We start from the raw sequence: 144,179 nt of genomic DNA, 5'->3' as shown, positions 1-144,179 counted from the left end.
CAACTTGAGATTTTGTGTCGATTTCCGGAAATTGAATAAGATATCGGTGGCAGATGCGTACCCCCTGCCGCGTATGGACGACTCCCTTGACGCATTGTCGGGGGCTAAGTTCTTTTCCACACTGGACCTCTTTTCGGGATTTTGGCAGCTTCCCCTTGACGAGTCCTCACGGGAGAAAACCGCATTCCGTACGCCGCAGGGGTTATTTCAATTCAACTGCCTCCCGATGGGATTGAATGCGGCCCCTGCTACGTTTCAAAGATTGATGGAGCTCATTTTGACGGGGTTGCAGTGGGAGACGTGTCTTATATATTTGGACGATATTATTGTGTTCAGCCGCACATTTGAGGAACATTTAACGCGGCTGGAGACAGTGTTCACGAGGATGCGCTCTGCCAATTTGAAATTCAAACCAAAGAAATGCCACCTACTGCAACGGTCCGTCCGTTATTTGGGGCACATTGTGAGTGCCGAGGGGGGTGTCCACGGATCCGGAGAAGACGGCGTGTGTCCGGGATTGGCCGACTCCGGCCTCTGTGGGGGATGTTCGACGGTTTTTGGGATTTGCCTCGTATTACCGAAGATTTGTGCCGGGGTTTGCGACGATTGCGAGGCCCTTGCATCTCCTTACGGGTAAAGGACGGAAATTTGTTTGGGGAGAGCCGGAAGAGGCGGCCTTTCGGAGTCTGCGTGATCTATTGGCTACGGCCCCGACATTGGATTATCCCGATTTTGATCGCCCTTTCATTCTCGATACGGACGCGAGTGACACAGGTATTGGGGCGGTATTATCACAGTCTAAAGGGGGCGTAGAGCGCGTCGTGGCGTATGGTAGCCGAGTCTTGTCGCCTGCGGAAACACGCTACTGTGTCACTCGTAGGGAACTTTTGGCGGTTGTTTTTTTCCTACGGCAATTTCGACCGTACCTTTACGGTCGTTCTTTTATTGTGCGTACGGATCATGCGGCCTTGCAATATGCACTTAAAATGGACCAGCCATCGGGACAGTGGGCACGTTGGTTGGACACGCTGCAGGAGTTTTCCTTCCAAATTCAACATCGGAAGGGAGTGCGCCATGCGAACGCTGACGCACTTTCCAGATTACCAGGGCGCGCCCCTTGTAAATGTGCGTCGGGGACGCATAGGTGTTCGCCGATTCTCAACCCCCCTCAGCCGCTCACGTTGGCCGTCGGGAAGTCGGATACTCCGATGGAACCGGGACCGACTGATGGGGTTTTGAATCTGCCGCGGTCTGTCTGGATTCGGGAACAGATGATGGACGAGTCGTTGTTGTCCATGCGGAAGCGGTCTATGAGGGACAAGGGGAGTCCGAGTTCGGCTGTGGGGCCGCGAACCGCTCTCCGAGATGGTCTGCTTATGTGGCAAGAAAGGTTCCAGGAAAGCTGGCGTGTGGTGGTACCAACGTCCTTGCGATTTGAGTTGATTAGAACTCTCCATTGTGACACACTATTGCATTTAGGGGTGCAGAAGACCTTGTTGACGTTACAACGTCATTATTTTTGGCACGGCATGGCGACAGATGTCGTAGGGCACGTGCGCGCGTGCCCTGAATGCGCCCGGCGTAAGCCGCCTAAACATCCTTACGTGCCGCCTCTCCAGTCGATTCAGGTGTCTCGAGTCAATGAATTGGTGGCACTGGACATATTGGGACCCTTCCCACCATCGGCGAGGGGAAATAAATATTTGCTGGTAGGGGTCGAGTATCTCTCCCGTTGGCCGATGGCCTGGCCGTTGCCCGATCAGTCGGCCGCGGCCATCACCGACGCCTTTTTGTTTGGGTACATTATGGACAAGGGGGCGCCGGAGAGACTCCTCACGGACCAGGGCCGAAATTTCTCTTCTAAATTATTGGCTGAAGTGTGCGCAGGCCTTGGGACCAAGAAGATACGGACATCTCCATACCATCCGCAGACGGATGGTATGGTTGAGCGGCTGAACAGGACATTGTCTGCCATGCTTTGCCATACTGTGAGTGAACAGCAATCGGATTGGGATCTGCACATCCCCGGAGTGCTTTCGGCGTACAGGATGACGCCCCATGCGGCTACAGGGTATTCGCCGTTTTACCTTATGTATGGTCGGGAAAACGTGCCTCCGGTGGATGTGCAATTGGGTACTGGGGTGAAGGGACCTCGTAAACCACTCCCTGAATACATTCAGGACACGGTTCGCCGGGTTACGGAGGCGCGGGAAAACGCCCGCGTGGCTACGGCCAAAGCCCAGGCCCGGAACGAGCGGTATGCTCGGCGGTCTGAGGGGGAGTGCCCCTGGAAGGTGGGAGACCTGGCCTGGCTCCATTGCCCGCAGGTGCGGCCGGGGACCTCTCCTAAATTGCACAAACCTTGGCATGGTCCTGTGCGCCTCATTGAGGTTCCCAATCCACAGTCGGCGCGCGTTCAGTTTGGTTCTCGCCGTTGGTTTGTCCATACGTCGCGGTTGAAACCATATGTTGCTCCCCTACGTGATGCGTCATCTCCCAATGTTGCCTTGCCGGGGTCTGTTGCTGCTGACTCTGACTCTTCCCCGCCTGCGTCCATTGATCTTGCTAGAGCGCCTGTCGTACCTGTTCCAGACAGGCCGACCGTGACACCGCGGGGGAGGAGTGGGCCTGCTCGGAGGGCGCCTGCCAAGGCTGCGGGACCTTCAAGCCCGGCGACCCTTCCGACCCCGCTGCAGGCGCATTCGCCGAATATGACCAAGACTGATTCGTCAGGGACACGAGATGTCGGTGGACTTCCAATCGCAGCAGGGGAATTACCCCCTGTCATTTCTCGTGTTCCATCGCGTCCCCGTTCTACAAGTGGGCCGCCGACCGTCCGGGACGGGCCGGCGACCCGCACTCGTTCCAAATCGCTTACGTTTCGTTGATTGTATGTTGTTATTGTTCTTGTTCTTGCCGTCGTATTTATCGCATGCTTTCGTACGTTCGTCGATGTTACTTGTGTGTTGTTCTTGTTGTTATATTGCATGCTTAGTGTCCTTTAAGGGGGAAGGTCGGTTCACCGCATTACGCTTTGGTGTTGTTCAGCCGAGGTCGGCTGGGTTTTTTCTATGGGGGAGGGTGGTGTAATGCGGGCGAAAGCGACCTTCCGGATGTGACGTCACGAGGAGGCGGAGCCAGGTGACGTGGGTGAAAGGTAGGGGGTCCTTAAGCGGGTAAACCGGAAGGAGAAGGCAGTCGGGGTGTGAATGGAAAGGTGTGGGGCCACGCGGGCGTACGAGCCGAGGGGGCACCGTCAGAAGCGGGAGCCAACCCTGGGAACAGTAGGGAGCTACTGGGAGGTGTAAAGCTGCAGATAGAGATAGGCAGTAAGGCTGTGTGTGAGGAGCAGCGGGGTGGCTGCCAGGAGTCGCGGGAGCGACGAGAAGGCGAGACAGCACGAGGCCGTCAGAGCTGCAGCAGGAACAGCCAAGGGAGCTGTGTGAGAGTACAGCAGCGGAGCTGCTGTGGGGCTGCAAGAGCGACAAGAACAGCAGCGGGGCTGCTGATGTGGACTGGAGTGACATCGGAACCAGCACAGAGAGAATAAGAGAGACAGCCGTGTGGGGACGCAGTACGGACCGAATAAAGGACACTGAGCCAGATATCGTGGTCAAGTCTTTTATTACACATATGTAGCCTTACACGGCTAATTCGGCCAAGTGCTGTTAGCGAGTAGCACATATGAAGGCTGGCACAGCACACGAAGGGGTGGCCTGGCCACCTTTTTCTCCCCAGGTTTACACCTGGTGCTGTACTCATTTGGGGCAGAGTCGACCTTCACCGTTGTTGGCCGTTAGCAGGAATCGAACTCAGGTCGTCTGATTACACACATTTTCAGGAAGAACCTTCACTTACAAGGTATGTCTTAAAAAGGTCAGGACAACTAAAAGTAACAATAGTTGGAACAAACTTAACGACACTATATAGCATTGTAAAATATCATACATTACCTCTAACAATGTACAATGCATCACATAAAAGGAGCACAGTAGTTTTCATCTGCAGATGAGTTTTTTTTTAATAGAATGCATATTTTGGTCTCATCTTGGAAAGCTACAGTTCCATATTTTTATTAGAAAAAGGAAAATTATAATTGACAAATGGGGTTTTAGAATACAGTATACTCGTGTGAATTAAAATGACCAACGACTTTTTTTGTACTACCAGAGAACAAAACGTCTTCTTGTTGAACAGTATATAATGTATGCCCCCTGGAGAGACTCTGGGAGTAAACGAGGAGCAACAGTTACCATGCTGCATTGAACTCGGCATTCACATTCACCCTACATCAGCCGAGCTGCAGAACATGAATTAATAAGTGAAGCAGTTACGTGCAATGCAAGACTGCACTTCACACTTGGCTGCAGTAAAATGCTTTAAAACTGCAATTTTAACGGTGTTTTACGGCTGGTTGAGTGTAAAGTGCAGCCTCGCAAAACGTGTAATCACCGATGAGTTATTCATATTTGGGCTAAATAGGCTGGTTTTGGGTGGAGAGTGGGGCAACGATGTTGCTTCTAAGTTGACGAGGTGGCTGTACAACTCAAAAAAGACATTATTTTACTAGATGTAGCGTTGCTAACTCCCTTAAGTGTCTTTTTATTAACATGCATATTACTGCAATATACCTTCCATGCAAAGAGTGTGTCATGCATTATTGTACAAAATTAATCCATTGTTTCATTAGCAAGAGGTCATTTGTTGACATTTTTAGATACCACATTGAGTCTCCAAACAAAACCCATATCACGTGTATACATTATCAAGTGAATGAGACTGCTTGTACGTTGTGAAAAATGTTCACCACTGGAGAATAACTGAATCATGTAAAGTGAAAGATAGTTCCTCAAACGGTAACCTTTAAACTACCCAATGCAATGCCTTACAATAGGTATGTTCACAAAACATAAAAGGTGCATTAGTGTTGGTGACATGGCCAGTCAAACATCAGCATGAAAATAAACTGCAGCGAGCAGCTTAGCATGTAAATTTAATCATGCCTGGCCAGCGGAATGTGGGCACAGCAGATGTGCAGTTGTGCTTCATTAGTTTTAATTTGCAATGGTTTAACACTCAGTGTACTGGTGACTGGAGCAATGGGCTGTTTAGCTGTGACCTACAAAGCTATTCACTACAGGCTAAGAACACCGTATGTCAACTAGAGGCTGCTACATGTGACGTACGACAGGCTCTTGTTTTATGCCTATGTGCATCATTGCACTCCTTGGTTAACCTTTGCCAATGTTAAAAACAATGGCTTAACGTTTAAATAAACATGTATCAATTCGAGATTTGTAATGTGTTATTAATGTATTCTAAGAATTGTACATTTTATTAAAACAATTGTTACTATATGACCATACGCAAATGATCATTCAGAATATGAGGTATGTTATTTAAATGCTATTCTAAATTTCAAGACATGTCCAGCATCTAGTTAGTGTATTTTTTACATTGTACATTAAAAAAACATACGTGCAAACAATACCAATCTCACAATACAAAATAAGCATCTCGTTCACTGTAATAAAGTAGCAAGAGCAAAGGCACCAGTGGATACACATTTCCTTAACTAGTGAATATAAAGTTATACCCCTGATGAAAACAACAGTGTCTTATATTTTATGATTCTATACATGTACTGGCTTTGCATCACAGCAGGCAATATTAGCAGGACTCCTCCTTGCATTTGCAATTCTACCATGTGCAACAGCACACGTTATGCAATTTGATTGTGCAGTGAAGCAGATAATCCTGCAAAGATCAACTCTCACACCAACATTTTAATTCAATGATCTATATTACATGTTAACTTGAAAATTAAACGTATTTGGTATGCTTTGTATAGTTAGGGATGTAATCACATACATATCAGTAAGCATTATGTTACACCATTTCAAACTTCCAATTTAAGCTGACGAACCTATTGTAGGTGCGAACTCTTAATCTGCATTCTAATTGACACTATCTGCACACTGGCATGACATAAACCAGCGATACTGCACATTCCAAATAAAATAATATTGCCATTATATGCTTTCTCGAAAATGAATATGCCAAATGCAATTATTTCTTACTAATCGGATTACCAAAACACCCTGCAGAAGGCGGTTTAATAGACAAGCTGCTTACAAATCTAACACAATGGATTATACAGAATCCTCCACTGAACTACAGCGCCAACAAAAGCAGCTATACATCCATCACTAAATAGCCGCAGAGAAATTCATACACAGAAAGTGGACACTAAAGTAAATGTGACTTTTCTAATGTTACACTTTTTCTGGTCAAAATATTACGGGGCACTCAAGCCACGACTCAGAGAAAACCAAATGGCATACGGTGGCTGCATCAGATGTATTTCCCTGCGCTTTATGAAACACAACAATGCATAACAATCTTAGTTTTATGGAAAAAAATGGTAGAAACTGGTAACTTATTTCGCGCTTCACTGCTGGCAAAAGGGTCTACCCGCTAGAGAGCCCTTCTAGAGGGTATTTGCCCTCTGCCATGCTGGCCAGATGTCTTGAAAGAGATGGGAGTCCCCCCATACTGTGTTAACCATTACTAAACGTGTGTGGTGAGGTACACTCGACTTGCAATCAAGAGGAAGCCAGGGTTAGGTGTGGATTTTAAATGTTGCATGCGATGTAGAACCTCTAATGTTTCACAGCCATGCGGTCTAACAATTTATCACCACACTACATGCATGTTTTAATATTGCATTAAAAAAATGTAAAAAGCTGTCATATGATATTAACTTTAATTGGGGGCGGAATATTTGATATATTTTTTACCAAATTGCTTAACTCTGTTTCAAACTTTCAACTAATGTGAGATTAAATTAATTCAAACTATTTGAACAGTGCTTTAAAAAGGGAGGAGACAGAAACCTTCACCTGGTACTGTTACATCAGGTTTTACAAATGAAAATCCTGCAAACTAATGCTGTCAAGAAGGTGACTGAGCCCTGGTATTTGGGCTCCCGATCCCAAATAGTAAATACCAACTTGGAAATGGATTAACTCAGGGAGATAAAGCCAAGGAAATAGAATAAGCAACAAAAATACACCAACGCAATGTTGAAGGCATATCCCAGGCAAAGCATGAGCTACTCGCAAACTAACTTTGACAGGAATGTGGACAAAGTCGCCCTACAAGAAATTTGCCTCGTGGACCACTCCAGCCAAGTCCACATCGAAGGGTACCAACTAATTTAAAGAGGGATAAACAAGACATACGGCCTAGCCTCCAACATCAAGAAAAGCCTCAAAAGACACAGAATACCTAAAATAAGATGCCGGCCGAAGGATGAGGTTATGTTAGGCCGTGGCACTCTGATTGATCCGGGAGGACACATGACCAGTTAATTTGACATAGGGGCCCCAAGAGGGGGGCTAGGGGTGGTCACGTGATTGGGACCCAGATCCTTCCCGAGGATTTTGGAAGGTGGACATGGCCAAGGTCAGAGCCGGCCATGCCACAGAGAATATAAGCCGGGTCCCGAGAGGGACCGGGGTTGTTGTTCATCCTGGAAGAAAACCTTCATCTACGTTCTCCGTTTAACGAGTCTCCAACAGGTGGCCCGGGCCGAAGCTGTTGGTCCCAGTCCGTAGTAGCAGTTACGTTGTAACTAGTGTAGTTAGCTTGGTGAGCACCACCATAGGTTGTTATTCTGTTAAGGGGAAAGTTACTCCGTGTGTTGGAACTGAATAAATGCGTTTCCTCAAAGTCCACATCTGCAACTCAGTTGAACCCATTACAACTGGCGTCAAAAGTGGCAAAACGTTATTTTGTCAGTAAGATAGGCCGTGTTAGGTTATGACGCAGACTACATACCAGGACGTCGGACGACGAGGACCCAGAGAAAGGGAGCGAGGCACCGCCAACGGAGCTTCGCGATGACCATCTCAGCGACCACTTACCACCGTCAGGGAAAGAGCGCCACACGTTCCACACTTACCTCGCGGAACTTCAAGGCCGGGTCGCTGAGCTCGACCGCGAAGAGCCAGCGGTGGAGGAGAGAGCACCGGTCGAGCATCCAGTTTCCTGCCAGCGGGAAAGCTCCGTGGCACAGCCCATTCACGTGGCCGCCATTTTGTTTGCGGAACGGGCCGGAGAGCCCACAAAGCTCGAGAGTGTGCCGAGTTTTTCTGTTGAGATTCCATCCCTTTGGTGACGTCTACCTTTTGTTAAATAATTTTCAGCCACGCGAGGCGACTGGGTGGTCTTCAAGTGCCGGTTCTGGACGAACTGCAACGTGGCAGGATGGACGGAGGCGCTGAGAGCGCTGCCCTCCGTGCTTGACGACACCTTGGCGGTGTTTTACACCATCCCGCCGCCGGAGGGGGCCATGCTACAACAAGCCTTTGCTCAAATGGCGGCAATCTACGAACCGCCGTTAAACGTTTGCCATAAGTTCCACTCGATTTTACAGGCCAACACTACAGTACAAGCGCTTGCGAGTAGGACCGGAGTGCAAATGTTGTTTCCTTTACGATTGATCAGGAGGTGACTGCGGGAGGAATCCTCCGAGGACCCTCAAACAAATCAATTCGTGGGTTGACATTGGTGAGTGTCCAATGACCAGGAACCGTTCATTCAGGTCCTTAATGCAGGGTTGGACACATCTGTCATACAGGAGGGCACCGTGCTAGTCCACACATCGCCCGTGCTTCGCAAGGGAAACATCGTTGGTGGAGTGGTGGTTGCATCGAATATGAAGCCGCAATAAGTTTCCGATAAAAAGTAGATGGATACGCTTTGTTTTGAGAATTCTCGGAGGAGGGAGTCGAGGGTGCTTTTGCGTGAATTCTCCGATGTGTTTTGCAAAGGCAAATTTGACATCGGCCACACTACCCTTTTGAGTCACCACATCGACACGGGCGACACCGCTCCAATCCGGCAGAACCCCTACCGGATGAGCCCCACAGAAAAAGAATACGTACAGCTGGTGGTTGATGAAATGTTGGCCGCTGATATTATCTCGCCTTCCACCAGCCCGTGGGGAGCCCCGATTGTTCTGGTTAAAAAAGCAAGATGGTAGTTTGTGCTTCCGTGTTAACTTCCGTAAACTTAAGATCTCTGTGGCCGATGCGTACCCCCTTCCGCGAATGGAAAATTTCCTGGATGCTCTAGTAGGAGCATATTATTTTTCGACTCTCGACCTCCTATCCAGATATTGGCAGTTGCCGCTAGAGGAGTCCTCTAAGCCCAGGACAGCTTTTTTATACACCACAAGGCTTATTTGAATTTAAAATCGGCTCCCGATGGGTCTTCACTTTGCTCCGGCTTTGCTCCAGCGATTGATGTAACTGGTTCTGGTTGGCCTCCAGTGGGACTCGTGCCTGATATATCTGGATGATGTTATCGTTTTTAGTCGTACGTTTAAAGAACATCTGGAATGGTTGCGTGCTGCCTTTCTTAAAGATGCACGTGGTGAACCTCAAATTGAAACCGCAGAAGTGTCACCTGCTCCAAAAATCAGTTTGGTACCTTGGCCACAGTCAGTAAATCTGGTATAGCAATGGACCTGGAAAAAACTGCTTTGTGTGCGTTTATGGCTGACCCCCACGTTGGTGGGGGAGGTGCAGAATTTAATTGGTTTTGCATCCTATTACCGCCGTTTTGTCGCCAGGTTCACCACTATCGTCAAACCTCTCCATGCCCTGACGGCAAAGGGTCAGAAGTTCCATTGGGGGGAGGAGGAGGAGGAGGCCACATTTGTTGCGCTCCGGGATGGCTTGGTGAATGCCCCTCCCCTCCGATACCCCGACTTTTCATTTCCGTTCGTCCTCGATACGGACGGTAGCAACACCGGAATTGGCACTGTTCTGTCTCAAGTCATGGATGGCGTGGAGAGTGTGGTAGCACATGGCAGCAGAGTGCAGTCTCCGGCCGAACAATGGTACTATGTCACATGCCGATAACTTTGGCTATAGTTTCTTTTTGTGCAGCAATATCGCCTCTCTTTATGGCAGACGCTTTGAGGTACACTCTGACCATGCTGCACTACAGTATGCGCTGCGTATTGAACAGCCATCTGGCCAACGTTCACGATGGTTGGAAGTCCTGCAGGACTATTCTTTTGCGGTTTCCTACCGCAAGGGTACCCGACGCACGAAAGCGGATGCCCTGTCGTGATTACCAACTAGCGACGGGTGCGTGTGTTTCTCGGGCTCGGAGAGCTGCAAAATGCCTGCCATGGGCTGGCCCCCTCCCCTTGCGGCGTCGGTCGAAGTTGACACCTCCGAGGAAGCCGACAGTCCCAAGCCAACAGTCCCAAGGCGCGTGACGCCGTTATTGGCTTGGACCATGTGGAGTGAGGATGCCTGCAGGTGGAGGACGCTTCCTTGTTTAAGTTATGACGCCGTGTCAAGGGCGTGGACGGGGGCCAGGATCGACAGGGTGTAGCCTCTGTCATCCTCAGAGGCAGATTGCTCATGCATTGGGATGGAGGGGTGCGCCGTTACAACATCGTCGTGCCCATTGCCCTGCGGGGTAAAATCATCTGGGCGGTGCACGAACGACTGCTGCACCTGGATGTGCATAGGATGCTAGTCACACTTAAGCTTGACTTCTTCTGGCCCGGCATGGCAGAAGATGTTGCTAATGTTTTGAAAGGGTATGTGCAGTGTGCTCGGCGGTAACCCCTGTCTAAACCCTGTTGTCCACCGTTACAATCTATTCGAGTTTCCCGCGTAAATGAGCTAGTCGCTCTTGATGTCCTTGGGTCCATTTCCTACCACTCCTCGCGGGAATAAGTATTTACTGGTGGGTGTTGAATATTTTTCATGGTGGCCGATGGCCTGGCCGCTTGCCAAGCAGTCGGTGGCGGCCATCACCGAGGCATTCCTCGACGGCTATGTGATGGACAAGGGGGCCCCCCCGAGCGCCTTCTGACCAATCAGGGTAAAAAAATTTTTCTAAATTGTTGCAGGAGGTGTGCGATTTGTTGGGAACAAAGAAAGTACGTATGTCGCCCTACCAACACCAGACAAATGGAATGAAGGAGCAGTTGTATAAGACTCTGACCTCCATGTTGAGCCATCAGGTCAGCGAGTCCCAGCTTGACTGGGACTTGCATGTTCTCTGGCTGCCTATAGAATGGCCCCTCACTTGTCCACCAGCAACTCAACATACACGACCCCCCAATTGGATGTCCTATTATGAGCAAAGCCAAACAAGGCTAAATATAACATTTCTGAGTCCATGCGCTTTTCCCTTCAGAGGCTTTCGGAAGCGCGCTAGGCTTCCAGGGAAAATTCCAATTCACGCCAATTGGCAAATGACCGGCTGAGGGGTCTCCATCTTGCCGCAAAAAAGTGGGCCCCAGGTGACAAGGCCTGGCTGCACTGTCCCCAGGTACTGGTGGGAACATAAAATTGTTTAAACCTTGGAGGTGGCCAGTTGATGTGAGTCGAACCATTCGGCCCCAGTGTTCAAATTCACAGGGGTCGACGGAGTTGGTTTGTACATTCCTCTCACCTAATAACTTTCATCGTGCTACGTGAATTCATCCCATCTTCATTACACAAGGGCCAAGTGTCGGGTGTGTCGGGCAAGCTGAGGAGTGTTCATGCCGAGGTTGGTCCTCAGGGGAGTTATGTCAGGTCCTCAGGGGAGTTATGTCATACCGTCCTCAGGTTCCGCACATTTAACTTCCCCCGAGCCACTGCCTGCGTCGTCTCCGGAAGCTTCGGGAGTGGAGGGCCCATCTGCCCGGCTGACTGCTCTTCGTGAAGAGCCGGGCTCGACGGGACATTTGCAAATTCTCCCCGGGACCCCCACGGAGATTACGCCCACTTCGCCTAGGGGCCGGCCACAAGGACTCGATCCAGACTGTTCGGTTTTCGTGACCCCCATACACACACACTCCCACACCGTCAGTTGGTTGTCGCACTCGTCATGTCGTTTTGGTTATTGGCTGAACCTGGCCTTTATTGTGCTTGCGGGTGTTGTTACACGGTGAGGGTGGGAGATGATGGTGCTTGAGGGGGTCCTGAGGTTTTGCTTTACGGTGTGTTGTTTTCTTTCTTTCTTTTTTCCTTATCCTTTCTTCTCTCTCTTCCGTTGTGTTTTGCTTACCGTTGGTTCTGTACCTTTGTCCTCTTCCCCCGTTCGTCACTGTATATATTGTAAACATTGTACATATGGGATTGGGTATTTATTTTGAGGTACACCAAGGGGCTTTTGTTTGTTTTGTTGAGGGGGAGTTGACAGCCCGGATGGCCGAGTTTTACGAAGGGGAGGGTGCGATGTAGTGACATTGCTGGATGTCAACATGCTGGGTGCAGTGCCGGCACTAGAGGGGCATGGCATGCGGTGTAGTGACATCACGGATACCAAAATGGTGTGGGTGTGATACCGGCCCAAGAGGGGCCCGGTGAGCGCTGAAAAATAGCGCTAGATGGCACCACGCTTTACATGCAGTGCCGACCCTACAAGACAGGGTGTGTGGGTGCCGGCCGAAGGATGAGGTTATGTTAGGCCATGGCACTCTGGTTGATCTGGGAGGACGCGTGACCAGTTAATTTGACAAAGGGGCCCCAAGAGGGGGGCTAGGGGTGGTCATGTGATTGGGATCCAGATCCTTTCCGAGAATTCTGGAAGGTGGACATGGCAAAGGGTGGAGCCGGCCACGCCACAGATAATATAAGCCGGGTCCCGAGAGGAACTGGGGTTGTTCATCCTGGAAGAAACCCTTCATCTACGTTCTCCGTTCAACGAGTCTCCAACACGTGGACCCGGACCAAAGCTGTTGGTCCCGGTCCGTAGTAGCAGTTATGTTGTAACTAGTGTAGTTAGCTTGGTGAGCACCACCATAGGTTGTTATTCTGTTAAGGAGAAAGTTACCCCACGTGTTGGAACTGATTAAATGTGTTGCCTCCAAGTCTACGTCTGCAACTCAGTTGAACCTATTACATTAGTAGCGAATCCATGCCTTTTGGCTGTGCTCAAGGGTCTAATGTTTACACCACCATTACCCAATTTTTTTAACGGCCTCGGAACCTTTTGGCCACACACATGCCTGTTAGACGTTTAGCCTGCGTTAGTCTTGGCACCTCGACTGAGAATTGCAACAGTGTTCGAACACTTCTCCAATTGAGGCAATGGAAGACGCATGAACTACCCACATTTGGATCACTGGTTAAATCTCATGCACAAAATATCCACTCTGGAACACTTGGAGGCACTGTCACGGCGATCACCGGTGGTGTTTCGAAAGATCTCGACATTGTTCCCCCTATCTTTCACATACATGTCGGTCGCCCATGGATTGTGCACTCCGGTCCTCTATTCTTTTCGTAAAGCTGAAGTAAATTTTTTTTTAACAGTGGTGAATGATATCTGAACCAGTTCTCCGACCCCAATTCACCAACCTACAGTCACCAGTGTAGCGACGTATGGTCAAGTCAAACAGCTGCCATGGCTGACACGGTGTGGGGAGGAATTTATCTAGAAGTGGATTTTAGAGGGCTGTAAATAATTACTTGTTTGGCGATAGATGACAAATTGCGTGGATTTGTTTTGTAATCATATTTCCACATACTGTGTGAATTAATGTGCGCTGTACCATAACTGTTCTAAAGAAAGTTTATACAATTATTGATTTTACATTTTACTTGAGGTGTAAAGACTGTGCAAATAACTGTAAAATGTTGTTTACAAAGATGTTTCATTCATTAAAAATAGAATTGCACTTAATGACATCTGAATAAGTCGACCCAACAAAGAATATTTTTCAAGAATATCTTGTTTTTTAGTGCAATACATGATGTCCATATACAACTGAGACCAATGGTTATGGAAATATGCGCGTGTTTGCAGTACAATGGTAATTTATCATTTATAGGTAATTGGCTACATTTAAATACAAAAGAAAATAATTACAATGGAATCCCTTTCAATTTTATTTTAATTAGCTTCTTCTCCTTATGTACAATTATAATTTAAATAATTAGGAATGGAGAATTTGATGGCCAAGGCAATTTTATGAGCATGTTGGAAATGATAATTGCAACCTTCAATTGGGTTTCGCAAACTTATGCACAAAAACACAAATAAGGGACAAATGCAGGTCATTAAACTGATTACACGATCACATTATTCTCGCCATACATTAAGCAATCTGCGGGAAAACACAAAAACCAGCGAAAGTATAAAAAGGATAGTCACACTTATTTATTTAATTACCTGCTCATTAAGAAATCTTCCACAAATAGCCAAGCAGACACATACATACACAGTCTCAGTAGAAGCACTTAAAGGACATCCATAGTATACTTACATCTAGGTTTGTAACACACGAGTTGTCCGATTGTGAAGTGCACTGTTAAGATTTAAGTAATTGGGAAATGAACCCTCAGTATCACTTCACAGCTGTGCACGTAATGGCCTTATAATTGAAATATCATTTCTTTCTCGAGGATCTCATTAAATCAAAGTTCTTTCAGCGCAATCTAATATTAATTGTTAAAATTTTATTTGTACTCACAATTAAAGCATACTTTTTCCTGTACGAATTGTTACTATTTGTGGAAATTATATGTAAATGATTTGCTGTTACCTGAACGATAAAGACAAACGAGAAAAAAAGTACTAGCTTCTGGAATGGAATTTGAATTCCGAATTGTGACAATGTATTGATGTCACATGGAAGGTGACATTTTTCATGTTTAAATACATGTAAAAAAATTAAAAATATTCTGCATTAAACAATAACTTCGATTTAAATGGCAATAACTAGTCACAATACATCATAATGTTCTCCGTTTCGTTTGGATAAAAATAATTGTAGTATTGTTTCAATTTAAGAGGGGGGTGTGGGAGGGGGGTGACGTCAGCATCACCCCGATGACGCTAGTTGTAATTACTGGTGAAACGTCGTACTCAGATTGTAAATGTTGTGGCTTGGCTCTCCAACACATCGGTGTGCTGTACTAGTGACGAATTGGAGGTTCTGTTTACGTAACAACCCTTACTAGTTGGCCGTGTCGGTTGGTGGCGGGTTTTAACGACACATTTATATATTTACGTGATCCAACCCAAAAAACTCTTATGGATGACATTGGTTGCAAAAGCATACGTGTTAAACTGAAATTAAATGAGTAATGATAATTAGGACATGATTATATGTTGTTATTGTGGAGCGTGCATTGTATAATAGATTGTAGTATCTCCATGTCATGCCTAGCCTAACTTATAAACGTTAATTTATTCCAAAATACCTGTAACACCAGGTAAAGAGCCCACTTTACCCTACAGTCACATTTTTTCAAGGGAGACAATCACTGCCTACACTTAGAACATTTGTAACATCAATTATAATGCTAAAGTTCGTACTTTCTTGAATAATATGCCCCATTCTACACATTAACCAAATTAAAAACACATGTTCCATAAGGTCATGAGGAATGTTGATAGGAGGCACACATTATAAACATTTGACATTTCTAGTTATCGATCAATATCAGACTATACTAATTTTTTCCATACCCCTACCCATACCAAGATTAGACATTTTTGGCTTTGACATTTAGCACTCAGAACCAAAATGAGTAACGGCCACAGGTTGTGTCCTGTATTAAATGTCAGTTCGTCTGTCTGGTGAATCAAACAAACATTTAAATCTAGGTTTTTATTCACACACCTCAATCGAAAAAAAATGCATGCAGCATAAAATACTACATCGAATTTGGTAAATAGGAGGATTGTGATTGTTTTCCTCTGCATGCAAATGATCCAACTCTCACTGTGGCACATTGGACATGAGAGAACTGTGTGACTCATACTTGCTTTTAATAATTATTAATGGCTTGTGTAATTTGACACCTTTTTTACTCAAAGCTTAAACTTTCAAAGAGCTTACCCCTGATGTTATAGATTTCACAAAATCTCCAATTCCCCCTCTTCACAGCCATTTGTGGCCAACAAAAATCTATACTCAAGTCTACAAGTGCCCTGAAGCTCCAGAATTCAACAATTGGATAAATTGCCTACTTTGACACGAATAATTGGAGGCCCTCAGGAGTGAAATTAATGGCAACCGAATAAACCACAACCTCAAGCATGACCCCTTTTAAAAAGCCCTCCAAGACAAGGGCATTGGGGGTATCTCGACAGGATGGAGTCACCTGTGGCCTGTGCCTTTGAAAACTATGCAGTTTACTGTAAGCCTTACACGAGCTTCACAAACTTGTTTGTATATGTTGTGTCTCTGTGTGTCTGTGTTGTATCTCTCTGCTTGTGTGTCTGTCTGTGTGTCTCGTCTCTCTCTCAAATTTAGTTCTACCTGATGACGACTGCTTGTGTTGCAATCGAAACGTCTCATTCTATTACTTGATTAATTTTCTTTCTACGTGACTTTACCGAAAGAACCAAAGAGAGCTTCACGACTTTTAAAAATTATTGAATAACATGTTTTGTACAAATATTTTACATTTTCTAATAGTGAGAAAGATTGTATGTATTCATATTTTTCTCGGCACGTAATATAGATCTGCACTAAAATAATTTGTAGAAACATTGCTATTATTAAGCTCTAAAATATAATGTTATGATTTGGTAATTCTTTCTTGTAAAAGGGATGTTTAAAAAGTAGACATCCATGCTAATGTTAATTAAATTTGGTCATGACCAGTGTGTATTTACTTTAAAGACAATAATTTACGGGACACTTTAAATTTTGTTATATTTAATATGTATATATATTTTTTCAAACAGATAAAAAAATATCAAATTTTAAATGGCAGACCGTTCAAGCTATTATGTATTGCCCTTTACAGACAGTGAAAATCCCTGAAGAATGCAAAATTCAGACATCTAGCCCACATCAAAATGTATTTCACTGATAATGATCTATTGCTGTCAAGCAAAAAAAGGACAAAAAGATGCCCTTTATCAATTCCCCCATGGTTAAAAATCACTTTGAGAGATTGCCGTAAAAAGCAACAGTGGGAATACGGAGGCTACTTGAATTAATCATGTTTGGTCTTTTATTCCAGCCATAGTGCACTTGAGAATGTGGGTGATAATGGCCCACTGCACCGCAGGCAACTTGCCCGAGGAAATGTAGAGAGATACAAAGTTATCAAACCAATGTTTCGCCACATGGAGTGGTACTTTTGCATTACTTTTCTGTCCATAGGCAGGCAGTTTATTTGCATTGGTGAAGCACTTCCTACGAAACATGGTTAACCACAGAATTGGATAAAGCAAACTTCCTGGGAAGGCAATTTTTTTTTAAATGGCAATGTTAAATGGTTTATTTTAATATTAAAACACATCATTAATCCGTACCTATGCAATGATCTTTGTGACAATTACAACGCCAGAGAAAATCAATCCCAGTGCTACTTTACTGTGCAGTATGGCCGAGTCGAAAGCGGGATATTCTACTCATAACCTATTTGTTAACTAGCCTCGCGTTGGCTAGGCCTCACTAGTTTTCATTTCCCATGGTAATGCACAAACTTACTACCTTCGCGATGGATAGCTTGAAGCTGATGAGGATCCTCCCCCTCTCTTTAAACATTATCCAACATCTTGGCAAATCGATCTATTAGGATCAGAGACTACAGAGTAATGTGGCATACAGGGACTCAAAAATTCACCCAAAGGGTGTTTTAAACCAGGATATTGAATGTTAAATTGACTTAAAACTTTCGTGACTGCAGGAATTCATATTCTTTGGTTCTTTCGGTAAAATCACGTGGACAAAAATAAATAAATGTGACTTAAAAAATATCACGACGTTTCCATTGCAACACAAGCGGTCATCATTAGGAAAAGGGGGGGGGGTTACCCAGTTTGCCTTTAGAGGCTCACCCCTTTTCCTGATGACGACCGCTTTGTTGCGATCGAAACGTCGTGATATTTATTATTCACTTTTTTCTTTTTTATCTACGTGACTTTACCGAAAGAACCAAAGAATATTGAATGTTATTGTTTTCAAAACATAAGAAATAAAAAAAACAATCCCGCCTCACCGCTTTCTAAATATAAAAAACGAGTCTGATATTGTCTTCATTAGTTCTCATTATTAACAATCCAAAAACCTCTGCTCAACTATCCCTCCCTAGACCAACATACAATAATAGGATTTCATGGATATACCCCCTGCTCCTGAATCTGACGGAGGTCCTAACACAGCCACCGTTAGCTATATTAGTAAATGGCGGCCTGCCATCCTTGTCCACCTCCATGTGGCGATGCTCTTGCCGAGCTCTCTCCGAGCTTACATTTACAAGCAAATTTCTTACATTGACATGCTAATCTCTCACAATACAATGGCCACCCCACAGCTTAATTTGTCAAGATTTACCCGATCTTACATTTACATGAACATTTCATCTCTAGCCCCTTCCACTGTCCCTTGGACTACAGCCATTCTAAACCTTTTTAACGCCTTACCTTAGCAGCGCTCCCACCATATATTCTCAGCAGCTCTCCCGTTATATTTCTCACCTCATGACGAATGCTTGTGTTATGATCGAAACATCGTGATATTGTTTTTATTTTTATTATTTGGTATTATTTGATCTATCTACGTGACTTTAACGGAAGACCCAAATAATGTGTAGTCCTTTAGACCTTACCTGATTACAGGTGGAAATGCCATGTTTAAGATGGTTGATGGTAGTGTGGTGACATCGCGGATGTTACTGTAATGCCGGCTCTTGAGAGGCACGGCGTGTGATATATTGACATCACGTGCACCACATATATGTGGGTGCAGTACCGGCCCTAAAAGGGGCTCGTGAGCACTGATTCACAGTGCTGGAAGGCACCACGCTCTGCGTGCAGTGCCGACCCCTACAGGATAGGGTGTGAGAGTGCTAGCCATGGGAATGGGGTTGCGAAGGGCCATGGCACTCTGGTTGACCGAAAGACACGTGACTGGTAACGTCTACACCAGGGCCCCCAGGTTGGGACAAGGGGTGGTCACGTGTCAGGGTCGAGATCCTGCTCGAGGGTTCTCAAAGGTGGTCGTGGCTAAGGGCGGGGCTAGCGGCACACGGAAGATATAAGCCGGGTCCCCAAGAGGGACCGGCTGCTGTTATCCTGAAGATTCACGTTCTACGTTCTACGTCCAAGAAGAGTCACCAACACGTGGACCTGAACCCAGGCTGGGGTCCTGTCCGTTGTAGCTACTCCCAGTGTAATTAATGTAGTTAGCCTGGTGGTCCACCACCATAGGTTGTTATCTGGTGAAGGGGCAGTTACCCCATGTGTTGGTATCAATAAATGTGTTGCCTCCAAAGAGTACATCTGCAACTCAGTTAAATCTCTGCAGTAGCCACAAGGGTATCAAAATTTACTGGGTAATTTGCCTTCCACGTTCCATCCTCAACATGCATCTCATGTAAGGTGATGACGATGTTATTTTCCCATTGGTTTCTGGCCAGGAAGTTATATAGGTCTTGAGAGACCCTTCACTGTTCACCTCGATGGTATAAGTTGTGTTAATGGCGACCTGAAAACCCCTAAAAATGTGGGTCAGAAGAAGACGACAGTCTCCCTCCCTGTACGAAATTACTTGATGGAATTCCCGTACCCACGATAGATTCGAAATGCTCTACAATGGTGAAAGAGAATAGACTCACATCTGATGAGAACAATATAATTAAAAAATTAGGTCACTTTATAATCTATAATTAATCAGTCAATCCAATTGACCGATGATCATTATCTGGCCCGATTAAAAAAATTGGATCAAATTAGATGTTAAGCTAAATATTAAACTTGGTGAAGATGCACGTGTGAATTGCATAATTATGATATGCTGTAAAAATTCTGCATTATTCAATAGATTAAGGACACTTTGTATTAATTACACTACATGCATACCCCGTTAAGTGCTACCCGGTTAAGCGTGGATTCATGAGAGCTGTTTGTTTTCGTGCAAACTTGTATTAAAAAGTATATATATACAATATGAAACATGAATACAGTACATACGTAACGTACAGTAAACAAAAACAATAAGGATGAAAAGCCATACTTGAGTTAGCACGCTGCAAGATCTCATCCAACTGCTGTTAGGTATTCATGCCCTTTTACGCTCTCCGTCCTCAGCCAATGAGCGAGTACTTTCATACTCGAGTTGGCGCAGCGTTCGTTCTCCGCCAATGAGCACTTTCCTCTTCTGTTCCGTAAGAGTGGCGTTCGCAAGGTGTTTTGTTTACCCCTCCCGTAGCCTCTCTTACTGCCACTTTCCTGTTTTGGTGAACAATTTTCACCCATAATTTAACCAGCGCTCTCGTTCCCAAGCACGCATCACCTGCGCTAAAATGGGGTATGTGTGTAGTTTCTAAGGTTAACGTATCCTGGCCAGGTAACTCGGCAGTAGAGCGAGCGGGTTGCAGTTGGTAGCTTGCGAGTTAAAAGCATGGTTGGGGTTGACTCAGCCCCTCGTCTCTCTGGGCTCGATGAAACGAGTTCAACAATGGTTGTCCCTTCCTATTAGTTGGAATTTCCACGATTGGCTCAGGGCTGTGAACAAGGAGAGGAGCACCTCCACATATGCTAATTCGGGTAGGAAATACACTTGATTTCGTTGCATACAACCCCTCAAAACACAACAACTTCACTCTTTCTCTTTTTTCTGCTCCCATCACTGGTAACAGGAATAGCAGTATAAATGTGTGTATGTGTATATATAACAAATATCTCTTGCATGAAAGAGACGTGCTTGCTAATGTGACCTCTCGCACAATCAGCTCTAAGACACGTGTAATAAAACTGCTTTTGACGAAATCTAATGACTTCTCAATGCCTCAGGATTAATCTTTTGAACTGTGGATCACGCGTCAGCTGACATCATTCCCACCCCAGCGTGTTAGCACTAGGTGTGCTGGGGTGGAAAATGAAATCATTACATTGAGGCAACAGAGCAGACGTTAGGTTTGCATCATCGGACAGTTGGATCAGAAGATCCAATTTTCCAGGTTGTGGGGGGAGGGGGAAACTCATAAATGCTGCGAGATTTCTTATGTGATTACAAAAATATAAAATATGCAATCTTCCAAATCTCATTAAATGAAAATAATACGTGAACTTGTTTACATATAATACTCGCATGCAATCAGGATTCAATAAGTAGAGCCCATTTGAAAAAAAAATACAATTGTAGATATGAGCTGCAGATTGTGTATGAATTTTATCATTGCTCCTGGAGACGAAGGTACACGTTCACCAAATAAAATAGAGCAATTATGTTCAGGGATACATAATTCACAACTGTCAGTCTATTCTGTATTCAATACACAATGTATACACAGCATGTTTTAATACATTGAAAATGAAAGTCAGTCTGACGCTGGAAACACAAATTTGCCGTTCTAGGGATTGTATAAATGTATTATGCTTAAAGCCTGACCGAGTCTCAGGACTCGTTTTCAGGAAACACCCGTCACGTTTTCACAGTGGAGGTTGATAATTTGTAATATATAGCCCAATTGAGTAATTGGAGGGTCATTTTTCAAATTTGAAAAATGTGGTCCATGACACCAGCACACAATGGCCTACTCTTGCAAATGATATAATCAGATCTTTAACATTACACTGTGAAGCAGAGCACATGTATTTTTACGACAAACACCAGCAGTAATAACCAGGGCAAGCCGCTGGATTTCGAACCGTTAACTTCTACAACAAGTGATGAACGTGCCACATCACCATCCCAAAGTGAGAAGATTTTTTATTTTATTTTACAGCCTGATGCAAGGCAAAACTAGTAAATCAATTAGTAAATTAGTAAATCAACATTTCAAGTATGCATTGCAGTGAAATCTGAACCATGCACCTTTCAGTTTGTGATTAAAAGTCCATAACATTTCCAAATCAAAAAAAGCAAACGTAATGATTGACATATATATATAAAGTTTAACTATGAGTGTATGATTTATTAGCCTGCCCTGGTATAATGGTTTGCACACAAGGCTTGCAATTCTTTGGTTTGGATCTCCCAGCGCGGTTTTTTAAACAACGGGACAAGTTTATTCAATGTCCCCCCCCCCCCCAATCGGCCCAACTCAGTTGATCAGCAGACTGCATGTGGTAGGGTGAAGTGTGGGTTCTCCAACCTTTTCCAAGACGTCTGGCCATCGTGGAAGAGTAGGCCAAATAATTTCTATGGGGGGGGGCTCTGTAAGTATCCGTCTAGAACAGACCTTCCACCAGCAGTATACCGGATGGCATCGCTATCTTTACTTTCAGTGTTAAGAATTAATAAACCCATTTAAAATGGCTCTTTTCTGATAAGATGAGCAATTACACACAATGTATAAAATGCTCTAAAGTGTCCCTTGAATATATATTCGCCACCCCTTTCAATTATACATTTTATTTTTTTATTTTAATCCTATTCCCTTTGACCGAGAGTGTGGCCTTAATATCTGTACACTTAGTCATGCAGTGTCAGGGGATATGGATACGCTGGTTGGTCGGCTGCATTTCTGCATTTTATTTCAGCCTCGGAGTCCGGATTTTTTTTATTAGGTCAGCTCAGCCTGAAATGAATATCCGGCACTTACAATTCCATGAAAGAATCAAACAAAGGTAGCCAGGTGTGGTGTTGCTTACCACTGGGCAATCTCGTATGCCAGGGCCTAGAAGTACACAAACAAACAGGTCCATTCCTTGCAAAACACAATTGCATCAGCAGTTCTTCAGGATTAACAAACGCAAGGCTCCTTTTGCCCCCTTTTGTTGCAGTCACTGTTGCTGGGTTAAGCCCCATTGCACTCGCATCCATACCAGGCGTACAAATCAGATTATGGTACTTTGCTCACAATGCACGCGGAGGAACAGGCGCGAACAAACTGCTGGCTGCTGCTGCAAGCGCAGCAGCGACTTGCTGCCACATTTGTCAGAGCTTTGACGCAGTGCTGACGGGACCTCTCAAGGCTGGGCTCGCAGCACGCGGCCGATCAATAATAGAACGTGCTAGACGCCGGCCCCCCCTCTGCGAGAGACACCGGGCGAGGTGCTGGGGATGTGGCGAGCGCCCTGTGCAGCTGCTGATCAGGTTGCAGATTAACCCGGTTGCCATGGAACTATTTTGTCACAGCTCTGAATCGGTATGAACATCACAGCCGACTTCCACGGCGTACTGGTGTCTGCGAGAATGCTAAAAGGTGACATGCCGATGTTCGTGCACGGTAGGGTCAAATGGACTTCTGAAACATATGCCGGCAACGGACGCCGTTCGAGTCCATTTGGGGGTTATTTGGCCATACTTCACCAGGTTGGTCAACACGGGTTGCTGAAGTTGGGGAGCAGACGTGGGAGCGTAAAATTGCATTGCAAGTATGGATGTTTACTGCACTGCTGGCATCCGCTGCCCATAACGCCTGATTGTATATGGAAGTCACTCACCCAAGCTCGATACAGATTCTGGACTGCTTAGCTTCAGATGAAGTCACGAAATACCAAGTAAAGCATAACATTACATCAGGCTAACACGACTGATCTAACAAAGGCTCCGTTTTAATAGCTAATCCCAATTATTAGTAAGAGCTATAAAACGAGACGGGCATGTTTTTTAAAGATCCCGTTAACCAACTAAACAAATGACCCTGCAATCCTCTGATCATTTAAATTGTGTTACAATCACCTTCGGTGAATACATGCTCGTTAAACTATGAACTATTTAAAATAAAATTGTATTTTACCAGGTAAAGCCCACCAAGCTAGAAAGCTTTTTAAGAAGAGACCTGGCCATACATGAAAGCTAAACTTAGTGGCTTGTTTCGTGGGAATTTCTAGCAGCCAAATACTCTAAACGCATGTTTACAAGTGTAGAGGGAAAAACCGGAGGATCCTGAGAAAAATCCACGCGACCACGGGGAGAGACATGCAAACTCCAAATCTTCAGAGGTCGGGGTCAGGATTGAACCCACGACCTCCTGCATACCTGGCAAGGGATGTAACATCTCACAACCGCTCACAAAGCATGAAATGCTTGTATAGGTATATCCCCAAAAGTGCACTCGGTTCTGAAAGATGATTGTGGCAGAGACTGCCTAAAAATTACATATTTTAATGAAAACTCTGCGTCTGCCTTCGTCATCTATTGCTGCATAAAATATGCAACCGTTAATATGCACCAAGACAGCATCAATATTACAGTCACACCATATGTCAAATTAAGCAAATTATTCACTTTATAATCTTACTGCTCTGGACATGAATCTACTGCATTATGTACATTGCAGGGGGGAAATACGGAAATGTTAAGCATTCACATTTCCTGCAGCTCTAAAATGTAGGTCTTAATACGAAGTAAAACAGATGGTGTTGTGGAGGGCATCAAGGCCTTGCGTCTCAGGAACGGGTATACGTAAGAATATCCTGTTGCGAGAGCATTTGAACAAAAGCCTTCGCATAGGCTGCTGCATACCGTCCCCAGGCAAATCTGCACCATCCTGTAAAAGTTCATACAACCTGTACAGGGCATATGCTGCATATGCATAGTTCGCGTTCAATCTAAAATCTGCAAATAATTTATGTTGTCGTACAACAACAAAAATGATTAAACGCAGGTTAAGAAACTGAAATAACTTGACAAACAAAATGAGCAGAAATGATAATTGCTGGTTCTGGTTTATATTCCTGAGCTAAATGGTAAAAATGCATAAAATTGCAAGCATAGACGAATGGACAAATAAGCACTTATTGCTTGCCGTTCAGACTAGAATTAAAAGCCATGATGTTGAACCGATGAAAAACAAAACGTCTCACCGCTTTGCAGCAATCCCTTGTGTCCATAACGCTTGAGCTCTGCATTGCCCTCCACATTGCTCTAACTTCAAATGTCTTCTCACACTCGATGCTGCCGGCCAATCATAGGCCATCACTTACCAAGTCACGTTGCATTAATAGCGAAAGGTGCTCTGCCTGTGGCACACCCACAATCCAATTGGTGATGATTGTTTGCGACTCCTCACTCAACCTTGATTAAACAATCAGGTCAATTTCATTGTTCCCAGCAGACGAGCATTTAACCTTTACTTCCCCCAATTCAACAGACGCATGCAACCCTAACATATTAATTCACACAAATATTTATCTTCACAGCACAATACCGTAAAGCCACTATTTCGGCGTCTTCAAACTACAATGAATTAACCATAATAATTTACAGCCGATGTTAATCCACTCCTTCCTCATGCCAGGTCGGTCATGAGGGTGGTTGAACCGCACTTGATCACAATGATCTGTGCATGTCTGTGAAGGGGTTCACAGGACAAGTTCAGATATCACTTCACAACTGATATTAGCCGTGTCCAGACAATGAACGTGGGTCACAGGATTCATAACAGAGTGCAATAACCAATGCGTCATCACTCTTCGCTGGATTATAACACAATACTTGATTAAAATGCACCAATACTGAAACTAGTCTATATAAACATATACATGATTACATTGTTTCATATAAATACATCATATGAATGTTAACAAATATAAAAAGTTAGCTTTATTTAACACAGCAGCAGCAACAACAGCAATAACAACGTCAACGTAAATGCCTCCATCTTTTAATACATCGAAAACATTTACAAATATAATTTATTCTTTAGAAAATAACTATACATTGCAGATTAGTTCAAGAAAACAATGTGAATTCAATTGTCTTGAAGATCATTTTAAACTGCCAAAAAGTAGGACTATTTTGTACTACAGTATTTACAAAAGATCAATTTATTTAGAAAAATATCAAACCAAAACATCTAAACTTTAGGACATTGGTCCAAAAATGAATAAACAAGATCTACATCTTATTTTAAATATATATCATAACCTGCAATCTTTTTTTATGTAAAGGAATGCAATTGTCATCATTAGTTCATAATATATCGGTACTGAACAAGGGCAAGGCTGGACATAGACATAAAAAAAGAATTATCGCTCCCAGGTATTCAGTGTCAATATTGAACTCAATTTCACATGTAATTACGGAGTTAATTTATACATCTTCCCTGGAATGTGTGGCCTTCATTGTGTATATGCGTGTATGCTTTTCGATGAGCGCTTTTTGCACGCAGTATATTTTGTGTTCGAGTGAAATATATGCAAGGCATAAATTAGTTGCTTGTGCAAAGTGCATGTACGTTTAAAAGCTCTCTTCTGCCACAAATTAAATCCACTTCAGGTAAATGCATATTTTAGCAATATTGATCTTTGCACGGCCTTTAGTCAATATACAGTACATGAACAATATTAAATCCCCAGTATATGATGCAATGCCCTTTCTAACTTGGTGGCAATAAAATGTACATAGCGCTTTGTACCATTAAATAACTAACACCAATGTATGAGCACCAGTGTAAGTAATGATTACAGGCAAGAACCATCAGTCTAATGCCAAAAACAACATATGCAACTGCAGGACAAATCACAATCAAATACATACCTGTTAATAATGCTGCACAAATGACCCAATACACTGTTCTGCGCGTGGATTTTATCGTTGCACAGCACCAAATCGTACAAGCCAAAAATCGACTTGTTTCTGCAACATTGTTATCTTCAATTTAATTTTGATGTGATAATACAAATTACGTGCTGTACTTATTTGTCAAGGTGGGACGGAGGGCTTTTAGATTAGCAAAGCTTTCCATTGCTCTTTTGTTGTAGTCATGTAAACGTAATGTGACTCATGATACATTTCAAATACAATAATGTACGTCAAAAGTATTTGTAAAAATCCGTGGTAAAAAATTAAGAGATCAAACTGGTGAAAATTAATACGTTAAATGAAAACTCTATATTTTCTTACAATAAACACAAAACACGTTTTTTCATGCTCTACACCAAGGTGTCCCAAACTCCAGTCGGCGTGGCCCGCCACACTCTATCTTTCCGCGTTGATCAATTTTACTCCCCATTCAAATACCGTGCCGATTACGCCCATCCACGCTGCACGCGCCTGATAACTGTCAAACACGTGTCACGCGGCGCGCTAACCAATTAACGCTGCCTGAATCACGTGTGCACACACAATCACGAGATCTCAAGCGTCGCTTGAATCAGCTCTCGATTAACGCAGACGATGTTAATTGCTTAGTGTGACACATGGGACGCGTTTAACAATCATGGGGCGGCGATGCAGCTTTGAAGGACTTAATTAGTGCTGTGTATGAATGGGAGTAAATTGGTAAACACGGAGAGACGGAAAGTGGCGGTTTGCGTCGACTGGAGTTTTGAAAAGCCGCCTCAACACAATATTACTGTCATGTATGTGGAAGATAAGTTTATGCTGGCAGCATAATGCTTATTTTTTTACAGGGTTAAAGTGTACACAATACAGGTTTACGAATTACAACGCAGTACAGCTGTACAGGGTTTTTTCCCCCCTTAAGAATACACTGCATATGAAGAAAAAAAATACACTGAAGTAATTGACTGATATTGTTCCTTTAGTAATGGGTAGTGGTTCATATTTATTACAGACTATGTTTACATGTTTCATGCAGATGTGACAAATCATGATTACGTGGCTGAAGCAGCATTTGTTTGTTAAATGTTCTGACAATTCCATGATAAATCATATGAATCTACAAATGTACAACTTTGAAATCAAACCATTACCATAATACGTCAATATCTTAAATATAACTCAATTCAGTAACGTGGCATTATTACAATAAAACAATGAGACAATACTATGACAACTAATTTTAGAAAATATCCACCACATGACTGAATCATTCATGATACCACTTACATTCATCACATGTTCAGATGTTTGAATACATGCTGCATTACAGTTTGTAAAATGTTGACTCTGGAACAACAAACAATTCACTAAGTATCAATATAGAAAAATAGCAGTGTTGATAAGCAGTGCTTGACACAAAGTTCTCCGATAGACACGAATGTCTAGCAAGGTTTTATGGCGATAAATGGCAAAATTACATGTTTGAATGTGAATGATGCAAAAAGTAACAATGTGGAAAATTGGCTTTGTTATCACCATACAATAGGGTTGCTGTATATGAATATTATATTTGCTATGGAGTATGGACTGCTTGCTTGAATGTTTATCAAGTATCCACATTGCATTTAACAATATCTTGATTTTAGAAAGTCAACTCCTGTACTTATTCCATGAAACACACTCCACCTACTTTGTCGAGCCAACGTTTCTCTTGAAAGCAGTGGTGGTGATTCGCAACAATGTATCCAAATAATTGCTGGGAGAAGATTAATAGTGATTCATGTGCTCATGATAATTATTTGGACATGATGAGATGCAGAAAAAATATAACATTAGGGATAAAGCAGTGACAATTCTGGTGCACATGTTGATCTGTTTGAACAATATAATACAATAGAAAAAAACACTTTCAAAAGAAGTGTAATTTGTGGTTTTGGAAGCTTGATGGCAAGCTTTTATTAGGCAAAAGTGTGAAGCTGTTCGCAGGAAAAGTTGTTTTTTAATTATTATTTTGAATGTTTTTTGTTAATGCTTTGTCATTGGTCTGAGTGATTTTGTTCTTTTCAGTTACACACTAAAATGTGTTTATCCCCAATTATCATTACAGTATATACTTAATAAAACACACTGACTTATCCGTTTCCTCACAAATCAGCCAGGTTAAATTAAATGCACAACTGTATAAGCAGCATTTAATGGTTCATAAATGTATGCAGGTGTCACAACTTCAATACAATTAGATCTTCCTTTTGAAATGCACAATTTGAATAAGAGTCATACTTTACTCGACACACATCGTTGTCTTTCGGGTCAGTTTAAAGAAAGCATTCTCCACGAATAACCATCAAATTCCCATGAAGCAATGCGAGTAGCTGAGACAAGGGGCTTTGCAATCAGAGCAAACACTTCATTGTTTTAACATTGATTGTGATTTATACTGTCCGTGTATGATGACTTTTTGAAAACATCAAAATTTATGTCAAATTGTTAAACTCGCCTGAAGAATATGTCACACTGATAGTTGTTGAGAGTGGCAGCAGAGTGTAATTCAAGACTGGTTATCATTGCGATCTTCAACAGTGAATGCTGATGGGACTCAAACTGAGCCCCTAAACCATCCCTGCCAGCAAACAAGGCACTGGCCTTTGGAACATTCACTCTCTCAAATCAGTCTCGCGTTTCATTATCCATTGATACTCTGCTCTCTCAATCGAAGGATAAAAGCCCCTTCAATCCAGCAACGTTTTTGCACATGCCACACATATACAGCTCCAGACACTGCTGTTTTTATTTTATTATGGAATATACCATTTGCATAGTTTATAATTGAAAAGAATGTGTCTTCTACGTAAAGCTACTCTTAAGTTTAATCAAAACATGTTTTCTTGATCATGTATTTTTTTTATTTAAAATGTTTAAATTAATTAAGTTTAACAAAACCACATATGCCTGACAAGTTTAATGTCGCCATTATTTATGCTGTCTAATCAATAACATTGTAAAACCTTTCATCAATTTAAGATGAATATTAAAAAATGCATCAAATGCATTAAAACTGTATTCAACAACAAACATTTACATTTTAACACGTAGGCTTTTGCGACCAGTATTATTAATAATCAAGATTTTTGGGTTAGATCGTGATCTAACCCAAAAACCTTTATTATGAATATTTACATTACAAGTCTGGCTTAAAAGGATTTGAGTATCATACGGAGTGGTTGATATTCATGTATCTGATAATATCAGCACAGATGGTAGGGACCTATTCCTTTATGTACACAGGGTAGAACAGCATTTTAAAAGCGCATCGTGTTTTACATATATATAAATGTACAGTATATACATAATTATAGTTTATATATATCACATAATGAAAGCCACTTTTAAATATTTTCCCAGTACAGCATTGCAGAGTGGTTGCACTGCACCACATGAAGGGGCGTAAAAAAGAATGTAGGATGGATGCCAATTCACTAAACTTTGCTCTCAAATGCCAGCAGATGTACAGAGCAGTCATGTGGATGAAGTTGCATGTCATGCTGAGCTAAGAGGCTAGAGGGCCTCCACTACATGGTACAATGGCCAGAGGATATAACTCTGCGCAATGTTTTGAAGTTACATGGCGCACACGTTGAACGCTATAAAATATCAGTGGTGAGAATGGCTAAAATAACCGTACCATTATGTGCTATGATTAATTCTTGATGAATTAGACAAGCCTTAGCTGTGCATCAAATAGTGTGTGGCACAAAGTGCAGCTGAATACTGCATTAACAAGCAATTCCACTGCACTTGTCACAACAGCAAGAAAGTGCTCTTATCTCTGAAATAGTTTAGCTTGGAACGGAATATACTGTCATCCTGTCCACTAACAAGTATACATTTAATGCTACCTCTGCTTTATTTTTGTTCTATAGTACTGACAACTGGTGTGTCACAAAGAAGAGTTTATAAAACGCTAATGTATGTTGCACATTATAAATGAAGACTTGTACAAAATTGTGGTACATTTGTATCGGTCTGAAAAATTCTGCTTGGGTTTTCATATATATAGAAATACTGCAGTGTATGCATACACAGAAATGGACTGGCTGGCCCACTGAGCAAGCAGACATTGGCTTGGTAAACTGGTCCTGGAGTGAAGCGCTTACATACTCGGCTAAACTAAAAATTCAGCTTCAATCAGCACAAAAAATGGGATGAGTGTATGGAGGCCTAACTTACAACCTTGCTCTAACAGGCAAGTTCCCAAGTTGTCTTGTGACCCTGTATATGCAAACAATATATAATACATGCTAAAAAGCCATTTTGATATTCTGTAATTTCCACACTGCTCAAGACACATAGCAGTATTTAAAAAAAATGTCATCATGACATAGAGTTGGTGGGGAAAGTAATAGTTTTTATCTTATGAGTGCAAACTTGTATAATTTTCATTTGGTAGATTTTATTACTGACACACTATTTTAAAGAAAACAAACAAACTGATGTTTGGTGCTCTTATTTATATATATACACAAACACCATATAGAGGCATATCATAATGCTACCTGTTAAAATTGTGTACGTGCATGTTAAAATTCGCAATGACAATAGGCATATAGGCATGTTCACCTACACCTGTGATTGAAAATTATATGGCTCTCAAAAGTTGTGAAATCAAGCACATGGTTTTCCACATGTTTCTCAAGGTGTACACCAATGTCACAGCAAGTCTCAGTGCCCATCGCATTTTTGCACAGAACTATTAAAAGGTGCAGGTCACAGTTTCAGGTTGGAGTTTCACTATGGGTAGATTGAATACAAATTAACGGATCGGTTCCTTTGATTACTCTTCTGCAATTGTAAAGAGAAGCTACGTAAAATGTATGTACATAGTGAGACTTGATATTACAAATATATTGGATGTTCATTGAGTATCGATGCATTAAAATGCTAGCTATATTTACGCAGAATGTTCACCTGGATGCAAAACATGGAAAACTGAATTAAATTACACTGAAAAATAAAAATAGTTCATGGCATACACATACAATAATAAACAACATCGAAACATACAGAAATAAATCACAATGCCATTTTGTGTAAGAACACAACTCATGTAGTATAGTCACACTAAATATTTACATCAACGACTGCTGATCTGAACAAGCTTCAAGAAATATATAATTAATGGGTTCTGGAACCTTCCAGTACCAAGTTGAGCACAAAAAATATTGAGTTTCCCATTTTCAAAAGTTTTGTTATGAAGCAAACAGTAGCACGATATTAAGGAGTGTTTATAACAATGACCAGAGACCACTTTTAACACCTGTGTTATAAAGTAAAGCACACAGGGGAAGAAAACATTGTCACGGTATGAACTTTAATCCATTTTTGAGACTGGTACATCACTGAAACATTTGGGTTATTTTTAAATTCCAAGTCAATATTTTTTTTTTAAATGTATAATACTATTCCTAACAAACAGAAAAGCAGTTCTGAGTGTAGATATATGGATAAATGGTTCCAGGTTTAAGGACATATGTGGCAGTTCTTTGCAGTATGAGATTTAAACTTCACAACCAAAAATATATCAAAACAGATGAGAGAGATTTTAGAGACGTCACTATTTTCAGTTTAGTTTTTTCAAGCTCTTAAGTGCAGAGTAGCCCATAGTGTGACTGCGTGCACCGATCTCAAACCATGGCCCACGTAATAACGCCACTGCCCGCTTAAATTATTTTCTGGCAACATTACAGATATTCACCATGAGGCTACTCCTGAAGCCATCCACTGGCTCACTCAACAACCGCGACATGACCTTATAAAGTTGCTGATCAACTCCCTGCCATATGAATGCAGAATAAAAACTGCATCCTTTCTGGACTTCATAGTTGCTGCTTTTATGCTCACCATCGATAATTTACAGTAGATGTCTAAATCGCTGTCGAGGCCTCTGTTTGAGGTGGTCTGCAGTTCATCTGCTTGACCATCACAGGGTTCAAGCATGGGCCAGGGCAGGGTGTGGGGCCTCCCGGCGGCCCATCTCCTCCAGTACGCTGGCCAGTGAGTCCAGATCCCCATCTTCCTCGTGCTGGGCCTCCCACAGGTCCAGCACCACCCCCGTGGGGCTCCCTCTCATCTCGAAATACTCCAGGCAGCTGCACCGCACACACAAACACACATGGGCAACAAACACACGTTCAGAACTGAATCTCTGTATTTATGTGCTAACTATATAGTGGAATAGAGGCACGGAAGTGCTGTCCTTAACCCTGACCCCATCGGCAGTGGGAAGCCCAGCGGTCAGTCACGCATTCCCTTTAAGCCACACGACTGGCCATGACTACTGCTCCCAGTAACCTCATGGGAGGGGTCCTCAGTTCTCGGTTGGTAGTCCAGAGTCAGCAGTGGGAATTACAATTCCACATGGCAGGTGACACTCTGATTGGGCCATCGGTGGCATTCATTCTAACGATCCTGGGAGGATGGTTATGGGGCCAAAGCCACCACCTACAAGCCGATCAGCCATAAAAAGTTCAGCATACGCCAGTTATCTTGGGTAATTAAACATTTTGTTAAGTATATCTATCGTGTTTAAAGTTAATAAATAAGTAATTATTCGTTTACAAGTTTGCCGTGGTGTCATCGCTTCGATCTCCTGGCACTGCGGTTGCCACAATGAGCAAGTTTAATACATCTCATCCACCTCTACACCCAGGAGTATAAATGGGTACAACCACAGCCGTTCGGCATGTCACGTGCGGTGGGGTAACGTGTGGGTCCTTCCATCTCTTGTAAAACGTCTAGTGGGATGTGTACAGTTGGCTAGGTATGGTGCAAAAGAGGGCCCACATACATACAAAGAGTAGGCAAAATACCCTCTAAAGGAGCTCTCAAAAACTTCCTCTATTGAAGGTCCTTCTGTCAGCACTGGCATGAGCAAGAATTTCAGTGCTGCACCTTTACCTTTTGTTTTCGTTAATTTTTATAGCTCTTTACTATTGTTGCTTCCCCTCGAGTAGAATGATGCAATCGGATGTTTCTCTTATAAAGGTACACCTTATACTGCATATGTGAATTAATTTTAGTTTCATAGTTCTCCACATTTCATTTCTCAGACTCCTCTGCCTCAGGAATGTAAGGCAGTTAAATGCATTTTATTCAAATTACAAATTGGGCCCAGAAATGCACCGCTAAGTAGATTACGCCTTATTCTCACAGGAGCAAACATTCCCACAATCCAGTGTCATTAACATCTTACAATTTGATTTTTAAATATAAACGAGTTTATTTAGTACAACTCTATTTTATTATATATGGACTTGTCTGTTACTCAATAATTATATATATTAAAAAAAAAACTCTTCATCAGAAAAATATTCTTAAAATGTAATTCTCATCAGGCCCCCATTGTGTAAAGTGCAGTCTTCAACCATTATTAACTATCTCTCTGGCCTGTTAATGCAAAGAACGATCTTCACCTGAAATGCTCTATATTGTATGGTATTCCTTCTAAGGCTGTGCTATTGACAAATGTTTATATTTGTTTTTGGAATTGTCAATGGAAGCTCCTAAAAATGAAGCTTGGAATGCCTGATTGAATTGTGGATGTACGAATAGAACGAACTGGTTACATGGCAACACTGCAATGCAGTTACTGGAGTCATTAGCCCAACAGTACCCATTAAATGTAGTACGTAAGAATATCAACATTCCATGGCAAATGTGAGAAAGCCTATTGACATTGATATTCTAATTATGGTTTTTCACATTTGTACAAAATAACTTCACTTTAATATACACAGCATGCTTTTAATTTATAGATATCAGCACACTTCTCATATTCTGATATCTTGTTCTTAGCTGTAACTACAAATGGGATAAGCATGTCTTTGTTCTATGAAATAAAACTTCATGTAATTGCTAAAACCTTGTTTTACACAAAGGTTTGTCTCGTGGCGCTTTATTTAATTATTTCATAAGGGAAACTAGGGCATTGGCTTGGTAATGACTTGCTACAGGATGTGACAATGCCCATAAAGGATGGTGTGCTCAGTCATGCTGTTTACATCATTGGTGATTGACTTAATGCTGCATATTTTACAATATTCTCTATCTTGGCCCATGAGTAATTGTTTATTGTAATAGAAATATTAAAATGTATAAATTAGGCTCGTAAAATGTATAGCATATATACCATATGTTGCACGACCTATGTAGACACATGATTACGAATTGGACGAAAGAAAATAACTAAGGATTTTTTATGCGTGCAGACATAAGCAATATTTAATTAATATGACGCCTCCTCAGAATGTATTGTTTTTATAAGGGACTATGATAATTGTTGTTCTTCATTTAGACAATTTTGTAATTATATGAGATTTTTTTTTACAACTCTCGGTGTATTTTTTCAGCTTACCATCGTATTAAGTATTTTTTCAATTCATTAGTAATTTTTCAAAGGCAATATTTTTGCAATGTATTCATTTTTACTTGATTATGCATTTTTGGTGCTTTGGAAACACATTCAATTAAATTGAGTAAAAAAAAATCCTCAATGTTCCTACAGCCATAAGATTTAATTAGTGAACATCATTGACAATGCTCATGCTAAAGCAATTACAATTACATTACTGTATTTTCCCATGTAAGATTTAAGTTGTATATTATCCAACACATTCAAATGCCTGGTTCACTGAATCTCCAATGCACTCTAAAATGCTATACAAAATACAATCTGTCTCAAATAACCTGGAAAAGAGGCAAGAAAATGTGTGGATAAAGCGAGCTTACTTGTTGACAAAGACAAAGATCCCCTTCATAGCATTAACAGACTGTTGGGGAAAGTGCTGTTAGCGAGCACCTATGAAGGCCGGCCCAGCACACGTGGGGGTGGGTGGCCAGCACCACGCCCGATCGCCTTTGTCTCCCCAGTGGCGATGTTTTACTCACATCACCATTTGAGACTGAGTCGACCTAGGGGAGGCCCAGGACCGTTTCGAATAATCGTCACCGGTTTTTAGCCATGAGCGGTAATTGAACTCGGGTTGCCAGATGAGTAGCACAGTGCCCTAACCACTTCGCCACCGCTCCCCACTGACTTGTTGGCACACACATTTACACATGCTCCTAATTCACAAATATGAACTCATGCACACACGCACGCACACGTGCGCATGGTCACACACCCATGCTTTCGATTTTATATGCGATTAAATATCGCCATCCCTACACAATCATGTGCGACGAAAATTCTATCTTACATTTCAGGCATCCACTTATAATTATATCTGAAAGCACAATCACAAGCGAAATGAAAATTAGGTTTAGAATTCAGAGAAATGTGGGAGAGAGGAAATTACACGTAGCATGACCTCCATCATTATCTTTATCAACCATGATATATCCACTGCTGGAGGAGCAAGTTTCTAAAAACCTCCCCGCCTCTGTCCACCCAGGCAGTAAACATGGGTATGCCACAGCTAATTGATTGACAAGTCGCATGCAGTGGGGTGAAGTTTGGGTACCTCCACTGCTTCCGAGATATCTGGCCACCTTGAAAGAGGACTCGAAAATACCCTTCAGAGGGGCTCTGCAGAGCTCCCTCTAGTGGATGCCCTTCTGCCAGTAGTGGCATGAGCAACCAATTGCAGGGCTGCACCTTTATAAGTAAAATTTAGTACAATGTAATTTTCACGTTATTTTTACCCTCATAACAGTGTGCTTGAGCAAAACACGTACATAAATACTCTAACATTACTCATATAAATCAAATATTGCAAAGCCACTTGTCTGCGCTCGATTGATATTTGACAGATGTGACTGGAATTGTGAATAGAGTTTTGCTTAACACATTGAGATTGCTTTTTCTATACAATTATTGGGCCTTCATAGTGGGACTAGACTGCTGCCAGATATGTGTATTGTATTGCTGATAAAACTAACCTGGCTTACTATATCAGCATCAACCCACATGGTGTTGGGAAGCCTTCGTCCGTTGAGGGATTGAGATTGGCTTGAATGTATTGTGTTTTAAATGTATTTTTCTTTTTAATAAAGAAGAAAATTTTAATTAATAAAAACATGCCATTCATTACAATAAGACATTTATAGAGTTAAAAGAGAAAAGGGTGAATAAAAATATCAAATTCAGAAAATATATGTAAAGATAGCATGGATAAGTATATTAATACACAGATTCAGTATAAACTAGTAAATAGTGGTCTGATTTGCATAGATTATACCATTGACTGCCTTATTCCATCGTGACATAATATTCCTTGATATTTTTTGATGGCTAAATTCACGTGATTCAGCCATGCAGAACAGTATTTTACAAAGTAATTCAGTGGTTTACTCTTAACAAGATGAACAGGAGGTGATGCAGATTGGTACTGACAATGTGTCTAGCCCTTAAAGGCATAGGTTATAAAGGCTGTGATGCAGGGTACAGAATTGCACCAAATTGACTCAGGGAATTAAAAATCAATGCCAGGGTAAAAGACATAACCCATTTAGGACTCTCTGTCTACCCACACCTGTTGATTTCCAGACTATTATATGACTAGTATTAACCCCATATAGGGCGCTGTGTCCATGGATACCTACTGATGTCCAGTCTATAACATTATTATCAATATTATTGCCAAATCGACCTCTCTCACTGTCCACCCATACCTGTTGATGACCAGTCAATTCTAATTAACCTCATACAAGAAACCGTCCACTCTTAGATGTCGATGCCCATTTTATTCATATTATGGGAGTCTATGGTCTATCCATTCGTACCTGCTGTGTTCAGTCTATTCTTAACATCCACATATAGGAGTCTCTGTCCACCCGTACCTGTTGATACCCAGTCTATTCTTAATATCCCCATATAGGATTCTCTGTCCACCCGTACCTGTTGACACCCAGCCTGTGCGCCAGGAGCCTCCAGTCGTTGCCGCGGGGGTTGGGGGAGTCCAGGCTGCTGCACAGCTTCTGGCGGATGGAGTAGGGCAGCTTGAAAGCCTGGGGACCCACGAGGGCCGAGCCAGCAGAGGCAGCCTCCGTGGGGGAATCATCAGTGGCACTTGGAGCCTGCAAGACACAACAGCAACAACATCAGCAACCACTTCTTTTTCACAGGGCTGATGTTGATGTAGAGCAACAACTATGATTTTACATTGCAATGGTTGAGCAAACGTATTACATCACGAGTAGCAGAATGGTGCATCGCTGTGATCCTACCTTCGTATTTGCAAATCTGGCACCGAGTCATTCTATGTCCCATGGTCTATTCTGAGTGACCACAGTCGGGCACCGGATAGTTTTACAATTCCCATTTGTGCATCAAGTATCCAATTTGGCCACTGACTAAATATAAAATTATCACCATAATGTAATTACCCGAGTAGTAGCTGTTTGGAAGCTATATCATTGAGAGTGCTAACGTATTATATGCATCACAATTGGCAGCAGATTTTTCTCTCTAGAAGAAGTCACAATTGCTGGATTCACAATTGGCTCTCTCTTTCATCTTTGGGAGTAGCCAGACTGAAATGTATACATTCAAAATAATGATGTGAATTACTGAAAATTATATAATGTTAAGAAATGTAACTTAGATTATAATATGAATTAAGCATATGATATTTAGAAAGGTGGCATGATGCATAGGTACTGAAATAAATGTACACAGGAAGTGTATTTGTACCATACAAAGGTCTAGAATTTAGAATATTTATATCGGTCATTTATTTAAGGTGAACTTTCCTGAGCGAGATAGTAACTATACACGTTAAATTCCTTCTAACGACCTATTTCCTTTGTTGTTTTAAGAATGTTGCTAAGAAGTATTTTATGAAGCATAGCACTGGGCTACATCACATTTCAATTACCTATATAGCAAAATGTTGAGTAACTCTATTTTTCTACATGAAGCCATCACTCTGTTAGAGTGGTGTATCCTTTCATGTTCGTTTCTCCATCTAAGCTTCGTGTCCTACTCTTGACTCATTAAAACAATTAAATTTAAACTCTGCAAAGTAGAAGAGAGGGAATCTTTTTGGAGGTTGCCAAGGTGAACTTTCCTGAGCAAGATAGTAACTATACACGTTAAATTCCTTTAAACTACCTATTTCCTTTGTTGTTTTAAGAATGTTGCTAAGAAGTATTGTATGAAGCATAGCACTGGGCTACATCACATTTCAATTACCTATATAGCAAAATGTTGAACAACTCAATTTTTCTACATGAAGCCATCACTCTGTTAGAGTGGTGTATCCTTTCATGTTCGTTTCTCCATCTAAGCTTCGTGTCCTATTCTTGACTTGATACAGCTGTCGTGGCTGTGACGGTTCCACCTGAAGACGGAGGCTTGTGTTGCTTCCGAAACGTCGTGATTTTTATTTTTATTTTGTTTTATTTTACTTTTATTAATTTAAATGTTTTACCTACGTGACTTTACCGAAAAAACCTAAGAATACTCATTAAAACAATTAAATTTAAACTCTGCAAAGTAGAAGAGAGGGAATCTTTTTGGAGGTTGCCATGGTGAGCAGTCAGAGATGAAGCGGCAGTTCATTTTGAAACACATTTTGCATTTTTCTCTGAAGCCTTGGTACAACATTAAAATTTAGTCTTTCTCCACCACTGCCAGGACATGCCAATTAACGAACAAGAGACATCAAGCAGAGCCACTGCTTTTTTTCAGAGCTCTTAGGGAAATTACTAATTAAGTTCAATTTCAAGACAGTATTATTGGCTGTCTTCGCAGACACAATTCATGAACCCATTACATCAAACTATTGACGATACTCTCACAGCTGTGTATGTTCACGTTCAAATGAAGTGGAAATTGTATTTATTTAGATGTTTATTATTCTGGATATTATTTACATATGTCAATTAATAGCTGTTGACATTACACGACTTTGCCTAAATAATAACTTAACCTATCGACCGATCATTAAGCTGGGCAATACTGTCGTATGTCAATTGACAGATTTTACTGGTAGGAACCTCCTGGTTGCACCAGCCCACAGAGGATTATTGTGTCCGTCCGTCGTGCATCCAAAAATGGGAGGGGTGGGGCTGGGTGGAGAGGGGAGGGTGGGGCTGGGTGGGGGTGGGTGGGTGGGTGGGGAGGGGGTGGGTGGGGAGGGTGGGGCTGGATGAGGACAGGAGGGTGGGGAGGGGCTGGGTGGGGAGGGTGGGGCTGGGTGGGGAGGGGAGGGTGGGGAGGGGCTGGGTGGGGAGGGTGGGCAGAAGCTGGGTGGTGAGGGTGGGGAGGGGCTGGGTGGGGAGGGTGGGGAGGGTAGGGAGGGGCTGGCTGGGGGGTGGGAGGGGTGGGGCTGGGTGGGGAGGGGCTGGTCACCCGTGGTGCCTTTATACAACTCAACGTTTAACCTACTCACGCCGGCTTGTGCCCGCCCTCACAGTCGGGCATATTTGCGGAATACACCACGCCCCCGTTGACCCTGGCCATTGACCGAGCAACCCAACGTTCCTACCAGCTCCCTCCACAGGAATGTGTTAGTGCGGTAGAATGTGGGCAGCACCATTCAGCATTAAAATGCAGGTCAACATCCGCTTGACATGGGGACTCTATCTGCCCACAGTGCAATGACGTCGGCATTAGGCACTGTTGACATTCCCCTTTGATCAATGTTCTAGAGACCAAGCGAATTCACATTGCGATCCTAGAATCCTGTTTCGCAGTCTTAGCGCCAGATGTATATGTTCACAAACCATGTTAAATGCATTCAGGTGGCAATTTGCATCATTCTTGTTCTTGGAGATAGTGGCCTGTTTTTGCCCAAAAAAAATATAAATTCGTCAACAGATTAAACATGTCAAGATGAACAACACTGGACTACCTATGTAATCTCTGAGAGAGGAGGTCCACATTGTAAGCTGACTTGCTTGTTCATGCTTGATTTATAACCGCTGTTGCATCAAGACCAGATGGAACAAAAAAACATAGGATCGCCATCTGTCTAGGTAAAGGCACTTGTAACTAGGCAATGGACAACTTCAACTCATAAAAGTATACATTGAGTTCATGCGAAATGAAATGTGTCATGCATGTATACAAAAGACATGTGTACAGATGCCATGCAAATGGCATACGTTTAAGGTGACTGCAAAACTGGGTACGAGGCAGTGGTGGACATTCCACATTCATGTAGTGGGGACAAGTCTATCCAAGGAGCATGAACCATCACCCTCTAAGTGGCTTTTGGCTAAGCATCAACCAAAGACAGTCACTACATCACACGCTTTCAGATGTGATTCTGTGCCCCTCTAGAATGCTCTTCCTTCTGATATTAGAAAGTGACTGCTGAAGCTAAGCATTTGAAATCTAGATTGAAAACTCATTTCTTTTGAACTGCTTTTTGTATGAAGTTTGTTGTCCTTGCCCGGCACCTCCAGTTAACACAAGTGTGTGTGTCATCTCCTGCAGACATCGGTTTACTACTTGGGTCACATCGTCGGCGAGTCCAGGATAGCAACGGACCCCGACAAAACTGTGTGCGTGCGCACATGGCCAATCCCCATGTCGATGGGTGAAGTTCGCAGTTTTGTCGGGTTCGCATCGTTTTACCGCCGCTTTGTGCCCAAGTTTGCATCATCGCAAAACTGCTCCACGCTCTCACTGCGAAAAGTCAAGAATTTCGGTGGGGGGAGGAGGAGGAGGCCGCGTTTGTCGCGCTGCGCGACGGCCTCGTTAACGTGCCTCCCCTTGGGTACCCCGATTTTTCTTTACCATTTGTGCTGGATACAGACGCCAGTGACACCGGAATCGGCGCTGTACTATTACAGGTGGTAAACGGGGTAGAGAGGGTCGTTTTTTACGGGAGCCGTGTACTGTCCCCCGCAGAGCAGCGTTATTGTGTGATGCGCCGCAAATTATTGGCCATTGTAAATTTCGTACAACAGTACCATTCGTACCTTTACGGTAGGCTGGTTGGAAATTTTACAGGATTATTTATTTACGGTCACCTACAAGAAAGGTACACGCCACTGTAATGCGGACGCGCTGTTGTGATTTCCGCCAAAGGGCCAATGTGCGTGTTTGTTGGGTGCCGGCCATTGTAAACCTGCGGTTGCAGGATTGCCGGGCACCGTCGTGGTGTCAGTTGACGTTTTACCACCCGCATCAGCCGATTTCGCGATAACACGATTGGTCTCATGCACGCGGAATGGGGACGCCTCCAAGTGGAGGATGCCTCCCTGATAAAATTGTGGTGTCGCGTCGGAGCGAAGGGTGGTAGACAGGGACCAGCGGGTATGTCCTTCATGATCCTCCGTGATGGGTTGCTGATGAGGTGGGATGTGGAGGTGCAGCGTTACTGCATCGTTGTGCCAACTGCTCTGCGGGGCAGAGTGATGTGGGCTGTCCATGAGAGGTTGATGCACCTTGGGGTGAGGAAAACCTTATCAACCCTGAAGCGCGATTTATTTTGGGCCGGAATGTCAGAGGATGTCCACAACATGCTTAAGGGTTGTGTTGAGTGCACTTGCCGAAAGCTCCCGTCTTAACGAGCTCGTTGCTCTCAACATCCTCGGGCCATTTCCCGCCACCCCGAGGGGAAACAAATTTTTGCTCGTAGGGGTGGAGTACCTGTACCAGTGGCCGGTGGCATGGCCTTTGCCGGATCTGTCAGCTGCGTCCATCACGGACGCATTCTTGCACGGCTATGTTTTAGCTAAGGGAGCCCCGGAATGTCTCCTTACAGACCAAGGTCGAAACTTTCTTCAAAATTATTTAAGGTGGTGTGCAACTCCCTGAGCACTAAAAAGATCTGGATGTCACCCTACCATCCCCAGACTGACGGGATGGTAGAGCGCTTGCATAGGACTCTCACGTCCATGCTGTGCCAACAGGTCAACGAGGCGCAGTCCGATTGGGATTTGCACATTCCGAGTGTTCTCACCGCGTACAGAATAGCCCCTCACGCCTCAACTGGGTTCTCCCCCTTTTTCCTCATGTACGGGAGGGAATACGATCCCCCCATGGCGGCTCAGTTAAGCATGGATCCGGGCAAAAAGAGGGCCGTTGTGCCCATGCCCATGCTCCTTACCCTCAATCGACTGGCGGAAGCACGGGAGGCGTCTCGGGGTAATTCGGCCAAACGTCAAGCCGCCAATAAGAAGCTTGTGGGACTCCGCGTATCCGGAAACCCATGGAACCCTGGGGACAAGGCGTGACTGCATTGCCCCCAGGTGACCCTTGAGCACGTACTCTAAATTGCACCGGCCATGGCAGGGCCCAGTTGAGGTGATTGAGGTCAGGAGGCCACAGTACGTACGTATCCAGATTGGTCGCAGGTGCTAGTTTGTGCACCCGTCACGGCTGAAACCCTATTTTCCATCTTGTGATGTCGCTTCATCTACACTACCTGACGGCCAGGTGTCTGATGTGTCCGATGAGCCCGGGTGTACAGTTACGGAGGGTACGCCTCAGCGGGATTCTGTTTTTTTCTGCCTACAGGATCCCAGCGTCTGATACCCACGGTACCACCGGCGGCGCCATCCGCAGGCGAGCCAGGAGGGACAAAACGACCGCCAACCGCCTCATCTTCTCCTTCATCTTCTTCCCGGGAGGGGCCGCACCCATTAGGCCATTTACAAGGTTCCCAGGAAACCCATTTTTGTCCCACCTGGGGGCCCGGCGACGAGGACCCATTCCAAAACTGTCCGGTTAAAATCATCCGTTCCTTCCCGTTATTCTATTCATTTCAACGCCGTCTGGTGGGTAGTTGTAGACGCGAGCTGGGCTGTGGCTGTCGGTTGACCTGAGGTCCTTCCCTTGTTCACGGGCTGTGGCATGCTGATGGTCGTTGGGGGTTGTCGTGTCCCTGGGGGCCGGGTTTATCGCCGTGTGTTCACGATTGTTGTCTATTCCGGTAATTTATTGTTCTCGTTAATTCGATTCGCGGGCGGGATATTTATTGTTGTGTTGTTGTCCTGCTATGCGGGGTATGGAGGTCAACCGGGATGGCTGTTTTTTTTCACAGGGGGGGGGTGATGTAGTGACATCATAGTAACCCATTCCATGTAGTGACACGACATGGAATGGGTCACTATGGCGCGTAGCGCTGGTTGCTGGCAGAAGGAGATCTGCTGTTGTAGCAGCCGTGTCTGCCAGCGGGTCATGTGATAAGCCGGAGAGAGGGAAGTGGCACAAAGGTGACAGGGGGCATGTGGGGTGAGCCGAGAACCTTCAGGTAGGTCCTGGAAGGGGGGTGTGGCCGAGGGCAGAGCGAGGCCACGCTGGGTGGATAAAAGGGGGACCCCAAGCAAGGTTTGCGGCTGTTGTTTGGAGTGGAACTCGTCGTGCTACAGGAGTCTTCTTCACCGTCTTAACCTCCTCGGCGTCGTTGGTCAGGCAGCCTGTTAACTGTCCTGACCAGAGTGTAGTTATTCCCTGTGTCAGTGAAGGCTATAATAAATAGAGTGCCTCCTACTATTAGTGTCTCTGAGTGCCTCACTACACAACCACTGATTTACATTATGAAAATTTTTAAACATGAATATACAAGGTAGCTCAGTGGCTCAGGAGTCAACACACTGAACAGCACTGCTGAGATTCCGGATTCGATATCTGAACAGGCACCCATGATAAAAAAAATGAGTGGTCTAAGTGAATCACCAATGGCCCCACAAAAATATCTAGTTTACAGCTCTGAGAATCAATAATGTTTGACTGCCATGCAATGAACATCCCAAACAATTAAATGTTTAAAACATTGGGAAAGTGTGGGTAAGAGGCAACTTCACGAACTCTCCCAAGCAGTTTTGTGATATCACCTCGTGTGGGCTGTTCTCTATGAGAATCGCGAATGGCTAATTCTTGATATTAATACATGATGCAATTAATGCGTTGCCCCCCCCCCACTCCCACAAAGAAAATGCAAACAAAAGGAGAGCCAAAGCTGCACTGACGCTAGGTAGACGAGACCCTCACATTGGCACTCGTGTTCAGATGCGGTGTGCGGAGAAGGCGAGGTCCCTGGAGATGAGGGGGATGGACTCACGTTGAGCAGGGTGGAGCGCAGCTGCAGCACCTGGCCCTCGCCCTCCAGCTGCTGCACACAGAGCTTGCAGGAGAACTCGGTGCTGCTCAGGCCGGCCCTCTCCAGGGTGAAGGTGCAGTGCAGCAGGCGCTGGCAGCCCGGCCACACGTGCCAGAAGGGGATCTCCTGCACGGCGGCGGTGCAACAAACAAAGGGTCAAAGCGCCGTGAGCCAGCGTTCAAAATTTCCCTGTCTCATGACCGGGACATTATCGACTTCACAAAAAGCTAAATGTAAAGGTGCAGCCCTGCAATTCCTTGCTCATGCCGCTGCTGGTGAAAGGGATTCCAAATAGAATTAGCTCTCTATATATGTATATATACATACAAAATGCATTGAGTGGAGTTTAACCGTTAGATATGTTACTTAATAATGAGATTGTGTGCATCTCCAGCTTTTCAAATATCTGGGACAATGGACTAAGTGTGCACTTTTACCGTTTTCAATCTCCCAGTTACACGAACAATGTAAATGATTTACACAGACTTGTCCAAAATTATTTGAAAGGCATCAGTAAAGCATAAAGTGGGTGTGTTGTGGGTGTTCAAAAGTTGAACACATTAGTCTTGCTTATGTACAACTAATGTTTGAGCAGTGCAACAAAAATAAATTCTAAGGTTGTTTGACATTTGTACATTTATAACAGGAATCCTAAATGCATGGCAAATCCATTAAGTTTCTGTTATCTTCATAACCACGAATAGAATTCACTGCTCAAATTATATTTGAACATGTTCATATAAATTGACACAACCGTGTGCATCTTACTGCAATCCTAAAGTGACAACGCAGAAACATTTTTCAATGTTAAATCAAGTTAGGAATACGCGTATTTTTTTATTCATTTGAAATTCATTTCCTCGTGAGTTTCATATTACACGCGTGGCAATGGTCCATGATCGAATGCAGTGAATCATCAAACACGCCTCTAATCAAACACAATGTGCTCTGTCATCATGCGGGACGGCGCAAATGGAAAACAAAACAAACACTAATAGGTTCATTCACAACCTGGAACGTGTTGAGCAGCTTGTTAGTCCAGAGGACGTCTGGGATGGCGTGGATCGAGAGCCTCAGGTTGCCTGAGTTGGCTTTGAAGTGCAGGGTCGTGGGTTCCTCCAGCAGACGGCCTCCCAGCTGCTTCTCCAGCTCCACTACCTCCTGCATGTCCCGTACGCATCCACACACACGCGTTCACCCACGTGCAAGAGTGCACACAAATGAATCCAAATACAACTATCTTCTGTACAGCCTCAACAGACAATTGGGGCCAGTGCTCTTCACCCGTATTTATAGGCTGGCATGGTACACGAAAGTGTGGTGTCGCTAGCAACCAGATCTAAGTACACGTAGCCTGGCACAAGCGCCATGACGTCACCGCCACTTCGTGGAGAATGGCGGCTGTTGCTGTTGTTGCTTGAAATCATGCCTGCCCGCCTTTGTCTCCCCAGTGCTGGTGTTTACACACTGCACCAGGTACTTGTTTAAGGCTGAGTTGACCTAGGAGAAGGCCAGGACTGGTTTGGATGTTCGTCACCAATGTTGGCCATGAGCGGGAATCAAACTCAGGTCGCAAGTGTTGTATCGTAGTACGTGAGCCAAAATACTACCACTCCCACACACGGGCACACATGCATGCATGCATTTTCAATCGTGCACATACATGCACAGACACAAATAAAAGCACACATACACACATGTGCGAATGCATATCTTAATGCATGCAGATGTAAGCATGCCTATGCATGACGAATTATATTGAACTGGTCATGGGTTGCCCTCTCACCAAACTGCACTGATTAGTATGATAAAGTATGGTCAACCAACCCTCATGACCAACACAGCATGAGTAGGCCTACAACGAGCAGTGAATATATTTTTTAAAAATAAATGTTGCATATATATGCATATGCACGTACCATAAATACCAGGTTGGCATACAGTTCTCTCATATTCATGATATTAGTCATTATCATTGCTGGAGGCAATCATTTCAAATTATGTAAAGTGCAGCCAAGTAGTGTGGATGGGCCAGGTAGCAAACGATGCATTGAATTTAATTTAAGCTCTATAATTGGATAAAGCGCATGTCACTGCAAAACATATAAATTCTAACAAAACACGACAGAAACATAATAGTTCAACACATTATCAAGCGTATAGAAAGTAAATATCTACCAATTCATGTAAGGAACCAAATTATACAATCAATTTCGAATGTTTTCAGTTGCCAATTTCATTTTACGAAGACAAGACAATCTATGTAAATTAAAACATTCACAATGTCAAATCACTAAATAGGTGTTAAGATGTTAAAACACCAAACTGAAACCTTTTACAAGGAATCATGTCTGCATTAACCACTATACTTGAGGTCAGAATGCAAACAAAAAACATACTCTGATAATATATGCATTGTCTTTGAAACTGATTGGTCCACACCAGAGACAGCTTTCTTATCAGAGTATGTTTTTGTTTGCATTCTGACCACAAGTATTGTGGTTAATGCAGACATGATTCCTTGTAAAAGGTTTTAGTTTGGTGTTTTAACATCTTAACACCTGTTTTGTTGCCAGAAAAAAAGGAAAAACCTATTCTCAGATTTTGGTACTGGAAAAGGAGGTCCCATGATGTAGATGCTCACCCCGAGCTCTCATTACTCTGATAGTGCATTGTTTTTGTGCTGTACGCCTTTTGGCGTCCTCTGGTCTAACACTGTTTGAGACTAGGCTCAAAATAAAGCTGTCTCTGGTGTGGACCAATCAGTTTCAAAGACAATGCATATATTATCAAAGTATGTTTTTGTTTGCATTCTGACCACAAGTATTGTGGTTAATGCAGACATGATTCTTTGTAAAAGGTTTCAGTTTGGTGTTTTAACATTTTAACACCTGTTTTGTTGCCAGATAATAGGGGAAACCTATTCACGTTGTATTTAGTTCATATCCCATTTAGGAGCAATTAGTAAAATGCACAAAAGTTAAACAGTGGTTTTGCAAACAAATCTCTTTCTGTAATAGCTACATTTTTAGAGTAAATAAATTAGCATGCTGCAAAACATTAACTAATGATTTGGGTGGTCATGTCGCATGCCAATCTTTGCAAACTTCATTTATTATCCTTAATAAGATACTATAAGGGCAGCAAGTAAAACACTTTTACGTGACTGAAATACCCAAATGGGCTACCCCACGGGGGAATCAACATACAAATGTCAGCAATGAACATAATGTAATTTGCAGTGATGCATATAAACTTGATTACGTCAAAAATCCTAAAACACTGTCCCACATTTATATGTTGATGTAACCCCGTGTATACACCACATTTTATGGTGTGATTTTTGTATGTTTAAATACCAAAAATAATGCTTTTTTAAAGATATATTTTCACTTTGCAATAATAGAAAATACTCGAAAAATACGAATCACAGGAAACACTTTAAATTCTAATAGTTTGAAAAGGTAGTAAATGCGAATGCCAAAATACAATTATATGCAATATTGCCTTGAAAACAATCCTATTTTTGGAGCAACTTAACATCATGACTTATACAAAGTTAATCATACAATCATTTATCATAACATCAAAAAGAGCATTTGTTATTGGAATTATATCTCACAAAGGTAAAGATGTTGTATTGACATAGAGGCCACTTTTATATTTAAAGTTATTGTAACAATGAAACGCTGTGTTTGTGTTCACTGAGCTTTAAATTACAATTCACAGGTGTGACATTACCATTTGAATTGTTGTCACGAAACCAAGTCCATCCTGCTCAAACTGTGCTATAAGATGAGTGGAGAACATAGTAGCCTGCCCCCACGCAGCAATAACCAGAATATAATTAACACAGTATGCAGCCGGGAGGCAGGTGTGGCACGTGTGGTTAGAAGGTGTGACTCGCAATTGGAAGGCCGTGACTTCAAATTACAGTCAGAGATTTGTTCCATCCATCATCTATCTTAGCTAAATCAATTGGTTCACAGGCCCACAGTATGGTTGCAACATATCCTGGTTTTCCCAGGTTGTCCTCTTTTTGAGGTAGCTGACATGGGGAATATTCCCAAGATATTAGTCTTACCAGGATATAAAACAAACTTAGTTTTTCAGTTACGTAACAATATACCCCTTAAAACAATGCATTCACACGTCGTTCTCCCTGCGATATTGTGAGACATTCTTCCTTGCTTGCTGGTTTTTTATGCATCTCAAGGAGATGGCAACGGTAATTCACAGACAAGATGAGCAGCAGTGCTGGTGGTGGGCGTAATCCTCGGAAGGGAGCGGCTCTCACCATGAGGGACTCGGTGTCGTCGTTGAGGCAGTAGAGGCGCAGGCTGTACTCCAGGGAGGGGCACACGCTGGGCGCGAACGCCGCCAGCCTCAGCCGCTTGACAGCCGCCGGGCCGAGCGCCTCCCCCAGCACGGCGTACGTGCCCGGTGTCTCTGTGAGCACGTGGCACACCCGCTCCTCCAGCTGCCAGTGGCAGCACGGCGGCCGTGCAGGCTCCTCGCCCAGCCTCAGCACCTCCTGCAATGCCCATGCACGGTCATCTAGCACGTTATCCGATCAAGTCTGGTCAGGTTTCAAAGCCAAATACTTGGTTCACCAATAACCTTTGAAGATGTTTTTTCCTTCATTCCAAACGGTGCCCTCCTCATTCTCTACCCATCCCTTATATCCCCTTACTTCTATTCTTCCCTCATCTTCCCTTCCCCATATAAAAATCCATGCTACCCCGCTCAAGGTCTCCACCTGGGTGGGCAGTGAGGACCCGATTTTTGTCCTCCCCTAAACCCAAGGGTAATTGAGTTTAGGACTCTTGTCCATGTGAGTTTCTGTGCCCCCTCGCTTTGTTAGAGTTTATGCTCTGTACCAGGCTCATGTTGGAATTACAATTTTAAAAAAACTATTTAAAAAATCAATCCAGGAGGGGAGAATTAAGAAAGGCAAATAATGCCTCTACTTTATTGGGTTTATCTGGTGAAGATGAATTGCATTTTTCATAAGCATTGTTACCAGCTGGGCATTTTAAGAATAATTCGCATGCATTGAGAAATAAAGTGTTTGTAAGCTGGAAGAAAACGTGCTGAGATCTAAATGCTATCAATATATAAAAAAAAATATTTACAAACGTTGCTTAGCCACTTGTAAAAAAAAATCTCAAGTAGAAAATTATTAGACTTTATTTTTTAACCTTACTTTCAACTATTCTGCCTTAATTATTTGGGCCGAAACATGTCCAAGGGGTTTATCTAAATTATTGTAGCCACAGTGAACAAACACCATTGAATATGTCACCATGACAGGCATCATTTCTAACTAAACAAAATACATACAACACATGGCTGCAATTACAACCATGCCATTTTCACAGAGAACCCAAGTTAGTAATCTGAGATGTACAAAACAAACCTATTACTCCTGCACAAAGACTGACCCTACTGTACCAACACCACTATCTGCAAGACCTCAGTGCCCTGGTAGCCTAGCTACAGCCGTGAATCAACCAATAGCGACGTTTCTCTGTGCGACTCAAAAAAAACCCGTAGTAATGTGCACTGACGCGTGTATAATTTGCATGCGTAATATCAGCATGGGGCTGTGAGCTGTCACCTCCCAGGGGCCCGAGGCGAGCTGCCGCTTGAGGCTGAGGGCCCAGTCCTCCGGGCTGAGCTCTGCGCAGTGGCGGAGGGAGAGGATGACAGGGGAGAGAAGGGGGACGCTGGGGGCCCCGCATGACACCACAGGGCTCAGCAGGGTCTGGCTGTTCTCAAGCACTGGCCTGTGAACACATACACACAAACACTCCCTGTTGACTGATATAACGACACACTGCTAAGTGTTTTATTTTTTCATCAATTGCTTCAAATCTTACTATGTGGCACTTATGATCCCATATTGATATTTCCTGTCATCAAATAAAAAGGTGCAGTCCTACAATGCACTGATGGTGTACTGCTGGAGGAAGGGCCTCTCTTCAAGATGCAGCTTCAGAGAGCCCATCTTATCAAATACATCATATACATTTCCTGGATAAAAATAGATATATATACCCAAAAGTGTTCTGTGAAACAATGACAAGAAATCATATTCGAAATATCCTGAGCCAAACGGCACATCAGTTTTGGTGAGTAGTTATCAAACGTAACTGGGTGTGGCAGTGAAGAATATTTTTTCTTAAAGCAAGTAGAATATTTACAGGTACTGACTAGTCTTAGGTATGGTCGATGCTACATTTACTATGTCATGCATCCAATCTATTATTTTTATTGAATGTGAACAATATGTGCTTTGGCATGCCACGTAATCGTAATTTTGTGAATTTCGCCAAGACATTGTGATGAGGAAACAGTGGCTCCAGCTGTGGGCAGTTTAAATTAGATAAAGGCCACAGCTGTGTAGACAACTTGCCAACATTGTCTGCTTACAGTTTTTTTGTTATTTAAACTGCAGTTTTTTTGGTTATTTTAGATAGGTTAAAAGAAAATAACAAAAAACTGTAGTTTTTTTGTTATAAAACTGTAGTTTTTTTGTTATTTTCTTTGAACCTATCTACACGATTTTACCAAAAGACCCAAAGAATATGAATTCCTGCAGTCATGAAAGCTTTAGGTCAATATTTAAGATTATCTGTTACTATAGTTTCTAACATATCTCACCATGACATCTCGTGCCATCAGTGGTGAGGATCAAGCCACATGCCTTTATTTAGCAAAGGCTTCTTGGATTGGATTTCACTGCCATTTAACAATGTGGCAATGGTTTTTTTCTTCATCTGGATGTTTAACAAAACCACGCATTGTAATTTTATTCGTAGGAATTATAATTTGCATTGTGTCACTTATAAGTTATAATAAATCTAATTATTAGATTCGTTATGTCAATTGTTACTGCAACTAATTGCAGGACAAAGAATCATGTTTTAGTCGTAAATATGTACATTTTGTTTACTTAAACAAATAATAAATGTATTTGCTTTTTGTAATGTTAAATAGTTGTGCTTTCAAAGGCTATTTCCAGGTGATTAAAATAAATATAATCTAACATCCACTATTTAGCTATGACCTATTTCTGTTATTCTCTAATTATTTACATTGGCATATTTTTCTTGTAATTTTCCTGAAGGTCAAAAATATAAATGTACATTTGGTAAATATATTTGCTTTAAGTAGCAAAAAATATACGTATAGATTTTTAGAAGAGAAATATATGAACATGCAGTTTCGACATTCGAACATCTCTCAGGCATGTGATACTAAAAGCAACGCTAAGTGGATTGCTCTTGAAATACTGCACAAAGAAGTCAGTATTGGCATCTTGCCTTTTCTCCTTTTCTCTGTGGATGGTGATGTACATCTGGTAGAACTGGCCTGGTGGAATAGCCCCTGGTGGTACTAACAAACTCACTCCTGAGAAAAAGAACACATACACGGGATAAATGACAATCATAGTTCAAAAGTTTGAAGGACAGATCCATACAAGAAAATATAGAATATGAAAACTAGACCATGCTTTAAAACAGCTTAATACCTATGTTTTACCTTATATTATAAAGGATTAAATGGAATAATAAAAAAGGTAGAAACTATAACAAGATACATCTCATTTGGTCAATGAATTATTCGCAAACATTAATGCATTGCTTTATTCCTTTCTCAAACAGAAACATGTGAAACGTACTACATCAATTAAAGGGACACAACTTTTATATGTAAATCCGCAGCTACATGCAGTTGATTATTTATAAACAAAATATGATGAAAGAAAAGTACTTTACCAGAGTGTGCGATGGTCAGACGTCCACCAAGACAGCAGAATGTCCCAAATACAGTCGTGTCCGGCCCAACTTGGTGCATCTCGTTATTGTCAAGACACGTTTCTGTTGGTGCCAAATCCAAAGTGTGATGTTGGATCATTTTATTGGGTTGCCTTGCTCCATGCATGCGAGACAAGCTGTCCAAATGTGCTTCGGAGCTTACTCCTTGACGCAAGGTCCTTTTAGGAGAGGTACTTGTACTGAAATCGGTAAGGCTTCCAGAGTCAGCTTCAGGGGCCTGCGTTTCCAGCGAACTCTTCGTGGAATGGTGAGTCCCCAAGCTGGATAAGTCAACGTGAAGGTGCGTTCTTCTAGGCGATTGCATTGTGCCAAATCCTGTCAGCGTGGCAGAGCATTTTTGTAATCCTGACCTTTTTGGTGATGGTCCAACACTTTCATCGCCTTCGTTGTCAGTGGAGGCGAGCACGGAGGAGCTGCAAACCTTTATCTTGTGGCCAGGCAATGGCTCCAGTAATGGAGAGTGAGTCATTTGTATTTTATGGGTGGCATTGTGCACAGGATAAACGGGCTGAGGAAACGTCCCAACCGAGGCTGTGAGGTCAGGCTGAATGGCAGTCCTCAGTAAATGAGAATCATCTGCTTAGAAGAATGTAAACAAAAACATTATTTTGTAATGTGCATTCAGTCCTCCAACAGATTAGATCGCAAAATGCTAGTACAGTGAAATAATTACAAGGCAATTCTTTAATTACAAGGGAATTACAAGGCAATTATTTAATATTCAATAATTATAATTATATTTAATTATAATAATTACAAGGCAATTATTTGGCCAGAATGGTTTAATGTGGCCTCAACAAGAATTGGCAAAAGATTAATCAGCTGTACCAATTAATAATTTGAGCTATAATTAAGCACCCATTGAAGTTTGATATGAAATAATTAAGAGCATTACTTTCATTTGAAGAAGCCTTGTTAACTTTGTGGTGTAGCTAATTAAATCAGGAAGCAGAAAACTACATATCTACATTAATTAAGAGGCAAGAAAGATCCATTTATTATTTACAAAATGTTATGAAACGAATTAACATACTATTTGTTGATTTATATTGGTTACAATTTTCTTTTTACATTTTCTAAAGCTATTAATGCGTTTAAGCATTTTTAAATTAGACAAAATAAATGAAAGCAAATAATAAAAAGCAACGGAATACAAGAATAGATCTTGAGAAAAATAAACCATCACAGAAGCTCACCGTTTCTACCAGCTTTTTGATTGACGGGACGGAATCCACCGGTTAGGGCCGAGGCTGAGTCGATGATGTCAGAGCCATATTCTTGACGACGTCGTCGATACAGAACAAAGGACGCAACCAACACCACCCCGACAGATATCACGAGGGCTACAGCCACACCGGCATACAAGGCGACCTCATCTCCAGCCTCTGAAGCTGCCACACACAGGGAATATAAAAGAGGAATAAACGGTCATAATAACGATGACAATCCAGTGCACACTCCACTCTCTTTGCAATACACGCCAGGGAATGGCAATAACACAACAATAAGGCAATAATGGGTAATTTGTGTTATTTATTTAGTATGGCTGGAGAAGTGTATATTAACAAGGGAACTGTGAAAACAGTGCTGTGAAATGAGGCAGACAGCATTTGGTTCACCCCTGCAGTGGCCTTGTGTTGACGAGAGTTCGAGTTGACTCTCAGTTTGTCAAGTTTTAACATTTCTAGGAACATTTTGAAAAGCACATTTATTTGTGTCTGTATGTATGTATGTTGTAGCCGACCATGCTAATCGGAGGTGTGAGTTCTGAGCAGTGTGGTGTAAATGTGGCGCTCAATGAGTTTACGGCTGGTTCGCAGCGGGTCTGGTTTGCAGTAAACAGCAAATTGTGATGTTGTACCTTTGTGAAACATGCGCACAGCCAAACGTGCGCAAAGTCATTTCAATAATGCCTTTGCAGGAACAAGCATGAACATATTTCCAAACAAGTAATGTCAGTTACTTGTTCTATTAAGTCATCCATGGAAGCAGCAAATAAAAAAATACATGCTTTGCAATATTAATGTCTAAAACTTACGATACCGAAAATGCTGAAGGGTCTATAGATTATAATGATATTCAGCTCCTGCTCATCTCCAAATGAACAACACCCTGTTACCGGAAATTCATCAAGTTAGCGGTCCATCCAAAAAATCCCCTTGGGGCCAAGAGGAAAGGGTGGGCAATTGTAAAGGTAGACCTTATTTTAGGATGTGGAGGGGAAGTGAGAGGGCAATTATGAAACTACGATTATGCAATCTGCTGTCTGTATGCAAGCCAGGGCTGGATTATCAGTGGCCATGACGCACGTTTCTTTCTCTTGTGAAAACGATTGCAGCAACAGCCAACCTTAACACATCTATAGGGATGAGGCTTGACTGCAGTGGTGGAAGTGAGAGGTGACTGGATCAAGAGGAGGATGTAATTTTGCCAACTGGTAGTGGGGACATCTGCACACCCAATTCCCACTAGACCACAATCTCTTTATCTGACGAGTTGTTCTTGGCCAACAATGCCACTTATTAATGTTTGTTGCAGGCAAATATAAATTAATAAACGAAGCAAGTAAAAGCATCACATATTTTGTGACCATTACGTGCTTGACAGCATCAGATAAGCAGGCAGACTCTTTGGTAGAATAGAAAACATATCGTATTCATATGAAATATATATATAATGTGGCAGGTGCATTTATACATTAAATAGTGTGAACAATAGACACTATATTGTTTTTAGATTACTATAGTATACTATTCTTACATCATAATCAAATCATAATCAACATTATTGTTAGATTTGCTCATATAAGATATAATTTTATGGTGAACAGCCTCCCAGCTGGGTGAGTCAATTGTTTAATCAATTTACCAACAAGCCCTGGATTCTCTAACAAGGATATTAAAAAACATTTGACTTAATCTTCTATAACAGAAGGCCATTCTTCATTGCTGTCAAAATCCATTATTGTAAAATTGTCTATTATAACTAGAAATACTTGACAACAAAATAATTCATCCATTATCTATTTGGCAAAAAAGAAACACTCACAAAGCACATGATATTTTTTTTTATCCCAACAAAGACCATAATGGTCTGGTGACATACTAATATGCAAGTCAATAAATAAACACATAAAACAATGAATGAGGCAAGTAATAATATTAATAAGCCACTGTACCTTCATAAAAAATGCTTTGTGACTATTACTGGGGGTTGACAACTTCTCCGGGGATTTTGTGACATTGTGCGATACTATCGTGGTAACGGGGCAAAGTAGCTTGTCATGAAGATGCCACTGCAGCTCTGAGAACCTATGGCTTGTGTTGGCAAAATGTTTATGAAAGCTTTAAGTCAAATTGTTTAACCTTAGTACAGCAAAATGTCTTGCTTTTCGGCATGTAATACATTCACAAAGATGGCCACAAGATATGCTCTTGCACGTATTTAGGGACTTTATCACCGTCGCATGAAATATGCATTTGTTCATCCATCATATTGCACACAAAGTACAATATTTGGAAATCCAGGGTATACGTTTCAATGCACAGTGGAAACAACTATTATACTGAGCATTACAATGCTTCAATGCATCCAAAAAGCAGCCATTGGTATCAAGAAGTCACGTTATGAGCATCAATATTCTTGCATGTGAAGCACACGTAAACAATTATTTTATGTTATACCAGGTAAAGGCCACCGGTACATGGCAGTTGCAATGACGGCCATTATAAAGCCATTCAATTGCGTGCCTCGAGCTACAATTGACGGTTTTATTTTGCACAATTTTATACCAGTGCCACTTTACTTTGAATAACAATTTATATTATTTTAAAAACCACTATACTTAAAATCTTTACTTGTGCGTTTCAGATAGTATTGAGAATTCAATTGCATATAAAATTCGGAATTGCATGATTTATGCATTCAAATGTTATTCATGTATAGGAAACTGATATTCCGATATGGATCAATATTAGTGTGCACATGCAATTCGTAACATGTCACCAATGCTCATTTATGTAGCACGAGATTAAAGTTGCCTTTAACGAGTTGTACAATGCTTGCAAACAGCTTCATATTGCGATTGAATTACGGAATACAGCCCTGGATCACAATTGCAATTTGAAAATAACTCAAAAGAAAACATTAGTGGGTTGTGGTGGCCTAAATAGATGACCTCAATACTTTAAAGCCAGTTACTGTAGTGGATGTGAAAAGATGGACAATTGAGGATTGAGGAATTACACTTTAAGGAATGAGGACAATTGCCATAGCACTTATGTAATTATCACGAAAGCCATTACATCAACTGGAACTTGCATTCTAATCCTTGTTAGAAACCTACATTATTGTGTTTAACGATCTCTACTGTGGCCACCACTCTGCTAATCCTAAAGTGAAAACACTTAATTTCATGGCTTAATTGGCAAAACAGTGTAACAAAAATAACTTTTTTCATGCATTTTTTTTAAAGTAAGCAGGATTTTTTAACAGCTTCCACTGAATAAATTTTACATTATAATTTTCACTAAGGTGTGTCACATGCTTGCAATCCAGGGATTTGGACTCAAGGGTTGAAGGATCATGCGCACTTTTAAGTTTAAGTTTATTTTATTTGTTGCACGGATGATGATCCCGATTATCCAGTTTCCAAGCTATTCTACAAGGAGGATCCGTGGTGTGTGAGCACAGCAATAGCAAAACAAAGACAATTACATCAATTTTGCAGAGAACGAGTGCAGGGTCCTCAAGGAATATTGCACAATAAACAGGTGAGGTATTTCGATTTAAAGCTTTCATGACTGCAGGGATTCATCTTCTTGGTTCTTTCGGTAAAGTCACGTAGAATGGAAATAATAAAATAATAAAAATAAAACATAATAAAATAATTCTCACGACGTTTCGGCCACAACGCAAGCAGCCGTCCTCAGGTGGAGAGCAGGTCTGTCGAGTAGACATTCAGACTCTGTCTTATTTACGCATTATTTTCGTATTATTGACACATAGTGCAGCTAAGTTATACGGTCTTTCATAAAACACTTTTCTCATAGAATGTGCCATGCAATGCGTTCTAGTTTTTAGAGGCTGAACTTTTTCATAAATGCCTCAGTGGATAGAGGAGCAAAGTGGTGCTGAGTGCATATTCACTTGACCCAACACACATGATGTTGAGTGACCAACAATATAAGATACCTGGACTATTGTATACAATTTATATCGAGTAGCACTAAGCAAACATTTTAGGAAAGATACTGCTGCCTCTACAAATATTGAACTCAAACTAAAGAACAGACTTTAATGGAAGCCCAGGACAAGTTTCATTATGTCATCCCCACATTACATAATTCTTCATTGTCATCAGATTATTTGAAAAACAAAAACAATACATGTTTTGATTAGTTTTGTCATGTTATTTTTTAAATGTCACCTGTGATTTTAGTGCATTCACTCTGGAAACTCTGTGGAGTTTAGTGCATTAACATATAACAGGAATCATTTTCTCATAATTATGAATAAAATGCTCAGTCGTGGAACTTTCTCTAAAAAATATCCTCTACTGTGCTAATGATAGAAACATATTTCATGAAGGTGTGAATTACAAACACAGGCAAATTTGTATTATGCTGCACTCATCATGTTAGCCATCAAATTAATAATTCGAAATGTGTTTATGTAAACATCAATCTACTGAATGCTTGATGGATAATTTTAAATATACCATTACGCAACCGTGACGGGTATAAAAAAAACCTCATGAAGTTGCTTGATAAATCATCCATTATACTGGCAAATAATTTTTGCCCATGTAAAAATATACAATCAATGTTCAACAGAATGCGTTTATAAAATTATGTTTCTTGTACTTTTTTTTATTTCAATGAAAATGTTACAAAGCATTACCAGTGAAAAATTATAATTTGCTCTGCTGGAACGTACGCATGCCGGATCGTGGGTGAGCCGTACGGATGCTGCTATATGAACACCTCAAGAGCATTTCGCATTTCCATAGACTTCAATGATTAATGCAGAATCCATTCTGTCATTCTATCAATCTCATATGCTGCCGAAGTTGAGCTGATAACATGGGTGTGATTGCATAGACAATCAAGAGTGGGAATATTAGCATCTGCTTAAAGTGTGGTGCGTAAAGATAACTGCGGATCAGATGGACGATTTAATACATGAGCACATTTAGCAGTAGATTTATCAGCATCCCACAATCAGAGGTAATACACTCTCTAGACTAATAAATGCATGCAATAACAATTTAATGCATACAACTATTTTGGCTCCCCCTTGTGTAATCAGGATACCCACATAATCATGCTTAATTGCAGTTCACAGCTATTTTATTTTATATGCACTTGCCACTAATTGGCAATATAAATTATGGCAAGATTTGATCTATTTTCGGCGAATGCATTAAAAAACTGTTTCATTATTGACAACATGTCATTGATTTGGTTTGTTATGTCACGATTAATTAAAAACTGATATAATGCAGGACTGCTTATTTATAAATAAAAGGTAAATGTGCAGAGCCCAGCCATTGTTCACTCACACCACTGCTGTCAGAAGGGCCTCGACTAGAGGGGGGCTCTAGAGAGCTCTAGAGAGCCCCCCCTCTCTAGAAGGCTCTCGAAAGCCCCCCTGGAAGGTATTTTGTATTTGGTCTCATCTTCCACACTGACCAGACGTTTAACAAAACATATGAGTACCCATTTTTACCCTAATACACACAAGCTGCTGATCGACTAACTGTGTTGTACCCATGTACACTGCTGGCGTTCACAGCCATTACACCATGGCAGAGTCTGCCATTTGTAAATAATGTCCCCCATATATATAAAAAAACAAGAGTTGCAAATGCACCTGTAACTTTGATTATTGCAAAAATGTATTAATATGATTGTCTCACTTTGTATGCAGAGCGCGTCAGAGCAGTTCTGGGACTGCAGTGGAGAGCCGTGGCAATCCTTGCCTCCGTTGACGGGGGCCGGGTTGGAGCACTCCCGGCTCCTCCAGTGGGTGCAGTCGGGACCACAGGTCGACCACTTGCTCCACTCCACCCAGCCGCCATCCACTGCCACGGCACGCAGCACAGCAGACGGGACGACGACACGGCACGCGGAACACAGCACAGAATGGCGTTATGACTTGTGCAAATGGGTGCATAGAGGAAAATCCATTTCCTATACAGCACAGGATCACTGCGCCAACATTGGCAATATGTAAACAGAGAGAACCCAGCTTCAAAAGGTATATATTGTCGTAATAATCACTGTAATGTTAATCTTGCAAGTTCACAGAACATTTACTTAAAATTTACATTTTGCATCTCATAAAATATACATATCTGTGCAAGTCATATATTATACACAGATCCCCTCTATAGCCAATGCAGACTGTTGGGGCAAGTGGTGTAAGCGAGCACCTATGAAGGCCAGCACAGCACACGAGGGTGTGGGTGGCCAGCATCACTCCTGACAGCCTTTGTCTCCCTAGTGGTGATGTTTACACCATGTACTTATTTGAGGTTGAATCGGTATAGGGGAGGACCAAGACTGGTTCAGATAATCATCGCTCGTGTTGGTTGTGAGAGGAAATCGAACTAAAGTTGCTAACCGCAACACTACCGCTCTTCACACACACCCACACAAAATTGAATATCTCAAAACCACCATGACCATGACAACCCTTTCAGGCAGAATTTACGAAAAGTATGTAAATTAGTATAATCATTTCTAGAAATTAATTAACCTCTGATTCAAAACAGCATTTCAATTAGCATCATAAATTCCTATCATTAAATGTATTGGAGCAAAATTGTGAATTCAGATGAGAGAATCAAAATAACAGTAGCAATGCCGCATGGTGGTTAACAATCCCAGTAGAATTATTCAGTTATGCAACTTCCAAAAGCTGTTTGAATTCACCTTGAAGCTGATTACTCATTTCAGTATTTCAAACTCACCAAATCTTCCCTTGAAGCTATTGGTACTTAGGCCATGAAGAGGTTATGGGAATTTTCCATAACCTGCTTTTACACTCAGTCTTGTTTTCTCCCTTTCATTTGCATTGCATTATGTGTGCTGTCAGGATTGTTGCTGTGTATGCATAAAAAAATCACAACAAACCAGTCTATTTATTTTAAAATGAGTAAATAGATAGCAGGTATCTCAGTTGGTGGCTCTGATGCAGTGGAGGAAATTCAACATTTCAATGGAAGAGGCTAAATTATCTATAATTGCCATGGCTATTTCTTTCCTTGAAATGAAAGGCTGAATCGATGGCATTTAAACTCATATGTTTATGATTGTGAGTCAGGTACTCTAAACCACACTGCCACCCAGCCGTGTCAGGCCAGAATGATATCATCACAAAAACCATGAAAGTATACCTGGACAAATGGTGGAGCAGGAGATCTTTTGAGTACCCTGCCCATTGCACACAGCCCCTCCGTTGAGAGGGGCTGGATTGGTGCAGCTCCTGGTTCTCTTCTGGGTGCCACGGCCACACTTGCTGTTACAGGGCGACCACTCTGTCCACAGGGACCACCCCCCATTCACTGCAGAGAGAAGCCATATTCAACTTAAGGTAAAGATTGCAGAATAGATGCAGCCTCCCATCACTCCATTAGGCGGAACTCTAGACAGCCCCTCTACGCGATGTGGCCTGCTCTTCAATGCTAGCCAGACATATTGGACAGAGATATGAGTACCCACACTTTACCCCACCACATGCAACCTGCCAATCAACTGTGGTGTACCCGTTTGGGCTGCTGGATGAACAGAGCCAAGGGGATTGTTTCTGTCACCTCTGGGAGGTCAAATCCATTCGGCAGCCTGTGGATTGCAAGTGCGGTGTGGTAACCATTACCCCAGGGCATGAAAATTTAACTGAAATAAACTGGTATAGTTCAATAAAAAATTAAATGACAACACAGTGATACTAGGACACAATTATCATGACCGTACAATTAGCTGTCCTTTTCCATATGCCAAATAATTAACACATGCAACTTGAAGTACCTAATTAAAGTCACAATTATTATTTTATTTATACATTAATTTACAAGTATTGCAGTGCATGCGTGTGCTTTTTGAAGGCTAGAGCAAGAACACCGAAAACAGATAACGGTAAATTAAAGTAATCTTTAAAGACAAATTGGAAGAGCAACCAAAATCAGGTTCATTAGCAGATATAACAAGCTCCAACTTAATATTGCAAGACCATTTTCAGGTGTGGCCAAAATAATACATTTACTTTGCAAGTGGACAATTACATTAGCAAATATTAATTAATTAATTACACCTTGTTGGAGACTGTTGAAAATTATTTTATTATGTAAAAAAAAGTACTTGGCATTAAGTTCAAAAGTCTGTCTACATGAGCCAAGTCAAATGTAAACATTCATAGTACATTTCTATATGCCAGATATTCTACCCTTAACCATACCTGTCATAGTTAAAATTCGAAATACTATATGGTATGGTTAAACAAATTGCAGAGTACTGCTTATAAGTGTATAAAACGTACTCGTGTATAGGCTCACTGTTTAGAACAAATAAGAATGCCCATGACAGTATATCCATTCACCAGTTCAGCCATGCTAAAATTAGCATTTCTAATGATTGCCGTTTGTTTTTGGTAGATATTAACTTCAATAACATGGAACGTTTGCTCTACACCGTATTGGTAATATGGTAGTTATGCGTCCATATTTCACCACGCTGGTCAGTGCAGGTTGGTCGAAGATCAGTTTACATATTCCATGTCACTGATGTTGGGAATAAAACTCAGGTTGCCAGGTTCATAATGCAGTGTGTGAACCAGTGCACCACTACACATAAAGCGCCTTCCATATACATGTACCGTGCCAGTAATATTTGCAGTTAACTAATTTAATATTTATAATAACAGTATTATTACTGAATGTCTATACACTGCAAATGGTTATATAAAGGTGGTTGCTTACACCTCCTATAATTTTCAGGAACTAATAAATAAAGCCATCTGTAAAGTAAATATCAAATGTGCACGATGCATTATGGAATCGTTCATGAAATCTACATATGTGGGTATTGCATACAATTATCCATTCATTTCAATTTGACAATCATTCCTGGAACTGCCATGTGGCATTGACATGCTTAACCTAAATGCTAGCTCAATGTGCTCAATAAAAAAAAACAGCACTGCAATGCTTTGTCGAGTAGTTTCAATTAATGCATTTCCATTTTAATAGCCAAACACATGCCATTACATTGCTTTTAAATTATTAAAGTCAGAGCCATGAGAGTCACAATTTTTAAATAGTTTTTTCATCAAGTTTGCAACATGTTCTCTCATTAGACTGATGCAATGTGTGCGCCTGTATTTTTTGTTTCATGTGGGGAGCGATGGCATGCAGATCGGTGCACTGCGCTGCAGACCCTCTAACTGGAGTTCATCTCCAAGCCGCAACCTTTCCCTGGTCGCCTAAACTTTAATGAGCACCTGCTGCAATGTGCAAAACATGAGAACTGAGGAGACAAAGGTGATCGGATGTGTTGATGGCAACTCCACCACCTAGTGTACTGTGTTGGCCTCAATAGATGCTCACTAACAGCACCTGCACGAACATACTGACACAGGCAATATGGGAGATCTTTGTCTATTTTGTATTTGTTTACTTGCATGAAAAGCAGACATGCCTTTACACAGTGCACTCATCAGATACATTTGCCTACCCTATCTTATCAGTCTGATCAGACAGGTTGGAAGACACAACAAACACATCAACCTTTCCACAATGTTTCCATATGCAACTAATATATATTTATATATATATTTCGCCTGTACATATCCAATAAGTGTCTTGATGTATGATGGCTATGATATAAAAAGCAGAATGTATTTAATCACTGTATACAATCATATCCATACTATCGTGAAAATAAACAACCCCTTTGGGTGTAAACCTGCAGTTTACATACACAAGTAATTAACATCAACTTCACTTACTATTATGCATTGTTAAGATCCCTGGGGCCTTCAGTATAACATTAAGGTTATGTCTCCATACCGCTTCACAATTGCATTTGTGAATCTAGTTTTCTATCCATTAACTATAACACATACTGTGATAATAGTAAAACGATTGCATTAGGTTACCAAGAGTCATGATTTTTTTTGTAAATTGACCACCAACACGTTCAGCTCTCTCTGTTTTAAGTGCCATCGTTCGCACAATGATTGCCGAAGCTATTCATAAATGGAACTCCACAAAGTGGCCCAAATGCTCACATAAGGAATTACAAAAAATATAAACGTATACTTACTAATATATAAATAAACATTTCGTGGTAAAAATAGAAAAGTCGTGCTTCACTTTGCTAAGTAGTATCACGCCTGGCATTAGCAGTGCATTTTATGAGACATCGTTCATAGAAATAGACAGAACCTTAAAATAACACATTCCTGCGGAGGGAGCTGGTAGGAACGTTGGGTTGCTCAGTCAATGGCCAGGGTCAACGGCGGTGTGGTGTATTCCGCAAATATGGCCGACTGTGAGGGCGAGCACAAGCCGGCGTGAGTAGGTTAAACGTTGAGTTTTATAAGGGCACCACGGGGTGACCAGCCCCTCCTCACCCAGCCCCTCCCCACCCTCCCCTCCCCACCCAGCCCCTCCCCACCCTCCCCTCGCCACCCAGCCCCACCCCTCCCATTTTTGGATGCACGACGGACGGACACAATAATCCCCTGTGGGCTGGTGGAACCAGGTGGTTCCTACCAGTAAAAACTGTCATGATTCAGGTTTTTTTCCATATACATTAATATATATAATCTAATCAAAACATTTTTACTTTGCACTGAATATACTACAATATAAGTATCATACTGATCAACTAAATAAAAAAACATTTCTTTGTTATTTTCACATTCACATTATTCAGGCATATATACAACAATTTAAAGAGCAGTGAAAGTTTTGATACATGTGCAAACAGAGGGCACGAGATTCACAGGCCATTGAAGGTGGAATATTAACAAAGTAGTCACCTTCGTATCAGCCAAAGTTTGCTAGCATGTTTATGTCAGGGCAAGGTTTAAACGTGCAAAAAAACACACTTGAGTGGTGAACAATAAAAAAGAGCAACCACTCATGCATCTTAAGAAGCACGCTTTCTAGATTCAACCAAATATAAGGTTTTCACATGGTACTATGTGTATGTAGCACATATGGTGTGTATCAATGTGTAATAATAGAGGTGAGCGATTCCTGCAGGAATCTAATTAAATTCCTACAATTTCACCCTGGACAATTCCTGCAGGAACTGTGATTTTTATATGGTTTATTCCCATGGTACAATTTCCATTCATTTTAATGGGAATTTGGAAGATTCGTGCAATATAATTGTACTCTTTTGCCATTTTATTGCAAATCTAGTTTAGCTAACATTCATCTATGCTCACTTAAAATTCAGCTACGCCTAGCCAAGCATTGCTGATTCCAGTTGGCCAGAATGCCAATTCTGGTTAATTCCAGGCTGCTAAAATCATAATTGAATTTCAATGTCGATGCCCAGCATGGACAATTGGCCTGATTCCTCCCCAGTTCTGGAATGGCGTTCAGGTAACTTGGGAGGCAAAAGAAGCCTGGCTGGCATAGTGGCCAATGTCTATATGCAGCATTGGTGATTTTGGTTACAACAGATGGCTGGAATCAAATTTGATTCCAACTTTGATTCCAGCTCCCTCGTATGAACCAGGCATTCGCCTGCTTATCATTAGAGATTCAATTTGGCCGACCTGGCCACAGAGACCTTTATGAATTCCATGTCTGGCTCAGGAAAGCCTGACCAGGCCACAGAGCCCCCCATGAATACCATGACTGACTCAGTAAAGCCCGACCAGTCCACAAAGGCCCTCATGAATGCCATGCCTGGCTCAGGAAAGCCCGACCAGTCCACAAAGGCCCTCATGAATACCATGTCTGGCTCAGTCAAGCCCCCCCCACCTCCCCAACAATTCCATTCCTGTAATCCAACAATCCCATTAGGAATCTTTTTAGATTCTAAGAATGTAATAATCATTCCAGGATAAAACCTGTGAGAATTACCCAGCTCTAATGTGCATGCACTTGGAATGAGATGTCAACTACCTTGCCTTGTATACAGGAAGTCGTAGGTTCGATTCTTCCCCTCATGCCTGCTATATATTTGGAGTTTGCATGTTCTCCTTGTGGTCGTGTGCATTTTTCTCTGGGTCCTTCGGCTTTTCCCTCCATGTTTAGAATCAACATGCATTTTAGAGTACAGTATTTGGCTGCTATAAATATCCACGTGATAAGCCACTTCGTTGAGCTATCATTTGTGGCCAGGTTGCTTCTGAAAAAGAGCTATACAGCTCAGGGGGCCTTGCCTGGTAAAATAAACATAGTCTAGTTTTAGTTTAGTAGTTACTGTATTTGTGGATGTAACATTGTTTAGGGTTCAGCTGGTCAAATATCATCTAATAATATTGCAAAACTTTATTAGAGCACACTCTCTGCCCCAAAACAAAGCACATTATTTGGAAAAGTAAAACACTGTTTGGAATCGATATTCATCGTATTTTGAAATAACTTACAATAAATTACTACATTGTGAGATACAAAAAACAATATCTCTTCTGTGCATATCATTCATTGGCTAGTTTATTTATCCTGCTATTTGAATGCCTCCCAAAAATATTAACATCCATCTCGGTCCAGCAATTAAATCGCCATCTCTCTCCTATCCCTGAGTTGGTCTCATGAATCCACATTTGCAGTGGTCATCCTTTAGAGCACAATCCCTCCTTTTGCTGCCATGTTGTCATCGGTCTCGTAATGCTGCTATCATTTATTTTAGCCACAGGTCCTGCCACAGTCCACTTACCTTGCTTAACAGTCAATATGCTGCTGCTAACGTGTGCTTCCAGGAAGTAATAAAGCCCTGTGCTAGCCTAGCGGAGTTTCCTATTGCTCCAACTCACACAGGTTAGCATTAACCCTTTACATGTTCTGTGGGCAAATAACTACCAAATGCACCATTGCAAAGTCTAATCCTTTGCTTTTTTTCTGCAAACATTTATATCATTAACATTGAATAGTATTGACCATTTCCATAGATTGAAAAGTAAACATCAACCTTATATGTTTACGTGCCTCTATCTTGTCAACCATATCGAGTTGTATTTTTCTCTTCTCTTGATCTACATGTTTCCTCAAATTGTCGGTACCAACGACGAATGCTCTTTGACATTGGCGGATCAATGCCAAAACGCCATTGAAACGCACGCTGCACCGCAATTACGGATTCAGTCTTGCTGAACTGCAGAACGCAAAACGCCTTGTGTTGCGGGGTCACCATCTTGCGAATGACTCAGGCTAGGGGCTGTGTGTGTGCTGGCAGAGGCATGTAGCGGTAATCATTTGAAACTTTATGCCCCGCCATTTCAAGTGGTAAGAGTTTCATTCATGGGCGGTTCGTGATTGCAGAGATATAGCGATTTCAAATTGGGTCGATGCTTTTGAAACACCCTATATAATCGAGGTTTTTGGGTTAGATTGCGTAAATATATAAATGTGTGGTTAAAACCCGCCACCACCCGACATGCCAAATTGGCATGTTCTGTTTACATGACAACCCTTACTAGTTAGCCGTGTCGGGTGTTGGCGGGTTTTAATGACACATTTATATATTTACGCGATCTAACCCCAGAACCGCTATTATGGATGATTTTGGTCGCGAAAGCCTAAGTTTTAAACTTACCTTGATCTATCATTCCTCTCATGACTCTTTTTTTGAAGTGTTTTGTCAACACCGCCTGGGAGACCTTACCATCGTGTGTCCAAATGCTTCTGCGATCCTTTCCATCTCCAAACATCTTGTGTCATTCAAAATCCCACCCTGCCACTGCTTGCATCTGTTTTTGGCAGTACTAATCCAAATGTCTGCATATCTGCTCTTTACAATCTGTCTGCCGTGATTACTTGTCCATCCAACTCTCAAACCCAGAGCTTCATATATATATTCCCAGCACAGCCAATGCATTGAACATCAGATTCAGAATTTAACATGTATAGCCAAGTACAAGAGACAACACTTGCATACCCAATACAGCATTTGCTATTCAAGGCAATACAATTCTAAATCAAATTCCAATTTGGTATTCTGATTTCAATTCAGTTGTGATTTACCATCTGCTTGTGCAATGATGGCCTCTAAATACACACAAATCATGAAGGATATTACAGTATATTAATTTCCTAAATACAGTAATCTCCGAGATAAGTCATTATCAGTCTCTTGTGTCCAGGAGCCACCACATTTCCTTTGGCTACATCTATCAACAAGCACATGGTTATAATGTGAAGTACGCAATTTACATATGAATGTACAGTTATTTTATTTGGAATTCTAATTAAATACATTCCTTGGAGATTGTCTACCTGGTAAATCAGGTAGACAATCTCTACGTGCATTTCACTTTGTATGGGGAGTGGTGGCACAGTAGTTAAACCCACTGTGCTTCCAACTTAGCAACCCAAGTTCAAATCTCACCCATAGCTAACGTAAGTGGCAAGTGATATCTGAGCCAGTCCTAAGCTACCCTTAGTTAGACTCAGCCTTAAATGACAGTGTCTAAGCATCGGCACAGAGGAGGCAAATGTGGCTATGTGTGGTGTTCGACATGCCATCCTGGCCTAAATAATATCCCGCTAATGGCACTTGTCCTAACAGTTTGTTGAAGGCTATATGGGGGATCTTTGGTTTTGTTTCAGCGTGTGAGAGGTAATAAAATGACAAAATGTAGAACGTCGTTATTGAACTGAATACGGTAGGAGTGTGCCTGATTATGTAAAACAGTACAAATGTGTAGCTAAACTGAGTGTGTGTTTGCACTTGGCTGAACCTAAAAACAAAACAAGGCATGATGCGTCAGCACCCGGACTGGGTTAAAGATGTTGACCAGACATGCGACTGCTCTCTCCAGCAAATTTTGTTCTCTGCCGGTTGTAAAAAATGTGTTTGCTGACATAAATCAGCCATTTGTATATGTATTTGGGATCTTTATCTTTTTATATGTGATCATCTTTGTACTCGTGTGTACAGAAGTCTGTTTATACCTCCTTGTTTGTGTCAGTGTGTACTTGCATCCACTGGCGAAGCCAGTGGTGGGGGTGGCACGTGACCCCCAATGATCTAATCGAAATCCCTAATTTCGATTGGATCATTGGGGTTTATTAGTAATAAATCGGAATTTTGCGACCCCCCACTGCCACTGGGTAGCATATTATTAAGTGCCAAGGACTCTATGAGATGATAGGACAATATTCTGAGTCCATAATTGGCAATAAGTAACGGCAAAACAGTTATAAGTGACTCACAGAATTGTGCGCAGTTGCGTATACAGTACACGACTTCCCTGAAGGCATTCACTTTCAGCGAGCGCTATGCCGATCACCCACGGTTCGAATTCGACCCTTGATCGATGGCTGCGCCATCGTCGCACACGCGTCGAATAAAAATCAAGGGACAAGTCCTTACTTACTAACAACTCCAATCATTTTGCATTGCTGGAGGGGTTGACCCCCCATCTGAAAATCTTGGCTCCGCCATTGCTTGCATCTGCATTTATGGGGCATGCTGCTGCTGTACTGATTCACACACATAAATATACAACTCCGGTAACCTGGGTATATTTCCTAGCCATGCAAAAGACCGACAACAATTGGTGTCTGAATGTGACTCAGAGAGCCCCCCCCCCCGCCACCGCCCCTCACCTGATCTACCGAACCTAAAATAATTACACTACATGGTGACAAAGGGGAGACAAAAGTATCAGGGTGTGAACTGGACTGGCCTCATTACCCCCTCCCTTGTACCATGCCAGCCTTAATAATTGCTCACTAACAGCACTTGCCCGAGCAGTTCCGTACGGCTAAACAGGAGTGTGTGTGTGCGAGTGCATGTATTTGTATGGCGTTGCACCTAGCATGGCACGCGTGCCATGGTGCTTGTGTAAGGAACCAGAGCAAAAATTTCAAAGGTGCACCTAGCGTGGCACAAGCACCATGGTGATGTCACCGCCACTTAGTGGTGAACGGCGGTTGTTGTCTTTGTTGTTGTTGCACCACCACTCACCGTACACGGTGACAGTGGCGGTGGAGCTCCGGCGCTTGGCCACGAGGTTCTTGGCCACGCACGTGTAGTTGGCGCTGTCCGACAGTCGTGCCTGCTTAATGATCAGGTTGTGGTCCACCGTGATGTAGAAGTTTGAGTCCTCCTCCGGGTCGATGAGTTCCTTGTCTTTCATCCACTCCACCTGGAACGAGATGTTTATTCATTCATCTTCACGACCATTCTTCATGCTCAAGACCAAAGGTTTACTTTCAACATGTAACCAAACTGTAGTCTCCGTCGACATGTAGAACAAAAAAAGTCAACATAAAGGTATTGCAAATGACAATAACAAAATATTGAATTTTGAATGTAATACCCTAAGTTAACGTAATGTGTTACCTGTGCTTAAACCAGGCCTGTATGCAGGAGGCTGAAACATTTTACTTTTGACTTGAGAAGGATCCCACCCCAAAAATATTTAATATATTTAACGTGTTTCTCTTTATGGTAACCACTCTCTCCTTCAACCATGACAGTACATGTCAGGGACATTTTATTCGCAGAATCAGCAAAAAAAATCCTATATCTTAAACCAATGCTACGACATATGAACAAGCCAGTGTCGAAGTAGAATGTATCTTAACAGGAAATGTACAATACAACTACATTTTATCTTTCGGATATAGTACCTGTTTGTGAGGTTAACATATGTAATGGGCAGTCAACATTTTTCTATTGAAATACTCATAACTGCGTTATGTCATTCAGCATGATGTCCACCGTTTCACTCCACAATTGGTTGGGGGCTTCCTCAGTAGCACAATCACAAGAGCCTGCCTATAGTAATAGGTTTTTACCCTTTCAACTGGTACAAAAACTGACACCTTTATACAAGGCATCATGTTTGCAATAACCACAACACAAGCAGTCAAAATGCAAACAAAAAGAAACAACTTTGATGATGATAATGATATGCACTGTCCTTGAAGTTGATTGGTCCACATCCGAGACAGCTTTTTTTAGAGCCTAGTCTCCATTGGTGTTGGACCAGATGACGCCAAAAGGCGTACAACTCAAAGACAGCACACTATCAGAGTATTGAGAGCTCGGGGTAAGCATTTACACTATAAGAGCCTACCTAGTACTATGACTCTTGCATCTACCTACTGTTGATAGTACCTACTGGAGCATCTTGACATGCAATATTTTGCTATCTAAGCGTGTTGGATCCAAGAAAACGTGGATTGAGTTTGGTCTGCTTGATAGGATATTTTTGATCATGATTCAATGTCATTCTAGTTCGACCAGATCCAAATCGTGCACCTCTATTTGCAACATAAGCATAGGTGCAACAATGAGCCTGATGCAAGCTTTGTGCAAAATGTCAATGCCTAATGAGGTGAAAATGAATGTTTCAGGAGGCTGCATAGCATCTGCACATGTGGCATAGTATTGACTGGTGTAAACAACCAGCGCACCATCTTTAGTCAGCACACATTCTCAAACCACCTTCTGTGCACTTATGGTAACCTGCAGTAACCTGGCAACCGACGGTATATATATTAAGTTAATACGTGTCACACCCCCTATGCATATGTATGTGCAAAGATGTATACCTTCATGAGATTGCCATGGTACAAACATTTTGCATACGTTAATGTAAATGCGTCCATGGTTTAAGATATAACGCTGGGAGTCTGCACTATAAGTGATGAATGTGCAATTTTCATATATTGCATGGGGGGAGAGGACAGTGGCACACTGCGCTACAAACCATGTGATCTAAATTCAACACCTGGTCACGGTTAACATTGGTGGTGAGGGATATACGAACTGGTTCTGCGCTCCCACTTCACCACCCGACACTGACCAGCATGGCCAAGTGCTGTACGGTCAAATCAGCTCTCAGGACAAAATGTTATGGGAAGGCCTCCGATTAGCATGGTTGGCTACGTATGGTGCGAAAGAAATTGAACATACATGCATCCAGCAATGGATTGGGCAAAGGACTGAAAATTAATAAATATATGCTTATATATACTAAGATACATTTTCTACAGAGAAAGTCAGATTGTATATTACATAACAGCACGCATAACCCTATTGCCGTACGATATCAGGCATTTTTTTTTACAAAAATGCAATATTATTTCTACTTTCATGTACAGAAATACATTTATAATTTACACGTGTATAACATGCAGGGCTAATTTATGTTCTTCTGGTGCACATTGAAGAATTCTGCATGTTTTGCATTGGGAATTATGCCATGCTGCCTTGTGCAAGCAGCTTATAGCCGTAAGCTGATGGATACAGCAGTTGTATTTGAATGAGAATGGTTGCTGAGACACACATCCAACGTAAGGTAAATGAAATAAACCAAAAAGTATTTGCATATTGATTTAAGTGTTTGCTGCATATTGATGGTGTGTGTGGACATGTAAGAAATAACGCTTTCATTATTATATATATTTTAGAGGAAACCTGTTAAAATAAATGTAATGTCCAAATTCTGTGGATGCATAATTCGCACACATAGCATGCTAAGCCCCAGTCTCAATCACCCAAAACCTGCCGCTCAAAAAACACGTTACTTGTGACTAAAATGTGAAACACAAGCAAATCTCTTGCCGGTGACAAAATTATCACTTCAAGCATTGGTTGACAGCCAAGCAGACCAAATTAAATAAATAAATTGAATACAAATATCCCTGCTGGATTCCACAAACTCATGCCAGAGAGCCCTGGGGTCTTCAGGATAATTTAATGTGCTTCGCCTCTACTTAACAACATCATCACAAATGACAGCTCCATGTTTTAGAATCATGGGCTTTTTATATTTAAAAAAATCAAGAGTTGTAAAAAATTCCTCACCACAAAGAGTACATGAACTTGACATTAGCTTGCATAAACAGAGAGTATCCACAGCTCACCAGTGGCAAATGTATGCACTCAATATGGCCACGTGAAATGCTATAAATATCCCTCGATGGCGAGATTGCTTTTAGGATACCACAAATAAGCAATCGTTAACATCACCCAAGGATCCTCGCAGTGGGTACGCGAATGAAGAGCTCAAAAGCTAAAAGTGATCATTGCTGAGAAGGCCTTCATGATGGTGTCACAATTCCTGGATCAAAAGTGGCTCAGCCAGGAGGTATCGAGCACAGGAGGGGGTGGGAGGGCATTTAAGCAGCATATGGCTTTTCCTCTTTTCGAGTGTTAAGTGATTAGATTCGGCCTGTGGGCCATGCAGACACAATGCACATGACATTGCTATAAATTACATGCGTCTATAAAACACTGCGTCGGTGCAACGATAAACAGTTATTACCGCAACACAGTTCACTGCATCTAACCATCGTTATGTTTAGTACAAGATGAATAGAGGTGACATAAGGAAGAATTCAGGCAGCAATGGCTTTCAGCTTGTAACCGGATGACTTAGTTTGTCTTTTTACATCCTAGGCAACCTGCTGATTACAATAATTGGGCAGAAAATTACAGGAATATATTAAGTTCACTGGAGCATCACAAATTTAATAGTCGTTAACCTACTTGCAACATGCAGAATAAAGGCAATTAAGCTGCACTGTAATATACAACTCGCTAATTTGCATTTGCTGCCGCTGCTTTGTTAATTGCTGCGAGGATATAAATAATACGCTTAACCGTCAACGCTAAGGCGTCTTTACAGGAAATCATTTTTGGTTCAAATTAATTGTCAGCAGATGCAGAGGGAATCACAGTTATATTTCAATCGCTGACGCTTCTCGGCCACTCATGTGATGCTGATTCTCACCTCGGCAGGTGGGATAGCTTCAGGAGGTCGGCAGTGCAACAGGACTTCATGATTTAGGGGAACATCTTTTCCCAAGGGCTCCTGTTCAAAGTTCTTTCGTAGATCTGCCAGAGAGATGAATAAAAAGACACAGGGTCATCTATTATTTTGGAGAAATATTTGGCTGTCTCACAAAGTGAATTAATTCGAACTGATGTATTTCAAGGGTTTCATTGTTTTTTTGTTTCCCATCATTTATTTCCCCCCCAACACGGGGATGACCTATGACCAGACACTGCAGCAACGAATATGAAAACGGAAATGTGTATTTATAATCTATATTAAATATGAACTCTAATACATTAGCTTTCCTGAGACATTCCCTTATTGCTCTAACAGAGGCAGTTACAGAATTCAGTGGCAGTAGATAATTGCTAATATTTGCAGTTAACATTTTTTTCAAACAAATACAATTATTCGAAAATAAATGTTATCTATAGGAAAAAATATATATGTTTCCCAATCAATCCTTTTTCATAAGAATGAGCATGAAAAACAGTTTCCACTCCAAACATTACCACAGCCAGCTTGTACTTTGCATGGCATGATGTTCTATTCATTACGCTCTTGTTTCAATACAATTGCACACTTAAACTTTACAAAGCAACAAATCAGATATTGTAGCACAAAGATTTAATTCGGTAATATTTAGAAATTTGAATACAATAATACACAACATGTAAAATGTAACTACTCAGTCGCCTGTAATAATGTATATTATATAATGCAGACTGAGCTGTGTCACTCACGTGCTACTTTGACAAAGGCCTTTCTGCTCTTGGTTGTCCCTGATGCACTCCAGGCAACACACTGACACCAGAAATCTTCGAGACGATAGGGATCTTCCACCTGCTGCCTTGACACATTCGTGTGGACCTCTCGCACTACCTGTCCTGCATGGTCATACAAGTGCATCACAAACAGCACAATGAAGGACAACACCCAATAATGCAACATTGTCTGTGCGATGACTGTCCGTGAAAATGTATGTGCTATATATCCGAGCTATTTACCTGCTATTTTTGGTTATTAAATGTTCATCATAAAATCTATGTTTTTATTTATACTTATTCATGATAAATAAATTGCTCTGATATGAACCCACTTGGGTATATACATATACAAGAATCAACAAATTGAAGTTCGCATATTTTATACGCACAAGGGTGTGCCTAACAATCTCATTAAAGCACATTCACCCACTAGGCTATGTTTTAATTTTTGTTCAAATGTTAATGACCTTAATCTAATGGCTATATTTTTAAGAGGCGTATCTCATTTCAAAACATTTTGGTAAAATTTAAAATAGGTCTGAATGTTCTTACACTTTTGGCAACCCTTGATCCTATAAAAATAGCATATTACGTTACACTTTACAACTAAAATGCATACTTGGCAAAGCAGAGGTGACATTGTACCACCCATATGAGTTGTATATTTTGAATGTCAGAGAATGGCTCCAGAAGATGATATCACAGAACTACAAATGCTTCATAAGTCTTTCAATATAACGCTCTTACCTAATACTCGATCACACTCCCCTTCAAAGAGGTGCACACCGCATGGCATAGATCTAATATATGTTGGGCTTCAGAGGTGGATTAGGTTAAGCAAAAAAAACAAATGCATTCATTCACTCATGACTGGGCTGAGAACATCAACTCAATGGATGTGAATCTGGTTTAATCACGAGTGGATGGCCATATTTAAAGAGGACTTTAGTGATACCTACTCTGTGCTCTGAAACAGACATCAAGCAGCTTAAGCCAACCAGCCACCTCATTGCAAGTGTTCTTTCTTCAGTATACCATTGATTTTCAGTCACAAGCAGTGTCTCGTTGCTATGTCTGTACGTGCTTCAGGAAAGTATTTATAAGAAAGCAAGAGTTTTTTTTGCGTGTGTTTTATAAGTCCTATGGCTTTCATCTATCCCCTCTCTCAAACAAAACATCACTGTACAGCACAAAGGCGTAGTTTATCACACAATTCCAAACAAGCCTCATTTTTGTGTGTGAAGGATCAATACAATCATTAAATATTATACATTACTAGCCTTTTGTTCGTCCAAGGACAGGTGTATTGCAGTAAATCTGAAACTTGCAAGCGAAAAGCAGACCGCGACGTGATATTCATTGCGTCAATGCGTGTGCAAATTGTAAGGGCGCGGTGACACAGACCTATTTCATTTTAAGGTTATAATCCCTTGTTCATCATGACGTCCTTTTTACTTTGATGTCTCAACAGCGTTACGGAGATCGCGTGACGTGAGGGTTCTGCCTTTGTAGTGAGGGTTGTGAGTTGACGCCGAGGAGGGGGGAGGAGGCGCCTCGCCCCCCCATGTGGAGTGACGTCAGCCTCTAATTATTATTAATGGTGGGGGGGGTGTCCATTTGGAGGATGTCACCTGTTCATGATTATTGAGGGGGGCTGTTCGATGTGGAGTGACATCACCTGTTCATGACTATTGAGGGGGGCTGTTCGATGTGGAGTGACATCACCTGTTCATGACTATTGAGGGGGGCTGTTCGATGTGGAGTGACGTCACCTGCTCATGATTATTAATGAGGGGGGTTCTCCATGCATGGTGAGGTCACCCGCTCATCATTATTAATGAGGGGGGCTGTTCGATGTGGAGTGCCGTCACTTGCTCATGATTATGAGTGAGGGGGGGAACTACTCCATATTGAGTGACATCACTCGCTCATGATTATGAATGAGGGGTGGGGGGGTGTCCATTTGGAGGACGTCACCTGCTCATGAATATTAATGAGAGGGGATGGTCGATGTGGAGTGACGTCATGAGCGTTAATTACATTCCTGGGTGATTATAGTCGTTATAACCGATTTGTTTTCAATCTTCTAGACAAATCATCGTATATATAATTTCTTTACCTTAATATATTGATGCATCTCATAACCAATATGTGAGACTACATTATTTGTAAAAAAAAAAAATCGTAAATGCTACTTATATAACAAAATATAATGCAACATTAGCACAACAACATAGATGCAAATAACAATACCTGAAAAATACAAAATATACGTCATGGTTATACATTTAGAATATTATTTACTCACATTACTAGCTTCTGCATACTATACTGGCTTAGGGAAATGCTATAATGTTCTTGACTAGTTTTAAACAGTTACATTTCTACCACGGTGTACTAATATGGTTTAATAAGACTTCCTGGTGATCTTTTCATCGTAAAAATGCAAAAGCTACGTTGCCACATCCAATTCTAGAACGCCTTTGGAGAAATGAAGGTGAAAGAGCAAGTTATTATCTCCACTGGATATAACTGTGGGGTACATATATCTCTGCAAAGGTAGGGGCTAAGTTTTATTTAAAGGACAGTACCATGCCTGATCTTTGCTCTGCTTGGTGGGTCATTTCATCCTCTCATTTAATCAGCTTGTGGACACATAGCATAAGCCTGTTTCCTGGCCACCAGGTACCAGATAATAGAATCCCACAGAAGGTCATTGAGGGTCCGAGTGCTTTGAAAAGCTCTTGGGAAACTTCAACATAAGGATTAATGTCAGACAGTAAAAGAAAATGAATTCCCTTCCACTGCAAGTAATAAAGACATGATACTGCAGCATTAAAACTGCAATTTGAACTCACGGTTTGCAAAGAATTACATTGTAAATTTGTAACAATTATTGGCAATTACTCTTGCAATTTGGATTTTATACTTTGCTACAAGATGTTGCACCTTTAACAGTGAAATGACATAGTCACATGTAATTTCTTCAGCACCTCAAATGATTCTTAAAGGGATTCATTGATAGGTATACTTATAATTATCTAATTTTATAAATAAAAAAGTATGACAAATAGTTATATGGAATATCCCAATCTCTTTTGCCATGGCCAATATATTAACATCCTTCTCCATAAAGCAATTGGTGTACTTGTCATTGACATGGCAGATTGCCTCTCTGCCAAGTGACATGCTTATGATTAAAGAGCTTTATTTATGGCAATGCTATGTTGGAGCCATCATTACTATGAATATCAGTAGGTCATTGTGTGCTGGGTCAAAACACAATTGTACTGAATATCGAAACTGTTACTTAATGCCAATATATATGTATAATTATACATATCATGTCTTTTTTCCTGGGTTAAAGCCTCACAAGCAGAAGTTACAATAAACTTTTAACTGCTGAACCAAAACTATCTAAACATGAATCACATATACCAGCTAGTGGAATTGTCAAGTTTGTGACACATAGTCCTTGACTTTCCTTAAAATAGTGCTGGTGGGTCCATAGCACCTGACAACCTGATCAACAATATGCTGAAAGTGGAAAATTCTGATTTAAAACGAGCAAAATTCCTAGGTGTGCTGAGACCATCTGGCACAAAAAGATGTATGCAGCTGTATGTTCTCTACAGAATATGAATTCTCGTAATAATATTTTTACAAAAAAAATACTTTTACATTTTCCTACACATGTTGACTCATATTCTTTAATTGAATGCCATACTAAATGCCCATAAGCCATTTTTTTTATACTGTAGTTGATTACCCATGTAGGTGGCAATGCGATATATATGTATTATCATGAAATGCGTGATGGAACTTCTGCTGAGATTCAGGTTATAAATATGACGAAGTTAAGGAAATGTAATTGGTCTTCTAAAAAGAAATGTGAAAACATACTATACATATTTGAATGAACAATGGCTTTTACAAGATATGGCTTGCCTAAAAGGCATCATATGAATCATTATCATTGTATGAAATAGACATAATTTTTCATGAATAGGGTGCGAGGTAGCATTTGCAAGTGACTACGACAGCAGGGAGCCATTATAAGAATGAAAGATTGAAATTATGCGAGGCCCACATTTGCCACGTTTTGGAGATTGGTGCACCCATTCAAGCAGTGTCCGTGGCCTTAGCTTGGAAATCATGAAATCAATATCGTTGGCATATTATTCACGAACCTTTTCATGTGTGTTAACATCATGAACAAGTAAATACTGAAAGTGTGAAAAAAGTTCCAATGGAATATGTGGTCCCTCTTGCCTGTGCGCACAAAAAAGAGAAAAAAATCTGGACTCAGGTTGTGTTCATCCTAATGCTGTTACTCTATGATCCACACAGCAGCCGCTGGGGAGTTAGAAATGTCACAGGAATGAGGACACACCAATATCATGTCCACCATGAGTGTTTGCCGTGGGCATCATCGGCTACTGCGGTGGTTTAGAGTCCGTAAGTAGAGCACTCAAAAAGATGGGCAACACACGCCCAGCCTTTGTGTAGTATTCAAAAAACCATCAGCAACTACTGACGAGCTGATACGTTGGCCTCTTGTCTTCACCATCAAAATAAATTTGACCGACTGACAAGCAGCAGCAGTTGTACTCGTTTTATTTACCCTGGAATGATAATGGACTCCGGCTGTCCTGTAAGCTTGTATTTATCGTGCTGGTTGTACCATGCTGATGCATGACCTTGCCATACGGAACTTGGCCATGTTTAGTTGTTTTTTTATTGTTTTGTTCATGTTTTTTTTACTTTGCTGTAACGATATCTCTGTGGTGTAACCATCGACAATGCACATTTTATCCCCAATGGGTTTTACCTGCAGCAAATAAAACCGAAACCCATAAAGTAACTTTCTGCGAATAATAATGCAGTACCATAGAAATGTAATTTAACAAAAAAATGTATACTGAAATACAAATGCAACAAAATATCCAAAGCTCATTAAGGAACTGGACAAACATCAAAAAGTAGTACCCTCCTGAAAATGAGTCAAGAGACTCGAGGTTTTTTTCCTGGTTAATTAAGTGAATAATCGCAGCAGCAACACCACCATATAATTTCTCAAGCACATTCTCCTTTTTTTTATTCCATTCATTTTACCTGTGATCTCACTGAGGTGTTCTTGAGTGTAAAGGGCCTTCTGGTGGAGCCACTCCCCATTGCACTTGAAGTAGATTTGTGTGGCTGGGGAGGCTGAGCAGTCGAGCGTCACCGGCTTGTTCTGCACTATGAAGCCGTCATTGGGTTCTGTCAGAAAGATGGGCAGGGGCTCCGCCAGTGCAGAGGGACGGGAATATGCAGCCGCTGCTCTGTTCTCCAAACTGTCATCTGGAGGGAGAAGGGAAGAGAGGCCAAGCAATTGCACTACGATGTCTTGTCTACATCAGATCCTTGAGCCACTGGCCCAACAGTGATTCATCGGCACCATTCAAGAGTGGTAAATGCAAACAATGATTCCCTCAAGATCAGAAATGTGCATGACTGCAAGACCACAGCAAGGTTGCTTTTTATGAGATATTTTTTTATTTTGTTAAATAAGGGTGCTGTCGTATATTTGATAGACAATATTAATTTGAAGAAATTAGATATGCCAATGTAACGTGAAACATTTATGCATTATGAAAATGAATATTGGCTGTGTATATGCAACAGACAGTATGTATGTATGCTAAGACTTACGTCTATTGTGGAAACTGCCCATAGTAGATACTTGCAGCATTTGCCAGCCCAGGTGGTATTGACCAACCTCCTTTGCTCATGGACTATGGGAATTGTCTACAAAAGTTTTTTTTTAAGTAAGCCAACAGGAACTGCACGCGATAAAAATGTGTTGTTTTCAACATATCTAAAATATGTAATTATTATTGTCAGTTTTGGATAGCTAAATCAAAATGAAACTCACAGTTCTTATACTCAATATTTCCTCAAATAGCCAACCTGCTGTGGCTAAGAGATAAAACATAACATCTATGGCACTTTCCCCAAATGGGATGTACGCCTTGTTACTTATGGGCAGTGTTAATAAAGCATGAGCTCAAATTACATAGGATGATCTAATGATGGTACCATTGCTCAGAACATTAGGTTCTTATAATCTTTTATTTGAGATGAAAGATTTTATAACAATGTAAGCTTAAACCACTGCCAGTTGCATTGCACAGTCAATGCTCTCTTGGAAAATGTAATTATCAATTTTAAACAGCCAGAACTAACAGTTTATTGTAAAATAGATGTATTTTAAGCAAGTTTTTAGATTTGCTTACTGTGAGGTTTTGTCGAAACGTAATTTGCCATTTTGACTTGGGACAGGAGTAGAATTTCTCCCGTGAGATCCCGATTGTCCCTTGAAAATAAAACAAAATGTAATCCTCGCTATCTATATTCCTATACTGCAATGAGATTTAAAGTACACTATAAATCACAATGGCATAAGGTGGTTCTTATTGAAGTTAGTCTGTTTTCCCCAACACATCTGCTTTTACAGACTCCGGCCTGGTGTATATGGCAGGATTGCATATAGCATGAAAAAATGTACATGTGTCCAGTTATGTAAAGACACGATTTCACATGCAATTACTGAAATGGAAAACTGCATTCACGCATGGTAAATATATTTATAATGCATTAAATGTTTTAAAACATTTACAAACCAAAAAATGTGTACTTCACTCTTCATTTATTTCAAACTTTCGGGCATTTGCTCCAGAAAAACTAAATCTGAAAATGGAATTCGTACTTTTTTTCCTAATCTTTATTTAAAATGCTCACCACATGTCAGTATTCATTTGTATGCCACATGTTGTTATTTGGAAGGTATTATGGGTAGGGGAACATCTCATAATCTTAAAGAGGTTGAGTTCAAGCTGAGGGAATGAGCATTTCTCAATTACCATAAAACACCAGCCAGGCAATCACTTAAATAGCATAGAGCATATGGATGCTTTGAGCACGGACTGTTTTAAGAGGCACTGTTATCATTAAAATGGAAATAAATACATGTGGTAGCCAAGCCTGTTAAACTGTAGAAAATGTGAATGTATCTTCATTTAATCCAAAAGTCATTAAAAATATGTATCTGTACTCTGTGGTTGTTTCGGTAAAGTCACGTAGGTATAAAATAAAATAAAATACATTTTATGAATTTTATTTTATATACATTTTATGAATTTTATTTTATACCTGCAGTCACGAAAGCTTCAAATCAAGATAATATGTATCTGCATCAACTGGATAGGGGTCATGCTATCACACAAAAATACTATCAGCTGCAGTAGTTTAAATCAAAGTGCATTTTGAGTGTGCCAAGACTGTTTAATTTTTAATAACCACTTTTGTTTGCATTTTGCGACATTTGCATGATAGGCACAATTTAAAATTCTACTGATTAACAAACTGATTAATAAGCATTACACTGTGCACAAGTTACAGATAATTAACCATTTCAAAATGAACGTCTCTAATGTACTAAATGATAGGTAAAATAAACAATACTAAGGGTTGAAAGGTATTGGTGAGACTTCGTATTCTTGCAAAGTTGTTATTCACTAACCCTGAAGAAAATAATACATTTCTCTGCCAAGCATGTGTTTCTCATTTAAAATACAATTTGTATTTTTCTCAAGTCAAGTTGTATGACTGACATTAATTAGTCATATTGCGATAAAATTCCACACAAGGCACTTATGTGCATTTTTATTCACTCGTGCATTTTTGGTTTAGCAGCAAACAATTATTTAGAGGGCATTGTTTTTTACAGAGATAATCACATCATTAAAACCACACCACAATGTTCCCGGAAGGGAAAAACACAATTAATACGATAAATAAAATTTAAAACCACTTGACCAAAACAAAACAAAAGGTGAGAAAATTTATGAAAGTGGAAAAACCTAAATTAAAAATTATAATGAAAGTGGGTTTACATGATATTGCTTTGAGTTATCATTGAGTACAAAAAAAAATCCTCAAGTTAATGTGGCAAATTATCCAGCAGTTTCAACAGGTCAACCCCTCTGTTTATATTGGACTACCCTGCAGAGCATTTTCAATTCATGTTTTCTCATTGTTTTTTTGCAGAATAGATACAACCCTAGATATCAATGAGTAACACTTTCACTGCTTTGCTGAAATATACCTTCAATAAACGTCTCAAGCTGCTCCCGTTCATCAGCTAACAATTGTTTTTTAGGAACTAGTCCAACGTCGCACATTAAATGTTTTCATAAAAGCAAACTATTAAGTTATTATATGAACATATGCATATATATTACCACCAAAGGGATGGAGTGTTAAAATCAGTTTGTGTGCAGTTGATAGGTGGATTGTTGCATCGCAGGTTTAGGAGAGGTGATAGCGGCCTGGGGAGGCCTTCATCCAACAGTGGCTGCTGATAATGATGATGCATTTCTACACAAGGCACTGCTGGTAAGATTAAAAGCAAATCCTGTGTAGGAGGATAATGATTCAAACAATGATTCATCATCATAGACATGAAGAGACATTTCTCAAATGTTATCCTTTTATATAACCCTTTGTCACGAGGTACCGCTAATGACGAGAGGTCATGACATCTTAGGCCTGTGCAGACATAAAAATAGACGATAAGTTATGATGACTTAACATTAGTGTGCAGATAAACGTGAGGCATTCTCAACAAGTCTATTCAAGAGGACAGCCTAGTCCAGAGCATAGTGCAGCTCTGTTCGTATCAACTCAGCCTGCTACCTTCACACTTTTGATATATCTGTCCAATCACCATCCTCCTCACCGTCTCAACATTGACATCATTTTGATAAGGAAATCATAATTCAGGAGCTGTAACTGACTTTATGGGAATTGAAGGCATAATCACAGTAATTACATAAAGGCACACATGTAATTCGGAAGTGTTATTTCTGGTGTTTCAGCATACATAGCACGAAGTTTGTACCAGTAAAATGGTTGATTTCAAGGATTTCCGTGACCCGTGATTAAACTGGGTTCTAAATTGCAGGGAGTTGATGGTCTTAGCTTAGTTGGCACACAAAATCCCTATGAAATTAACTTTCGTTTTTAACTTAATTCGGCAATAATCCTTCTCTGAGAATTGAAAGATGAACCGATTAAAATCAACATATGGTCAACACTCTTATCAGGGAGGGATATTGAAGTTGTTGTCCGCATGCTAGATAGAGACATAACTGACATCGCATGAGAAATTATGCTATGTCATCTTCGAGGGCCGATTTGTGACAAAAGGTAGGCCTCTATCACTGCAAGCTGTAAAAGTTTGAAATGGAAACTTTTTTTTGTATGCTACTATTCTGAAAGCACAATTGGAATGCAATTGTAGAGGGGGGGGGGATATTTCTGTTTCCCAATCAGCCTTGAGAAGCAATCCCCAGTATCGTTTGGAATGTTCGCTGGTAGATAACAAATACCTTAGATTATATGCTTTAACCCTGCTCAGTAGTCCCCAGATTGCATAATAGGGTTATTTTAACACGGAAAAAGCTATTGTTATTTTGCACTTTACCATCTGGAATGCTCTACTAACCGGCATCTGTTATAGATGGCAAAACAAATCTTCCTTCAGGTATCCAAAAAAAATATTACGGAAGCTTCTGGATGCTGTCGAGTGGTGGCACTTGTGGCAGTCTGTAGATACAGTACTATATACTGTGCTGAGCTCACAGATCTTGAAAGATCTGGACAGTCCCATCAGTCAGCTCCTCCGGAAAGTAAGGCTAAGTTGGTTGAGTCATGTAGTGTGCATGCCCAAGCAGCTTCTGTTTTGGCCAAAAAGAAGGGGCTTAATGGGTAAGGCACGAACGAAAGAAGAGATGGACTGATGTGGTACAGAAAGATATGGAGCTGATGATTGGTACCAGCAGTATCAAGATTAGCCTCTGTGGAGGAGGTTCGTGAAGGACACTGTTGGGTAGTTTGAGGCAGTCCCCATCCAGCGACAACGAAGGGACAGTTGGCACAGTTGGTCTATACACTTTGATAACTTCACGTGGCCTCAAGGTGAACCTAGCCAGGCACAAACTCTGTGGTGACGTCACAGAGTTGCTGTCTGTCAATACAGCAGACTTAAGATGGGCAGAGATAAAATCATAGAAATAAGAGGGGATACCAATCAGTGTAATTGGTTTATATTAATGCATGCTGTTATATTAATGCAAGCTGTTATAGTTACGAACATTTTCGATTTAAAGCTTTCGTGACTGCAGTGATTCATCTCCTTAGTTCTTTCGGTAAAGTCACGTAGAAGGGAAGTAATAAAATAATAAAATTAAAATAATAAATATATATTATATTATTATATTATTTTATTATGTTTTATTTTTATTATTTTATTACTTCCCTTCTACGTGACTTTACCGAAAGAACCAAGAAGAATAGTTACGAAAGCCAATTATAATTATAGTATGCAATAGTATATTGTATAATTTTAATTTAAAATTCGCTCTACATAGAACATGTGTTTTATTGAGGTATTTTTTTTCATCTACATTAAACATGTGGGCAATAAGTGGATGTCGTTTTCATTAATAATAATAATCAGAGTTCACCTTGAGAAGGTGATGTGCTATGGCCATTTCATCAAGATGTGAATTCAGCCACTAAAATTTTAAACACATTTGTAGTGCATTCGTCGTCCATTAAACTTAGCAATTCTGTGGCTACCTTCATTTGTTCACATATTTTAAATTTAAAAGTCAAGTAATAACTTGAATTTATAATGGATGTATCGAGACACTTTTACAAGCTGAAATTGCAGACACATTTGGTGCCAAACTACATAGTTTTAGATAAAAGCAAACCTGTTCTGCACAAAGTTAATTCATGTAAGACACACGAACTTTTCAAACTTGTATATTGACTCTAGCATGCTCCGTCAGCTTAACGTACGTGCAATAATCGGAAGCCTCAATCTAAAATATATATTACATTTGATGTGGAGGACAGTGGGACGTAATTATATTAGATTTTTCTTCAGTTTTTACCTTCCAGTGGAACTGTGAAGATCCCAAGAAGGTTATATTGTACAATGTGATTCCAAGAACTATAGAACATTCGGTATTTTATACCAAGAACACTGGATTCGAATGGTTTAAGGTCTCGGAGATTACAATTGACAATGATTTAAAATAGTATGATGGAACATAACACAATTTTTTTCATCCCATATCATAGACACAAGTTATTTGTCGTAAAAAGTGACATTATCATTTAACTTTGTCTTGCGATAATGCAATAGGCTTTTCAAATTCTCATTTAAAGCCAGTCATTTGTATCCACATTGCTTAGGCCCACTTTTCAACACACGACTATATAATCAATTATTTCACGTACTTTTGAAATCTACTTCAAATTTATTTTCCAATTTCAAAAAAATGTCCGAGCCTATTATCTGGTATAATAGGTATGTACAGTGAATCAAGCATGAAGGAATCAAGAGCCATTTTGGCCCATTATCTGTATAATAAATGGGAATTTTTAACTTTTACATTCACGGACATTCCTTGGATGCAAAACGTAACTGTAGATATGGGCAGGTGAAGTCTGGGGTCACTTGCAGAGTTGATAACTGTGGCTTTATTCAAGTGTTCCCAGTGGCCATCACCCTTGTCAAGTCTCTGCACACTTCAACACCACTGAAACTTCTATTTTCTGAAGAGTTTACAAGGTGGCTTCATGGACTGATGCAGTTAAATGGCTGTGAAACGTCAGTGCATGTAAGGGACAATAGCAGGACTGCCCATCACAGTTTGTGAACCATGCTTGTCTTGCAGAAAGTGAAGCATATACGCCAGTTGACCTGACATCAAGAATTGTTTAAGACCATAATTGTAAGCCATTGATAACCCACTGCTGGATGGAGGCCTTCCCAAGCAGTCACCATCTCTCACGATCCTGCAATGTAATCAAATCGACCCAGCACACAAGCTAAATGTGAAGCGTTGGTTGCTCTAAAATAAAGCATCGTTACAAAATATCCAAAACTACTGGTTGTTGATTTGGACAATTCTCACAATGTATATTATCTCAGGCTCAAATACAATTCCTATGGTAGTAATGGTGCATGCATGTACGTATGTTGAACCTCTTTCACACTGTACGTAGCCAACCATGCTCATCGGAGGTGCCATTATGTCATTCGGGAAAAGGGTACAGGGAGCCGAGTGGGGCATTCAGGCAGGAAGGGACGACCCTTGGGAAGCTGCCCAGCATCGTAGAATCACAACTTAACCAAATGACCAATGTCTACGTCATTAATTGATATGGTGATACTGCTGGTATCGGAGTCAATATCAACCAACCAGGATTTACCAGAATTGGGTGAAATTGATGCAATAGGCATCGGTTTCAATGGCAGTTTGGGTCGATACAGGCCAGATGGAATTGGCCATGATATCAAACAACTGTTCTCAACTCGACTCGCTATTCATATGGACAATGTGTAGTGAGACAAAATTGTAACATTTCAATCAAACACCATTGTGGCATTCAGGCAAAGAAGGTGGGCCTGTGCAGCCTTGCTGACGTAATGGAATTAGTATTTTTATAAATTCGAATTCTACTGGTTGATTCCTAATATCTAAAACAATCCCAACCATTGCAGATGAAAATTCCCAATCTCAGTCCAGGCCAATGGGATTCTATTGGACGGTCCTTTCTATGGCAGACACGCTGGTAGACTCATAAACATAGTATTGTAGTACTGTATTTGAATTTAATTTCTGCAGGAATCGTCCACCAGTCATGGATCGATATACTGCATATGCGATTTACACATCAAATACTATTTTAGAAGTGTTTATAATTATTAAAGTGGTTCATTCAAATATCTCAAGGTCAATGGGAATATTGTCGTGGCAGTGGGCTTAATCTACATTATCACAGAAAAATTTATCAACATAGAATTTAGGGACAAGTGCTATTGAAGAGCTATCATCTTTAAAAACAAAACATTACGTGATTTCCTTCACTACAGAAGTCAAATTTTGTATTTTAGTTTTCTTAAATGGGCGCGCTTCTATGCTTAGAAGAGGCCAAAACACCTTCTATAGAGCTCTATAACTCTCTCGAATGGAGGCCCTTCCACCAGCAGTGGCATCAGCATGAAATTACAGGGCCGCACCTTTAGCATTTCAAAATGATAACTGTATTATTCCACGTCTAAAAGAATTGCCTTCATTGCAACTCAGCACCGAAGGATGGTACAAATGATTTGTTACAACAGACATGACAAATAGTGCAGGCAATGATTGTCGAGTGTGGTGGAGTGATGTTGAAAACCTCATAGCGCCTTCATTGGCATAACCCCCAGCTACTTTAGAGGAGAGTCAATGCAAATTCATAATTTGCACTGTGATGGTATGACAAAAAAAGTTAGGAAATGGAAACTGCTCATAGACTTCAGCACTCCTCTTAATCCCAATCAGTGTGAACTGTTGGCCTAGCCATGTGAATAAGATTATAGCTGATATCCATCTCAGCAATTTTAAGTGCCATGTGTACTGGTCTAAAGTAATGTATTGCATTCTTGTAGACACTTTAACTCAATATTGATCTGGGTGTTGTCAATGTCTGGCTCTAACATCAGACAATGTGAACCAAAACGAAGTGATCGACTGTAGTGCCAGTACACCAACCCTTGAAAGCAATTCACATGTGGAACAATTTTTACGTTCTGCATAAAGTAGGTATCCCTGACCTGGCACCTCATTTTTTTTTCTAAAAGCAGTAGCAACTATTGCATAATATCTAAATATCCTACTTAATTCGGAGACGCAAAACACCTTTCAATGATAAAATACAGCACAAATTGATGTTGAGAAACAAAAAATCCTGTAAATAGTGAACACGGATCTTTACGTTGGTCTGTTCTTATAAACAGAAGATTTTAACATTCAGCTTTAGAGAAAATAGGAGAGGATTAGTTATCGTGCCGAATTTCACAAATACAGACACGAGTTGAAACAATCTAACGCATAATTTCTTACACTGACCGAGGCACTTATAGACCAGTCATGGGGGTGCAAAGACTTCTCAAGTCTGAATGTATTAAATTGTACACATTGGTTAAAATGGCTTGAAATATGAACTATGTTTAAAAGTACTGTGTTTTTATTTATACTGATGCAGTTAATGGCAAACCAAAGCAAGACAGAATTACATTGAAAGTAAGAAAATACATAGAAATTATATAGCCAGTGTAGCTATATACAGTGAGTAAAAAAGGTACAACACATTAAGTTACTTTTAATACATCTCCTTGTTTAATAATGATGTTTGTAAGTCAAACTGAATTTTGCCGTAAATCATTTACAGTACCGGATACTGCCCACATTTTTCATTTAAAGATTTTACAAAGGCTGATATTATAAATCTATACTGTATTATATGAAGAAAAAAATATAACTTAATAATGCGACTTCAAAAAGTAAACACATTCTTGGGTGATCCTGCATGGCAGTGGTATACAAGCACAATTAACAAAGGAACAAAAAGGTCAACACATTTGTCAATAACACTGCTATAAACAATGTAAAATGGCAAGCTTTCAGGCAATGGCCCCCGTCTTGGAGTACTATGAAGAAGTTGAGTTTTAAAGATATATGTGCTATTAATATAAATATGACTGTTGTTTATTCCATTACACGACCAGCACATAAAAATAAAACCTAAACAAGTGAAAAGAATCATACATTTTTAAGGATGTGCCTTTGTGTCGAACAACTGAGAGTGCATTTGACATTAAACATTCATTTTAATTCAGTTTTTAATAGTGACATTGCAAATACACTATGAGTTTGTATATTATTATACGTTCTTTAATAGGCATCACATCGCTATATATATTTTTATTCCACGATTTGACCTAAAATGTATTTAATTATTGTTACTGGGTTATGTATCAAAAGCAAACAATACAGCTATAAGACAATATTACATTTGCTTTAGAATAGTATTTATAGGCATTAGTTATTTGTCCATCGATTACATTGGTTAATGCACAACAAATGAGTAAATTTTCACGAGTATGATTCGATTTTGAGAATTACCATCAAATATATATATCAAACTCAACCAATCAATCAAACTATGGTATATTTAATACAGAGTGTTTGAAAAAGATGGACCCACTTTCAAATCAGTATATTTCACGATGGCGACATGTTACAATTACACACAAAGTTACGAACGGTTTAAAGTGTTATTAAGTTGTACTAACCATTTTATAAATGCTCTATGTGCCCTCCACCCGCTGTATGGACAACATCAAGACGATACTCTATGGTTCTTTCGGTAAAGTCACGTAGATAGAAAAAATATATATAAAAAACACGTTTCGGTCACAACACAAGCATCCATTTTCAGGTGAGAAAATAATCTGCTGTTGTGGCTTTATATAGGCACGGGAGGGGGGGTTCTGTCGATTCGTGGCTGTCGGAGTTCACGGGGGGGAGGGGGGGTGTGGCGTGCAGGGACAGGTGGGGGCTGGTGAAATTAGCATGTCAATGAGCTTGAATTAGTAAACGAAAACAGCACGGGTGTAAGAGTGAGAATCACAGCAGTCAAAACTTGACGTGGTTTATCACGTCCTTCCAATGATTGCTCAATCTGAATCCATATTCGCGATAAAAGTTTTTTCTGTGTTTGTATATCTGGATGGCTTCGTGAACACATCTCTGATGGTGGCCCGAGGGTTTCCAGAGCACCTTGGTCTCGGAAAAAGCAATGTCATGTGTGCCCCCAGCTTTGAAACAATGATCCGCCACCGCCGAGGTATTGGTTCTGCCATGTTTCAAATCCGCTTTGTGTTCACGAACCCGGTGTGAGACACGTCGCTTCATTTCACCATTGTAACTGCTGCCGCAGACTCAACTCAGCTTATAGACACCAGGACATTGCATGTCCGGAATCGCATCCTTCACCGATGGGATCAAATCACGGATTTTGTGTACTGTATTGAACCGAACTTGGATCTTGTGTTTGTTCAAGATTTTGGCACCAGAAATAACAACTAGCTTCATCAGGCAACAGCCAGATTTGTGGAGAAGTCTAACTGTTTCGTTTCTTATATAGAGGCGTAGATGTGGTCACCACACCTCTGCGCTCATGAGCCAACGCACATGATGCATGCGCATTATGCGAGCCCTTTGAACTTGTCCTTCCTGTCTATTGTGTGTATTAAAATAGCCGTACCAACGGTTATCCCTATTGAAGTATGCTGCCCTTGGTAGGCATGCATTTAAATAATGTATTATTTGATGATTCGTTTCCACGCAGCACTAAGGCGGTAGCTATCCGAATGGTTAAAGTTATTTTTATTTCTTTCAATTTAGACAGATTCTCCAATTAGTCTTGGCCAGTAGTAGCTAGTTTTGCACAGAACTTCAACATTATCAAAATCAATTGCGTGTCCTTGTTGGCACGCGCGTTCTGCTACTGCTGACAGTTGTATTTGGGGAAATGTTATACTTCTCTGATGTTCTTTTAGTCTCGTGCTGATCATTTGTCCTGTTTTCCAAACATAACATTTACCACACGTGCCGTTAATCCTGTACACACCTTCTGTTGATTGCTTCGGTAATACATATTTTGTACCAGCTATTAATTTCTGTATTTTATGTACCGTGCCAAATCTGACTCGGATGTTTTGTTTTTCCAAGCATCTGGCTAGTTTATCATTTACTCCCGCAATGTACGGTATTTTGGTCGTTTTAATTACTTGGGCGGTTTCAATGCTCTTGTTATTTGATTTGGTTTTGCCATTCAATGCCCTGTTGATTTGTGTATCATTGTAACCGTTCATTTTCAGCGCCTTTTTAACATGTTGAATTTCACTTCACCATCTGACACTTTCTTAGCTCGATGAATGAGCATCTTGATACAAGCAGATTTATGTGCGGGGTGATGGTGTGACTCTGCATTCAGATAGGCGTCAGTATGTGTTTTCTGTCGGTAAACACTGTGTGTTATTTTACTATTTCGACCCCGTCCAAGCAGAAACCCATTGATATGTAGAAACCTTGCAAAGTGCTGTTGAATGTTTAAGACGTGAATGTAAATGGATGGATAAAGATATGAAAAATGTAAACAGCGACATAAGATGTGATATTTGGAAATACATTTTCTTTTAGTGCATTAATAAGCAAATATATGTTTTACCAACAAAATGTGCAGTTCAGAAAATGCGAATGATGGACATAAAGGTTTTAACTGTACTATTAATTCACGAACGAAAACTGCCCATATCTCTAACAAACAAATATTCCCGAGAATATATATGTTGATGTGCACGAAAATGCCATCGTCCTCCTGAGAAACAAAGCAAAGCCCACTTGGGACTGAAGAACATGTGCTGATCCTTGCACAAAGTTCTGATGCAGGCCAGTACATCACATTTGAAGGTTGTTAGAACTTTTGTAATTATAGCAATGCGTTTATTAGATTGCAACAACAGCAAATTTTCTATATATAAATAAAACCGACAGACCCAGTACATTTTACCAGTTTTTTACATTTCAACAATACGATAAATTCGAAGAGAATTGAAAACAAAATGGTGTTTTTTGGTGGGGGTGAAGTAAACACAGTTATTGGATTTGGTAATACGTAGAGAGATATATAATTCTTCTTTTCATGCGGACTGGTAAGCGTCTGTAACAAACTCCTCAATATGTTACTCTGTGGCACAACATTATGCCGAGTAGTTTGGATGGACCACAATAGGATTATCATCCCTTTGCAGCTAAGATAAGTGGTATGTCCCGATATATCAATTCGATTCTTACACTCAGGATATACAATGAAGTCATACGTGTACAATTCAATCAGTTACAATTCATTCAAATAACATGTAAAGTACATACTAACCTCACATGTGTTCTAATGAGAAGAATGAGACTGTGTAAATGAGGCAGAACAATTGAGAAATAAGGCAAATGATGTACTCGAAATGAGACGAAAAATAATTGATTCTCGAATCTAATTTGCACCCTCAACAGTTGACAATTCAGTGAATCGGTTCAGGAAGGTGAGTGGTGGTGAACTGTGAGATATCTAATTGGCAATATAGAGAAATACAACGCTGACAGATGAGCAAGTCATTTCATATAAGTAAACAAGGCTGAACATGTTTCCATTAGAACACTGGCCAGTTTACTTATTGGCTATGAATGTAATAAAATTAATAGTTTGTTTAAAATAAAGGTTGGTGGTTTAGAAAATCTCCCAAATTTATCGTTATCATTAGCACAACAGCCGTTCAGGGTCAGTCAATTGCCACATACAACAGACGCTGTCTTTAAACACAGCACAGTGATTTAAAGCTTGTTAAAATGTAGGCACTTAACATTTGTTGACGCGCTGGGGTATTGATGTGCATAAAATACGGATTAGTTGTTAACAGCGCTTGGGATTCAATCTCTAAATAGACTGAATATTTTTTGGAGTTTTATCTCTCTTTGGGAGTCTTACACTTTTATATTTGAAGGTCGTTATGTTAGAACGGCAATTAAACACACAAACTTACACACATGTACAGATGACAGAACGGCACTCAACATGAGCCCTTTGGCACTTGGTATACTTTAATACTGGTATTAAGACACTGGTGTAACCACCACTCGCATCACAACATAAACGGGCTGATGTGCACATCTCCTTCATGAATGGTAAATGTGTAATAAAGGTCGTGGAAGCGACTTCTGGAATCCGGTCTTTAGTTGTCTTTCTTTACAACACTGCTTCACGCTGCTGACAGACAGCGTGAGAGGGATATAGAGAGAGAGAGACACGCGCGGTCACGTGGCAGCCTGGACCCCCGCTCCCGCGTGGCCTCTCCCTCCGTTCGTTCCAGTTCTGACCACGAGTTGTTCGTCTCCACCCCTATTTAATACCCGGGTCACGTGGTACCTTTCCACCAATCCTGGTTAGCCTCTATGGAATCTTCTAGACTCCATCGTAAGCTCCCGGGACCACGCCCCTGACTTGTCTCCCCATTGGCTGTGGCTAAAGCCAGCAGAACCAATCCTCTACTTACAGATGTCACCTTCCCATTACGTCAGGGCCACGCCCCTAGGCTTCCCCCCATTGGCTATGGACCAGGACCGATAGAGCCAATCATCGTGACGAGTTGTGATCCGTCAGCGACCCGGATATATTCTCACATTACAAATGTAAAGAAACAAGTCACAGTACTGTAGCGCGACTGTGGCCATGCAGCCCAAACTACAGACCATGTAGTAAACCAAAGTCTAGATTTGAAGTTTTCGTGACTGCAAGGGTCCATACTCTTTGGTTTTTTCGGTAAAGTCACGTTGGTAAAAAAGAAGAAAATACTGAATAAATTAAATCACGACGTTTCAGAGGCAACACAACCGAAGAGTATAAACCAATGTCGTTTACACTCTCTCAATGGAGGAGCATCAGAAGTACACGAACTACCCCCCCCCCATGCCCTCTCATGGAAAGTAGATGTTGGGATTGGCATTTCGCTCCCGGACATATTGTCATAGGCAAGAACAGGAGAGTCTTGAGAAGCCACTGAATGTTTTATCATAGATCAAAGCAAATAAGGGATTGAAAAAACAAGCCGCTTAATATTTAAAGTTTGGAGTCTTCTAAAACAACCTTATGGATAATGCATTTAATTCTGCACTAAAGAGCTTAAAGCAATATATTCCATGATGGGAAAAATTGGAATTATGATTTGTGCATTTGGACGTGCAGTCTTTAAATACATAATGCATTTCTTTAAGGCACATTAAGCAATGTTTGGGGTGTAGATATTGCTTAACTCAGCATGCATGTGCATGATGTTTGCTATAATAAATCGGCAAACAATTAAAAGATCAAGTAGGCAGTAAAAAAAATGCGAACATAAATTTCAATTAAAGTTTATCCTCACAATTTTGCATACACACCATAGCAGTGCGATGCATGCAGTTTTATGCACTGGGACGTAAATTTATGTTATTAATTACGTGCAGTGGTTACGCGGAAATATTACGCATTATTTTGAATATTACATGAAGCATTGCTCATATTGTATTTAATATATAACATAGAATTATGAAGGCATAGGAGAAATAACCATTCTGAAGCGGTTTGCTGCATACATAAAATCCAATGAAAAACTGTATTAAAATAGCCACTGAAGAACCAATAAACAAAATGTGAAGTCATGAGGCAATGAATGCATGATTATTATTATGATTTCTGGCAGATCAACGTCGTTTCATTTATAAAAAATATATATATATACATTTAACCTACAAGATTCTGTCCGGAGTGTTTAGATGTTGTGTTGATAAAGCTGTGTGTCATATCAGCACACATTTCTACATAGCTTAATCAAATGTTGAACAAAAAACATTAGACACTCAAAAAAGTGCATACTTAAAAAAATATGGATAGTCAAAAAGTTGAAATGAGAGGATGTTTTAAATAAAAACAAACATATAATTATTACTTGACTATTTTAAGTCAAAATTTAACCTCTATTTACTAATGTTAAATATAATCATTAGTTTTAAATATTTTAGATATTGCTATCAATTAAACAGACAGCCGTTTTTATTCAGTGTAGAAAATCGTGAATTTACTTCTGGAATTATATACGGGACCTACGTGATGCATGATCTAATCTGGAAGCAAATTTTCCACACATAATGAATGGCACATGAATCAAGCTACACCCAATTTGCGTGTGGGTTCAAAACTCAAGACATAAATTGGACAGAATGTATTACCATACAAAGGCTTATAACGCATTTAGATGTAAGAATACCGCAATAGACGAAGTATTTCGTCATAAATGTACCAGGTGCACCTTCCTAATTACCTTAATTATAGCTATTCTACCTTCTACCCTCAGAACAAGTGGCCTAATTACAGCTCCGATATGCTATAGACAAACAATTGCATTATGTGCCGTGTAATCCCAGGTTTTGTTTATAAGCACAGGTATACAAATAAGCCACTCTGATAAAAGAACAAGGAAAATGGTGGTATTTAATTATGATGTATGTGACCATCCTGTTGAAACAAATGAAAAAAATATATAAAATTGCTTGAACATTTTAATGGCAATCCTGAAATGTGGAATGATTATGCAACTCTCAATTCAGGATTATAATACATTGCCAATTAAAAACCTCATACCCCTTTCCACGCTGTCAATTGAAGTTGGAGTGCTTTCATATACATAGCATCGTGCGAGACAGCCCAGTGCTCAGATATATCCGTTCAGAACTTCGCATATCAATGATATAATGTATATTTATTTACACTTATTTTACAATAACACTATATATATTTTTCTTCTTGGTTCTTTCGGTAAAGTCACGTAGAAGGGAAATGATAAAATAATAAAAGCCCATCACAATATATATTCAGCCTCACACATCCAGTAACTCACAGTGGCGGTCAGTGATTGGGATTAAACTCTACAGTACAGTGGTGCAATAAATGAAATGTGGCCATCTTTCCAATGCCCTCATTCTTTTTAGCCGGCGCATGGGACCTGGTGCAGTTGCACCGCGTGCACACTTCGATAGCTACGCAACTAGATATGAAAATTGGTGATAACTGCTGTCATCTTTGAATAGCAGCATAGCCAATTCAAAAAAATGTGTATAAAGCAGTCTACATGTTATATCTTTACACATGCGGACTTGCGATGAATGCATGTATTTAGGTAAGAGTTCTTTTCTTTGCTAGTAAGATATATTATAATGATGCTTTTGGCTATTTACATCATCAGCCAAACTATTAAGCCCTTAATAATTTGGCAAATAATTAATCTTGATTATTTTATTTGTTCTTGACTTAAAGCTTTTGTGACTGCAGGAATTCATATTCTTTGGGTCTTTCAGTAAAGCCACGTCGATAGAAAAAATAATAAAAATATCACGACGTTTCGATTGCTTGTGTTGCGGTCGAAACATCGTGATATTTTTCTTGTTTTTTCTATCTACGTGGCTTTACCGAAAGACCCAAAATATTTTATTTGTGTTTACATTTATTGAGGAACACAGCCCTGATTGAATACTCCGTAGCTTATTGAGAATTAAATGTTTGAATTCATATCCAGTGAGAAAACAGGATGCTTACTAAATGTTTCCTTTACATTTCCATCACCCCTTGTAATGCCACACTTCCCACTTTCACCTTCTGCATTCATCATTCTTTCACCCCCTCAGCTTGATCCTTGCTCCTTCAATTGGTCACAGTCCAGGCACTTACATTGCCCTGAACCCAGCTCAGATCACCTCAACTAGAAAAGGTGTTCTTCCACCCCCATCTGTGTAATTTTCTCTTGAAAAATAAGTGTCCATTCAAACAGAAAATGCTGAGGCCTCCGAACCGACCCCACCCACCTCCAGCCATTTATTCTGCATGGGATTTCTGAGGTCTGTGACCTGGTGCAGCCCACATTCCCTGAGCCATCAACCAAATTAACTTCCATTCCAGCGACTGCATGAAATGGGGCTTTAAAAATGTCTGCATTGGCTTTTAAATCATTGTCACTATTTAAGCAAAAGTGGAACAATGTGTGATTTAATTTGCGCAAATACATTTGAGGATATGCAAATGGTACTGTATTTTAACCTTGAGTGGTATACCAGTTTCTCAGAAAGCGTTATGACACATTTTCAATAATACATCGAGAGTAAATTATTTTATAATAAGTTATTTCTAAATTTAGGTGAATTTTGTTGTCAAAGAAATGCTTGCTATGAACACTAAGATAAAAGCAAAATAATAAAAATGACAAACACCACGGTAATATGGAGCAGAAGTGAAACAAAATATTGTACCCTATATAGACATATCTATGCATTTCTATTGTAGATGAGTGACACCATAACTGTGCCTGATATTTTGAAAAATATTGGTAAAGAAAAGTCACAGGGCTTAACATTGCATTTTAAAGGGTTAATGGAATTGTCAAGGGTTGTAAAATTGCCAGGGAAGAAAAGACTTGGGGGATTATAATGCTGATTTACAAGCAGCTTTCCACTCTCTGGGAAACAGGAGAAGCAGGGTTTTTTAAGAGGGGAAGTAATTTATGGCAGCCTTTTCAGTTTAACGCACATTACGGCCCTCTCAGGATGATGATAAATGCAAGGCGCACAGAGAGCGACAACTTAGGTCTATCTCTCACCAGACTTCATGGCCTAGATTTAGTAAGCAGGTCAACGGGGTAGGTGTTACTCACAGCATAAGTGACAGAGGTACATCTCAGATGTCTTCAAGGTCGGCAATAGCAGCTACAATGGCAATACATGACTAAGTTTAAATTCAAATAAATTCAGTAATGCAGCCATAAGTAGCACGAGACAGAGAGAAAAAAAAATGGCACACAGTATAATGTTGCATAGTAGTTAAATCCCGTGTAATAATGACTGCAATTCGTTATTGTTATAACATACATCAAAAACTAATTATTCTTGTGCATTTCACTATTTGACACTATTTCCACATAATACAAAGACACCAAAATAATACACATTGGCAGTTTGGGGACTCACAGCACATGTGTGCTGTGTTTATAGGTTCATAACATGTCACACAATTACATAAATAAGCTAACATATGACTCTTCTTGGTTCTTTCGGTAAAGTCACGTAGAAGGGAAGTAATAAAATAATAAAAATAAAACATAATAGAATGAAATAATTCTCACGACGTTTCGGCTACAACGCAAGCAGCCGTCCTCAGGTGAAGAATGAGACACTACCAAGCTAGGAGCTTATATAAAAACTGGGTTGGAGGTGGAAGAGCGCCTTAACATATGACTATTGCTGTATATTGGTGTTTGTCACATTGGCATGTTTCCCCGATCACAGAAAATGTCTGAGTAAAATGTAAATGTGGATAAAAAGGCTCGTTCTACAGATGTCAGTCCTTCTTCTTGATGTGATAGTACATGAATGGATATAAATAAATAAGATTATAGTCATAACCCTGGGTTCCAATTAGCACTCTTGAATCAGTTGTCAGTTCTGTGGCTCAAATCCAGAGTGGAGGATTGGATGCGAGGTGAGGAAGGTTGGATTGTAGGGACAATTTTGCAGGGGCTTGAGAAACATTCTGTCGTGTTTTGTGATGTCCTCCCCCAAGACATGGCTATTCTAGGTAATTGAAGAGTGAGTGATTTTTGTATGAAAAATACTGATAGTTTGAAAACAATAGTGAGCATGTGTTTTGTAAGAGAGAAAATGTTTTGTCTTTATTCTTTTAGCAGTCATCTTTATTCCCAGCATTCCAGTTTCTACAGTACATAAAACATAATTACAGTGAAGTCAGTAAATATACACACAATCACCTCTACTCCACAAAATGCATGCACAAAGGGTTACTTTGAATAAAGACGAGATAATGTTGAGAGTCGCCCCCCCCCTCCCCCATGACTCTGGCAATAATGCACTGCACCCGACTGAAGCGACATTCCCTAAGTCCTTCCACCTCTGTCCCGTGGACCACTTTTCACCCACCTTTGTCTCTCTGCGATGAAAAAGGGCAATTTCCCAAAACGTTTCGTGCAGTACGATAAAATTAAATAAAAACAAAAATCCATAAAGCCTATTGCCAAATGTATCGAGTTGTTTTTTGTTTGTTAGTTATGCTTGTACACCACTGCCAATTTCATTCGTTTCTCGTATTAGATTGTCATATGCTGTCGCTACCTTGTGCCCACGCGCTCCGTCTTGGCTGACTGTGGACCTGCTTGTCAGTTCTATTTGTTACTGACACATTGTTGAAAATAGAAATGCAAGGAGCACGTAAACATGTAGGTATATTTACCTTCAAGAAAAACACGCTGCGGCAAGAACAACGGTTGATATACAAAAGAATAAGGAAAGGAAGACCACAGGAGATTAAAAAACTCCTTTAACAAATTAGGACAGCAATCAGTCATTATGTCAATAAAATAACAGATAAAACGTTCGATCTGAGTGCTTTATTTTCATGTGTGCTAACACATGCATAATTAAAAGAAACTGGTCAGTAAGGCTTGCCAAGAGTTGACTACGAACACACATTATAGTTTAATTCTGTAATCTAATATACAACATTTATAATCTTAGCATTGTCAACAATGACTGCATGAAAACTCCATACAAATTTGCGTGAACTTTATTCAGTCAAGTCTAGTTACGATAGTGTATTGCTCAAACAGGCACAGAGCTGACCATTTTCTTGAATGTGCAACTCATGACAGCGCAGATGTAATGTTGTGTAAGACACATTACGACATTCAACTGATAACCAGGACTCTTCCAGGATGTGATTCGTGGTTCTCCCATCTTTAGAGACCTCTGAAATAATAAAACAAAACGGGCTGCTTTGGTCTAGATGCCAATAAAATAATTTCTTTCATAAATAAAACAAAAAAGCAACATTCTCCAAACCTCATTCTTTTGAAGCCAGGATCCTCCCCCTGCCACAGCTATCCCCTCCATGCCCCACCTCAGCTCCCTCCCACTGGTCCCACGCTTGCCCTTACTTCCAGGCTAATTTCCTGAAAATGTCTAATTTGGGATAGTTTCAGCCTCCGCTGACGTGCAAGGGATTTCTGATACATGTAGAGCCAGCACGTGAATGCATTATCAGAGAAGTTGTTAAGATGTTCATTCCACCAGCAGAAGAGAGACACAGGCCAGATACTGGCACTAGATGTACTGAGATAGTTTTATCATTGTTAACTGTCTGGTTTCACATGCAATTTCCAATTTCATTCTCGATATAAAATATACTCATTTCTGAGCCAAGTTATGTTGCAGTTATGAGTACAAACACCCTGTATATTTAATACACCCGCATTGGTTTAAGCACACTGCTGATAAGACACTGAATTCTAGATTTGAAGCTTTCGTGACTGCAAGGATTCATACTCTTTGGTTTTTTCGGTAAAGTCACGTAGGTAAAAAATAAAATTAATGAAAACAACTAAATTAAATCACGACGTTTCGGGTGCTACACAAGCGTCCTTCTTCAGGTGGGGACAACGTAGCCACTGAATCCCAAAACCAGCCCAAAGTTTGCTTGAATTAAAAACCCAATGCATCTCAAAAATATTACGTGACCGATGGGATGTTTAAACAAATGTGTGGAGAGGTATATATGGGAAGGTAGCATGTTATCTGCGTATATCATTAATAAGTAGTTTGAGACCTGCCATGTTATTTACTTGGTAATGCGTAAATTATATTGTGTTTTATACATCTACTGTATGTTATATATTTATCTGTATGTCAGTCAGAAATTTATGTAAATTACATGCATGTAGAACTGTAGTTAATGAAATATTGCATTATGCATGCATTTTGAATAGCCTCTATATAATCATGAAAATGGGTAAGAGTAGTGGCGCAGTGGTGAGTACACTACATTATGAACCTGGTGAACTGCATTTGATTCCCAGCCACAGCTAAGATCAGCGGCAAGTAATATCTGAACCAGTCCTGGGCTTCTCACTTCACAAACCCTCACTGACCAGTGTATATTAAAACATTCAGTTAATAATAGCACTTGAATGTACTTTCATTTTACATGTGACTACTGTGGTATATATTTACAATATATGCAGAACATTGTAAGGATGCGTAAAGTCTGCTGTTGGATGGATGGCATCCAGACTATGCATTATTGTACTGTATTATACAACCGACAATATTCAAGTACTGCACCATGTCCAAAGTTGTTTGTCACTTTGTTTCCTCAATTGTCTTTTTCATCAGCAGTCGAAAATCTCTCAAATGTTTATAATTTGATGCGGTGTCACCAATGCATGAATATAGTTCACGCCATGCATCCGTAATATTTTCTTTGGTATTTGCATAAAACCAACTGTTATCACAAATCGGGTCTTCTGAACAAATAAAACATTGACACGGAATTGAGATGTGTGAGAGATGGCAGTGCCGTGATGTGCATGGAGAATTTAAATTTTCTCATCAAATCGCAGCTCCTGGAAGATAACAAGATAACACGTGTATAATGTGCACTCGTTTAAGAAACAAAATAAAATGATCGTGTCTACTTGACACGTAGCTAGCACTACACGTCCAACCAAATCCTCTAAAAACCAAGGTCCAGTTGAGAAATAAAATAATAGCATGCTTAATAATTTTACTTAATTCTCATTGAGAAATGCACTCTGCTGCAGTCGTGTTGTTTATTTTGATAGCCATGCAATGCATATTCATGTTTTTGCAATGCATGAAAAAGGTCCTTCAAAGAGAATCGCAATGGTTAACTTTTGAAGCAGACGGTGCAATTTAATGTATCTGCAAGCATTTGAGATACAAGAAAGTAGATGTCATAAACCGTCAAAGTGAAGTATCTTTATCTATAAATGAACAGAACTTATGAAACATTTATTTTCTTGTACTATATTGTAAATGCTAAGGCCTCAATACGTGGACTGTGTATTACCCATGCTCAATGTTAGTTGCTTTGCTCACATTTTCTCATTTAAAAGTGCAGAATGTGTGTGTACGATGCATTTATCACAAATGTGTACACAGTTCAGTGTGAAAAACTACTTTACAAATTTTCCATGCAAGCGCCAAACATATGTTGTAAGCAATTACAGCCCGTATTTTAGTACGTGTTTCAATGAACTAGTCATTGAAATGTATTAGTGCTAGTGTTGCCATTGCAGACCAAACCCGAATGTGTCTCATTCAGCCTAGGACTATAAAAACTGCAATTAAGTTCAACACAATACAACTTCCAGATCTCGTTACAAATAAAATGATGCCACCCGAACACAGATGCCAATTCCCGGACTGCCCGGCTCAAACCCAGGAACCCTAGGGCCTGGTGCTGCCTTCCAGTGACAGCCAGGGCAGCACCAACTAGAGTTGTCACCTGTCCGATTTGTCCCTGCTAGTCAGTAACAGGCCACGCGGGGCACCTGAGACTGCCCTGGAACTCGTTGGGCCCCAGTTTCTTCGTCCCCCCAATACTTGGCCACGTTGTGGCCTGGGCTATGCCGCTCTGTCGTGCTTCCCTGTCACCATCCCCCCTTGCTTGTTCACCTACTTAATTCATAATGTTGTGTCTCACGTATGTCACTTATTGACATTATCTTGAGACGTGGTTGCATCTTCATTATATATTGTACAAGTTTTTGAAGAAATATATTGAGCACACTTGATATAATGGAATCCTACTCTTTGAGTATTTGTGATTAAATTAAAATAGCTGTGGGGTTTGAGTGTGAATGTTTGCAAAATATCAAAAGGGTCTGTGTGCAATATATGTTGATGAATATCCTAGCTGAGTTGTGGATGCATTTTAAAATAGCAGCCAATGCTCTAGGTGATTCACAAAAGCCATGTATTGATGTCAAAACTGCATATATGATTTTGTTCGTATCAATAAAATTAATCATAATCAGGATTCAAATTAGTCTTAAATTCATAAATAAAATGTATGACTTTAATACATGAAACGTATGTTTCAGTAACAGTATCGTGACCTAAATCCCTATGTAAAAATTACTCAGAACCAAAACAAGGTAGATATGTACAGTGGGGTATGTTCCTTACTGGCAGGTCTCCTTTGAAAAATGGATTTTGTATCTCATTGGGCTATCATGTAGTAATAAAAAAAAAATGAATGTATTGATCATCAAGAGGCTTGAGACTGACACTTGATAAAGATAACTGTGGTCTCAAAAACAAATGCATTACTGACAGACCACTCTCTCATATATACTATATGATTTATTTATTGATTTAATTATTTACCGTCTCAAATTCCCAAAGTCTCACTGCATTCACTTTTCATGTGCTTTCAATTAATGTGCAAACTCCAGCACAATAATTCTCAAAAGTTCAGTGCAATGCTCATTTAAAAAGCACAACTTTAAGTATCACAGTGAATATATTATTTAAGGGATTGTAGTTTACTCATGTGGTTGTATGGTAATAGTTAGGAATGGTATACATTTGCAAACAACTTGCCAATGTTTTCTTTTTGGTTTGATGAAAGACAATAAGCTCTGTGAATCTGTACTCGTAAAATACCAACTGAGTTGCAGTGTAATGAGCCTTCGACTCGCATGCAAGCTCATTACTCCTTCACCAAATATAATTTCACGTCCTACTTTATTCCCGGCTGGTGATGTGCCCTAGTGGTCGTTCATTCACCAAGGCTCGCTCACGGTTGGATTCCAGTGGCTACTCTGGTGATTACTGCTGAGTGCCTTAACCGGACAAAACTATTCGCCGTCTGCTTCAGTGGAGCTTACATATCTTAGTGACGTCATCTTCCATTTATATGCTGGCATCAGGGTCCAAATTTGCCCAATGTGAAAAATTACCCGCAAATTATTCAATTGGAATATACGTAGGCAATGATGGTCCCTTACTGTGAAAACCTGCCGTAACTATCCTGAAATTGAGTCACAAGACTGTGAGGCTTTCCTGGGTAAATAAGTGTAGTAGTAATAATCACCTTGCTTATTTTCGAATTTCATATAATACATCTCATCAACCAGTATTTTGGAATGTTTATTAAATATATACAGTGATGTGCAATAAACATTCAAAATATGATTGATTCCTGAATGCAACATCATTTAATCAGTTACATTCATCAGTGCCTTTATTGTAATTTGGACCAATTACATTTAGAAGTGTACATTTTTTAAATCAATTATATATATATCTCTACCCTCTGACTGAATAAGTGGCAGTGTGGTTAGGAGCAATTTGACATTTCTCAGTTCAATTGCAGTTGGAGTTGACCTAGAACATCCTCCCCAATGGTCAATAATACAAGGAGCACTTTCTGAGATGCCAGCAAAAACAAAAAGTGTATTTTTTGCACAAGTCAGAGATTCCAAAGCTTTAAAGCTTGTTTGATCAGATAACACTCTGACGTTTAATATCTCAAGAAAAGATCAATTTGGTGTTTTTCTATCCTTTATTTATATTCTGGTGTGAGTGTTTGTGAAAAACAATATACTCTGCAAAGGAGACCCATCTTTATTAAATGTTTGTCTTTAACCCATTTTGTAGCTGCAATACACGCCTCCAGCTCTTTCACTATATGGTCCATTGTTACATCATGTCACTTCCATGTGCAGGATATTAAATATATCACCCACAACATCACAATAATGTATACTACAACAAACACACAGTCAACATTGAATGTGTCCTTGAATGTCAATACTGCAGGCCAAAATGTAGAAAGTAAAATAATCAATATATAATTATACTTGTTATTAGTTATATATTGTACCGTGTTTGGCCCCCAAAGAGGACTATAAAACATTTTATTATAAAAAAAAACTCGCCCCCCCACCACCCCCCGACATTTGGGTCACTCACGTAAAGAATGTCACTCGTAAAATTCAAAAATACTGCACAGATCAGACAGGAATGGAGAAAGGAGGAGGAAGATTGAGAGAAAGTGTGCAGAAAACGTCGCGTGTTAGAAATGTGCTGCCCCCCCCCCCCCCCCGATGAAAAACCTGCCTGGGGCAGCAGCCAGAGACAGTTTAGCGAAAGTGCAGGGCCCAAACCGTGCGCGGCTTCGTAGATCAGATTGTAAATGTATACACACAGCCCTTGTGTCAAGCCGCTGCTCTACGAGGGACACTCCATGCCTTGTGGATCATGCGGTCATTTAACAATGCTTTATCACGTTGGTTCAGTGTGGGTTTGTGAAGGCATGGAGTGTAAATGTGGCACCGTATAAAGTACAGTCGAATACAACAGTAGCTTTTGCTGCACTTTCCGTCTGCTACCCACCACGTAGCACCGCCCTCACAGCCATATATGACGACCTAGGGTCTATGGTTGTCCCAGATTCAAGTACTATCCAGACCCATCCTTCTTTGGAATAAGTATATGCTTTTGGCATACCATGTGCCAGTCAGAGTGGTAAGTCCAGGTAGAGGATGTTACCATAGTTCAGCCTACTCGACACACATCCAGGTTGGAAGAGATTTCAGCATCAAGGATATGGACTTTGACGGACATCCTACAGCCTATTGTGCCTTAGTTCTTCACCAGTCTCAACCAGCTCCACATAGTTTTCGACCTTGTGATTGCCCAGGAAGCCATGAACCACTGCGACAAAGCTGTTCAAAGCCGCTTTCTCCTTACTAGTGAGCTTCTTGGGGAATTTATTGCACTTCAGGATCTTCTTTATCTGTGGTCCGACGAAGACACCGGCTTTGAACTTTGCCTCAGACAGCTTAGGGAAGAAGTCTTGAAGGTACTTGAAGGCTGCCGACTCCTTATCTACAGCTCTGACAAATTGTTTAATGAGGCCCAATTTGATGTGCAGTGGTGGCATCAGCACCTTCTGGGGGTCCACCAGTGGCTCCCACTTGACGTTGTTCCTCCCCACAGAGAACTCTGTCCGCTGTGGCCAGTCCCGCCTGTGGTAGTGCACCTTGGTGTCCCTGCTGTTCCAAAGGCAAAGATAGCAGGGAAACTTGGTAAAACCGCCTTGGAGACCCATCAGGAATGCCACCATTTAAAAGTCTCTGATGACCTCCCAGCCGTACTCATCATATTTCAAGGCGTCCAGCAAGGTCTTGATGCTGTGTTAGGCCAGAGGACGCCAAAAGGCGTACAGCCCAAAGACAATGCACTATCAGAGTAATGAGAGCTCAGGGTGAGCATCTACATAATGGGACCTCCTTTGCCAGGACCAAAATATGATAATAGGGTTTTCCCCTTTTTTCTGGCAAAGGAGGTCCCATGATGAAGGAATGATTGTCATACCATCCTCCCTTAATTCCATAGAGCCCAATGCATTTCCGACCAGGAACACATTGCCAGTGAACTCAAACATGTACGCCAAGCTCTTAAGGCTAATGGTTACTCCGACTACACAATCCGCAAGGCCATCACTCCAACCATCAAGAACGATCCTGTTGAGGAGCCTTTCAAGACCATCACCTTACCCTACATTGCTGGGGTCACAAAAAAGATCTCCAAAATCCTGATTAGACACAAGATCCAGGTCCGATTCAACACAGTACATAAAATCCGTGATCTGGTTCCGTCTGTAAAAGATGTGGTTCCAGACATACAGTACCCTGGCGTCTACAAACTAAGTTGCCTCTGTGGTAGCAGTTACATTGGAGAAACCAAACGACATGTCTCGGACCGCATCCGTGAACATAAAGCAGACTTGAAACACGGTAGGACAAACACCTCAGCCGTGGCAGATCACTGTTACAATTCAGTGGGCTCACATGACATTGACTTCTCCAAGACATAGGTTCTCTGCAAGCCATCTGGCTACCATGAGAGATTCGTTCATGAGGCAATCCACATATACAAACACAGAGACAATTTCAACCGAGAAGATGGATTTTGGCTTAGCAATCATTGGAAGGACGTAATAAACCATTTCGGATCTTAACTGATTGTGTTCACGTTTACGGTGACTTTCAGACCGCGTTCCACTCACTGGCATTGTATTCTCCACAGGGAATGATTCTTTGCTCCGCTGCAAGTTTCCCCCCACTACTCACCCATTGACACGACGGTCAATGGTACAGTGTATAATAACAAATAGTATAACATTTATATGCTTAATACAATGTTCAAAGTAATATATAGTATCGTAATTGTATAGTAAATATATAGCAGTGTGATATACATTAGGGTGGGTAGAATAATACATAGTGTTATATTACAATGTGGTTTATAGCAATACAGTAAATAATTTAATGTTGGGTTTGTCTATGGCAGTATATAGTACAGTGTAGACTCGTGTGATGTAAGAGAATAAAGTTTATATGGAAGCATATTATATAATTTTTACGACGTAGAATTGTAATGCATTACTTACTGTTAGTAACTCAGCTTATTGTATAGTATAGTTAGTATACTGATGATACTATGTAGTTTATACTTTAGTTGTTTACGTGTTGGTTTTAGTTACTGCAGCTACTTTCTATTAACACTCCTTCCCTTTATTAATGCTACCCCTATCCCCTTCCTTTGATGCTGCTAATCCTGCATAATGCACGGGCATATGTAGTACTAATCACATTCCTGAATTTCCCATAAATATGCTAAATTCCTCTTGATATGCAAATTATTTTGTCGAAGCGCCCTTTCCCCCCCTTCCAACCCAGCTTATATATATGCTCCAAGCTCGTGTGCTGTTTCATTCAGACGCTGTCTCCCCGACAGACCTGGTTTTCACCTGAGGACGGCTGCTTGCGTTGTGGCCGAAACGTCGTGAGAATTATTTTATTATGTTTTATTTTTATTATGTTATTACTTCCCTTCTACGTGACTTTACCGAAAGAACCAAGAAGAAGAGCATGGCAGGTTAAGCATCTGTTCTGACAAACGGCGGACATTTTAATCCAATAATGTGGTATGAAGTAACTTACCGCAAGAAAACTCACCGCAAGAAATAAAAATGTATAGTAATCATAATAGTATTTTATCGTAAATCAAGAAGTTTGTTTTTCATTATTCCACCTCTTTTTGGAGAAATGCAAAATGGCAGAACAAAAATAAAAAAAACTCCAACTATTGTGCAGCCGATTGTGCACAAAAACCACATCCTTTGTGCCACATCTATAGCCACCAGTGGGTGGGGTTATGATGGAGCCAATGAATGTGGAGAGATTATACATAATTGGGGAAACTTTCTGGCATCTTGAAGGGTTGCTTATTATAATTTGAGGGCTTTGCTGGGAGCGTACCATTCACATTTACTTGAATCTTGCGGGCACCTCGGTTTCTCAAATTATTTTTAAAGCATGTATTGGATATGTGGTACTCTAAACTTCCCAGAAAGTGGAATAATTGTGGCTAATGTGCACATGAATATATTAATGTTGAATGACTATAAAAATATGATAATGATGGTAACTGATGATGTTTACAAAGTTCATGATGATGACAATGTTGTTGAAGCCAATGTCAATGTTGATAAGGCCAATGATGTTGTCATGACCACAGTTGATGCTGCTGATATTGCTTATTCTACTACTACTGATGCTGATTATTAAAATTACAAAGATGCAGATAATGCAGAAGTAGTCTTCCCTGAAAAGCCACACTGAGTGATGTGCACATCACAGGAAACTGGAGAACCCAGAGAAACACCCATGCTTAGAGGGGATCACACTCAAATGACCACACAGATTAAAGAATGTGTTGATCTTTTCCTACTACTGCCCATTTCAGAGTCCAGTGGATTTAGAAGTCTCACAGACGTCCGTGTGATCCATCAACTCGTGTCTCAAAAGTGATGGATTGCAGGGGTTCTGTGCACAAAGCACAATTTAAGACGGAGTTGACCCAGGAGAGGCTCAAGATAAGTTATATAACCACGAAACAATGATTACCATGCCCATGATCTGTGGCAGCATGGCCAGTAATCACACTAAAATATGGGAGTTTGTAACTCCGATTAGCATGGTTGGCTTCAACATGCATACATGCAGTGCCAAAACCACAGTGCCCCCCACATTAGACAAAGATAAATAACCCCGCATAGCCTTAACAGACTGTTGGGGCAAGTGCTGTTCGCGAGTACCTATGAAGGCTGCAACGGCACACGAGGGGGTGGGTGGCCAGGACCATGCCCAAACGCCTTTGTCTCCCAAGAGGCGATGTTTACACCTCACACCAGGCACTCATTTGAGGCTGAGTTGACCTATGGGAGGCCCAGGACCAGTTCAGATTCGTCACTGCTGTTGGCCGTGGGTGTAAATCGAACTCGGGTTGGTAGTGCAGCGCGCTAACCACTAAACTACCACTCCCCACATTATACACACCTACCAAATAAATGCAAAAATCGTCCATATAGTTTTAAACAAACTGTTAAGGCAAGTGATGTTAGTGAGCACATATTAAAGCCATCACGAGCACACGATGGGGTGATGAAGCTGATACCACGTCTAGCTACTTGTCACATTGTGTTGCGCAATGCACTATGAGCCTGGTGACTTAGGGTTGCCATGGAAGACATCATTGGCAACGTGTGCGAGTCTCCTCTATGGTGACTCAGCCTCACATTGATGCATGGTGTGGTGTATGCTTTCGAGGTAATGGTCGCTGGATCGCCATAGGATAGGGTTAGTGCGATGAGTTGGTGGGTGGGGTTATGGGATCATCGGTCAGAAACTATGAAGATCATCATTATTGCATAGCGCTAAACTAAGCTGACTTGGCGCTCCACCGTACATTGAATACACCATGGTTGAGGGCAGAACAAGCCTCACACGTACATTAGCATGCAGTTCGTGAGCGGTAGTGCAACGGTTAGCAACGATGCACTACTAACCCGGTCTCCAGAATTCGATTCCCATCCAAGTGACGAATCTGAACTGGTCCTGGGCCTCCCCTAGGTCAAATCAGCCTCGAATGAGTACTTGGTGCAGTGTGTTAACATTGCCCCTGGGGAGACAAAGGCTGCCGGGCGTGGTGCTGGCCACTCACCCCCTCGTGCTCCATGCCGGCCTTCATAGGTGCTCCTTAAAAGCCCTTGCCCCAACGGTCTATTAAGGCTATACGGGAGATATTTGCCTTTGTGTGCGTGACCCAGAAGCTATGGGTTAAGCTATGCATTGACTGAGATGACCGGGTCTGTCCTGTGACCTTCTGCCAGCAGCGAGCCTTCGCCACTTCACGTGTCCTCAAAGTGCACCTAGCCTGGCACGAGCGCCGCGGTTCACGTCACCGACAACTCGCGGCGAATGGCGCAAGAGACGGATCGGGTCCGTCGGCAGGGAGAGTGCACCAATCAGCGACCCCCGATTCCCATCGACACTCCTCACCTGGCAAACGAATGGCTGTGACATTTTTCATCCGAATGGGGCTCCACCAATTCTGCCTCGTGAACCGGACGAAATTCTGCATTGTGAATTAATTGGAGTTGCTTTTGCAAATTCTTTTTTTTTAAGTATACGACCAAAGAAAGGAGTATGCATCTGAGGGCTAGCATACTGTGGAGATTGAGCACACGGATCAATTTGTGTGCAGGCGATGAGAGAATTATTACATCACAATTGTGAGATGGCAATGGCTCATTAAAAAAGGCCTTCATCCAGCAGTGGATTGATCACAGCTGGTGATAATGAAAGCAAACTCTACATGCAACATCTTCCAAGACTTTAAAGGATATATTTTTATCAGCTTTGCATGCCGACACATTTACCTGATAGATAATGCAGCCCATAATGCTGAAGATATGGCATTTGGCTTTGTTACGTCAGGGACATCTGCCTTGTCATTCTTTATACGATGCATTGGATTACAGACCTATGTGTGAATTCAGAAATCAGGCACATTCTTCACGGGGTCACAAACAACCAGACAATGACTCAAACCTGCAAACTGATAGACATAACTCTCTGCTGGGGTTGATGCTGCAGCTGACCTCAATCATGCATATAAGTAGCTTTTGTCCACTGCACCCTAAATGTTCTTGTAGATCGTAGAGCTTTTTATAGTACACTATCATCTAGGGGGATGCCCAATTAGCCAAGTCGGGCTTAATTAATCCTTATCGTGCGGCTGAATGATACAAAAGAGGGAACAGCGTTTGATGCTTCAATGCTGCCCAACAGTGGAATATTTGGTCACACTCCCTTATAGTTCAAAGAACAGAGGTTTACATTTGCATGTTGAAGATATGGCATTGGGCTTCAATGACTAACAGATGAAGTCAGGAGAGAGTACAATACTTGATATAGTACTTCAGATGCTGGTAGGTGTAATCAGGATGCTCGTAACAGAGCTCACAGACTACAGCTTTGTATTCAATGCTATAACCAGTGCTGGGGACTGGGGTGTGTACATTATCCCGGCTGTATTAAATGAGGATCAACATCATCCACATGAAGATACATTCACCTCCCAGAAAATTATAATGCCAACCTCAAGTGTATGTGTATGTATTCCCATTTATCATTTTTTTCTCAAGAACAAATTGTAGCTGGGATTCTGCATCTCATTGCTTTGCCTTGGCAAGCCCTTGCAAGACGGAGCAAATACGAACTCGATGTAAGTAAAGTACATAAGGAATATCCACAAGCCCATGAGATGGTAACGTTGCGGAGAATGTCCTTAGAACAGTGGTTGGTAGAGAAATCAAATTTTAGCAGATGCTCTCAGGGATTAGGCTTCTTCATGTTTGCAAATGGATGACCGTTGCTCTAGCCGTGCAAGTGTTTACATTGAAAATTGTGTTTTATTTCACTGTGGACTGCACCAGTTCACTGCAGGGCTTCTTCAAGTGAACATCACATTGGTAAATCTCAATGGGCCAACCTCCAATACACAATATGACACCTCCATACTAACATAAATTGAAAGTCTGTAAAATATACATATACAGCTGAATTTAAACTACTGGGCATAATATCAGCATAATAAATTCAAACTGTATCGAGTATAATGTGACCAACAGCTCGTCATAAAATGTATAAAAGGTAAAATAAACTATTCTAATAAAATACACATTTTGCCAGATAAGGCCCACTGAGTTGTATATCTCTTTTACAGAAGCGACCTGGCCAAAAATGAGAGCTCAACGAAGTGGCTTTTGTGGAAATTTAAGGCAGCCAAATACTATAAATGCACATTGATTCGAAATATGGAGGGAAAACCCAGAGGACCCTGAGAACAATCCACGCAACCACAGGGAGAACATGCAAACTCCAAATATACAAACGTCAGGTTCGGGATGGAAACTGCAACCTCCTGTATACCAGGCGAGATAGTTAACATCTTGCCACTGTGGTGCCCTTAAAATCATGTATTAGCCATACATTTCAGAGTTTCTTGGCCAGAAGTTAAGAAGACAATGTTGTGGGTTGGTCTTGTAAATTTATGATATGTAGTCAATTGCTTTGTTTTGTATTCTTTATCTGGTAATCATCAAGTAGTATTTCCACCCCCCTTTAATTGCACCCATGTATCAACAAAAGGCATTACACCCTGAATGTATAACGATGCTATAGTGCAGAAATAACTTATTTGCTGCAGACATTACATGGCCAGATAATTATACTGTATTTTAACAGTCCCTTGCATTAAAATTTAAATGACTTGGACTCAATACAAGCCAACCATATACTGTAAGTGATTTTGTATTAAAAATATTGTTTTCCTAGTTTCATGTATTGATGGCACATTGGCTCCCCTTTTGAAAGTCCTTAAAGTTAATTAAGGTATGAAGTGAATGTCTGACAAATTAGGCTGTATATTAATCAACTGACTGCCTTTTATTCCAGTAAAAAAAATAGGAAAGATGTTCTATCAAATGATTTTTTTCTCTCATGTAAAGGCGTTCGGAATGACACAATTAAGAATAGCATAAGTATATTCAAGGTTTACTTCACGTGTCGGTGCTCGGTGGATTATTGCATCGTAAGCGATGGCAGCGACTTGGGGAGGCCTTAATCCAGCAGTATATCAGTCATGGCAGATGATGTTGATAATCATGATTTGGGGTTAACCTATGTAGTATGTTCACTTCGTGTACAATTGACAATTAATTACTGTATTATCAAATTACAAGTTGTTAAATAAACACACATTTTACGAGAGTGCTCCCTTTTCACTGCACGAGAATACAAAACATGTCTGCGATACTGTGTTGCCAGTGGTGTACGAGCACAAAGAATAAGCATATTCATCGATAGCACAATCCTGAAATGTAATTATATATAAAAGGTGACGTTTTGGGAAATGTCTCTGCTTCGGAGAGAAATGAATTAATAAGGACCATTGCCTGAAACGTCACCTGTTATTGAAAACATTGTTGTTGAGTTTTTTTAAAGAGGTTTGCAACCTGAACTTCCGCTTATGTAACCCCAAAAACCAGCAAATATTCTTCATCGGAGATAGTCCTGCATTCTTAAAAACCGTATGCATATCCTCAGCGTGGCAATCCATGTACAGCCATACAAGACTTGTACACGTCATGCTTATCACCACCACTGACAAGTGAGTACTGAAATGGTTACAGGTAATGTGAACCAACAGCACACCTGCTAAATTGATGCTGATATATCACAACAGCTAAGGTGAGATGGATATTTCATGCATTGTGAGTGGCACATACAGAAGTCAAGCACAGTACTGTTGAATGCATTTTGTCCAGTTGCAACCCAATCAGACCACTCGGTAAAATGAAAACTCAACACGTTCGTCAAAAATACTGTTTCAAAACGACAAATACATAGTGGGTGACGTGTCAGGTAACGTTTCTTCTTCAAAGAACAACAAAGAAGGGCCATTTCCAAAAAAACGTTGCCTTTTTGTTGAATTTGTTTTTACTTGTGCACCTCTGCCACCACAGTATCGCCAATTTAATTGACTTAATTAAATTGGCGAGACGCGATTAGTATATGCAGGTGAATTTGCATATGTCAATTGTGATAAACAGTGAATTGTCAGTAATGATACATAAAATGTATCCACTGATACAATTAGTGCAATTGTATCCATTGCTATTATCTTCGTTTCAGATCTCTTTTCTTGATCTCAGTAGTTTAGTTGTGCAGCTGAGATAGATCTATTCTGGACCTTTTTCCGAGCAGAGTGCTTTGTGATGGGATTTTTTGTTTTCAATGCATTACTTTATAGCACACATTAACAGTGGTTTCACACTGGGCTCTGAACCGTCTGTGCTGATAATAGACCCTAAACATTTGATCCTTATGGCGGTACCCCGGGGTTCCAAATAATACAAAATGGCCGACGAAATTAAATATTTTATTTCTGGGACACTATTTTTTACAGGGGTGTACTTAACTCCGCGACTGGGATACCAATCAATCCAAAATCAGTGCTACTCCGCGATGTCGAAACGCCAAACATTAGCATACAAAAATCCGTTATCGAAAAATTATACTTTGAATAGTGCATCGTGTACAGCTCATCGAGATGAGTCGATGGCCGCATCGCCGACCATCAACAGACTAAAAAAGACTTCATGACGGACATTATGGGAGAGCCGGGGGCCTATGGTACCCTGGGGTACCGCCATAAGGTTAATTTCAGGACACTGTATGAAAGAATCCCTCTGAATAGAGGTGTGGTCTGGGTATTCTAAATTGGCAGTTACTGAAGGAAAATAGAACTCTTTCTCCTTTTTGTGGACAATCTGAAATTTTGTTTTAATGGCTCGACACTTTGATTTTGGAACAGCCCGGGCAACGTTGCTTCCTTTGCAACTGAACATCACAATGGTAACAATTTCTCGCACTGGATTTGTGTCCTTGATACATGGCCCAATGGGAAATTGACTGTAAACAGCTCTGCAGATGAAAGTAAAGTTTATCCCGCCATTTGCTTTGTCATACAATATTGATCCTTGGATGAAAAAAAGTGGTCAAAAAATGGGAGGAAAGGGAGTTCACAAAGGGGGATCTTTAACGCTATACCTAAATTAAAATGAATTGCAGGGTGTAAATAAATCACTAATTATTTGGCTGAAAAAATACTGGCATGCTGACATATCAATCCCAGGTTCACCTATTGAAATGCCTTTTTTTTTCATCAAATGCAAAAACAGCAACCACTTTGCTCATCTATACATTTTCATTACAAGCGCTGGCAATTGTCGGTGCCCAAAGGCAGACAACATTGTGTATGCAGTGTTGTCCTACAACACATTATTGTACCTGCACTCTAGAGTTAACACTGCACTGCCATGGGATGTACACAATTTAAATGGCCACTCTAGGTAACTGGTGAATTGCTTAAATCAGATGGACTGTCAATCTGATTACAATTGCAGGGATGCACTTTTCAACCACCTTCATTGACCACACCTGACATGGGTAATTTCTAATTTAGCGACAGACCACAGTGGTGCAACTCTGGAACAATGGCATACGAATGTAAAAAAACGGTTGTTTTTTATGACCTTCAGTGCATTGGTAAAATGTATTTCTTCAGGTTAACAATGAATTGGCAAAACTTCTCACATGTCCCAAGCATCATAAGCAAACATACAATATAATACTATAATGTGCAACATATATAAATCACGTAAATGCTACTTCAGTGATATACATTTATGTATTATTATTGTCAAAGTGACTTCTTGCTCAAATGCACAATGGGGATGGGGCTAATTTATATTGAGTCACAGTCGGGCTGAGAGCAAGTTCCTTCATAGGAAAGCCACTTTTGGCTGCTCAAAAAGTGGTACTTATTTATACACCTGGAATAGATAGGTTTAATAAATTAATGCCCAGGATTAATGACACAAACTTCTGATCGTCTCTTATGTGCTCTAACCATAGCACCACAGCGGTGAGATGTTAACTACCTTGCCTGGTATACAGGAGGTCGTGGGTTCAATTCCTACCCTGACGTTTGTATATTTTTAATTTGCATGTTCTCCGCGTGATCCCGTGGATTTTTCTCCGGGTCCTCCAGTTTTCCCTTCACATTTAGAAACATGCGTTTAGAGTATTTAGCTGCTATACATTTCCATATCACAATACACTTTCTTGAGTTATCATTTGTGGCCAGGTTGCTTCTGAAAATGAGCTTTAGAGCTCACTGGGCCTTAACTGCTAAAAAAAAAATAGTTTTAAAAAGTTTAGCGCCACTCGACTGGATAGTACAGAAGTGTCCATGAGCATACCACTAAATGAAATGGCAATAAATGCTAAGTATACTAAAATAACAGTTTTAGCTGAGAAAACGTTTAGATGACTTTACATTTGCAGATTATATTCTTTGGGTCTTTCGGTAAAGTCACGTAGTTAGGTTCAAAGAAAATACCTCGGCCGTGGCTGATCATTGTTTTAATGCGGTGGGCTCACACGGAATTGATTTCTCTATGACGAAGGTACTTTGCAAGCCCACTGGCTATCAACAAAGATTCGTTCATGAAGCCATCCAGATATAGACACAGACACAATTTCAACCGAGAAGATGGGTACAAACTGAGCAATCATTGGAAGGACGTTATCAACCAGTTTAAGTTATAACTGGCTACGATGTTCCCATCCTCCCACCTTCCGATGTTAGTTGTGCTTTACGCCCATTTCAAACTTGCGCTTTCACTGGATTCACACTAATACAGCCTCTTCGCGTGCCGACCCCTCGGTTGCGGCTCTGTGATCTTCCATTAACATGCTAATCTCTCATTATCATGGTAATTTTCACCTGGCAGCCCTTTGATTGTGGAAAACCAACCACCGTCGGGTTGGCTGCCCACCACTTGCATTAACATTGGCTGCTGACATTTGGGCTATGCTCATTTCAAACACTTATAAATAGTTTGCCTTTGGAAGCTAACCCCCTTCTTCCTGAAGACGACCGCTTGTGTTGCGATCGAATCGTCATAGCTTTTGTTTTATTTTCTTTGAACCTATCTACGTGACTTTACCGAAAGACCCAAATATTATCTTACCAAATTAGTTAAGGCATAAAATAGAATATTATAAATCGTTATGGCTTTCGATTGATTTTTGGGAAGTCTCATAACAGATTTCCCAAGCAATGACAATTTCAAGTAAATTACAAAGTGAGAGATAAAACATTGAGGTTAAATTGTTTGCACTTTATCACCCTGCTGCCACCAATGATCAATATTTTAAAATACCCTACTTCTGTCCATGCCATCTCCCATGACCCCACAACTTCATTGCACGTGCATTACTTTCTCTGATCTGCATAACGTATGCTGTTGCACACTGCTGATGGAATGAAGCTCTGAATGAAGATTTCACAACCTTGGATCTGTACGAGCTGGATAGACATTATAGTTGGCTTCTGAAATGCAAAATAACTTATTTGGATCAACATTCATCAGCACAAGTGGGTCTGTTGATTGTTTTATTTATAGTCATCCTGGTATATTTAATATATAATTTTATAAATCCAATAGTTTTTCATGTTCCCTCCCATAAAAATGTTTAATTAATTTGCATTCAGTCCAAAATTAGTTACTCTAACAAGCTAAGGTCTCGTTCCCACAAATAGGTGTTAATTTGTCATTATAAAAGTCGATTTGCAACAATTCTGTTTCCAACATAATAACATGCACTTTTAAATAGGATCAAGAGGCCACAAATCCCTTGTCTGAACAACATAGCTTGTTTATCTAATTTACTACCATCAAAAAGATGTGTCTGTTGGCCAAGGTGCTGATAATGTGCTACACTATGATGTTGGGTACAAACTTAGGCTGCATACATTTCTGTACTTGGGCATGGCATTGATATTGAAACAATGTATATAGAACTTCTTTTGCACCGTACGTAGTCAATCGTGATAATCCGAGGGGAAGCATTATCTTACCTATAACATTCATTTTTTGTCTGTCTGTTCGTCTGTCTGTCTGCGCATCCGCGCTTGCGAGGGATTTGGCTCTCAAACGGTGGGGTTTACGTAAAAATAATTAGCCAGGTACCATGCCGTAAGCCCTGCGGTGGGCAAGCTCTATTTCCTTTTCCCGTCCGTCACCTTGAAATTAGTTTAATTAGCGTTTTTTTGCGATTTCTCTATATTTATAAATGTAGTGGCACCATTATTTATTTATTTCCCTTCACTGCTCGGGGTGGGACAACGCAGAAAGCTGCGCATGCGCACAACACTCATCACGGTTAACACTCATCAAGGTGTGCGGCCTTTTTTATTTGCCTGCACACTCTACAAGGTAAGTGCTTATAATGCATTAGTAATGTAAGCATTTATAAATTTACACTTTGCACTGCTGACAGGGGGTGCCCCGAGCAATACACACACGATCGGCACAAATTTTCATTCGCGTTAAGCATGCAACTAAAACACATAAAATGCTGAGGTTATTTCTTCACAGTGTCATGATCTCTTCTCCCCACCCCACCCCAATGCATCCTGTTACTACTATAGAGCCCCGAGATATTATTATCGCGCTTAGATAGTATTATTGTAGGGGCGAGCGGCCCAGCCCCCAGCCTGCCAAGGTGACATCTCGGCCGGCTGTGTTGTGCGTTAGTCAGTGTGTGCGTAGACAACTAAGATTTTACAATAAAATTGCACATTTCTTAATATTTATGTCTGTCTAAGTACATGTGTGCGTGCGAGTCGATGTGTGCGTGAGTTGATATGTGTGTGTGGCTCCATGTGACCGTCTTAGTCCATTTCTTTGTGTGTGTACGTGCATGTGTGTGTGAGTCGATGTGTCCGTGTGTGTCAGTCGATGTGTGTGTCTGAGTCGATGTGTGTCTGAGAGTCTATGTGTGTGTGCGTGAGTCGATGTGTGTGAGGGTCCATGTGTGTATGTGAGAGTCGATGTGTGTGTGTGGCTCCAAGTGAGTGTGTAAATCCATTTCTTTGTGTGTGTAGGTGCATGTTTGTGTGTTAGTCCACGTGTGTGTGTAACTCCATGTGTGTGTATCTAAAGGCGATGTCTGTGTGTGTGAGTCCATGTGTGTGTGTGTGGAAGTTGATGTCTTTGTGTGTGTGGGTCAATGTCTGTAAGTGTGTGTAGGTCGATGTGTATGTCTGTCTTTGTCGCCCAGGTAACGCCGGGTACTTCCCGCTAGTATTACCATGAAGCTCTTTGTCAATCTAGAGCTGCTGGATATCTGTGAAAAAGAGCTTTATAGCTTCACTATGCTGATCAGTGAGGATTTTTGAAGAAGTAGGGCACCCAGGACCAGTTTAGATATCACTCACCACTAATGTTAGCCATGGTTTGGATCAAAAGAAGGTAGATGGGTTGTTAGCAGAGTGCGCTAAACACTGTGCTACGGCTCCACCGCAAAATAGACTAGAATTATGCAAATAACGCTGATCAATGCAATATTACTAGTTATGCATATGTATGATTTGTCAAAACTCCGATGCTGTGTAATATGTTTTTATGTTAAAAGTAGGCTATGATGTTGTCGAGCTCCTAACATGTAAACATATCCTATCCATAAGCATGATGAAGAGGACGATGGCCAATTTTATTACCATCGCTATGTCTACGAGCTGAAATAAAATTACAAAGTGCATTAATGCTTCACAGCATACCTGTACATATGTTGGGTATGACTAGCTCTTGTAACTTTACTTGCAAGACTCGTGTTCCTTCTAATTTTGAAGTCGTGTTCCTGTTCCGTATAGATTTGAACTCGTGTTCCTGTATGTATTTTCCAGACATTTTTATTTTGTTTCATGTCCAGAAGTACTTGTGTAAACAACTAAATCCATTTATGAAATCCAAATGCGTTCCAAGTTAAAATATTGTTACCAGGTCTGCAGGTGGCACCGCAAGGACTGCCATTGCAGGTTTTACAGGATTCAGTGTAAATCTAAATGACAATTGATGATGAGACACCGACTCACTGCTGCTTCTATACCATCACTGGACTCCTGACAATCACTGACCTACTACTATTTCCATATTCACTGCTCTACAAAGCGAGAGAATGTCATTGTCTAAGCACTGCAATGAGGTCACCCAACCCGCTCTGCTCTAGCAGCCCATCAATCGTGTGGCTCTTCATGCAATGTAATACAATTTCAACTTATATAGCATCTAAATGCTGCAAAACTCAAGACGCGTAACAACACAATGCTTAAAACTAAAATACAGTCGTCGTAAAATCAACAGCATAATTAGGAAAATGAAACGAAGGGATGCCAGTGCAAGCAGTGAAGACTCAATTTAATGCGTGGGTAGATGTGCAAGTCTCCAGACCAGACTGAAACCCAGTCAACATTGCGAAGGTCACGAGACAAGGATTTCCAGCTCGCAAGAGCCACAACAGGAAAAAAGAGCGACCTCCCATGGAGTTGGTGTTAACCATGTGTGCTGAACTCCTCTTCATGCCCATTCCTTCTTTGCACACACTTGAAAACGAGCAATTAATTACCTGAAACCCGCAATACAGAGCTACTTTTTGAATAGTACAAACCTGAAAAAATTGTCTTGGCTTTCCACATTGTAACCATCGTAATTATCATTGTGTGTTGTTTTTAAGTCAAAAGGCTGACACGGATGATGAAATAAGAGTTGCACTTGAATGACAACCACGTTTTAGGTAACACTTGGGCTTAGGCGGGGCCACGCCGTTACAAGGAATGATGGTCGGTGGCAGCCAAGGGAGGGAGCGTGCCCTTGAGGACGTTTACCATGGAGGTAGAGCGATAAGATGAACTCTGTGCAGGTCTTGAGTGGATTACTACATCGTGGGACCATGAGGGATCATATCGGCTTGACGGTAGGGGGGTTCTAGCAGACCATGGAGGAAAATGATGATGATGATACTGACATACTCTTGTCTCCTGATCAAAAATAACGTTGCAAACTTTAGTAAAAGAACGAAAAAAATATTACAACATAGTATAAGTTTGTCTTGTCTGTATGCGGCTACATTGTTTAAGATATCAGAATGTCCATCAGGACATTTAGGTCCTCAATACTTACATCTGACTCCCTAGCTATGTATTAATCAGGAGTTCATTAAACTGCCTTTGCTGTAGTGAATGTTATAGATTAGACGGTTGCATATACATCGAGTGACTGAACAGAAAATGTAAGTCTGCATTGTGGATCTGTTATATTCCTCTCACTATGCATTTATGCATCAAAAGTCCATCATGATATTGTAGACAGAATAGACATTCAAAAGAGGTTGTTTTTGCTCGATCACGCAAATATAAATGTGTCGTTAAACTCGCCACCACCCGACACAGCCAATTGTTAAGGTTTGTCACGTAAATAAAACATTAATTCGTTACTAGTACAGCACACCTGTGTCTTGGAGAGTAAACCCACAACATTTACAATTCGAGTATGACGTTTCGCCAATAATTACAACTAGCACATTTGTATGCACGCGATATAATCCAAAGAAAAACCACTATTATGTATAATATTGGTTGCAAAATAATCGACATTTTTAGGCAATACTGTTCTCGTTCATTGCAATTATTTGTGCATGGGTCTGATATAATAATCTGATAAAATAAGCAGCGAGTGAAAAATATATATTGTTATATAACATAGCACACTGTAATAAACTACTACCCTTGATATTCATAAGGAGCACTCATTAGGGCTGCTCATTTAACAAACTGCCAATAAACATATGGTTCATTTAATAAAACTCTGTATTAATGATGCTGTCTAGACAAGCAAGACAACTTTTTAGTTCGGGCCAATGGCCACCATTACTACTACTACGCTATAGCCCGGGAAAACAAATTGCTTTGGTATTTTCTTTGCTCGAGGGAATTTAACAAATGTTCAATGCTTCACTTTAAGACTCTCCATCAGATTACAAGTCAGCCAAAAAGTTCAACATGGCCTTTCAATCTTCTCTGAGAAGGGCCTATTGTCATGGGCCCAACTGTGGATTAAGCAAAGCCAATGTATATATTAATAAAGATTTGTCCTCATGGAGTATTACATTCTGAAAGTTTGATAAAAGCACTATATAAACCTTTCACCTGAAAGCCATCAGATTTTCTACAAAAGGCACGTTTTACAATTCTGTGTGGCTATATTTAACACATTACAATTCATGGTGGCAAATAAAGACACTAAGCAGACAGGACAGGAGATTAATTTAAACCCAGAAAAGGCCAGTCTTTAACTAATGCTAATTAATGTTACTGAGCAGTTTAATATAAAAATATATATTTGAAAAGGTTTTGGTCATCAGTGTTATTCCATGTTGAAAATAAATGTCATGCCCTTCTACCAATGTATTACTCTTGTGGCAATACCAGATATGACCCCACACAGTCATGCAGCTTTTGATGTCATTGAGAATGCACAAATCAGCATCCCTAATTAGTTTCCCATGTTGAAAGCTGCATTGGACAATAGAGCTTATAATTTTTCTCCAGCTGTCATACAACTGCAGCCATCATCCATTTCATTGAAATCCTGATTAAATTGTACAGTGCTCTTTCAGATGTAGGCAAGCTCATGCCGGGAATTGAGAATGATACACAATGCATCATCTCTTTTTGTATCATACTAAAACAAAGCAACATTGAGGATTGCTTATTAAACCGTAACATTAAAATAGAATATTTATTCCAGTAACACAAATGTAGGTAACAATGCTGTATAGTTTTGCCTAATTTTACTCACGGTTAATACACTTAGATATGTATTAAATCAATGCAAAACTGTGCACTGAGAAAACAATGTGCAGTTTTGCACTGCCCTGTAATGTTAATGTGTGCTATGAAATAGTTAATCTGCAAAATTTCAGTGTCTCAGCCCAGCATTTTAAGAAGACAAATTGGGTGGAATAGAATACAGAACAGTGTGTACTAAAAACGTGGATTTTTCCACACCATTATCTTTAAAAAGGCAGAAGGGTTTCTTTAATAATCCCTTCTGTCATGTAACCGTTCTTGCCTACACTTCCTCATGCATAAATATTCGTTTTTCATTTATATATAACATCTAAATATGAGAAAAATTGAAATGTTACAATTATGTCTATGTTATTTAATGACAATGTTGCTAACAGTACTATTAATTTTAAGTTTGAATCCGTTTCCCTTGTTCTCGCTATAATTTCCATGTGAAAAACAACCACACAAATAATGGTGAGAAATAATGGGGAATGTACAAAACAAATTAACATCGTACAAGCATCAAGTGGCACCGTGCACAATGCTCGTTTCAGTAAATCACTTGAAAAGACCAATTCAGGCAAGATTGTGCAATTGTTCTAAGGTTTCCCTATCTTCTTGGTTCTTTCGGTAAAGTCACGTAGAAGGGAAGTAATAAAATAATAAAAATAAAACATAATAAAATAATTATCACGACGTTTCGGCCACAACGCAAGCAGCCGTCCTCAGGTGTTGTGGCCGAAACGTCGTGAGAATTATTTTATTATGTTTTATTTTTATTATTTTATTACTTCTCTTCTACGTGACCTTACCGAAAGAACCAAGAAGATGAATCCCTGCAGTCATGAAAGCTTTAAATCGAGGTTTCCCTATGTTGTTGCTACCGTATGTTTTTTTCTGTTACACTATGTAACACAATTTTTATTCCTGGGTAGTGTTATTTCGTAATTGCGTATGCTTTAAAAGTATAGAATTGGCTATTATTCCCCACAAACTTTGCTTTTGTGTCCAGGACAGTGATATTTTGAAATTTACCTATTTTCAATGAGAAAACGGGCGAATTTGTGTCTTTTCGTTCACGTAAAGTCAGAAAACAACAACATATGAATCTTATACTAAAGTAATAAAAATTTACTACAAAAGATTTAGAAGTGAGTAGTTTTTCGAGATTGACGACTATACTGTAAATCACTTTCACGAATCAGACCTCAAATGTAGTCTCCCATATTGTTCTCGTTATACTGTCCTTGGTAGCGGTATTCAAAGTCCAGTATATACCGGTGGAAGTGCTCGCCTTGCTCCTCCGAGTACGCTCCCATGTTCTCCTTTAATTAATCAAGATGAGCATCAAGAATTTGGACTTTGAGGGACATCCTACAGCCCATTGTGCCATAGTTCTTCACCAAAGTCTCAAGCAGCTCCACATAGTTTTCGACCTTGTGATTGTCCAGGAAGCCACGAACCACTGCATCAAAGCTGTTCAAAGCCGTTTTCTCCTTACTAGTGAGCTTCTTGGGGAATTAATTACATTCCAGGATGTTCTTTATCTATGGTCCAAGGAAGACACCGGCTTTGACCTTTGCCTCAGACAGCTTAGGGAAGAAGTCTTGAAGGTATTTGAAGGCTTCCGACTCCTTATCTATAGCTCTAACAAACTTATCATATGGTCCAATTTGATGTGCAGTGGTGGCATCAGGACCTTTCGAGGGTCCAACAGTGGCTCCCACTTGACGTTGTTCCTGCCCACAGAGAACACGATCCACTGTGGCCAGTCCCGCCTGTGGTAGTGCACCTCGGTGTCCCTGCTGTCCCAAAGGCAAATATAGCAGGGAAACTTAGTAACACCGCCTTGGAGACCCATCAGGAATGCCACCATTTTGAAGTCTCCGATGACCTACCAGCCATACTCATCATTCTACAAGGCATCCAGCAAGGCCTTGATGCTGTTGTAATCCTCTTTGAGGTGCACCAAGTGAGCCAGGGGAAGAGACGGGTACTTGTTTCCATTATGGAGCAGCACGGCTTTGAGGCTCCTGGATGAGCTGTCAATGAAGCGGTGTCACTTTTGCTGGTTACAGGTGATTCTGATTGCCTCGAACAGACTGGTCACATTGTGGCAGAAGTAGAGCCCATCTTGACGGGTGAAGAAGCTTCAAAAAGGTAGGTGACGCTTTCTATGATCTGCGACTTGCACACGTTCATCCAATAAGTTACACTGCTTGAACCGAGACGTCAAAAGCTCGGCATTGGACTTGGTGAGACCAAGATCTCTGATCAAGTCGTTGAGGTCTTTTTGGTTGGCGTCATATGGGTTTCTCTCCTCAGCTCCACCTCTGAAATTATCATCTGGATCTACAAAGTTTTCCTCACTCTCTGACTTGCTGCTCTCTTCTAAAGACGACTGCTCTCTTCGAAAGACGGCTGCTCTCTCTCCGGAGGAGTGGGTACGGGGAGCTCATGGTGGTGTGGCACTGGGGCGATGGAAGAAGGAAGGTCCGGATATGTAATAGCTGGTGTATTCTTGCCAGTCCGACGTTAGGAAGGGTCAACCATGTAGAAGTAGCAGTTTCTTGAGTGGTCAGTGCGTTCCCTCCAAATTCTTGGAATAGCGAACTTCATGGCTCTCTTTTTCCCCTCTGTACCATCCTACAAAAAATACATTTATTTCATCCATGACTAATGTGTAAGAGATTCTCACAACATTTTTCATATATATTTTTTCAATAGCTTTGAAAATTGTAAAACATTTAAAAATAAATCAACTTTTACAATTTTACTAATTTTAACAAATTTTATAACATCAAATTCCAAGCAACAATTGCCCATCTTACCTTCCATAGTTGTTTTGCATTGTTTGCAGGTGAAATGAGGTGCCCAGTGTTTGTCTTGATCCCCGACAGGCACGCCGGAATATGCCTTGTAGACCTTACACATCTTAGCAGATGCTTCCACAGTGTACTTTTTCGCTCTTGTCTTGATAAATTGGCCGCAGACATAGCAAAATGCGTCTGCCGGATGCTTGCAGCCTCTTGATGCCATCTCAGAAAAATGCAGATATGTATCCACTTCAGCAACTGGAACTAGATTGAACTAGTGGGCTTAAGGCCCCTGTATTTATACTACTATTTATATTACTGGAAAGTTCTAAAATGTTCTAGGAGTTACTCCAAGTTTACTCAGCACTGAATCTATCTGGAATGTTCTGGAAAATATGTAAATTTCAAAATATCACTCTCCTGGTTAAAAAAGCAAAGTTTGTGGGGAATAATAGCATTTTCTGTACTTTTGAGGCATAAGCAATTTGCAAATAACACTTACTACCCAGGAACAAAAAAAATGGTTACAGTGTTATTATTCACAATACAGAGAAACGTCTCTTTTATGCGAGTTATACTTCATGAGGGTGTGTGACAACTTGGAGGTCATGGGGGCATCTCCTAGCCAGCCCACATATCAGATATTGTCCCAGGGTTTCTTACAAATAGCTTTTGACAATCCTCTCTGAAAACGAATGCATGGCTACCCAGAGAACACCATGTATTGCATCAAAGCACTGAAAGCTATGGAACCAAAGAATGAGCAGTTAATCACATTGTCTGATATTCGTAACAAACATCAACTTGTCTGTCGAAGCCTAGACTGAAACTTGTTGCCTACAAAAAACACATTTGACTAGGCAGCAATGCTCTGGCATGCAATTATTATTTTGGCTTGTTGCTTTCTCAAAGTGAGCGTGAATGTCACAATGTGTCTGCTTCACAGTAAACAATGGAGAAGCTGGGCGAAATCATCTGCGCTATTTATGATGCATGGGTGTCGTTCAATCTAACTATATACATACACTGCAGGCTAATGAAAGTCCTATGATATGAAACGTATTGCATGTTTGACATTCAGATGAGAAAAGTCATGCAGTGAATGCTCGTTACATACACAGGGATCAAATATGATATTAACCTGCATTGAACCCTAATTAGTCAAATGGGTCACCTTTTTTCCTGTGGTATCAAAAATGACCAATTTCCAGGTTTATCGTGAATTGAATATATAACTGAAGTATTTAATGAACTGTAGCTACATCTGAAATGCATAGTTTGAGAAAATAAATAATTGATGTTCAATTATAACAAGCATTGATGTAAAGGTTTTTTGTTTAATAATTTAGTCCACAATAATTTGAGGCTGGTAGAGCGGTGGCACAGTGGTTAGGTCACTGCACTAGGAACCTGGTGACCCGAATTGGATTCCTGGCCATGACGAGTGCTGGCTTAAATGGTATCCTGGCCCTTCCCTTCAGCATCCTGGACTGACCAGCGTAGTGAAGTATGGTTAAACATCCCCAGACTGACACGGCATGGGGCGGAGAGGCTTCATGCAGTTGGATTAGTAAATGGCTTGAAATTATTTTCCTAGGAGTATCATTTATGTGAGTGAATTTATAAGTAAACTATTATTTCAAATGGAAAAATGTAGGCTATTTTTTTACAATGATAACCATTACTCATTAAGCAACACCATTTTGCTTCATTCGAAGTGCACACATTCATTATTGATAATGCACACACGTCTAAAAACATGTTGACATAAAACTTAATAACTAAAATTTTCGAACGTATAAATAGGCTTTAATTCCCAAGAATTGAAAAAAAATCATGAAATATATTATCTTTAGCGGTGGCATGTTGAGGGTTGGCATGGTTATCAGAAAGCATGTGATATCCAGCCACGCTTCCAGCCCCCCATCCAGTGGGACAAACGCCCACATTGCGTGTCTATGGTTGTAATCAGCTCATCAGAACGGACAGCAAAAGGGGACAAAACCAACCCCATTGTTCTCGCAGAGAAGACTGACCGTATGGTGCAGATTATCTAGCAATTTTATCACTAGTGCAAAAAAAGATGCCTTGTTCCAAGACTTGCATGGTAATGTGGTGATAAATTGTGCAGTTTTAAATGGGCTACGCAAGCCTCGTTGTATAAAATATATGAAGGGCTTCTGATTTTCGGTGGTTAATACCATTTTCCTTTTTTTTACTGTTTGGGGATGTAAAAAAAGACCTGAGAGGGTTTTGATGTTTTCGCTTTTGCATAATAGAATGAGTCACTTGTTAGTTTAAGCTTTGTATCCTTATTTACTGTAAATCCAGCTTAAAAGGACATTGTGAAAATATACGTTTTACAAACTTACCATTTTCTGAATAAAGCTATGTTCTCTTCCACCATCAGTATTAGTCTTGATCCATCCACCGTTGGAAAAACACCTGCCAAAAATGGTGCTGACATCTCTCACGGCTTTGCAATACAATTATATCCATCTCGCTCCTGCCAATACACGCTGCTTTCACAGATCCATACCCTATCGTCGTCATCCTCTCGGGTGAGTTCCATCCTTGGCTGCCATTCTGTCACCAGCCTCGAACGTCCATTTCTGGTGAAGCCAATTAATTTGAGTAAATGTTATGGTGAACATCGCCATTTCTGGTTGTTTGGGGGGTTTTTGTTTTCGGTATTGAATAGACTAAATTATCTGTGCATATTGAGTTGTTTTATTGAGGTAAATCTGTTAAAGCCGTATAAATGTATAACCAAAAAACTATATTTAAAATAATGTACGCACACGAAGGCTGTCCTATGCAGTCGCTCATTCTCACATAAAAATTCGGACTGTCCACCACTGCCTTAAGATTGACAATGGAGATTAACATTGTCCACCACTCACCTATCCTTGGTATACCATGACCGTTCCTCTTGATGGACAAAAAGGCAGACGAACAGATTCACACGTGTTTTTTCCTTTCCCATCAACATTGTCTGGGTGCTACATGACATGTATTTTTTGTCAACTTAAACATATGCTACTATGTAGTCATCTATCATGCATATTGATGCCATAATTGATATATCCTGGTTATGTTTTCACACAATATTTGTATTTAATTTTGTTTAAAAGATATATAAATGCCTTGCGACTGATTAGCTTGCAGCTTTGAAATATATGACCAAAGAGTTAATTCGATTTTACATTTTATAAGCTCTACATTACTATAATTCAAGGGGGGGATCACAAGCACTACAGAATAATGAATTATACATCATCTTCAATATAAGAAGCAGTAAAAATCATGAACCAGCAGCTTTATGGCACTGCATATTTGTCGAGGGTTTAAAACAATAACCCTGAATACTGTGCAAATAATTGATTCATGTTTTGAGTATTAATTGGCATCAACTAGGATGCATTAGTGTGGCAAGCTATACAGCCCAGTAAAAACACATGAGTACCTTCCAGAACTCCCTTCAGCAAACTACATGTGGCACACCACGAAGATTTTACAATTCTCACTTGAAACGGAGCTCGAGGTTTTTAAAAGACCCATCCCAGTATTTTAGCCCATAGCAGCAAAAAATCCGTTTTAGATTAAAATGTCATAAAACCATGCACATGATAATCCAACTAAATGTTTAATGAAACATGCAGCATGTGTCCAAGCAATTATGGGTTGATTTGTTTTTATAGAGCTGAACAAAAGTCTCATGTATTGAATTTTGGGAAGGGATGGGGGATCAGGAAAAAACGAAGTCTTCCTTTGTTTTTACTCTATACTGTGGATATGAAAAAAACACATTTGATCCGTGTTATTAGACGCCTGAAAATAGGGCATACGGCCGTAGAATATGCATTGTGTTTTGATAATTGCACTATAAGCATAATGTAATGATCACGAGACAAAATGTAATGTTTTAGGTGCATTAAATGGGGGTCAATAAGTGGTGACTAATTTGGCCGAAAAAGATGTGCCCAATACATGCACCTTTGTTAAAACAAATCTAGAATCTAAGTTTAGATATATTTTTTATGCGCACAGCCAACCATATGCAAATATGAATTCAACTTCAGAAAATTTACAATATTTTAATTAACTTTACCTTCAATGATCCTCAGGTGTAAACTCAGATTGTGAAATCTAAAGTTTACCCATCAGTATAAAATCAATGTAGGATTGTTGTAGTTTTATGAGGAAGTCGGTGCCTCAGTACGCTAGACAGTCGAAGTTCCCCGCTGCGATTTCACAATTACATCTTTCATTTCATATTTATGAGTATAAAAAAATAACAGCACGTCAAGGTGAACATCTTGTTGGTGTTCGCTTGAGGAGATTTCTATTTCCAAACTCACTCTTGTTATATGCATACTAAAATTCCTACATTATTCCAACATATATTAGAATGATGTATTTAATACAAAAGTGTATATTAAATAAATAATAAACCACATGTTTAAGTGAAATGTTTCATTTGCTGACCATAAGTCTTGTCAGCATGTGCTATTTAAATATAGATTTAATCGTCTACTTATATGTTTCATTGTCAATTGTAAAGGAAATTGGATTGCAAGCTTTGTGCATCGGCTTGTGCCAATATTTAATTTTGTTTTAGAGCCAGACAATGTCGATGAGGGTTTTCATTCATGTGCGCTTGGCACGCAACAAGCGTGCAAAATAAGTCTTCCAAAATCATCACCGGCACTTGCGCACACAATAGACTCGTTTTTGGTATGAATGTGAATGGGGGTGGGGTGGAGGAGGGAAGGCTAGGAGGGGATCAAGGGCTGGGTAGGGGGCAACAGGGATGTGAATGGTGGGGGGCAGTGGTTGAAAGACCAAGATTATAAATCTTGAAATGGAAAATGACAGCAGACTGTTCATCTAAAAATAACCAATCTCTAGTAAAGCGAAGGTGGCAACACAAAGAAAACACCATTCGATGTTCTGAACGTTTTTTTTTAAACTACCGCACACGCTGTTGTTTGTCTAATACATAGGATAAACATGACAAGTGAAACACAGGTACCACAGCATATGCACAGAATGCAATGCATCCATTAAATATGTTATTAATTTATACACGGCACTTTATTTGTAAATACTTCCTGCCAGACGGCAGTATACAATACAATAAATTATCTTCCATTACATAATTTTTTTACAGCCATATCAGCAAAGCTTCATATCCACCAAGGAAATTAATGGAATGAAAAGCTCTGCTGTGATAAACAGTTTTTTTTGTCCTCCAATGGGATTGCATATACGCACAAGACAGCATTCTTAAAGTCTTAAAAGGCACTGCACGCTGGGAGAGAGATTAATTATTTGCAGATTTAATGCCCACTCTAAAAAATCCATTTCAGCTCAAGATCTACATAGTTTATACATTTCACCATCAGCAACATAGGATAGAGAGAGCGCTCTTATTGTAACTTGAAGTCCTTCATTTCTTAATCTGTTGTATCGTAACACAGCTGCTATGAGCCCACGGATGAGTAAACTCGCATCTATGGTCAACAACTCAACACAGCAGAGGCAGCGCACAACATGTTTTCGTAAACACAAGGAGGACAATTAAGCCGGACAGCAGCCTGCCAAGTGCGGTCATCTATGGGTGTAAATAGTCATGCAAATGACGTATTGACTCGTATTTACCGCGATGTGGGGGGGAGAGCAGGAAAGAAACACATACGGCACGCGGTGCGCGATTGTGCAAAGTGCGTCCTCAAGAGCGCGTGTGTAAGTGATGCTAAACACATCTTGAAACATCGGGTAGGCAGTCGTATATCAACCCCCAGCTGCAGGTGATGCTCCGGGTTTACAGATGCTACGCTCGAAATGTAATCGTTTAAAGGCTCATAGCTCACGAGGGGAAAGATACCTTTTATGGCCAAATGCTTGACGACACGGGCTTAATTATCGCTGTGTTTAAACAAATTGCATGGTCTTATACGAAACGATGAAAGGCAGTTCAACACTTGAGTGTGTTCAGTTAAAACGAGTATCGCCGTGATTTTAGAAGCCGAATGTGTTGCTTACGAAATATGATTTAGATTATACATTTGAAATAAATGTACCATATGCAGGAATGGAATTCGTGCAATGAGAGCCTGAATTGATAAAAACGTCATTAAGTAATTAAACACATTGCAAATCCTTCATAATACGTCAAGCAGAGACACGTAACATCACAACATGTTGTCCTTTTCAATACGCGTCAACCGAATAGGCTAATCACACTTTATGGATCACTCACCTTAGACATAACAATGCACTAAGTATCTGTCATGATATTAAATCAGATGCGTCTGATTAAAACAAGCCACACCTCTGACACGAAAATCAACTGAAGCTAAATATCCGTGTATTTTTCTCGAACATTAAATATCTGTGCTTCGTGAATTAACGACAACGCAATAAAACACATGTATTATGCAGGATGATACCACTTCAAAGCAAAGAAATTGCTATATTTGTTATGGTTATAAGGTATACATAAAACATTTTTTTACATGTACGCCAGAGTGGAGAGATCAGAAATGTAACACAAAAAAAGTGTCAGTCGTATTCCGTGTTAAATTAAAACATCCTTAAACCATGTATCAAAAAAAACCACGTGTAATTGCAAACACACAAAAAAGTATAGCCATCACAGTACCTTGTCCATTAGCAAAACCTGCTGTGAGGGTCGAGAACACACAGAGTAAGTTGAGCATCATTGTCCTCTGTTCAGTATAGTCCAAGCCACCGCGGGCTCCTAGTCTATGCATCGTGAACAGCGCTCGGGATAACGGTCAAGCAGGGGACAGAACACGCGCCTTGCAGCATTACGCATCCTAACCGGGTTACAGCCGCCACCGAACTGCGGGGGCGCACGCACTAGGGACCCACCCCCGACGTTGCCTCCGCGAACGACTGAACCGCCGAGCGGAGATTTCGAGGAGGAATAAACACACGGGAGGGGAGGGAGGAACGGAGGGGTGGGAACCCATCGCGGACAAAAAGAGGGCTCGGCTTGATTTAGCTACAGCCAATGGTGGGGAGGCGAGCGTGCAAGCCAATGGCAGCCTTTGCATTATTAGTTTATTGCAAGACGACGAGATTGATAAAGCACCCGTGGCCAGGGCACGAAGCCAAGCAGCTGATGTTGAGCGAGCAGAGGAGGGACCTGGGGTTTTGGAGCAAGCGGATAGAGTGGGGGAGAAAGGTGCATTGGCAGTGTTATGAACTGCAAGGTGGGATAAGGGGTACGGGGAGCATGCACTCTCAGAAGAAGACACAAATACACAGTTTAGTAGCTCATATGCACATTCCACGTGAATGAATACGAGGTTCACTCCTTGATAAGCAGTATTCTGTCCAGACGACAAGCTCCCAATCCGTGTGACCCGCCCCCTCCGCGCTTACTCGGTGGTGTTGTGCTGAGCAATGTGCATTTTTTATGAAGAGCCTTTACTAAAGAAAACAAATGCAGTATTATACAGCAAAGCGATGCTGCTGCTGCTTTGCCTGCCCTTGAAAATGTTGTGGTTTTCCCTGGTCTGTGAACTGTAAAACTGATTGGAATTAAATCAGTTAAATGTTGCATATACTATATTTATTTTTCGCTTTTCACTGTTATTGAAATTATGGCATTAGGAAGGGAAACTGTCAAATGTACGTGGATATGTGCGTGAAATTGTTCTAAATCAAAATCAAATACCAATATGTAGACTGAAGAGGCTCCAAAGGAACATTTGATGAATTGGAACTTGACGCAGTCATCCAAGCAATCTTTACCATGTACAGTATAAAGATAACATACTAAAATTACATGAGGAAAGTAAACTTATATATCGGTTTAAGAGTAAGGCAATTGAAACATGCCCATCATTGCTTTTCACGTTAATTAAATGATCACGGACATCAGCTGAATTCATTACCTGACTATTTATTCCAATATATTCCAGAATTCAATGTCATCAGTAAATATTTAATGCAATTTAAGGAGACTTGTGTATAAACGTTGTACATTAAATATCAATTTCCAAATTAGCTATATGGACCAGTGCATAACACAAATACAAACACACATGTACAAACACTATTTAAAAGTCGGGTATTGCCAAAAGGGACAAAAAAAGCACTGTGAAAAGGATACAACTCTGGTGAAAGATCATCTCATGATTTTACAGAAAATTGCATCGCCACATATGGCATCTCACAATATTTTGCGATAAAGCGCAACCTGTCTTGTTGTGCATTAAACCAAGGGTAGCATGCCAGATAAGTGCACTCTAATTTTTCCATGCAGCATTTTACATCTGAAAAGCAGGCCACTTTTTCCCACCATGAGCTTTTGTTTTTGCCCATGTCTGTGTATCAAGTAGAGTGCTGCCCCCTCGTGGGGAGCGGTGGCACAGTGGTTAGCGCGTTGCGCTATGAGACCCATACCCGGGTTTAATTCCCGCTCACGGCCAACACTGACGATTATTTGAACCGCTCCTGGGCCTCCGCTTGGTTCGACTCAGCCTTAAATGAGTACCTGCAGTGATGCATAAACATCGCCACTCGGGAGACAAAGGCGGGCGTGGTTGCTGGCCACCCACCACCTTGTGTACCTGTGCCGTCTTCATAGGTGCTCGCTAACAGCACTTGCCCCACACGTCTCATAAGGTTATACGGGGGGGTCTTTGTCTTTGTGCTGCTCCCGATTGCTGGAAGGCTTCTCATTAGAGGTCAAATACATGTAGGGTTTTTCTTTTTTTTTTATACCATTATGGATTTTGGAGGGAAAACCATCACGCACAGTTATGGCTGCAGAGCAAGCTCCCGAGAGAATACGTCACAAACTAGGTTTAAGACAAAGATGACCAAACATACGTTTTGAAACCAAGGTTTCAGGCTGCAGTGTGCAATGCTTTCCATCAATTGCACTTGTGTCCCCTCCATCTCCATACAACCTGAACTTTTTTGGTTTTCAGGCATATCAATGAGTTATTGTCAAGTGCAGGAGATAACAAAATGTTTCTGGTGTTTTCTCCAGTCAGGCATGTTTGCCAGTGACTGGTGTATGCTGTTGTCCAACGTGATTGATTTTATTATTTACACACTGGAATTTTCAGTAGCCCACAAATACAAACGTATATTCAATGCAGTTTTGTTTTGCTTACATTAAAACAATAAGACTCCATTTTATTTGATATTTAAACAACCACTAAAAGCCCTGTTTTTACCTGCCTACAACTGATGCCAATTTATTTATTTATGCCAGTTGATTTCTTGCTATTGCATATTATTGTGATTTGAACACGATCGACGTATACTAAATAATACTCTCAAGACGGATGATTTCTAATTATACAGTGTTGACGACGTATGAGAAATCACAATTCAAAATACACAACATTACGCAGACTAAATGTCTCGGAAGAGGTGGAAGTACCCATACTTTACCCCATCACGCGCAACCTACCGATCTGAATACCTAGTGGTGTACCCACTCACACGCCTGGGTGGGGGGGGGAAGTATTTAAGAAACGTGCTTATCCGTTCAACTGCCCCACTGGCAGAACAAACCTTTGACCTCTGCATTGCAAATGCAGTGTGCTGCCCATGACCCCACGGCAACAGCCCTCATAATATAACATACATTACCAACCTAATATACTTTATATAAAATAGCAGATATTCTTTCATGCATCTTTTTTCACGTTTGTACATGTCAGCAGCATAAAAAACGGGGTTCTTTATTACTAAAATGTTTTTAAGTGTATTGAACCTGTTGAACATCAAACGGTACCGCAATACATCTTTACAAAGCAGTATTTTACATTTTTCTAAAATGTTATTATTAAGGAGTTGCGTCTGTTCATCCAAATGACTGATGGCAGTCTGAATTGCCACCTTTTATTACAAAGAGCTTTCTTACACTAAACACTCACTGACAGCTTCAATTACTCTGACGTGTGGCTTGGGTCAAACGTTACTGTGGAGGTTCTTACGTCATTCATTACACTATGCAACACGATTTTTGTTCCTGGGTAGTAAAGTGTTATTTTGTAATTGCTTATGCCTCAAAGTATAGAAAATGGATATTATTCCCCACAAACTTTGCTTTTGTGACCAGGACTTTATGTGAAGGAATGACACAAATGCACACGTTTTCTCATTGAAAATTGGTAAATTTCAAAATATCACTATCCTGGTCACAAAAGCAAAGGTTGTGGAGATAATAGCAATTTTCTGTACTTTAGAGGCATAAGCAATGAGGAAATAATACTTACTACCCAGGAACAAAAAAATATATAAATTTGTTACACAGTGTTATTAGCTGAATGCTGCCATCTGCTGGTACAAATTTTCTTGTGATTTCCAAAACCAATTTTCACTCCACAATACATTTTTTTCGATATCGTTTATAACACGCTATAAAAGATGAGCAAACGCACACCGAAAATTAAATAAATGTTTTCTTAAGGCTCCTCAAAATGTCTAATTGGAAAACACCCAAATCGGTAATATCATAAGTCTCTCTTTGCAATTGCCCAATGTGTTGTTTCTTAAAAGCATTTTTTCTGCAAAATTAGGCAAATAAAAATCCTTTTCTGAGAGTACCCTCGTATGAAACTTGAATATTTAAACATGTTCTCATTGCTCCATCTCCACAGCAAACATGCCACTAGTTATTAATATTCAAATTTGCATGTGCTAATGTTGGAAAAAGCTATTTTATTATGCAGAAAGTTCCTCGTGTGTTTTTTATTCATCCTCAGCCGTGTTCTTTCCGTCATTGGATGAAGGCCTTCCCATGCTGTTGCCATCCCATAGTCACGTGATACCACAATCCATCTTCCTTCTACACACGAACTGATCGTATCACTCCATCTCTGCAGAAGTCACCCTCTCGGGTATATTCTCTGCTTTGGCTCCCATTCCATCACCGGTCTCATCTTTTAGGAACCATACCTTCCCCACTTACTTTGCAAATAGTCAATGTAATATCTATAATATGTGGTTTGTTCTATAATAATATGCTTTTCTCTTCCTGCCTCAGTGCAATTTCAGTCATGCATCTCTGCATACTTTTCAGATTTGATCCATGTATCATCAGAGGCAATTGAAAACTTTCTTCCAAACTTACATTTGTACATTGATTTTCATTGCCAATTCCAGTTTTCTAAAAGTACTACATTATGCTCTTGTTCACCTCTTTAGTTTATCAATTTAATCCTGATACACATTAAATAATAGCCCTAGGCATAGTTATTCTGCTGCATTATAATTCATTTGTTGAGCGAACCTGCTGTTACATGACTACTGCTTTGCTTGTGTTTATCTTGAGCCAACTTTGCAGCCCTCTTTGTTATGCTCTTGAGTAATTTCCTGCAATTAATTTGCACTGATTAATATAATGGCTATGCTGTCAGAACATTTGATATGGTAAATTCTTTTCCCCATTTATGCTTATGCAGTTATTTAAATAATCCTAAATGCATTGTGAATATCCTTGTCAAAAGTATGTCCTTTTCTGATTCCTCTTCTAATTTGCATGCTCTTACTTTCTGCATGCAATCTCTGTAGCAGTCCCATCTCTACAAATGCTTTTGATAATTTATATCTATTTTTCACTAAATCTTTGATCTGTGAAGGCTTGAATGTCCGCATCAATTTCCACGGAATCCAAATGCCTTTCATAATCTACAAAAGTCTAATATTTATTTCATATTAATCTTGCTCAAATTAGCATTACGGCGGTGCTCATCTCCTGTTTATAATTCTGATTCGATGGTGGGAATTTCACATTCCTATGACGGGGGTAAGTCTGCGTAGGACAACCACTGTTGACTTTCCAACAAAATTGTACCCATTTTATCAGCCACAGAGAGTTGATGGACTGAGTGAATCCCCAACCAGGATTTGAACTCGCAGACTTTCAATTGTGAACCACTCGCTGTTCTACTAAAATAATCTATCTTACCTTTGGACATTTTTCTTTTAAATAACCACTTTCAAGTATTATATTCATTGTGGAAATTATGTAAACCCATAGTAATCGAGACTTAAATGCAACAAACACTCACATTTACACCAATCTGATATATTTTAATGTGAAATACAGTACTACATTTGCACCATCATCTGTGGAATATTATTTAATTAGTTACATTATTTAATGGTCAACAAGGCTATCAAAATATGTATGAAACTGAACTCCTTTGAATTTCCAATCTAATTTGGCAACATCCATAGGCCAACATTTGTGAACGGCTCTCTTGATCGGCGGATCCAATGACAGTAGCCATATTAAACGTTTTATGTATATTCATCAAGAATAATGTGTTTGCACATTGCACGTCATTCCATGGTGAATAAAACCAAATTATATTGCTTGAATACAGCGCCTGCCAAATGGCCATTGTAACCAGTGGAGTGTAAATAATGGAAATGGCATGACAAAGAAATATCATTGCTGATCGGTGGATACTGTTTTAACAAATATTGTTGTTTACAAAACAAACCACCTTTGTGCAAATCTGTTGCTGGAATTTGCACACATCTGGGATACTAACACCCATCGTTAGTGATGTATATAAAACTGTTACATTTCATATATGATAGTGTCATACTTCATATTTTAAAGGTAGAGTGTGCCCGTGCGCAAACAAGCAAGGGAGGATTGCACTCATCCCTGCTGATGGTCGTGACTCACTGGTGGAAAATGTCACTTTTCAATCGCGAGGTCTGTAGTAAATCTATAGAGAGACAGCAGCAGTCTTCCTACAGTCAAGTGCTGTTCACTGTATCAAGCCCAGAGTAAAGTAAATGCTGGGTTAACTCTAACGGGGATTTAAACTCATGATTTCAACACTGATTAAACTGTCGGTCTTCTTAATAAACTCTATCCCTGTCCTAAACTTAAACGAGAGTACAACCCCGAGGACTGCATATCTCTTCAGCCAATAAGAACATACACTTCCAAACGTATGCAAGGCAGATAAATAAGACTGCGATGAATATATGTGACCTATCCGGCTTATATATGTATTATATATGTATTATATTACTGCGAAGGTTTTTACCGTCGTGTTGGATAGCTCTCTGATCTGTTGTCGGCTTGCACTGCCTGCTTCATTTAGGTTCCTGAAGAATCTCGCACAACAGGGAGTGTGAAGTAAACGAACGTGCAATTTTAAAACTGAGCATAGAGCGATGATTTTACGGATTTCTGGATGTTTTATGTTGACATGCGTGCATTTTTATTTAAACTGATGGGGATTACAGCACGTCGGTTAAGATGGTATTAACAAAAAATACATTTCTCTTGTGCATTCGGATTAACATTTCATTCAGTAAATGTGCTGACAATTTTTTTTACATATATGATGGATGTGTCAGAACAGTAAGCAGTGTTAATCTATATATCAGCTGCAGTTATTTTCCCCAGGATAGCTGGAAAATGTCATTCCTGTGTTTTCAGCCTTTCAAGGACCCAGTGAAACCATGGAAATCATTTGTATGACTGCTCTCCCGTCTGCTTGTAGACTTTAGATATCCCGAGAGACTCTTTACAGAAGTAGGCCATTGTTAGTGATGTGATGGTCTAATTAGCAGTTTTCTTTTAATGACCTATTCAAAAATATCCATTTGTACTTGTTGAAAGCGTATATTCTGTATATGCCCGTGTACATATATACACACACATATAATTGGCAAGACAGGATGGTCTGTTGGTTAGTGCACTTGTGTTTGAGCCAGTTTATAATGGTTTGGCAGCGTAGATCTGGCTGCTGCCCAGTGATGTTGTAAACACATTAGAAGAGCATCCATTTCGCCCTTTTATCGCAGGGTCCCAATTTTTTACTTAAACAAAAAATGTTTGAAAGAAGAAATTAAGAAAATAAATAACTTTATTAATACACAGGACATTAATATTGTTATATCGTTCTGAATATCTAGAAACTAGTTTCAATTATTTTTCAACACCCAATATCAGTTTGCATTTAACATTTTTTCTTTGCAGTGTTGATAAAAGTATTACTCATGAGATATTCTGTTAATGGATGATAATAAAACGCCGTGTCTGCGTGACTCGTCGCCAACGTACAGTAATCTAGTTGATGCATGCTATATCCTGCAATTTGGAGAATTCACACCTCAGCCGTGTGATGATGATAGCATTGTGCAGCTCGAGAATGTGCTGGCTTGAATATCTATTGCTGTTTTTCATTGCTGCGTTTTCATGTTCATCTTTGTGTGGAACAACATTTATGGTCAGTGTGGTTTTTTTTGGTACACGGCGCACTTAACATATCTGCATTCAGTTATGAAAAAGTAAGTATTGTAGTGTCAATTCTTAATTATGTACGGTGTGTAAGATAAAGAATGGACTCATAAAAATATGAATATTTTCTCACTTTTAAAAATAGTGTCTTAAAAGATGTATGCGATGAAATTAATTCATCATAACTTCCTCAAATGAAAATATCATACTTTGGTGAAAAAAAAAAGCATTTTCATCCAGTTAGCCTGACACCCCGACTGACAAGCCAGCAGCAATTGCAGTCGCATTCTAAACACGCACGTGAACACCCATTACTATTAGCTAAATTCCATTAAATACTCTCTGTGCACGAAGGTTCCGAACTAACCGATAAGCAGGACACGTTGGAGTTGTTGACGCGCGCTTTGGCTGCAGCGCGACGGCTCCGCGCGACAATCGCGCGCGGAGCCGTTCTGCGAGTCGCGCCGTTGTCTTCCCATGGCCAGCGAGCACGTGCGAGCCCGCGATAGCACGACAGCCAGAGAGAGAGAGAAGAGAGAGAAAGAGAGAGAGAGCAAAACAGCGGCACAACAGAGCAATTCGCGTGATTACACACGTGACAGCTAGTCCGAGCGTACGCCGAAACAAACGCGTGTTTACACGGACCGACGCTGACATTGCTGCAATGATGGCACCGGTGAAATATGGGCGCGTTAAGATGATTGAACATTCATTAACAACAATGTTGAAACGTAAATGTGAATCGCTTTCATTGAATAAGCCCCTGTCTGTTCACAATCACAAACATTAGCGCTGTGCAAAAGCCTCTTCATATTATACAGGGCAAACAATGTCTCTGTTTGTACAAAGTAATTACTAACCGCTTTCCCTGTGATGTATAAGCTGTTCTGTTGCAGAACTAGTGTGTGGGGGGTGTGGCAAAGTGGGGGACGTTAAAGTCAAATCATTGTTTGGAATGTTTTGTTGGTGTAAAGGTCACTATGTAAGTGATGAACATGCAGCAATGTATTGTTTATCACACGCACCATGCTACTTGTAGCGACTCTTTCATAATAGGAGAATAAATGTACAGTAATGATATATTATATCATTGATTCAACATTATTCCTTTGGAACGTACACGTATTTAATATTTCGACTATTGTTATTTTTAAGTCTTTGGAGTCCAGTTGAAAATGCATGGTGTGCAATTGAATACATGTTGCGTAACATTGGGATATTAGGAATTCTATTTTCATATCAGTCGTGTTGGGTACGTGCAGCTAAATCAGGGGCATGGGGACACTTGCAAGCCAGTGGGGTGTGGGAGGGGGAGCATTAACCATGGGGGCCCTTGCCAATTAGGCAAATAAGGTTCATGAAGTGCAGTGCTATAGTGAATGGCATAGCTGGTTCCCCATGTCCAAATGTTTTATAACGTAAAAAATCACCGTTATCAAAGTGCACGATGGTTACAAAATAAACCTTGTCAGTGCTTTCACTTTGCAATTAACTTTCTCTAAATACAGAGGACGATTTAAAATGTACCAAGTATGACCTTCCAACGAAAGATGTCACATCTGCTGAAGATTGTTCGCATTAGAGAGAGAAAGATGCCTGCATCATCAAGTTTAAATTCTATTCTTAGAAAAATACAGTTGAAATTGTTTCCCTCGTAAAAGGAACCTCAAATTGTTGGCTGGAAGGAACAAATAAAGTGACTATAATGTCATATGTCACTGCAACTACGTCGGTGATGCTCTGCCCCACCATGAATGTTCTCGGTATATGAATACTCCTCTTGCATTTACTATAACCAGCAGCTGCATTGTCATCCTGAGTGAGTATAACAAACTGGTACGATGACCTCACGTAACATACATTTTCCACTGAACACCATCACTAATTTCCCTAATGCACTGTCAACATCAAGCTGCTGTGTGGTCAGCATGACAGTCAATTTAATTAGCCATTATTTTGTCCGGTGCTTTACGTAACTATCTGCGTACTGTATTCTCCTATCTGTCACTAACACGGTAGAAAGGTTAGTCATAATACTTGTGACATTTTCCACACTGGCAAAAGGAATAAGATTGGAACAGTGTACCATGGGACACTTAACACTGTGGACACAATAAATAACAGCTATTCCGCTATCATTAAATTGCAGTACTTAACGATTCTTATATATATATTTATTCGTGAAGTGAAATGTTCAAGGTCAGCCTGGCACATTCGGCTGAAGGAACGGCAGAAACAAAACCTAGAGTTCAATATACTGCTCCTCCATACTCACCAGATGGGCAGTAACAGGTTAAAGTGCCCACACTTATCACCACATGCAAAAACTAAACTATAATTTCATCTGCTTATTGGTTGATCAATCCTTTGCTTTAATCCAGGCTCCGGTTGCATAAAACATCTAAAGTAGAATTTTCACCGATGGTAAGTTAAGGTATGTCAATTCGGTGTGAAAATGGGAATAAAAATGTCCACTTATTTTGATCATGTTCACAGTTATATATAATGCAATCCAAGAGCCTCCCCTTTTATATACTGCGGGTAGTTTTGACTGCTCTGTCACAAGGTTAGTGTTTACTTGTGAGCGTTCCTCTTCTTCATCTAATTCCTGATATATATGGGGATGGGGGGGGGGAGTGCTATAAATCCCTCCACTATTTTAAGATAATTTTTCTATCAATGTTTTATAGTTCTTTATGTTTTTTCTCGAAGGGCACCATATGTGAATGGCATTTGAATGTTGCTCAAAGGTAGTCTAAAATCTCCTGACCAAGAGAGTTTTGTGTTTTCTTTCAATAAGCGTTGCCCCCTCTTTGGCTCCGTTGTCATGCAATTTGCATTGCATCAGCCTGTGATTTTTATTCAGGGCATATAACCTCCTGTGACATGGATAAAAAACATGGGCTTTGACCAAGCAAAATGCACCAAAAAAAACTGAAAAGTGTTCAAAGGATCATGGAATTACGCTGACAGGAAGAGGAACACATGGATTACAGATTATACTCAAATTTTTCATATCATATTGACTGGTAAAGAAGTAAGTGGGCTTGGACAGGGCACTTCACGAGAAGAGATGATTGCCGGTGGGCCTGAGAATAACAACAGGGGCAAGCAAAGGAAGGAAAATGCCAATAAGAGCGTCCGCCATGGAGATAGTACGATGACATCAGCTTCTTTTGCAAGTGGTGGGTGGATGGTCACATAATGAGACCATGCCATATGGGGAGGCCTTCATCCAGCAGCGGATATAGATTGTGGCTAAAGCTGATAAGGTCAGGAGAAGAAAAAAAACACCTCAAGTATTGTAAAAAAAAATCGCTTAAGGTGTTTTATGCATCCACCACTCTACTCAATGATACTGGCTCAGCAGTGCGACAGGGGCATTAGCCAATGAGTAACACAGCCACTCTGACCACTACTTTATACTATCTCTCACTATCAATGACCAAAATGGGGGGGGGGGGGTGAGGGCTCCACCAAAATGTCTTGTAAGATATCAATGCAATAGTTGCTATGCTTCATTAAATATTCTGCAATGTACAAACGTACAATGTGTTTGCATTGCACAAGCTTTGATAAACGAATTATGAGGATATGCATGTGGGAGGTGGAAGAGCTAGTAGATATTTAAAGTTGATGGGGAAGTAACAGCTCAAATAATTACATCACCAATGGATGTGTGTTTTATTTACTAGATGGTGTGCCATGGGCTCAGATTTAAAAAGAAAACCCAAAATCTAATTGAATGATTGACTTCATTAAGCACGGATGAGATAGGAAGAATTTTGTGACTTGATAATTGCGTTGATACTGCACTATAATAAATATTGTTCTTTAGGCATCAGTAAAATAAATATTAGTCATGTAATGATTAATACGTTAATCAATTAAAGAGTATGGTATTCTGATGTTCACAACACATGCATTTACCTTCTGTTTGTAAGTAACATTATTCAAAATATATGGAACGTATGTCGACATTATTTGCAAATTGTACCTTTAGCCTAATGGTATAAATAATTAAGAAGAAAAATACATGAGAGACAGCTCGGATCAGATTTTTGGTAATTAATTTCATCACTAGGTGTGGGGTGAATGGTCAAATGTCTACAGGACAGGATACGTAGGTTAAAATCACTATGTTGTAAGGGTTGAAAGCCTGCTGTTAAAATCCTGGGGTTGAATCCAATTTGGGGGATGTATTACAATTACAATTTTTGGTATGTTAAGAATTAAAGAGATATTCCTGTTATCGACTCACATTAATATCTGGATTACAATAAACTACACTTTCAATGACATCGCTTAAACAACGATGCTGAATAACACACACTACAACCCAAAACCAAGTGGAAAATATATGTTTGCGAGTCCTTAAACTGTCTGTGCCACTGTTTTCATAGCCTTGTGTCAAATAACCTTTAAAAGGTTCAAACAAATGAAATTCTGAAGGGGCTAGGTCCGGGCAACATTCAGCACGTTTCAAAACAACCCCCTAAGATTTTCCAACGATTCCACTGTTTTAAATTGTATGCTGTGAATGCCACTCTCGTTGAAGAGTCCACAAGCATCTCCAACAAGTCACAATACAAAACAGTGGTGACCGGCCATTGATTTTACAGGAAGGCAACTATTAATGGAACCTGGATGTTCCAATAAACTGTCATCATTGCCTTTGCAGCAGAAGGTTGGGGGACTTGATTTTGTTTCTTGAATGGAGATCCTTGGTGTGTCCGTTGAGCTCTCTGGGGCCTATACTCCAGCTCAAAATAATGCGTTCAAAATGCAATGGCAGTGATGACGCAAAACGAAAATGCATTGCTGTCATGTAAAACATCTGGTGGAAAAGGCATGACAAATGTAAATTATGTTTAATTTATGATCTTCTGTTAACATTTATTGCACACAAC

General features: G+C 40.5%; 1 protein-coding gene across 3 annotated transcripts; it reads right to left on the bottom strand.

The window, feature by feature from the left end:
* Positions 1-30,326: 30,326 nt before the first annotated feature.
* Positions 30,327-131,926, bottom strand: LOC144934185 (netrin receptor UNC5C-like). Of its 3 annotated transcripts, XM_078859747.1 has the most exons (17): positions 131,665-131,926; positions 105,455-105,560; positions 79,217-79,444; positions 74,078-74,221; positions 73,290-73,393; positions 69,509-69,689; positions 60,754-60,921; positions 59,272-59,436; positions 53,549-53,743; positions 52,293-52,928; positions 51,837-51,924; positions 50,129-50,297; positions 48,806-49,042; positions 45,520-45,669; positions 44,470-44,634; positions 37,347-37,525; positions 30,327-32,598 (listed from the first exon to the last, which is right to left on the bottom strand). In XM_078859747.1, the coding sequence occupies exons 1-17, from the start codon at positions 131,671-131,673 to the stop codon at positions 32,439-32,441; spliced, it is 3,084 nt and encodes a 1,027-aa protein (XP_078715873.1). In that variant the 5' UTR covers positions 131,674-131,926; the 3' UTR covers positions 30,327-32,438. The 3 variants fall into 3 exon arrangements, with proteins under 3 accessions (XP_078715873.1, XP_078715875.1, XP_078715874.1); XM_078859749.1 differs by lacking the exon at positions 60,754-60,921; XM_078859748.1 differs by lacking the exon at positions 105,455-105,560.
* Between the last annotated feature and the right edge of the window lie 12,253 nt (positions 131,927-144,179).

The sequence above is a fragment of the Lampetra fluviatilis genome, chromosome 9, assembly GCF_964198595.1.
Source record: "Lampetra fluviatilis chromosome 9, kcLamFluv1.1, whole genome shotgun sequence".
Lineage (NCBI taxonomy): Eukaryota > Metazoa > Chordata > Hyperoartia > Petromyzontiformes > Petromyzontidae > Lampetra > Lampetra fluviatilis.
Note: the sequence above shows the minus strand (reverse complement) of the source record. Positions and strands in the feature narration are given on the sequence as shown.

Bases quoted from the DNA above. Each gene is read 5' to 3' on its own strand.
- LOC144934185 (XM_078859747.1), bottom strand. The intron at 51,925-52,292 runs GTAAAGTACTTT...TCTTTTTCTCAG, and splicing joins TCTGACCATCGCACACTCTG to GAGTGAGTTTGTTAGTACCA. The intron at 45,670-48,805 runs GTGAGAGCCGCT...CGGGACATGCAG, and splicing joins ACGACACCGAGTCCCTCATG to GAGGTAGTGGAGCTGGAGAA.